Here is a 120,570-nt window from a genome sequence, read left to right as displayed (position 1 = left end):
GGATTGGGGTGTTAATTGCTGAAGCAATGTCAGTCAACCACATATAGAGCAGGAGTAGGCAATCTTTTTTTGTTTGTGGGCACATTTGGCCATTTGAAAAATTGTCCTGGGCACTGCCACAAAGTGGTTGCCATGGGAGGCATGGCAAAAGACAAGTAGCCTGCACAAAACGGTACAAGGCAGACGCGAGGCCTCAGCTCCAGCACACTAACCTCCTTTGCAACCAGTTTTCAGCACCAGTAGGGATCTATTTCACAATCCCAGCTGCCAGTAACAAAATGTGGTAACTTAAAAAAATTAGTGGGGGGAGGGCACCTCCGTAGGTGCCAAAAAAGGTGTTCAGGAGCGTATTGGTGCCCATAGGCAGCGCATTGCCTACCTGATATCGAGAACTAGAACACAAGTCAAAATGAAAGGAAACTGTCACTTGAAATAATAGTTGCATCACATGGCTTTTGTTATCCAGCACCAGATTCAATTCGTTCAACATCTTATTAAGTATCAGCCTGCTACTCTAATATTTGCTTTTTAATATATTCACCCTTAGTTGCAGCAGACTATTTTGGCCTCATCTCTCATCTCATCCCAAGTTTGATATCTAGCTACCTTCCTTCTGTGCATTATATGCAGGCTGTTGTTTCTGTTTTTTTGGAAGAAGTCAGTGGTATAAAGTGCAGAGAGTAGTGGGAAGCGATATCGCTATGAGAGCAATAGTGGTGCAGAAGAATGAGAACCTAAATAAGCACATCTGTCTACAGGATCTGTTAGCTCTCCTAGCTTTGTGTGTCTTTCCTGAGAGAAAGTGGTGGCAGTTCTCCCCATTACATTCATTGGCTAGTGGTGGACTAGGAATCGGTCCTGGAGTCAGAGGTGGTCCTGATTCACACAGTAGGTGAATAGAATTCCCATTTTACCGGTAAGAGTTTAACTGATGGGGTGCGTGTATACAGAATAAATACTTCGTTGCACATGAACGTGTTGGGAGCCTGCTGCTGGTACCTGTGGCAAAATATACATCAAATTTTCAAACATCTCTTGGTGAATGCTTCCCCCCCCACACACACACCTGTGAAGAAAAACATGTTTGAGGAGACTCCCCTAAGAGTAACTTGCCTACTGCCTCCCAAATCCATTGCCAAATACACCATATTGTCTGCCTCTTTTCTCCTCATCCATTTAGCTTATGCATACTGCTCCAAAGAGCTTAGGGTCAAAACCCGATTGTCTGAATTAAGAATTGAGAGTAGCTAACACTTGTCATGGCTGTTGTCTGAACTGCGATAGTAAGAGTATGTCTTTCTTATGGGCGGCTGACTTGTGTGAGGGATGCAAAGGAGCAGATAATGGATCTGCAGTTCCTCTGAGGAAAAACCCTGTGGGGAACATTGTGGAGTGTGATGCAGGGAGAAATATAGTTTCAGAAACTCGACTAGATGATCTTTACGATCCTAGTAATTTCCAACATCCTATACAGTTCAAATGTAGATTGGTGGGTAGGTAAGATTTACGGCTACAAAGCAGAAGATGCATATGCTGAGTACTTTGAAAGTCTTGTCTGAGAATAAGAGTGTTATTCTCTGTTAACAGAGGAAATGAGAAGGGAAAGGAGAAAACAAGCATTTATGCAGTAAGAATTGCGTGTGTACAAGTCAGTGTTACAGCAGTGTGTTGATGCTCCTTTTCTCTTTCTCCAGAAACTTAGGAGATAGCCTCAGCTAACACTGGTGCTTACAGCAGCTGGAGTTCGGTTGATATGGTGAAATTGTTAGATACTGGCCCTATTCACATGTAACTTGGGGACGGGTGGTTAGGTTAACCATGGTGCATGGTGGTTACCATTAACCACTCCATCTGCTCCTGCCACATGTGCATGGAACCACAGCCCACAGTGTGGTTAGCCTAACCACCACCACCCCTGTCCTGCAAACCCCTGCAGCCCTCTGGCTGACCCACCACACATCCCAGTGGCCTCAGGGGAGCAAGTGGCCATCTTGTGGCCAGTGCTACAGCTGCTGCCTCCCCACTAGGTTGCGACACATGGGGCTTGGGCCCGTTCTGCCACTGGACACATTCTGGACACGTGGTCTGTGGTCTGGCTTTAATAGTGTCATTTCCATCTTTACATTCATAAAACAATTTCTCCCCTAATGAGAACTGATTTGGTGGTGTTGATGATAACACTCTTGCCAGTTGGCTTTTTGCACATCTTTGAAGAAACAAGATCTGTCTTTCCCATAGTGGACGCCAGGCCACAGCAAGCGCAGGTGTTTAGAAAAAGGCCCCACAGACAACATCCTAAGCCATCATGGTTAGCTCAAAATGCTTAACCAGCATGGCTTAGCATTATGTCTGAACAGAAGCACTATGGAATTTTACCCATGAAATATTTCCCCTGAAAAATTCTAGGCAAGAGACCATGTTTGAGAGTAAGACAATTTATTGTTCATTGGACTAACATGCTAAGTTTTTAAATACAATCTCATGAAAAGTTGATGTGGCAATCTATATCCTCTACAAAGCTAGTGAGGAACTGAAAGGCCATGACCTAAACTACCTGCAGCCACTCTGTGCTGTCTGAGTTCAGAAAAAGGGAAAATGAAGAATGATGGAGAAGATGAACAGGGATTTCTCAAGAGACAGCTCACATCTGTAGGTCCGGAATAACCATTCATCTAGGTATACTACAGAGCAACTTGATGCCCTTCATATGTTTTGGACTACAACTCCCAGAATTCTTGACCATTGGCTATGTTGGCTGGGACTGATAGAATTGGAGCACATAACATTTGGAGGACACCAGGTCGGGGAAGGTTGCTATAGAGTATCAGGCCTATCAAGCCGAGGTCCAATCTGTTTGAGAATTGTCTGCGTCTATGTGTGGGGATCGTGCCTAATCTCCCAGGGCCAGGCTCTACATTTCCCTAGAGCATAACAGCTATTTTAATGTAGTCGTCACCCTCCTAATTGGTAGCCCACACAGCATAAAAAGCAGAATGACTGTGCCAGTGTGGGCTTAGGAGAAGGGTGCTTTGCCTCTCTATGCCTGAAGGCATAGGGCAGATGGCTCCAAGACATGAGGATCCTTGAATATGGTTTAACATAGAAACCCAAGTTCATTTAATCCTAGACACACACACGGATCTGATAGAAGTTCAAAACTATGTTTTCCACTTATTTAATTCAATATTGCATTTTGTTTCTGCTATTGAGTCCTTTTGTGGGCTACCAAATTTAGAAATATGAATGAACCCTCCTCGCTGCTCTTTTTCTAGCTCTGTATGAAAAAAAGTCTTCTCCCACCCAACCTTTCATCGAGTTTATAGTTCCCTCTATGAATAGTACAAAAAAGAATTTCCGAGTGTCTGAATGAAAATATGCTGGGGACCTGCTGGTTGCTAACTGACACAGCCACTTGGCATGTTGACGGATAGCAAGTCAAGCTGCAACCTAGAAAAGCCCTTGAAATGCAGGTTGAGCCAGGACACTTCTGCAATCTTATTGTGTGCTCCATGAATTACTGTGCCAAATGGAAATTGGTGATGTATCCATGCCAATGTACAAATCAAGCCAACCATTCAAGGTTTGTCGGGAGGGTTGACCTGCACAGCAGTGCTTGTCCATGTAATGGCTGCCATCTGACTGTAATCTTGAATGTACTTGAGCATTTTTAAATGAAGCCTGTTTGATTGCATCCAAGCTGTAAGACCGCAGATATGTGACCTAACCAAGCATGTGTGGGATTAGTGGGGTAGAAGAAGGGTGCCTTGCCTCTCCATCCCTCCATGTTGGAGGAAGCAGTACTCACATTAATTTGGAGGGAGCCAGCACCATTTTTGAAAAAAGATCTATATGTTGAAAATGCTAATAGTAGAAAATGGTCCAGACCAAGATTGCTTAATTGCAAAGTTTTCCCATAAGCATGTAACTTTTTAATCACTTGGTATGTGTGTGTTTTAATGGAAGGAAGCTATCATTGTCACCTTTCTGTGGCAATCTGGAGGAGCAGCAGGAATTCCTAACTTAAAAGTGAAAGTGCAATGCTGAAGAGTATAGTTACAAGGCATTTTGGGTGAAGCATGTGTGTGGTAGTGCGAGTTGGTCTGTGAAGAGGTTGTACCTTTTGTCTAACAGAGCTTCACTCTATCTGTGGGGCCTGAGTACAAGCATCTTTCTTCAATTGTTAATTTAACTTGTATTACTCTTGGAGTACTGCATGTTTGTTGATGGGGGAAGGCTTTCAACATTTCTTGCTCCCTGGGTGGTAGAATTCTTGCCAATCCTTCAACTCCACTCTTACCATTCATTTTTACTTCTGGTCAGCTGTGCTTTTGAAGAAAACGAAACCAAATCTCCAACAAGGCTCTGTGGTGTGCTGTAAACGTTGGCCTTTTTAAAGGTTTGGGACTTTCCAACAGTTACTGCCATTCCTTAGAGTTGTCTTATGTTGGTAAACCCTACATTTGCTTTTGTAAATCTTGGTAGGGTCATGTTTCCATAGTCCAGTTGTTTCCTTTTCCTTTGTTCATAATGTGAAATAGCCTTCTCAGTTTCTTTCTTATGCTGTTAAGGTAAACTTTTGTATGCCTCCTGCAATTTCTGTTTTGGTTTAAGCATGTCTGTGCATCCAGAGTACAATGTAGGGATTACTTTTCTGACGAGATTAGTTAAAGCTGTTGGATGATGACTTTCCTTAGTGACTTTTGTTTTTACCTAGCATAGACTCAATATATTTTTGTGGACACTTTTCTGCCACGGCACTCAGATGTTTGATCCTTTAGAAAATCAACTACATTCGATTTAATTTAATCAGGCACTTTTCTGTTTCAAGATCAGTATCTTCCTGTGGATCTCCTCTTGACCTTCCTCTAACTATAAGCCATGTTTCTGCCTTCTTTGTTTACCAAATGCAAGTTGATCAGCTCACTTACCTTATAAGCCTGACTTGCTTAGTATTGATTTTCTCCAACACATTTTCAGTTCATCTGTTTTACCCTTTGCAAAGTGCTCAATTATGCTCTTATGAAAAACCTTGGAGAAGGGAAATCTGATGGACAGTAATCTTTCAAATCAAGTCTGCTCCTGGGAATTTCCATATTGTAATAGGGCCCCTTCAAAAGGTCTGTGTCCACTTGATGAACATTTCACATGATATAACTGTGAAACATACGAAGTCTCAACAATTTTCATCTTCAAGATCCTGAATTATGCTTTTGTGATACAATATTGGAAAGAAAGCAGGAAACAAACGGGACAATGCTGTGTTGAGGATGGAGGAAGCAAATGAAGTGACTTAGCGGCTCTGGTGATGAATGAGGCAAAACATAAAGCAGGAAGGTCATGGAAACTCTTCAAAGGATGATGTGAACGGTAGGAGAGGGAAAGAGAGGAGAAAAACAGCAGGGAAGCTGACAGGTCAAAGGAGAATTGATTTGGGCAGGAAGAAAAACTCTAGACAGTTGATCACTGTTTCTGGCTGCAGGCTACAATTAGACAAACTAAACTGCATGGTACTAGTGCTTCTCTATGGCTACTAATGAGCAAAAGAGGCCTCCAGAGTATGTGCTGGGTTGTGTGAGGGTTTGTGTTTGGCTGTACAGAAATGGCACACAATTAGCACTATTCTGTAATGAGGAAAATACTTGCCATATTAATTCAGTTAATCACTGTGACATTTCTATGACTTTGGCTAAAATTTGTACTAGAAAACGCAGCAACCCTTATGCTGCGGCATTGATTGAAATGACAGTGAGGTAACATGAGCTCTCATGACAGCCACTTTCTCTGAAGTACTTCCAGGATGTGACTACATGCGCTATCACACATTGACTTGACAACATCTGGAGATAAGTCTTTATGCATTTTTTCTAGTTTCACATGTATCTGAGTTTAATTTGTTGAAGACATGACAAATCACACTTTCCCCCCAACAATAACCAAAAAAAACTTCTAGACCCAAACACTGCAGCAACCGTAATTTTCCACAACTGTTGTTGGCTGCACTCTCAAGTCATAACAGTGGGAGAAATCAAGCAGCTGTATTGTGCGTGGGTGTGTAGACATACACCTCCACACAGCCATGTGTGTTAATGTATGTTTTATGTCAATATAAAACATGCATAAACATGTATACAAAAATTAAATACATTATCTATCGCTTTTTCGTTGCCAAGGCAATAAACATTTCTAAGGAGACGGTCTTCCTCTTTCACTCTTCATTCATGCAGAAGTTACTATCACGCATAATAATGATCAACCACCACGAATAGTACAGTTGGCTAAAAGTAAGGTGATCCCACTGGGCAACTTTTTGAAGTTACAGTAATTGATAATTCTGTTTGAATCTTGGCCATCATTTTGAGTTGCTTCCTTGAAGAAATTTACATCTAAGAATAAGCTTAGAGAGCCTCTGAGCAACATTTTTCGGCCAACCCTTTTTTTTGCCAAACTATTGTAGTGTTTTTTTCAGTCCAATTTTCAGGTACAAAGTGGCGGCTGTAATTGATTGTGGTGGGCCCTCTGCAGGGCATCAAGGCTACTGCAGAACACCCTGGGCCAAGGAAAGTTCCCTCCTGTGCAAGCACTGAGTCATTGCTGACTCCTAGAGGGACGCCGCTTGCGCTGGTGTTTTCATGGCAGACTGTAGCGGGGTGGTTTGCCACTACCTTCCCCAGTCGTGACTACCTTTCCCCCAGCAAGCTGGGTGCTCATTTTACCGACCTCAGAAGGATGGAAGGCTGAGTCGACCTGAGCCGGCTACCTGGGACCCAGCTTCCGCTGGGATCGAACTCAGGTTGTGGGGAGCGTTTCGGTTGCAATACTGCCACCTAGTGTGCATGTGTGGTGGCTTATGCTAGCTTGTGTGACTTTAAAAAGTTGACATTCTTAGACTATGTGACACAAGTGAAGGTCTTAAAACAAGTATCCACTGTAGTAGTGCTAAAAAGAAACATCTCCCATGGTATAGTAAAATATAGTATGAAGCATGATAGTAAGCTGTGCATGCAATAGAGCCCCCATGAAGTTGTTTGGGAAATATGGAGGTGCACCATCACTATCATGAATAAAATTTCTCTAGTTGTTGTAGCTCTCTTCCACTTATATATGGCTATATAGTCGGAGATCTTGACTGCACACAGGTAGTTGTCACATGCTTTGCTAGCCTGCTACTGGAGCGTGAATGGTACAGTTAGTGTTTAGTGAACCAATCAGGGACTAGTTTGCTACAAGATATGTCTATAGTTTATGCCAAACACTGAAACTAGCCCGCCTGTATAATCTTGGGGTTTTCTCTGTAAGTTTACAAATATACAATTTAAAAAAAAGTACCCAAAAAAGGATATAAGTTCCCATGGCTGAAAGCTGTATACACACACAATTAAAGTGTCTTGTTTAAAATTCTGAATTGTTTTGGCATTTTTAATAAAGTACAATATATTACAACTAAACCGAAAAAGAAGATAGAACCAATGTTGACTCATGTATTCTCATTCTCCCCCCCCACCCCCACCCCTCAGAGATACACAGAGAGAAAAGAAATCCTCCCCATCCAATAACTCAATTCGTATTATTAGGAAGCTAACCAATAGGAAGCAACACAACAAGCGTGTGGTGTCAAATGGAGCTGACGAATCCTGCGCTTTGCATTAACAGGAACAACCTCCTTCACTGGCTGGTGGTTCCTGTGGTTTGTCCAGTTTAATGTCAATCACTGAAGAAAAGAGTTAAGGGAGATAACAACCAATGGAAGAGCTTCCTGCTTATGTGGTGGGTTTGTTGTTCTGCGGGAGTGACAGGTCAATGAGGTGGTCTATCCCTGTACTATTGGTAAAGAAATCTTGTTGGCATGTTACTCCTGCAGAATGCCTTGATAATGCAGGCAAGAGATATGCACTGCACTCACAGCAATTTAAATGCATCATAAAAGTAATTTCTGACAAGGTATTTATAAAATGCTAGTAATATTATAAAATATTAACAATACTTGTAGAGAAGTCCAGGGGTAGTGATAAAGAATTCTAGGATGCACAAATATGTTGATGACCTCACACAAGCACTGTCCTAATCTTCACCTAACACCTTCAAGAAAGCCACCTACAGTCAACCAGTTCCACTCAGCAGCTATTCTAGGGATGGCAGAGAATTCTGCCACGGACCTCGGTGAGGCCGAATGCCAGCGCATTCGCCCCCCCGAAATCTGTGGCGGAATGGCCTGCCCCCCCGCGGATCCCCCCTGGGATGAGACTTACCTGGGGCGGATCTTCTGGGCCGCGGCGGCGGCTGGTCTTCTGACCGGCTGCCACCGCCGCCAGTTGTCTTGTAAAAAAACACACAACCCCCCCCCCCGACATGATAGGCTATGTAAAGATTTACGTAGCCTATCATGGCTGGGTTAACCCCCCCCCCCAAAAAAAAACAACGTGATAGGCTACGTAAATCTTTACGTAGCCTATCATGGCTGGGTTAAAAAACAACAACACCGCGTAAGCAAATGGTGGCGGCTACAGCCGCCACCATTTGCGTTCCTTATTTTTGCTGTCTTAATCTACGTAAATATTTACGTAGATTAAGACAGCAAAAATAAGGAACGCAAATGGTGGCGGCCGTAGGTGCCGCCATTTGTGTACACTGTGTTTTTTTTTTCTTCCCCAGAGCCCTCCGCAGCCAGAAATCCGGCTGCGGACGGCTCTGGCCTGGCCGGCTGCTCCACGGAGCTGCTGCGGAGCACAGCCGGCTGCGGAGGATTCCGGGAGGGGGGAATGGATCGCCTCCCCCCCCATCGAGGATTCCGGGGGGAGGGACAGAACGCCTCCCCCCCACCATCAACATAATCCGCGAACAGGTAAGTCACTTTTGTACATCCCTAGGCTATTCAGTGCCAATAGTCTTGTGAGTGGCTCCTATATGATGTGGTTGGGAACTGACTTCGTAGCCTGGTGTTATCTTTGGATTTATTTAACCAGTGGTGGAGGTTAAATAATCGCACACCCATTATAACAGGCAAGACCTAACCTGAACCCCATGATGCATCTGCCTCTTCCCTTCTTGCTACGAATGAGGTGTTAGTCCAACAGCTGGACCAACAGATGCAACTGAACAGCCAGACAGCGCACTTCCGTGGAGCAAGGTAACTTAGCAGGTGCTTATTTTAACATGACCACGGAAGTGTCTTCGGACAGCGCTGGCTCTTCGGCTTAGAAATGGGGATGAGCACCGCACCCTAGAGTCGGACACGACTGATTGGGGAAACCTTTACCTTTTTACCTTACAAATTTTAAAGTATCCTACCTACAAATGCATCTGGAGGACTCTTCAACGCACAGAAATGTGTCACTTGACAGGCAAATTATGGCTCAGGCTGAATTCTTGCCTCCCAGAGCAGAGAATTTAGCCCCGAGGGCTCAAAGGGATGATGTCAAGTCTCTTGTCTTTCTTAACCAGTTGCAAGCTGGTCTCTCCTACTGGGCGCAGCAAGTGTAAAGGCCAGACTATACTCTCTGCATGTGGTGCTGACATATGTAATCTATATCAAACTTAGCCCAGGCCCCCAAGGGAGTGGATCTTTCCCAGCACAAAAGGCAGCAATTAGACTAGAAGAGCTGCTGTCAGTCACATCAAGGCACCCTCTCTCTTCAGCCACAGCGGTTCACAGGCACCATGTCATCCCGCCCCCCCCCCCCGCCCCCAAGCCAAGTGCTGCTGTGGCATGCTGCTTCTGGGGCAATTGGGGAGAATTACAAGCAAGGCTCAGGAGTTGTGTCATTGCAGCCCGAACCCAATCTTCTCTGAGTAGGAGAGAGAATCGGTTTAGACAATCAGCCAAATCAAATGATATGAACTTTTTCCTGGCCACTTCAGGCTGCAGGTGGTGGGATTTTACATCTGAAATGTTTACCCTGGTCAGCCAAGCCCCCCCCCACCAACCCCCCCCATTCATGAATAGAACTCCCTCTTTCTCTCTCACACACAATCTTTTGCATGTAATGGGAGAAGGTTGGGCTCAACCCTTCCCACTGGCATGATGTTTTATAGACAGAGGGGTTTTTTTTGTTTTAATAATCATGCAATTCTCTCTCACACTCACACACACACACACACATACACACACACAGCCCTGGTGCAATCCAAGGAAAGGGTTACCACCCTTCCACCCCCTTGCTTGTATAAATTGGCCTGAGAGAAGAATTGGCACACTCTCTAAGCTTTGGCTGCTTTTGTTTTCATTATGAGATGTCTCATGTTATGGCACATAAGAAGGAAGAGTAAGGAGCAAGGTATGTAGAAACTAGGGTAGCAGAAAGCACAGACAGGAGAAGAAAAAGGGGGATCAAGACAGCCCAAAACACCTGTTGGTCCAGCTGCCCATGGGGGAAAATACTCAAGGCACACGAGTGAACCAACCCCCCAGTTCAGAAAGATCTTCCCACTTCTGAAATCTAGTTTGCACAGGATTTGGCCTCTCCAAAATGCAAAGATCTGGATCCATGTTCCATCTCCTGTGGAAGACAGCCTAACAATAGATAGTGTGAGAAACTCCAAACATGTGTACAAGTTCGTTTGATTGTGGGTTTGCTTTACAAACACAAGCCTCATAAGCACATTATCTATAAAAGGGAAGTTACCTGACATCGGAAGTTGCAGAAAATAACCAAGATTATGAGCTTTGTAATGCAGCAAAAATGAAAGAAACACACACACACACACACCTTGATTAGGTTACCTTCACAATGACTGACTGCCATCAAGAAGTTTGATCTATTACCATCACATCTCTTAGCAATGATAATAGATTAAATTCTACTATTCTAAATTATTCTACTATTCTAAAACCCAGAATAGGTCATTGAGCAGTATACTAGATTCAAAATACCTTATTTGGCATAGCACTCTTTCAAAGTGCATAGCACTCTTTTAAAATGGTGTCATCACTCACCCTCTGCTTCCAGATCCACTAAGCACATTGGGAACTCTGATCAAGACCATTTCTAAATCCTACTGTTGCCAATGAAGAATAGCTATGCAGGGCAAAAGGGACAGCTATATAGACCTCCTGCATAACCTAAGCAAGGGAATGTCAAGCAACATGGCATGAGCTGTCATGGTTTGGCAAACATTCCCTGTGTAACAATTATTCTCCATTTCCTGCCAGCCTCAGAGACAGAGGGAAGTCATTACTGCTGTGTTTAATTTAGAAACCATGAATTCCTCTGTAATAAATAACACTTAATTGGACCATATTCATTAGTACTGCTCTACGCTGATGCTTTCCCTTTGTGTACTCCTTTCATAATGGGAGGAAGGGGATTCTGTTCAGTTTAACAAGACCATGTGTCTCTCTGAAGAACTTGCAACAGGAAGGGAATGGTTGGCGGGTGCTTACATTTGCCCCCAGGCATTCTTGCAGAACAAGGCTCTGAGAAGAAGTCATTGAGATACAAAGTGCATTAGCGACAGCACACGGCTTGAATAATTCCACCTTTTCCCAGTAGGAAAATGCAAGCAAAACAATCTAAAGTACTTTCTACGCATCAGTGATTTAAGATTTTCTGGAGACACGCAACTCTCCAAAGATTTGACTCCAGTACAGAATCTTCACGTGGGCTTTTCATGACCCTTTTAAAAACAGATACCTTCTCAAGTCCATGCAGCTCACAGAAAAAATAAGATCTGAGCTAAAGTCACACAAAACAGGAACTCCAAGGTTAACCAAGGGCTCCTTGTGGATTCTTTGCTAACAAACAGAAAAAGTTCACACTCTAGTAACAATGGAGCAATTTCTTCTTGATGATGATGATGTATACATTAAAAAGTAGCAATATGCTCTATGTTAACAAACATCAACAGTTCTGATCAAAGAATATCTAACTTTGTCACAAACAAGCACATTCTCATATATTACATCATCATGCACATTATATTCTGCTTTGGCTGATCATAAAGTGAAAGAGAAGGAGCTATGGAGGCTGCTAAAACCCCACTTTGTGGGCACTGGAAAATCCTGCATCTTCTAAGTTTTACCAGGTACATTTGGGCTAGACACTTTGCCTTCACTTTAAAAATGAGATCCTCAGGCTGCCAAATAACTAACTCTAGGCTTTCACAGAATACACATAGTCTTGTGTGAATGCCATGTGCAGAGTGGCAACACCTGCACACCTAATATTAGCACTGTACATTGGACAGCTCTTTTTAAGTTTACTTAACACAATTAATATTTTCTTGACAGGAAAAAACAAGAGCACCCAGAAACCTCAACATCTTCATTTGAAACTGTATGTAACTAAACATTTATGTAACATTAGCAGTGATGCTCTGTCCCGAGGGGTTGTGGTATAGATTATATGAATGACACACAATGATCTAGGGGAGTAGGCAGAGCTAGGTATGAGTAATGAGGATAAATTAGGAAGAATCTGGTAGCAGGAGAGGCTAGGATTAGTCAAGAAATTAATAAGCTTCACTCCCAAATAGTGCCTTGAGGATCCCCTAGTTATTTGAAAAACTAGGATTTTCTAAAGCAAAATAAATGTCTAGATACAATTCAAGGTTCCTCACACGTTTTGGACTTAAACTTTCCATTGGGAGCACACCTCAAGTGACTTTTAAAGCAACTGGAGAAAACACCGCCTTTGCCTTCCCCCCAGCAGATTACACTGACACTGAAAAGGAGAAGGGCCACTTTCTAAAGCAGAGGTGCAGAATCTCAGGCCTGCAGGCCAAATCCGGCCCAACTGAGGTCCACATGGCTACACCTTTTCCTTGTCTGCTGATTGTTCATGGTTTTGCACATTTTTCCCCCAGTGGAGTGGCTCTCTGTGAAGGTTTGAGGCCTAGAGAAGCAAAGGGAAAAGAGGTCAGGCTTAGAGGCCTGAAGTTTTCTGTTGGGAGGGGGTAACCCTGAGAGGAGCAGTTTTAGTTCTCTGGTTAAGTTTCTGTTTCAGTTCCCCTGTAAGTTTCATTTCTTCAGGTCTGAAGCAGTTTTTCCAGTTTTGAGGGAGGAGGGTATATAAAGAGAGAGATAGCCAGGGCCTGAAGTGAGAGCAGAATCTGTAGAGTGAGCAGGAAGAAGCAGCCTAGAAAAGTCTAAGGACAGCTGGTGCAAACGAACTTGCATTTTGCAACTTTTATTTTCTTTTAAGGCCTTTTGTATCACTCAGCTCTATTGTGTGAATACTTGTGGTTGTAATTTGTTGGCTTTAAATCTACTGGTAAACTGTTGTGGTTAAACCCTGTGTCTAGAGTGTGAGTCACCCGACATCTACAGCCTAAACCTCATGTTACTGGAAAGGGGAAGGTAAAAGAAGGAAGGTGGGACTCTTAAGGAGGCAAGAGACCCTTAAGGGGTTGCTCAGGGGGTCCAGTTCATAAGGGGAATCTTGACACTCTCCTCAGTTACTGGCCATAGGAGCTTTAAGAGCCAGGGCCTGCAGGAGAGGCCACCACCACCACCACCGGGGAAGAGGCGGGCCTGCTGCTGCTGCTGCCGCCGCTGCCACCACCACCAGGCCTTCCCTGGAGACTTCTGCCTGGCAGACCGCCAGTCCCTGCAGGACCAGGCCCCCAGGTACCGAGCCAGCTGTGCTGCTCCACCTGCTCTCCCTGGAGGGGCTACATAAGCTGGCTGGCTGAGGTGGCCTGGGAGAGCCAGGGCCTGCAGGAGAGGCCACCACCACCACTGGGGAAGAGGCGGGCCTGCTGCTGCTGGGCCTGCTGCTGCTGCTGCTGCTGCTGCCGCCGCCGCTGCTGCCACCACCACCACCACGAGGCCTTCCCTGGAGACTTCTGCCTGGCAGACCGCCAGTCCCTGCAGGACTAGGCCCCCAGGTACCGAGCCAGCTGTGCTGCTCCACCTGCCCTCCCTGGAGGGGCTACATAAGCTGGCTGGCTGAGGTGGCCTGGGAGAGCCAGGGCCTGCAGGAGAGGCCACCACCACTACCGGGAAAGAGGCGCGCCTGCTGCTGCTGGGCCTGCGGCGGCGGCGGCAGCGACTGCTGCTGCTGCTGCCACCACCACCACCACCACCACCACCACCTGGCCTTCCCTGTGGACTCCGGCCTGGCATTATTTTTAAGGGGATTTTTAATTGTTGTGTGTGTGTGTGTGTGTGTGTGTTTTCCTGGGGGATTTTGTTGTGGTTTTAGGGGTAGGTAGCCTGCCTGATAGGCGGGAGCGAGGGGGCATGTGTCCACCTGATGGAGGCAGTGGGGGGAGTGTTCAGGGCCAGAAGATACCGAGGCTGGGCGGCAGGCGCTGGCGGAGCGCTAGGGGCAGGCCATGCCAGGTAAGGGGAACGAGGGAGAGATGTGTAGTATCTGTCCCCTGCTCCGGGCCTGTCCAGAGCCAAAGGATGGCTGGGAGAGGCGTGACCCCATCTTCTGGCCTTCATTTGCTGCTCTGCAATGCCAGGTCTGTTACCCAGAAAACCTCCCTCATCCATGACATGATCCTGGATGAGGGTACAGACCTGGCATGTATTACGGAGACCTGGCTGGCCGAGGCTGCTGCTCCAACCCTTGCAGCCATGTGTCCAGCTGGATTTTCGTATGCACAGCAGCCGAGGGCTGGGGATCGGGGAGGGGGAGTGGCTGTTATCTACCGAGAGTCCTTGGTCTTCACCAGACCCCCTCTCTGGGAGACCAAGGTTGCTGAGTGCATGTACTGGAGGTTGGGCCTGAAGGGCAGTCTGGGGATTCTGCTCGTGTACCGTCCACCCCGCTGCACGACTGACTCGCTGGCCGAGGTGCTTGAGGTGGTCTCTGATGTGCGTGTACAGTCCCCTAACTTACTGGTGTTGGGGGACTTCAGCGTACATTCGGAGGCCATCCTCACAGGAGCACCTCGGGACTTCATGGAGACCATGGCCTCCTGGGAGCTGCACCATATTCTAACTGGGCCCACCCATGTAGCCGGTCATGCACTAGACCTTGTGTTTGTTTCTGGAGAAATGGGGAGTGATCTGGAAGTCGGGGGTATATCCACCACCCCCTTGTCATGGTCAGATCACTATCTGGTGACGTTGGACTTCTCGGTTCCACAACCCCTCCGCAGGGGTGGAGGACCCATTAAAATGGTCCGCCCCAGGCGTCTTATGGATCCAAATGGATTCCTGAACGCGCTTGGGGATTCTCTGGGGCACGCCAACGGCCACTCGGTCGAGACCCTGGTGGGTGGCTGGAATGCCGCAATCACTGGGGCATTAGATCAAGTGGCTCCGAAATGCCCTCGCCCTCTGAACAGGGCTTGGACTGCACCATGGTTCAATCCGCGGTTACGAGCTCTGAAACAGGAGGTGAGACGGCTAGAGCGCCGGTGGCGGAAATCTCGCTCCAAAGACGATCAGACACAGGCTAGAGCTGTATCTTCAGCCTATCATGTGGCGGTGAAGGCAGCAAAAAAGGAATATTATGCTGCCTCCATCGCGTCTCCAGAGTGCTGTCCCAGGAGGCTGTTCCAAGTGGTCCGGAGCCTGGTCGGTCCTGCGGCTCCGGAACCACTGGAGCATTCTAAGGCCTCGTGTGAGGCCTTGGCAAGGCACTTTGCAGATAAAATTGATCAGATTAGGTGTGTTACTCTGCACGCTGTGGATACAGTTAGTGAGCAAGAGGCGGCCTGTGGCAAACCGGTTTTGTGGGATCGGTTCCAGCTTCTTCCTCCTGATGAAGTGGACAAGGTGCTTTCATCGGTACGGCCGACCACCTGCTTACTTGATCCTTGCCCATCTTGGCTCATTATGGGCTGCAGAGAGAGACTGAGTGAGGGGATCAAGGCGGTGGTGAACGCCTCCCTTGAGGAGGGAGTAATGCCATCAGCCCTCAAGGAGGAAGTGATAAGACCGCTCTTAAAGAAGCCCTCCTTGGATCCTCAAGTTTTGAACAACGTTCGCCCAGTCTCAAATCTGCCATTTTGGGGCAAGGTGTTTGAGCGGGTGGTGGGGGTGCAGTTGAAGGCACACTTGGAAGAAACTGATTATCTAGACCCATTTCAGTCGGGCTTCAGGCCTGGGCATGGGACAGAAACGGCCTTGGTCGCCTTGGTAGATGATATGAGGAGGGCTCTGGATAGGGGTGAATGCTCCTTCCTTGTTCTCCTCGACCTCTCAGCGGCTTTCGATACCGTTGACCACGGTATCCTCCTGGACTGCCTGGAGGGGTTGGGCATTGGGGATCACCCCCACCCGTTGTACTGCGGTGGTTCCGGTCCTTCCTCTCCGGCAGGTACCAGAGGGTAGCACTGGGAGAGGAGGTTTCTGACCCGTGGCCACTTACTTGTGGGGTGCCACAGGGTTCCATCCTCTCCCCGATGCTATTTAACATCTATGTGAAGCCGCTGGGGGCTATCATCAGGAGGTTTGGGGTGCAGTGTCATCAATATGCGGATGACACGCAGCTCTCCCTCTCGTTTAAATCTTCACCAAGGTTGGCCGTAGAATCCCTGTCCAAACGTCTGGAGGCGGTGAGTGGCTGGATGGGGAGGAATAGGCTGAAGCTGAACCCTGACAAGACCGAGGTACTTTTGGTGGGAGACAAGAGGAGGCTGGGGGATGTTGACCTGGTGTTGAATGGGGTACGGCTACCCGTGAAAGACCAGGTCTGCAGCCTGGGGGTCATTTTGGACTCCCAGCTGTCCATGGAGGCTCAGGTGTCAGCTGTGAGCCGGACAGCGCTGTATCAACTCCATCTGATACGGCGGCTGTGCCCCTTCCTTGCTGACCATCTGCTCCCATCGGTAGTACATGCCCTGGTCTCCTCTCGTTTAGACTACTGTAATGCGCTCTACGTGGGGTTACCCTTGAAGACGGTTCGGAAGCTGCAGCTGGTACAGAACATGGCGGCTCTCCTGATTAAAGGCAGCCGCCAGCGAGATCACATCACTCCAGTGCTGAAGGAGTTGCACTGGTTACCAGTTGTTTTCCGGGCCAAATTCAAGGTGTTGGTTTTGACCTTTAAAACCCTATATGGTTCCGGCCCAGCCTATCTTAAGGAGCGCCTCCAGCAGCACCAGACAGGCCGCTTAACAAGATCAGCCTCGGATGGCCTTCTCTCTGTCCCATCAGCCAGGACAGCTAGACTGGTGGGGACGAGGGAGAGGGCCTTTTCTGTGGTGGCCCCCACTCTGTGGAACTCCCTCCCTAGGGAACTCCGTCATGCACCCTCTTTAATGAGCTTCCGTCGTGCATTAAAAATGTTGTTGTTCAGGCAGGCATTTGGGGTAGGTTAGGGTATTTAGAAAATGTTTTTATTATAGAATTTTATTGTTTTAAATTGTTTTTATTGTATGTTGTACATTGCCCAGAGTGGCTGGGTGACCAGCCAGATGGGCGATTAATAAATTTAATAATAAATAAATAAATAAACTATGCTGGAGTTTTGGCCCTGCCCCTTTTGCCTTCAGTCCCCCACTGGAATGCAGCCCCCGGAGAGCTTCTCCAAAACTGAATTTGACCCTTAGGCTGAAAGAGTCCTGTTCTAAAGCAACTCCACACACTTTTAAAGGAAGTTGCACTGGGTCCCCTAAAATCAAGCTTATGTGTAATTCTCCAATGCAATGCAAGCAGTCGGATATTGACTGCACAATTCAGTATCCTGTGACCATAGAAATTAAAACCAAGTTTGTGGCTCTTGTGGCTTCAAAAATAGACATGACATTGCATGGACAATACCTAGCGAAATCCCATAACTAGGCAGGAGCATGGGGGGAAACTCCGAGCAGGTGTTCTAGTGGGCTGGGCTTCAATGTTCCCATGTCGCACAGCTCTCGGTCTTCCTCCCTGACTAGCAGAAGAAATAAGCACTGTAAAAGATGCATAATCCTCTAATATGCATAATTTATACAGGGTGACAGAATTCAGCTTTCCTTAGTGCAGAAGTTTGACTTAAGTACAAAGTACACACCCCTTTACCTGTGTCCATGCTGGGTATATCTGTTAGCACCACTGCACAGCAGATATCCTTCATAGCTTCCCTTTCCACCAAATTCAAGAGATGCTTTTATGGAGTCAGAAATTTAAACTAGTGATAGATGAATCCTCCTAATCAGACTCAGAATTGGACTCTAAAAAACTGCCCAAAGAAATTGTTTCTCCTCCCAAACTTGGAAATAAGCTCTGTTCTTTGGAAGCCAATTCTGAGCCTATTTTGGTCCCTACGGCACCCCTGATGATGTAACTGGGAGCACAAAAGGGTCCAATACCTTCCATCCAACACCATCCTCTCTGCCTACCTGCTGGCCTCTCCTTTTAAGCCCCCGTCTCCACTTACCTTCGTTGTTGCTCCAGCTGCAGCAGTAGCAAAGGCAGGAGAAGGGAAGGAAGTCTCTTTCCCGCCCCCTTCCCTGATGCCTGTTATGCTGCTATGCCTGTGTGCATGTGCAAGGAGTGCTGAATAATGTAGTTTTCCCAGCACTACTGACATGGGCCAGTGCTACACACACACCTACATTTCCTAGCACTCCTTGAAGCTGGCATGCAACTATAAGTAGCATGCCAAGTGTCAAAGGGAGTGGGGGGGAGATTACCCTCCCTTCTTCTGCTACCAGAGCAGCAAAAAAGATAACGGGGTGGGAAGTAGAGGTGTAGACCAAATGCCCTGCTTCGACCCGGACCCCGCTTCAGTGCATCAGAAAATGGTCCAATTCTGTTCGGACTGATTCAGAGTCAGTCCACTTTGTGTCACTACGGAGCCCAATTCGAAGTTTGGAAAACTGAGGCTTATTGGATGTCATGGGAAATCTTAAAAATGGCTATAACATTTTTACTCCTGGTCAGAATTGTATGATAGTTGCACGCTTCATAGCCCCTTAGGAGGGAATTACGACTGTCCAATGTCAGAAAAATAGGTGCAGGGGGTTTTGTGGCAAAACATGCGAGCATGCCATGTTTGAAGTCCTGAACACAATTATGAGCATGTGCCCGCCGAAAATATTCATAAATTGCTGAACATGTGCTTGTCTTTGATTTGTGCAAATTTCCTAATTTGCACAATTTTCCTCCATGGACTGAATCAGCCCTGCTTTAGTCTATGGAAGAAATCTGCTCGAATTTTGCATTCAATTGCTGCTCAATTTGTATAATTTTCCTGTTTGCCCAGAGTGAGCAGTGATTGCAAACGCAAATAGGAATCGGGGGTGAGACGTAGGGATGTCAGAGAATTCCACCACGGATCTCGGTGAGGCCGAATGCCAATGCATTTGGCCCCCCAAAATCCATGGTGGAACAAAGCCCCCCGCCCTGCGAAATGGGCTCGGAACGGAGCACCTACCTGCTGCCATCCCTGCTGCATTCGCTTCTTCCATACATCCGTGATAGGCTACATAAATACTTACATAGCCTATCACGGCTAACGCAGGGACGCCATTTGCGTCCCTGTGGAAGCTGTGATAAGCTACGTAAGTATTTACGCAGCCTATCACGGCAAAACTAAGGGAACGCAAATGGCGGCGGCTATGGCGGCCGCCATTTGCGTTCCCTTTTTTTTGCCGTGATAGGCTACATAAATATTTATGTGGCCTATTACAACAAAACAGAGGGGCGCAAATGGCGTAGTGGCCACCATTTGTGTTCCCCCCCTTTTTTTCCGTAATAGGCTATGTAAATATTTACGTAGCCTATCACGGCAAAATACAGGGACGCAAATGGTGGTGGCTACGGCTGCCGCCATTTGCATCCCTGTGCAGGCTGCCCAGTGGCCAGATGTCCGGCTGTGGGTGGCCCCGGCTGGCGGCTCTGCGGAATCTCCGCAGAGCGGAGCTGGCCAGAGAGAATTTCGGGGGGAGGGACGGAGCGCCTCTCCCCCACTGCGAATGTCACCCTTCGAAAAGGTAAGTGACTTTCGTACATCCCTAGTGAGATGATGTTTGGAGAATTCTGGTGATCTCGAACATTGCTTTTTCACCCATTCCTACTGCCAATAACTTTTTCGTTCCTTGGCATAATTGGATGACAAATGCAGGGATGATTGCTCCTTCCAAGGGGATCAAGCCTGTCAAATGCTAGAACAATAGCCACAGAGGGTTTTGTGTTAGAGCAGTCCTGATATTTTCAGGGTCTCCAAAAGAGATCATATTTATCCCCCTATATCCCTTGTGGGCTATTCAGAAAATTTCAGGCAGCCCAGAGGTGTTCCTGAGTAAGAAACCTGCAAAGTTTCAGAAGGATAGGTTCAGAGGCTAGGGAGTTATGATGCTTGAAAACCAGTTTAAAGCTTTTTCATAGTGAAGCATGGTGGCACTGGAAGAATGACCATCTCATTGTCCCATCCTTGCCCTTCTTTAAAGCACAATGATTGGAGCCCATGGTAAAACATGCCCTAGTATTGGAAGGTGGACCTGTCAGTCACTCCACCATGCTAGCTCACTCCCCCATCCCCCTGCAACATTCAGAGGAACAAAACCAAAAGATGCTATTTGGAGACATAAAGTCTGTGGGCTCCTATCAATCCAAAACATGAGTCAGTAACAAAACCTCATTTTGGAGTGGCTTCGGTTCTGTTGGTTTCAGATGGAAGCCTGCTTTGCCTTGGGGCCCAACAGAACTGAATTGAAGTGGCCTGATTCTGCTTAGGCTTCGGATTTCATCTCAATCTGATGCATACCTCCAGTGGGAAGGGCTTGGAAGGGGTGTGGAGGGTGGAAGGCAGGAAGGGCCAGAGCAAAGGGAAGGCTTACATCCCATTCCAACTTCGGTTTTAATCCAAGCTGCAGAAGAATTTTGGGGGATGTAATGCTTATTTTGTATAGAGATGGACATTACAAACCCATCCAGTTTGGTCTTGTCACTTTCCAAGGCATTTTCATGTGAGTTTTAAACACCTCCAAGCTTCTCTCTCTCAAGTTAATGCAGAAGAGAAGGCAACACATGTAATGTGAATGAGCGTCCTGACCAGTGTTGGTTTCCACAGTCATACAACAAACCCAACTGTAGCAAAAGCTGCTTTAAGCATCATTTTAGGAAAACAGCCTTATTTATCTTCATTACCTTTAAGACGCTGAATGGGAAGGATTACTTGAGAAGGAGCTGTTACTAATTAACAAAGGATACTCCCTTCTTTGCTCTTCTCTTGAACACTCTCCATCCCTGGCAGAGCTGAGGCGACACGTCGGAAGAGCTAGAGCAACGTGTAGGACAGCAAAGGCAGACAGAAGGATGGGTCAAGGAGCAAGGGAAGAAATCATTGCTCTACAATAAGGACTTTATAGTTTGCATCCAAAATGTAATATAAACAGCAAAAGTGAAGTGAATGTAACATTAGTTAAATGTTAGGAGCCCCAATCCTTCCAACTGATACATCAGACCAAGAGAACGAGCTATTCATATGGGTATCAGTGGAAAAGTTGCTCCCTTCTGCCTGTGGAAACAACAATTGCTGTGGTGCATAATTCTAATTTCTAGGCATGTAAAATAGCATGGCTTGAGTTACAACTAACTGCAACCCAAATTCCTGGAGAGAACTAAGAGACATGAACTCTGCATTAAAAACTATCAAGTGATGACAAGCTGGGAATACCGAGTTGTGTTCAGATTGTCATACTTAAGGGTAGACCCACTGAAATGAATGGGACAAGTAAAATCATGACTAACCTAAGTCCCACGCATTTTCATGAGGTGACTCTAAGCATGACTGAGTCTGGATCCAACCCATTCTATCTCGATACTGTACTAGTGTGTTCTACTGTCACTTAGGGCTGCTTGGCACATAACATTTCCCCCTAAATGGAGTAACCTAGCTGGCCAGGTATTAATAATAATAGACATTCTTTGTGCATCCTATTTAAGTGTGAAAAATGCACATTTCTCCTAATCTACATGTAGGGCGAAGAACATGTGCCATGCGGCCTTTAGGGGAGAGCTGTAGCACACACACTGGTTCAGGCTATCTACCTAGGATCTTGACCTGGGGTTTACAACATAGTGCCTATGGACACCTCTCTTGGGGCCCACCAGGCTCTTTGGCCCTCATTTTTATTTTATTTCTTTATATATATGTTTTAATTCAAACATTTTTTCCCAGTTGGGAGGCTAGCATGCTGCAAAGCGAAGTGCTGCCCTCTAGCACCATTTTTGAGTTCAAAATAGTGGTTTTGTGTTTCAGAGCTCAGCTCCACCTCTGCCTTGTAACTTATAAAACTAACTTGCCCAAGAGCTTGTTAGTCCCACCAGTTTGCCTTCTGGGAAATGAGTGTTTTGTGCCTATCCATAAAATGGCAGCCATTTTATGAATGGGCAAGCCCCCCCCATGGCAGCCATTTTGTGAGGACACCCATGACACTCTCAAAATTCCAAATGTGCCCACTGGCCCAAAAAGGTTGGGCACAACTGATCTTGACCAATGATGGTCACCTAGGAACAAAAGTCCTTACCTGTTTTACATTGTATCCCGTCTTTGCACTTGTCTCAATAAACTTGACATTCAGTTCTTTAGCTCTCTGTTCCCCTTCTTCAATTGTTATCTGCCTGGGTTCAGACACAGAAGAAGGTAAAATGGTAACAGTGGTCTGAATGCAGCTGGGAAAGACTGGGGAAACAGGATTTGTTGGAATGTCTGGGAACGGGAGGGAGGCTGCAAGGTGGACAGAGAAAATGTAATAATGCCACCAAGCTGAGCCCTCTTCCATAACAATGCACAAGGGATACAGCAGTGGTCAATCAAACAGGAGTTGTCACTCTAGGAAATCTGTTCCTATAGCAACAAGAGACAATAGAGCTCCTCCATAGTACGCAGCTTATTGCCCTTTCTTCAACTTTGTTGCACATGTAAAAATTTTAACTGTCATCTTCTCCACCAGAAATTACTGGTTCCCTCTCTCTCTCATCATATATATTTACCTCTTATCTGCAAGGTCTGTTTTGTTGCCCACTAACATGATGATGACATCACTTCCTCTTTCTGTCCTGACATCATCAATCCATTTAGATGTCTGCTGAAAGGAGTTGAGATCTGTGAGGGAGAAGAGAAACAAGGAAGGTCGGTACAAAACAAAGGCCAGTTTTCCAGTAGTCTCTTGGATGATGGATTCTTCTGAGAGTTTTAAAGGAACAACACTTCTGACACAAGTAGTTATAAAATATAGTAGGGAACCTTCACTGTCAAGATTTTGAGTAAGTCTGAAAAAGATCTGGATGTGTAACTGACAGGGCTGCCCTTCCCTGATGCAGAGTGAATCCCCCACCTCAGACAGCAGATCACAAAGGGTGGAGGATTCTGCCCCAAGGATTACTGCGTGCCCTTCCTGGCACTCAAGAAAGCAGTGCTAGCCACTCCCCTGCTGTAGCAAGAGCAGCCGACACAGCTCTCTGGAGTGCCACCCGCCCGATGCCTTGCTTGAAGACCCATCTGAGCGCAGCATTGGGTGGGTAGACTCTCTGGGAAGTCCCACCAGCTACTCAGAAGAGAGAGTGGCCAGCACTGCTCTCCAGAGAAGGAGAGTGAGGGGTCCTTCGCTGTGAGGGGTCCTTCGTTAGAGCGAGGCATTGGAAAAGTGGTGCCCCTGGAGACTGCCTGGGCTGCCATGGCACAGGCACTCTCCAGGGCCATCTCCCCCGCAACAGCTCACTCTTATGGAAGGACCCCTCAAGTGAGGCATCGAGAGAGAGGCTTGCCACCCCCATGAGGAGGTGGAGGAGGGAAGCAACCGCCACCAGGGAACGTAGGAGAACTGGAGGAGGAGGGCGAGGGGCCATCACACCCAAGTGAGTGGGGGGAGAAGAGAGTGCAGCAGAGGAGGAGGGCAGGCAGCTGCTGCCATTACTGTGGCTGGGCAGTAGGAAGAGAAGTGAAAGTGGCATGGGGGGGAGCAGGGTGGCCCACTGCTGTCACCACCGTCATCATAGTTGTGGAGGAGGGAGGAGGGTGGGTGGCAGCCGCCCCCCATCATTGTTATTGGGGAGTGAGTGAGTGAGTGAGTGAGCAGCCACTGCCAACACCATTGTTGTGGGAGGGGGCTGGCAGGCGTTGCCAGGTGTGGGGAAAGAGAAGAGAGGACAGTGGCGGGAGGTGTTGCACTGGGCCTGGTAACTGATAGAGTACCCACCAGATGTTTTGGACTACAGCTCCCATTATCTCCAGCAGCTATGCTGAGTGGGGATGATGCAAGCTGCAGTCCAACACATCTGGAGGGCACCAGGTAGAGAAGGCTGTACAGGTACACAGAAGGTCAAAGCTTTGACAAGGCTTTCTTTTGACAAGGCTTTCTTTTCCTTTCTCTGTCACTTACATTGTCATTAAATAATGCATTAATGATGTACCACAGGACTAGCATAGTGTTAACGCCCATGTTGGACTAACGCTGGGGAGACCTAGGTTCAAATCCCCACCAAGCCATGAAACTCATTAGGTGGCCTTTGGCCTCCATCCCTCAGCCTAAGCTACCTCACAGGATTTTTGTGAGGATAAAGTGGTGTGTGTATGTGTGGGATTCCAGCAGATTGAAGGGGTGTGTGTGTGGCACCCATGCAAATAACAACTTCTGAGGAGCAGTTTTTGTCAGGATCCCAGCAAGGGAGGAAAGGGTTAAACCCTCCCTACTTGCTAGGACACCAATAATGATCAGCCCCTCCCCTGAATGGCTATTTGCATTTTAAAACATGCACATTAATTGCAATGGGCACACATTTAACATCCGGTCAAATTTTGCCCTCAGATGTTACTATGCACAAAACATGTCTGACCTTAATGCTTTATTCCGGTTACGTCTATAAACTCAGATTGTCATCTCCCGCCAACCTCCTCTCTGATGGAGGGTACTTGTTCAAGTATGCCTTCTGGCAATATATTGTTTCCTGAATATACCTCCTCATCAGCAACAGCTTCAACAAAACTTTTGCTCAGACTAATTAATGGTGTGACCAGCAGTGTAGGCCAAGGCTTTCTTCTTCAGCACACTATTTTTTCCTGCCCCTCCTTACATTTTGCTTGGAGATTCTAGCATCAATTAGAGACAGGGCTGAGAGCAACTGGAGCATGGGCTTCAGACCAGCCTAAAAAGGAGCATTTTTAATGAGCCACTGTGCTCAGAATCAGCTGCCGGTGTAGCCCTCTTGTTACTGCCTCAGCTAGAAAGGGCCACCAGACAGAGGCCAATCCCCCCTTTCTGCTGCTTTTCATTTCCTCTTACATTAATTGCAATAAGGTACATGGCAAGTCAGAACAACCACCCAGAGACGGCTACAGAAAAGGTCAGAAGTCTTGTGTCAGAGTCGAGCTACAAAGCTGAAGATTTGACGTATTTATTTGGTAGCTCCTTCAGAAAGGAGACTATGAGATGCCTTAGAAGAAAGAATGTGGCAGCTGCATGAGAGCTGAGTGGGGTGAGCTTGGGGGGGAAGGGGGAAACTCCAAAAATCAGGAAGAGGCCCCTTCTGTGAACGAAGGCCTTCTGTCCATGAAAAGCAGATCCTAGATCCAACCGAATGGGTTGGATCCAGATTTATGCTGGATCAACTGTGCTAATGGAAGTGGACTTCCCCACCTCCCTCCTTCTCACAGCAGCTCCTTCAGGCCCCTGAAAATACTACACAAAGAGTCAGGAGACTGAGCTGTGGTATGTGGAGGGTGGGGATCTTAAAAAATTGGGCAGAGGGACTGCCCACAAGCAGAAGGTCCTTTTCTCTCACAGATGGCAGATCCTGGATCCAACCCAACGTGTTTTTGTTTTATTTATAGCAAGATTGTGCAGGAGATGTTTCCTCTCTCCAAAAGATTCCATGGACACACTTCAGAGCACATGGGCCCATGCTACAAGTCTCGCTGTTGCCTCCAATGCCTTCAGTTCATTCGCTCTGTGTACGTCTAGCAAGTCACCGTGTATTAGCCAAGGCCAGACATTACCCTTAGTAGAATATCCCAAAACAGAACTTCTCTCAGTCAGTGTAACTGAGCCCAGATTGCACAAGTAGAATGCATGATAACTTGGCAAGTTACATCAATATGCTGTACTGGATGGGCTTTGTTCTGCAACTGAACAAGGGAGTTCTCAAGGCAAGCCTGGTGAAACTTTTTTAGCTCGGGGCATGAATTCAAATTTGGGATGGGTCCCTGGGGGGTCTGCATTTCAGCAGTGGGCAGGGATAAGGACACAGGGCCAAGGACTCAGTGGGTGCGGCCAGATGTAATTCATACCAATTTGGACATTTTCCCACAAAGCATACAAGCCACAGCTCAAATCTCTGCATGTCTACTCAGGAGTAAGCTCCAGCACAACAGCTTTCAGGCATGCAAAGCACTGCTCAACTCCATGCATGACTACTCAGGAGTAAGCCCCAGTTTAACAGTTCAGGCATGCAAAGGACAGCTCAATTCTACAATTTTAAAGGTATTTAAATTTTAAATACCCAATAGGGTGTTTAAATTTTAAATACATTTAAAACACTGTTATCTCCGGTCACTGGTTGGAGATGTTTCCCTGCACTGTTCTGGAGAAAGCCTGTCTTTCTTGGGAAATCCCAGCTCTTATCAGCCTCTTAGCCTATGGTTAACTGGGATGCTAAGAACAAGTGTTTTGCTAGGCCATTGGTCACATGAGAACAACAGGTCTTAAGGACAGAAGATTTCTTTGTGTAGGCTTCTGTAGGATAGAAGTGGGGATTTCCTGTGCTGAGATGGAGACAGAAGGGGTGAGGCCTGCAAAAGAAGCTCATGGGCCTGATGGGGAATCTCTAAAGGTTGGATGTCACTCACAGGCTGGAGGTTCCCCATCCCTGTCTCCATCCCTGTCTTAAGAGATGTCCCTAGAGGTCTTCGGACTTCTTAGGAATGAAGCCTAGCTCTCTTACACCCTACATGATACAAGCCATAAAATTTGCCACCCTCATCTCAACAAAATATTAATGAAAGAAATCACTAACATTTAACCAATTGTTAATCCAAGTCCCTTAACATATCATTAACTGGGATGTTAGGAACAACAAGAATTTCACTTGGCCGTTGCTCACATCAGAGAACACAGAAGCAACTCCTTCAAGACGAAAGGTGTTGCCATGGTGCAGAGAGGGAGCGCCAGTCCCTCCGAAGGAAGCCTTCACATACATCTGATACATGCCATCTCGCATATCAGTTGGTTATGTCTTACACTGAACCTTGTTGGTGTGCTTACTATATTACAGATGTTCCTAATGGATGATATGGAGCTGCAGAGTGTTCCCATGTAGACAACCACGTCCAAACTTAACTCACTTGTGATGTCATAGACCACCACGGCTACTGTGGAGTCTCGAATATAACTGGGGATCAAGCTTCGGAATCTCTCCTGGCCTGCCGTATCCCAGAGCTGCAACCGCACCTGCCCGGGCCGGGGGAAAAGAGCAGCAGAGGGGACACAAAAGAGAGGAGAGAGACACACACACAATTAGGAGGAGAAACACAAAGAAGAAGGAACAACAGAGGCAAAAGAATTAATAGAGGAGGCATCTTTCTATTTTTTTATCTGTTATGCTCCTTGTCTTTTGTGCATGAATTGGTAATTCTTCATTTCTTATCCTAAGATTCTGGTTACTCAAGGCATGGAGAAACTACCATGTTCCTCTGCTGCGGATGTAGATACTTGTAATCAGGTGTGATGCACACACTTACCCTTTTCAGGTGTTCCAAGTTGGCATAACAAATACACATGGGGGGCAGAGTCCTGTGGATACAGCTGTATGTGTAAAGGACTCCCCTCCTAACATGTGCATTCACTATATCTACCTTGAACACCTGAAAAAGGAGCCTTTGTAAAACTGTTTGAGAGTTTTCTGAACAAAATATATGGTATAAAAACAGGAAGCAAAGGGCCACTTAGATGGAAATCAAAGGACAGGTGAGAAGGAATGATGGTATGGGTTCATCAAGTCACTGGAATAGATCACAACAGTATGTGACCCCTGCGGGACACAACCTGGTTTTGTTAACAGAGAAAATATGAGTAGTGGCAATGTAAGGCTGCAATCCACTACATGATTTCAGCCAATGGGCTATTCCAGAGAATTAAAGATGTGAAGAGTGCACCCTAAATCTCCTTCTGTTATTCCAGGTCTATGTGGGCCAGAGTTGAGTCCTCTGCATACGCCTTTCCTGACCTCTCTCTGGAGGCTGCCAATGAAAGGTTTCAGCTTGTGCCATGTGTGAGGGGGACTTTTTGGAAACCTGAATGCTTTGGAACCAAAAGGGAAACTCAGCATCGAAGTACAGGTTGGAAGGCATTCATCATCCCCTCAGGATATTTATTTAAGGCCACATTTGCACTAATACACACCTGCAAGTCCAGTTCGCACTGACCTGTGAGATTTGCAATGTGGTCTATATCCACCTTGCACTATGAATAGGACTGGATGATCAATACATTTGAAGCAATCAAGCGTAGCATCAACACATAGCACAATCTGGCACAAGGGTTTCAGAGAAAAAAAGCAGAAAGGCATGCACTTAAGACTAAGTGGCTTTGTCAGAGGAATGCTTGATCAAAACCTGCTTTGGAAGCTGGTAATCTACCCTGTAGTACATCTGATTTCATTGTTTCTCCTGAGCTCTGAATCAACACAGAATTGTTTGGCGTATCTTTTGGGGAAAGGTGGAGAGAAATGAAGAGACCCATTCATATTCCTGCCACTGGGTCAGAAACAACCTCTGGGGAAGCTCAGAGAAACCTACCAATGCTCTTTTTCCTGAGTTCCTGCATCACTCAGCCTGTGGCTTTCATTAGTGCAATTGGAAAGCCTTGGAAACAACCCATTAGGCCTGAGATGAATGTTTGAGAGTGCATTAACACTGCACGAGATAGTTAGCTGCTACTTATTAATGCAGCAGCTGCTGCTTTCCTCTCATTAGAGCCAACTCCTATCTGTGTTGACATTGGGTTACCCTTGCACAAAGTTCCCCCCAAAATCTATAAATCAAGACATTTTTTTTACACAGGTTTTTCTTCCTTCCAATGTCATTTCTGAGAAGAGAGGAGAAATGGCAAAATGCAGGCACTTAGGAAGGACTTCCAAGCAGAGGGGCTGACTGCCCATCCTTGAAGAGACTGCAGGTCACAAACATCCTAGATCACAGGGCAGAAAGGGACTGCACATTCCTGGCTCATAAAGAGAACAGCACAGTAGCACATCCTCTCTGCCTGAGAATCTGGTGAGCCACTGCCAGTCAGAGCAGATAATACTGGGCTAGTTGGGCCAGTACTCTGGCCAGGTACAAGTTTGCTTCCTGAAACACAACAAATGCTCTGAAACACAACAAATGCTGTTATGTGGGACATCCCCTCCACTCCTAACCTGTTTGAGGCAACAAAGTTTCAATAAAGAGTTCAGATGAAATAAGCTCACAGTAGGCATGGCTACAAAGACATTCCTTGCAAATGAAACACCTCCAAAGTGGTCCTAATAGACTCTCATTTTGACAGAGTTCTCCCTGAATATAGCCATTGCTCAGCAGAATGAAAAGAATATCTACTGGGGGACTAGTCTCAGTCTGTGCTCCTAGCACCATCTTCCCTAACCTGGTGCCCTCCAGATGTGGTGTTGGATTGCAACTCCCATCATTCCCAACACATCTGAAGGGCACGAGGTTGGGAAAAGCTGTGCTAGGAACTTACATACTACATAATCCCAGTGCTTTGAGTGGGTGCCACAAATCACCATGGCATGGCCAATAAAGGGTCATAGGGTTCCATTTCCCAATATGCATTTATAGGTCAAGGGCTCCAATACTTATTATGAATTGCCTGTTAATGTGGCATAATCTCAACCTGTCTCACCTGCCCAATGGTTAGGACACTTGTTTTAAATGGTTAGGACTTCCTTGGGAAACCCTGGGGTTCCTTGGAAGCTAATTGGCATGACTCAATTAGAAGGTCAGTAATGGCAGATATGCTTCCTTGAAAGACAGCTACCAATCTTTCCCTGTAATGTGCAGCTACGTGGAAGCACTGGGCATGTTTTACCTTGTAGAGTTCAAGTGGGGACAACAGCAAGGCTCTGTAGACCAGGCCTGCACCTTAGAACTGGGGTCTCCAACCTTTCTGGGCCTGTGGGCACATTTGCCATTTTGAAAAAGTACCCTGGGTACCACCACAAATTGGCAACTATAGGGGGGTGAGATGCCAATCACAAAAGTGTTGGGAATGCCCCCTTTATCTGTGTTCTATTCACTCTGGCTTCTCTCTCTCTCTCTCTCTTTCTCCCTCTCTCTCTCTCTCTGTCGGAAACTTTCTTTCCCCCATCTCTCTCCCCCCCGCATCCCCAAGTTAGTGAATGGAGCCATTTCTCTATTCATTTGAATGGGGTGAGAAAAAAACCCTGGCTGAATATCGGCTGGAGTCCACCCCTGCCAAGGACCCTGTTGCCTGAGGATTTGTGATGGGGGCTGGGCTTCACCCCGTTCTCTTCCAGCTGATGTTTGGCAGGGAGAGGGTTTTTCCCTCCCTATGTAAGTCAATGGAGAAATATCTCCATTGACTTACATAGGGAGGAAAAAACCCCTCTGCTGAAATCTGGCTGGTGGGGAGGGCAAGGTCTACCCCCTGCCAAGGGCCTTGTTGCCCCAATGGTCCTTGGTGGGAGGTGCACTTTGGTCCCCTCCAGCCATTTCTTGGCAAGGAAGACTTCCCCCCCCCCCCATAAAAGTGAATGGAAGAGTTGCTTCATTCACTTGCAGAGGGAGGTAATAACTTGGCAGGTGCCTCAGCCTGGCCTTGCGGGCCCAGTGGCACCTGCAGCCACCGCATTGGAGACCCATGTCTTAGAACAATCCCCCCACCGAATTCCCTGCAATGAACTGTGATTCCATGGCAGATGCTCAGGAGTTCCTCAACCTGAGAGCTCAAGTAAAAAAGGATTCTCTGAAGATAGAAAGGCTGAAAACTACTGGGGCAGGGAGGTAGGGATCCCTGGATTCTCCCTGTGCAGGACTAGGATGGAGTTAATGTAGAGCAGGGATGGGGAATGCGTGGCTCTCCAGATGCAGTCAGACTGCAGCTCCCGTCATCCTTCACACCATTGGCTATGCTGGCTAGGGCTGATGGGAGTTGCAGTCCACCAACATTTGTAGGGCTACATGTTCCCTACTCCTGATGTAGAGGAACCCTGAGTTAGTCACTCCTCAGCCATTGATATGAAAACCACTGATATGCAAGCCTCTAAAATTCAGATTTAGCCAAAATCCCAGGAAAATTAATTTGGGGTTTTAGGGTAGTCTTTGTGGCTTGTGGCTAAACTCTGCTGTATATGGTACAAGTGTCATCATATATATTAATATAAGGCGATTGGGGAGGGAGAGAGAGAGAGAGATCTGTTCAGTCATTCCATTTTCCCTGGCAAAGCTTGAGAGCAGGCCGCCTATGGAATATTGTGAAGGACAAGAAGAGACCACATGGAAGGAGCACGATTCCAGCCCTCTTTCAAAGACATCCAGCCTTAAAAATAATCATGGATCTCTATGGTAGACAAACCAGTGAGGAGTTATGAAAGAGCACAGTCCAGCCTTCCACAACCTGGTGTCTGGATTGTCATGCTGGGTGGGGAATGATGGGAGTTGTAGTCCACCAAATCTGGAGGGCACCAGGTTAGGGAAGGTTGGCACAGGCAGATTACTCGCTTGTCCATTTGGGCAATTAGTAGTAGAGGGTTAGCTCGAGAATCCCCTCTGGTTTTGCCCATTGCTTCTGTCTGAATACGTAGCTCAAGTAGGTCAGCTCTTCAGCAAGTCCTGCCCACTTACTGTCCGGTCTTCCAAGTACATGGTTTTAGATAAGAAGTCAATTCCAATTGTAGCCTGTAAGAAACGGGAAAAACAGGATAATGGTCAGTAGCTATTTTGGAAAAGTAATTTTAAAATTACAAACATGACTGGGATCCACAGAGCTACTTTGAGCGCACTTGAGGACTTCAGCATGCCTAGTGGGATTTTTCCCCTGTGACTGTCCCCCTCCCCCATGTCATATAATAAATTGGTTTACAAAGTCCCCGCAGTTTCCAAAGAGGTTGCTATGTTGCATGGAAGCTTCTGATCCATGAAATATAGGTCCAAAGCTCCCCTTGGGCATGCAGAACTAGATGCACAATAGCTGGGATGCCATCTTACTCATACACAAGTGATGCTCCTCTTGAAGTTGTTTGGTGGATGGTCAACAGCCTTCTGAGTTGTTCCTTCACGCTCATTTTAGATACATTCATAGAGCTTTGCCTCCATTTCTTCACCGCATTCATGACAGAGCACACCTAGGCCAGCTTTGCCCAATCTGGCACCCTCCAGATGTTTTGGACTATACCTCCCAACATCCCCTATCAGCAGGGTCAGTGGCTGTGCTGGCTGGGGATGCTAGAACTTTTAGTTCAACACATCTGGAGAATGCTGGATTGGGCAAGACTGCCCTTGGCTATTTTGCTCTATTACTGTCCTAGCAATGGCTCCGATATCTGAATGTTCTTTTCTTTTTTTTGCCACACAGACTGTTCAGTCTTCCAAGAGGTGACAGAGATCCAGATAGACTCTCCTACCACAGATGCTTTTGGCCTTTTCTCCAGGGTTCCATGGAACTGCAACCCTAGAAACCTGGGATGACATCCAGGAATCCCTGCACTGGCTAAAACAAACATCATAAGGAGAGAAAGCACCAGCTTTTTACTGTAAGATACAAGGAGGACAACTACCATGATTAAACGGATGGTGGCACTGGTACACTACAAGATATTTTGCCCTTAAGTGTACTCAGCCTGACAATTTGGGTAAAAATAAACTGGGTGTGGATGTACGTAGCATATGAATGCTAGAGTTCCTTTCTACTAGCCAGGATTATGTTGGTTTCCAACCAAGGATGCAAATTCCAGCAGGGAATATGACCGATGAGCTCTTGTGCCTCATGGCTGCAGAGCTGACCACTGTAATTAAAAGGAGTGGTCTCCAGAGCTCAAGCATTGAAACACTCCCAGCTCTGGGAGTTTGGATTTCAAGTCACATCTGCTGCAGAGTTCAGTTGATTAATCAAACAGTATGTGCTGCAGTCTGCTAGGGGCATCCTCTCCAGAGGGAGCTGGCCAATATTTATGAAGCGGCACCACATTGGCTCTGTATACTCAGCCCTGTGTAGTGAGCTGAGTTTATCTAAGTATTGGGGAATGAGAAAATAAGGGAACCTAACCATCATTTAGCATCAGAACCCACAAGGCCATTACATGCTGCTGAGTGGTCGAATGCAGGTATTTTGGAGTGCCTTCTTGGTTATACAGCATGGTCACAGCAGAAAAGAGAAACTAAACACATGAAATCCCAATTTCTGCACATTTATACATAAAGCACTTGTGGCAACCTATTTGATCCCCCTCTTCCCCCTGTAGCTGTCAACAAGCTACAGTTTGACAGAGCAGAGGAAAAAGAAGACGCGATCCCAAACTCTACAGGGCAGAACAGCAGCTTAAAGCAGCCTTCCCCAACCTGGTGCCCTTCAGATGTGTTCGACTGCAGCTTTCATCATCCCCAGCCAGCCCAACTGCCATGCACACTGGGGATGATGGGAGGTGTGGTCCAAACACATCTGGAGGGCATCAGGTTGGGGAAGGCAGGCTGAATGTCTAGGGCAGTAGGATTAAATTCATGCTTATGCAGACCTTCTGCCCGTTGCTGCAAATGTAGCCCAGCAAAACAGGGGTCTCTAGATCTTACTAAGTCTGTTGCATTTCAAGGGGCTCAATGTTTGCCTAGGAGGTCGACTTTCACAGGCGTCCATTGCAACAGTTAGTCCGGTTGGCATGAATCCTGGGTAAACTGCCCATTCTCCCACCTAAATATTAATGCTCATCTTATTTACATACTCTGCTCCCCATAAAAATGGAGGACAAATGCTCAAGTATGGTGCCTGATGATCCAGGCTTAACTCTTTAGTACAGACTAAACAGGTGCAAGCAGACATGCAGCGTGTAGACATGGCAGTAACTAAAAATATTCTTTGAAAGAAACATCCTCTTTGAACCTTAATGGAGAGAGCCTACCTGGGTCCCTAAACCTCCTCCCACAGCCAGCTCCTACCAACTCTTCTCCCTGCTCCAGGGTATGCAGGGGAGCTGGAATATACGAATTTGTTGGGTTGTGCTGAATTTGGATTCTTGAGGACCCAGCTTTAGTTTTAATAAATCCCCACTTTCCCTGGGATTGCTCCAAGAGCACTCAGATGATGGAGAAAAGATTCTCAAGTGGGAACACATAAGGGCTGCGATTCCAGAGAGCAAGAAAAAGCCTTTGGGGTCCTTTTATTGATTTGCTGTGCAGCTGTCTGAAGGGGGATTGAGTGGGATTTAAGAGAGAAAAAGCAATGGGGCCAGGAAGCCAATTAAGCTCAGTATCCTGCACCACACAACTCCCATCAGAAAAGCAAATATGCTTTTTGAGTTTGAAGGCCCCTGAAGCTCAGAGGTAGCAGTCGCTTGAAAAGAAAGGCAGATAGCTCAACAAAAGGGCTGGGGAAGGCCAGTGGGAGATGGATAAACAATGACACTAAATCATAATTTTCCTGCACTGTTCAAGTGGGAGGTGGGGGCAGGGAAAGAGGAGGAGGAGTGGAAAGCAAGCCAGATAATATTTGTTAGCCATCACTTGTAATACAATAAGGCCTAAGGAAATACTTGGAGGAGGAGCAAAAAGCACACACACACACACACAGATTCAAAATTCTGAACCAAAAAGTCTGAAATTTTGCAACTTGTTAGGCAACTTTACATACATGTTTTTGTATATAAGAAAACCCCTCCCAATAATCTTACTCTCAGCCCCATTGTCTCCCGAGATGTCACCAAGCGTCACCTACATTTTTTTACTCTTTGCGCAACCTGTAAGGGCTAGACCTATCCGCGGGGGTCCTCCCATGAAGCTGAATGGTGGGAGATTCGGGACAGATAATAGGAAGTACTTCTTCACACAGTGCATAATTAAAACTATGGAATTCACTACCACAAGATGTAGTAATAGCCACCAGTCTGGATTACATTAAAAGGGGATTAGACAAATTTATGGAGGATAAGGCTGCCAATGGCTACTAGTCACGATGGCTACATATTAACTCCAGAATCAAAGACAGTATGCCAGCTGCTGGGGAACATGAGTGGGAGGGTACTATTCTGCCCTTGTACTGCTTGTGGGATCTGGTTCACCACTGTGTAAACAGAATGCTGGATTACATAGGCCTTTGGTCTGATCTAGCCAGGCTCTTATGTTCTTATTTCCAGATGCCCAAGACCAATTTCTATGGTTGCGAAAAAGTGGAATCCTCACCAATGTGAGCAAGAGGACTAGAAAGGCAGTTTTCCCCAACCTGGTACCCTTGAGATATTCTGGACTACAACTCCCACCATCTCAGAACATTGACCATGCTAGTGGAGGCGAATAGGAGCCGTAGTCCAAGACCTCTGGAGGGCTCCAGGTTGGGGAAAACTGCACTAAACTATGGAAGAAAACAAGACAGGGGGTTCAAGTGTGCCTGAAGTGCCTTGATTGGAATTGTGGCTACATTTTGAAGAATGCAGGGATTTTTAAGGCTAGTGTACCATTAATGAGTTCCAACATTTGCCTCAATAGATTGCCTTCAACGAAAGTACAACAGCAACCACTATTAACTAATACAAGTAGGGCCCCACAACAAAATGTGTGTATACAGTTTTCCATAAAATTTGCATATGGTAATTTGTAGATATAATGCAAATTTAGAAATAACTACTATAATTTAAATAGAAATACGGTATCTCTCACCACAGTGGGGAAGACTATGACCAGTTGACCTGTGTGCCTCCTCAGTGTGCTGTCCAGTGTGCTAACTGTTGATGGGCAACTTCAAGGCCCCTCCTGCTCTCCTTTCTTATGATCTTTAAACCAGACACCTTCAAATAGAGAGCTGTCCTCTGACAGCCCTTCAGATAGAGGACTGTTCTCTGTAAAGTAGGACACATGGTCATCTTATCCATTCCGCTCACCCTCCAACCTGATTTTCAGGTTTTTCCCCCTCTCAGCTATCAGTTATGGGCACCGAATTGAGTATGCTCTGTCATCATTGAGTTGGGTTCTTTGGGGAAGGGCATTCTGCCAGCCTAGCAGTTCGAAAGCAAAAAATTGCAAGTAGATAAATAGGTACCGCCTCGGCGGGAAAGGTAACAGCGTTCTGTGAACCTTGGTGTTCAGTCATGCCGGCCACATGACCATGGAAGCGTCTTCGGACAGTGCTGGCTCTTCGGCTTAGAAACGGGGATGAGCACCGCACCCTAGAGTCAGACATGACTGGTTGGGGACACCTTTACCTTTTTACCTTTATTCCCGCTTTAGGTTTTTTTCTAAAGATTTTTGTACTTCTGCAATCCACAGGGTTATCCCAAGTCTTGTACGTTATACTCCTCTCTCGTGCATGGCTGCTGCCATTTCGCTACATAAGTGACAGCATTCAGAGAATTTCATCAGTATTAGAATATAGCAATTGGTGGTCATTCTCCAGATGTTTTGGCCTACAACTCCCTCACCATTTTTTATGCTGGCTAGGGCTGATGGGAGTGTAGGCCAAAACATCTGGAGGGCCACAAGTCACCCACTTCTGGAATATAGGATTGCCATGAGAATTTGGGGAGCTAGTGGCAAGCATAACTGAGAGGCAACTTTGAGGGAACCAAGGGCCACCTAGTGGGTAGCACCTGTTTGAACAGGGCCACTGTGCCATACAGTGCTGAACTGGCCACTGACAACATTGTATTGCCCTTGATCACCCAATGATGGCCCATCTTACTTATCCAGTGTTTGAAAGTAAGACAGACAAATGTCACTGCTCACAAGTGACTGAATTAAAGCAAGGGGCCATTTAGAGCCAAACGAAACATTCGGCTAATCACTCATATTGCAACGATGTGTGAGTTTTATTTACCTTCGTGTAGGCATGCAGGGCTCCGATTTGGAACAGGACCATGGTACACAAGGAGGCTTTTAAAAAAATCTTCCCTCCCCACTCATCCCCCCCCCCACAATTACACCCCCCCCATACACAGGGAGGTTAAAAAAAGCCTCCATTGATTCCAGTGGTGGAATTTGGGGTAAAAAATTGGTGGGGGTATGGTTTAATTCCTCCCTACCTGGAGCATCATGGCCATGATCAGAATCAGGGCCAACATGCTTACACAAAGGTAAATAAGACTATCACACATAGCTACACTATGCATGATTAGATGAACATTTAGTTTGGCCCTTAGGGGTAACAGTTCTACATGATTCATTCTGAGATAGTAGTATTTAAATTACAAGATTTTTACCTCAGAGGGTTGCTGTGAATATAAAAATGAGGTAATTGTTTTACATACAACTTTGGGATCAGATATTTCACTGGCCACTCCTACAATCGAGGGACCATTTCTACCAAAGGAGAAATGACATACTAGAAATGCTGACTGTTACATCTCATTGCAGGCCCAGAGCCTGGAAGCAGAGGAGGGAAACATATATTTAGAAAACGGGGGGGGGGGGGATGCAGAATTTCTGAATAGCTGAAAAATTCTCAATGGCAATGGAATTAGATTTTAGACAGAGCTGGGTAGCAGGGCTAGAGCTGACCAATGAAAAACACCCCTGGAGCTAATTTTACCTCCCCAAAACTTATGTAATAGGACTGTGAAGTCTTGAGCCTAGATTTTCCAGCAGCCCCTGCTGTGACCTGTGTCTTCTCCCTGGGAAGGTTGGCTCCCAGAGAGAAAGGAGAAAGGATGCTTCCAGAATGACGGCTCCCAGAACTACCAATCAAAAGACACTGTGCAGCTATTCCATCTTTTCCTCTTTAGTGGATTTTCTGTGGAAAGAAAAAAAAGATGGAAGCAGCAGAGGAAAACATGGTAGGATTACAAGTGGAAGAAGTCATCTGGACTCCCCATAAAAATTAAGTGAATGAGGGAGGGCGATTGCACAATAAAAACCTTGCCTGGAAGAAACTTGAGAGAGGACGTCAGCCTGTGAGCAGGTCTGTGAGGACTAGTGAAGTGGGGACTCAGAGGGGTAGTAGATCTTCAGAGCCGGCCCTACCATTAGGTAGAGTGAGGCAATCGTCTCAGGTGGCAGATGCTAGAGGACAGCAGCAGCCTTCTAGCTATTCCTCCTGAACCTCCAGGTATTCCCCTCTGTTGGAAGGCAGAGCTATCTGTGCCACATGGCCTGTCCAGCATCCATAGCCTAGTCTGCTGTCCTCAGGTGCGGTGGAGGACACTGTCCCATTACCAGTGTTGAAGTGAAATTCAACTGCCAGTCCAGTTCGCTTCTGTATGGGGTGGGGGGCGGGGGGACAAGCCACCCAGTTCTTTGCTTCAGGCAGCAAAACAATTTGGACTGGCTCCTTGTTAGCAGTTTGGAAACAAAGGTAGCTTTACTGGGATTGTTGTGACAGAAACTGACCCTGGAAAACGAAGGAGACTGTGCAGGCCTATTATTGAACTGGCCGAAGCAGAAGCCTGAGCCATTACATCTTAAGCCCAGTTCTTATGTGCAACCCCCTAGGTGGCTGCAAGCTTCCCTGTTTACTTACCTCATTAAATCACCTGTTATTTGTTAGCTATGTGTCAGTGCGACTGCTGGAACCCACCCACTAAGATTACAATGGAGGTCGCTAATGCTGAAGTGCCTTCAGCAGTTGCCTCCAATTTCTTTATTACTTCATTTATATCCTGCCATTTTTCCTCTTGCGAGGAACCCAAGGCGGCTTACATGCTCCTCCTCCTCTCCATTTATCTCACAACAATGCTGTGAGGTAGTTAAGCTGAGAGTCAGCGACTGGCCCAAAGTCACCCAGCGAGCTTCATGGCTGAGGGGGAACTAGAACCCAGATCTCCCAAGTCCCAGTCCAACACTTTAACCACTACACCTCACTAGCTGATCCTGGTTACATAGGCATACCATGGATTTATAAACTTATTGCACTTAAAATTAACAGGCACCAAAGAGCATCTGGTCCAACCCCCTGTCCCCAAACATGACTTCCTAAAGTATCCCTGCTATCCAGCCTTGTTTGAAGACATTGGAACTGGGAAGCAGTTATGCAACCTCCCTTCTGTTGAGAGAACTAGTGTGTTGAGAGCCAGTGTAACACAGTGTTAAGAGCATGGCCTAGGAGCCAAGAAGCTGCTAGCCAAGCTAGTTAACTTGCTCACTGATAAAGGTCACAACAGATGTCTGGACTCACAAAATGTACCAGATGCTGCAGATTAACAGCAGGGGGTGGCTACTGTCATCCTGCCCAGTTTATGAGCATCCTAGAGGCGTCTGTCTGGCTGCCGTTGGTGGTACACACATACTGCATTAGATGGACCAGCATGTCAATTCGTGTGTGAAATCCCTGCCAGATGAGATCAGCATCAAAATGAGTCTGAGCTGGAGCTGTCTAAAGACACTATTCAGGGGCTGTCTCTGTGTTAACCTTTCTTGAGGAACAGGCATTTTCACACACACAATGCTCTGGCTTCAATTGGTTTGTAACACAAAATGACAAACTCATCTTGGTGAGGAAGCACATTCACATTAGAAAAATGACTCTCCTCTGTTTTTTCTTCTGCACTAAGAATAATTTATTTAACAAGTTTATACCATGTCTTTTATCTTCCCCCGGTGGCTTACAAAATAGAAATGCAATAAAATATCCAGTTTAAAATACGATTATCACAAACTATATCAGGCATTCACTTGAATACATTGATTCAAGCCCCATGAAGGACATTTTCTCAAGTGATGCCTTCAAGGAGGAGGAGAAAAAACAGTTCAGTTTTAAAACAGGGCAAGGGGACTGCCATTTTTGTCATGTATTTGGCAACAATATGAAGTCAGCAGGTCTGCTAACATGTATAGATCACATTTTCCAGGCACACTTTGAAAGGGAGAGGGTGGAGAGGGAGGAGATCCTATTTTGGACACCTGCCAAGTAGGTGACTTGACTATCTGCTGGCAATGAAAGATGGCTGTGACAATTACTTTATTACCCCATGAACACCAAGGGGCTGCTAGATATTGAATGGGTTCACACAACACGACAACCCACACTCAAGATGAAATATGGGTTGAGTGTGGGTTGTTGCTAAACCATGGGTTGTTGTGTTGTGTGAACCCAGCCACGCTAACAAATCATGAACAACCCACAGTTCACAACCCAACAACAAAACATGGGTTCTCTTGGTGGATTGTTTGTGGTTAACAAATCATGGCTTGTTAGCACAGCTGGGTGGGTTCACACAACACAACAACCCATGGTTCAACAACAACCCATGACTCAACCATACTAAACTTTGACTGTGGGTTGTCATGTTGACTGAGTTCACACAACACAAGTCTGAGTTGTGTGGGGTCTGAGTTGGTGGTGATTAAGAAAGAGAACTCAGGGTTGTAGTGGATAGCTTGATAAAAATGCTAACACAGTACATAGCTGCTGTGAAAAAGGAAAATTCCATATTGGGCATAATTAGAAAAGGAATCAAAAATAAAACTGCCACTATCATAATGCCATTATAAAAATCTATGATGTGACCACACTTGGAATAGTATGTATGGTTCTGGTCACCTGAAAAAGAATATTGCAGAGCTGGGGAAAGTGCAGAAAAAGACATCCAAAATGAACAAGGGGTGGAGAAATTCTCCTTTGAGGCAAGATTACAATTTGGAGCTTTTTAGTTTGACAAAAAAGTGAGTAATGGGGCTAGGGAATGATAGAGGTGTATAAAATTATGCATGGTGTAGAGAAAGTGAATAGGCAAATGTTTTTCTTTCTCTTTCAAAATACTAAAACCTGGGGTCACCCAATAAAGCTGAGATTCTGGACAGATAAAAGGAAGTACTTCTTCACAGAGTGCATAGTTAGACTATGGTATTTGCTATTTACAGGTGTAGTGATGGCTTTAAAAAGGGATGTTGGATGGCTTAAAAACGGGGGATTAGACACATTAATGGAGGATAAAGGGGCAATCCTATGCAAGTTTTAGCAGAAAAAGGCATACAACTCCCAGCACGTCCCAGCAAGCATCGGTGGCTGGGGAACGCAGGGAGTTGTAGGCCTTTTTTCTGTCTAAATTTGCATAGGATTGCACCTTAAGGCTATCGGTGTCAATCAATCATGGCTACAGTATATAACCTCCAGTGTTTGAGGCAATATAGCTCTGGATACCAGTGGCCAAGGAACATGAGCAGGAGGCTGCTATTGCACTCATGTCTTGCTTGTGGGCTTCTCACTGGGGCAAGTGCTTGACCACTGTGAGGAGAGGATGCTGGACTAGACAGGCCTTTGGTCTGGTCCAGCCTTGCTCTTATGTTCTTATCCATGGATATGAGGATATCTTCTAAAGTCTGAGGGCTTTAAATTGGCTTAATGGTGATTCCCTCTTCCCTAGCAACACTGGGAACTGGAGTCTGATGAGGTAAGCTAGGGATCTCTAACAGAGAATTCACAGCACTACAGTTGCCAGGATTCTTTGGAGAAAACCAGGCCAGTTAAACACCACTATCCTTTTGTAGCTTAGGTATGATGCCAGGGGAGGAGAAATGTGGAAAGAAGCTGGGGTTTTAAGACAGCAGAGATGCTTCACTTTCTGAAGATCAAGACACTTAAAGCTATCAGTTCCCCAAATCCTTGCTGTGGTTCAGCTGCTGCTTCTAGCGGCTGTGAACAACTGACAAACTAACGGGGGAAACCGGTATCAGAGATCCAGGCAGCTTGCTCACTTACCTGAAGGCAACCCATGGGACCATTGTCTGTTGCTGTTGGTATGGCTTTTATGATGCTGTTTTTACTCCTGTTTGTTTTATTGTGAAGTTTGTTTTTAATCTGGGGGCTGATTTATATTTTGATTGTAAGCCACCTTCAGGTTTTTGCTTTGCTTTTTTAATCATAGAAAGGCAGGATTATAAGTGTTCAAATAAATTAAAAAGTTGTTTGAAAACAGCATGGGGAGTGTGATCTTATTCTTTACTATGGTGGTGTATATTCAGAAACATCTAAAAAGCAGAGATGCACTAGGATAAGTTACAGCAGGAGCAATTATGATCAAGGTTTGTACTGCCCTGAGACAACAACAGCAGCAGCAACAAAATAACAGATAAATAGTACCTTAAATGGGGAGAGTAAATAATTCTAGGCTGTTTCTACTTAGTGGGGCTTTAGGGGAGAAAAACATACTTCTTCCTTGGGGGCTACATGCCTCCCCTTTTATGCCAACCACCTACTGGCTTATGTTAACTCTGAACAACGATAACATTGATAAAACTCTTGCAGCTGAAGTAATTTAAAGTGCCCCAAATATACAAGGGGGCACCCCAAACTTGTAAATAGCAACTTGCTGGGTCACTAGTGGCAACTAGGCAAGGAAAGTTTGGTAAAGCTGAAAAGAATTAGTAAGTCGTAGTTGTTGTTTTGAAAGCCATCAGTGTGCCATAAAATGCCTAATGTGAGGTATAGGCGGGCAAATAAATATTTCTAAAGTCTAGTAGCTTTGTAGAATTCTTTGCAAGGTGTTGTCACACACACACACACACTACACCTAATACTCATACATGTTGCCTAGTAGCTCCCCATTTGATCATGTTGGTGTTGCTGTATCTCATGTACTTCATCAGCAAGATGCAGAAATTAAATATAATCTTCTATTAGTCTATATCTGAATGAGCCAACCTGCTGCCTTAATTTCTAAGGGACAAGACTGCCACCATTTGTTTTACCCCAGACTGACTATGCAATAGCTAGGGCAAGCTCAGATTTGTCCTGCTCTATATCCGATTCCTATAGCAGAAAACCATGCCTAAAGCAGCTTATGCCTTTGTGTCAATTTCTAAGCCAAGTTTCCTATAAATATTCAAACAGAGATATTTGTTAAGTCTTCTTCAGTTTGGTGTTAAAAGATGCTATATTCCCTGGGTTCCATGCAGCAAGTTCTGCCAGGAGGGCAGAGAGAGACCTTTGTTTTCTTATTCAAAATGATTGCATTTTGCCATGGGTCTCCTATAGCCACATAAGATTTAACCTAGCTGTCTATTAAGTCAGCTAGAGTTAATATATGAAACCAGAACCATTTTATTATTTTTGTATTTTCTTAACTGCAATTCTATGTTGTGTGTGCGCGCGCGCGCATGTGTGTGTGTGCGTGTGAGAGAGAGAGAGAATGAGAATGAGAATAAACGTAATGTTTTGGTCAAGTATACTTGTGTGGTCTAAAATTCATCTCAGCTCTCCCCACAGTAATGCCTTTGTTCTTTTGATCATTTACTGCGAAAATATGCTGCTTTTCCTTTAGAGGAGATGGATAGTTGCAGACTGGAAGCTGGCAGAGTTTCACTCAGTACTACATTAAGATGTTTCCCCCCTCAATACATAAAAGAGTCCCACTCTACTTTAACTAGGAGGAGCTATATTGACTTTGTGTGTTTGAAGGGTATGGTTTGAGTAATTAGTTGTTGTTTATTCGTTCAGTCGCTTCCGACTCTTCGTGACTTCATGGACCAGCCCACGCCAGAGCTTCCTGTCGGCTGTCGCCACCCCCAGCTCCCCCAAGGTCGAGTCCGTCACCTCCAGAATATCATCCATCCATCTTGCCCTTGGTTGGCCCCTCTTTCTTTTGCCTTCCACTTTCCCTAGCATCAGCATCTTCTCCAGGGTGTCCTGTCTTCTCATTATGTGGCCAAACTACTTCAGTTTTGCCTTTAATATCATTCCCTCAAGTGAGCAGTCTGGCTTTATTTCCTGGAGTATGGACTGGTTTGATCTTCTTGCAATCCAAGGCACTCTCAGAATTTTCCTCCAACACCACAGTTCAAAGGCATCTATCTTCCTTCGCTCAGCCTTCCTTATGGTCCAGCGCTCACAGTCATAGGTTACTACGGGGAATACCATTGCTTTAACTATGCAGACCTTTGTTGTCAGTGTGATGTCTCTGCTCTTCACTATTGTATCAAGATTTGTCATTGCTCTCCTCCCAAGAAGTCAATGTCTTCTGATTTCCTGGCTGCAGTCAGCGTCTGCAGTAATCTTTGCGCCTAGAAAGACAAAGTCTGTCACTGCCTCCACGTTTTCTCCTTCTATTTGCCAGTTATCAATCAAGCTGGTTGCCATAATCTTGGTTTTTTTGAGGTTTAACTGCAACCCAGCTTTTGCACTCTCTTCTTTCACCTTCGTCATAAGGTTCCTCAGCTCCTCCTCGCTTTCAGCCATCAAAGTGGTATCATCTGCATATCTGAGATTGTTAATGTTTCTTCAAGTGATTTTAACTCCAGCCTTGGCTTCATCAAGCCCAGCCCATCGCATGATGTGTTCTGTATACAGGTTGAATAGGTAGGGTGAGAGTTTACAACCCTGCTGTACTCCTTTCCCAATCTTAAACCAGTCTGTTGTTCCATGGTCTGTTCTTACTGTTGCTACTTGGTCGTTATACAGATTCCTCAGGAGGCAGACAAGATGACTTGGTATCCCATACTGCCAAGAACTTGCCACAATTTGTTATGATCCACACAGTCAAAGGCTTTAGAATAGTCGATAAAACAGAAATAGATGTTTTTCTGAAACTCCCTGGCTTTCTCCATTATCCAGCGGATATTGGCAATTTGGTCTCTAGTTCCTCTGCCTTTTCTAATCCCAGCTTGTACATCTGGCAGTTCTCCTTCCATGAATTGCTGGAGTCTACCTTGCAAGATCTTGAGCATTACCTTACTGGCATGTGAGATAAGTGCCACTATTCGATAGTTTGAACATTCTTTGGTGTTTCCCTTTTTTGGTATGGGGATATAAGTTGATTTTTTCCAATCTGTTGGCCATTCTTGTGTTTTCCAAATTTGCTGGCATATGGCATGCATCACCTTGACAGCATCACCTTGCAAGATTTTAAACAGTTCAGCTGGGATACCATTGTCTCCTGCTGCCTTGTTATTAGGAATGCTTCTTAAGGCCCATTCAACCTCACTCTTCAGGATGTCTGGCTCTAGCTCACTGACCACACCGTCAAATCTATCCCCGATATTATTATCCTTCCTATACAGATCTTCCATATATTCTTGCCACCTTTTCTTGCTCTCTTCTGCTTCTGTTAGGTCCTTGCCATTTTTGTTTTTGATCATACCCATTTTTGCCTGGAATTTACCTCTGATGTTTCTAATTTTCTGGAAGAGGTCTCTTGTCCTTCCTATTCTATTATCTTCTTCCGCTTCCGCGCATTGCTTGTTTAAAAATAATTCCTTATCTCTTCTGGATAACCTCTGGAATTTTGCATTTAATTGGGCACATCTCCCCCTATCACTGTTGCCTTTTGCTTTCCTTCTTTCTCGGGCTACTTCCAGTGTCTCAGCAGACAGCCATCTTGCCTTCTTGGTTTTCTTTTTCTTTTGGACGTTTTTTGTTGCCGCCTCCTGAACAATGTTGCGAACTTCTGTCCATAGTTCTTCCAGGACCCTATCTACTAAATCTAGTCCCTTAAATCTATTCTTCACCTCCACTGCATATTCATTAGGAATATTAGTGAGCTCGTATCTAACTGATCTGTGGGTCTTCCCTATTCTCTTTCGCCGGATTCTAAATTGTGCAATAAGAAGTTCGTGATCTGAACTACAGTCAGCTCCAGGTCTTGCTTTTACCGACTGTATAGATGTCCACCAACTTTGGCTACAAAGGATGTAGTCAATCTGATTTCGGTGTCAACCATCTGGTGAAGTCCATGTATAAAGTTGTCTTTAAGGTTGTTGGAAGAGAGTGTTTGTTATGCACAGTGAGTTGTCTTGGCAAAATTCTATCAGCCTATGTCCTGCTTCATTTTGTTCTCCCAGACCATGCTTGACTGTAATTCCAGGTGTCATTTGGCTACCCGCCTTAGCATTCCAGTCTCCTGTAATGAAAACAACATATCTTTTTGGCGTATTATCCAGTAGGTGCTGCAGATCCTCGTAGAACTGATCTACTTATGCTTCTTCAGCATCTGTGGTTGGGGCGTATATTTGGATCACTGTGATGTTAAATGGCTTACCCTGAATTCGAATTGGGATCATTCTGTCATTTTTTGGATTGTATCCAAGTACTGATTTAGCCACTTTATTATTAATCATGAAGGCTACTGCATTTCTTCTGTGGTGTTCTTGTCCACAGTAGTAGATCTGGTGGTCATCTGATGTGAAGTGGCCCATTCCAGTCCATTTCAGTTCACTGACACCCAGAATGTCTATATGTAATCTTGACATCTCCCCAATAACCACATCCAATTTGCCCTGGTTCATAGATCTTACATTCCAGGTTCCTATGGTGTGTTGATCTGGGGCTAGCTGAACTTATCCTCTGTTCCTCCCCAGTAGCATTTTGTCCGTCTTCTGTCTTGGGAGTCCCATCTTCCGATGGTATACCGACATATCTCTGGTTGTTCTGACCCATTAAGTTTTCACGGCAAGAATACTGGGGTGGGTTGCCGTTACCTTCCCCAGGGATCGTATTTAGTCTGACCTCTCTGCCATGACCTTCCCATCTTGGGTGTCCCGTCACGGTTTAGCTCATGGCATCATTGAGGTGCTCAAGCTCCAGCACCACAACAAGGTAATGATCTCCTTTGCTGGAGCGAATAATTAGACACCCCATCTAATCTGGTTTATAAGAGACCCTCAGCCCCCCGGCTTATAAGAGACCCTCAGCCCCCCGTGATGCCAGGGTAAGGACAGGGATTAGACTCCCCAAAAGGACCCATTCAATCCTGCTTCATCACTTTCTTAAGTTTGGACTGCCTTCTCCAACCTGGTGTGCTCCAGATGTGTTAAACTACAACTCCCACCCACCAGCCCCAAAGCTAGCTGAAGCTGATGGGCATTGCCATCCAACACATCTGGAGGACACCAGGTTGGGGGAAGCTCAGTTAGGGCAGCAAGATTGTGAAAAACAAGAGAAGTCAGATACATAGAAATGAAAAACCTGGTCATGAATGTGAGTTACATGTGAGCTCATGACCTCCTCCTGTATCATGGAAAACCAAGAAAGAGGGAAACGTTAGAAGGACGCTTTCTAGGCAAGAGACACACAGCCAAAGAACAAACCCTAGAGAGATAGATAGAGAGATAGATAGAGAGATAGATAGATAGAGAGAGAGAGAGAGAGAGAGATACACACACACACACACATATATATATAAGAATACAATGAAGCATACAGTACAGTACTCCCAGTATTCTACCACATTACATCAGACTGAATTTAAAAAGAAAAACTGCCCTGTACATGAAAGCTTTCCTGTCACTTGTAATTATTTCCATGATATGCTAACTTTCTATGTGTGGGATTCTGTTAACTTTTAGGAAAGAACACTGCATCTGAAGTTATCCAGCCCCCAAACAGGTTTAGTCCCACTAAGAATTATTCTTTGTGTGTTCCTTCTCTGTTGTGCTTTGGCATCTAATCTGGGCAGATAGAAAGGAATGCGGAACTACTGAGATGTATGGAAATATTGCTTTCGTTTGTAGGGCCCATGAAAGCCATCATGGAAATTAAGGCAGAGTTTAATGAGAGAATCAATCTAGCAGTGTGCTCACAAAGTATTGCTCCTGTGATGCATTTTAAATTGCTTGTCAAAAGGTGAAAGGGGAGTTTGTTTACCTCACTAAATTGAAACACTGATTGAGTCAGGTGGCTCTTTAAACCTAACAGGGCAGAGGAAATTATTGCTGAAGGCCAATAACCTTTTAGCCTGTCTGAAACACGTTCTGTTTCAAATTGTAAACTGAACGCACACTGCCACAAGAATGCTTCTCCTTCCATGTGGGAAGTGAACATGCTCTCCAGCTCAAGGATGAAGGATCACAACAGCACCCTCCACTCATGTTCCCCCAAAACTCGTTGGGGGATGCTGGAAGTTGAAGTTGTAGTCCAACATATCTGGACCAGGTTGGGGAAGGCTGTAGTAATGCTTCTTAACGGAACAATTTTTGGACAAAACACGACCGAACAAGCTTTCAGATTGCACAGAACTCTTCTGCCAGTCAGAGATGAAATGGAGCAATTAATCAGCTTGAGTGAAAACAAAGTTTACGACAGACAGCAGAGCTCAATTCTGACCTACACAGAGCAACTTGGACACCTTTGCCATCCCACAAGCATGCAGATGGCAGAGCAAGGAACTGGTCTTCGGTGCAATGTAGAACAGCCTCAGGGATTTTATCATTGGGGAGAGATTAGCTGCTAGGTGCATGTTTTCCTGTTCCTGTGAACAGACACAGTCTTCAAGATGGATACTCCTATCATTGCCATGGATAATAATGCCCTTTGCGCTCTGTTTGTAGGAGAATGGCCTCTCCTTTGCACTAGTGAATGCAATCGCAAACATGACACTTCTAAGAGCGCAAAATTAATTTATGCAATGCAAGTCAGCATAGCTGTATTCAAATGTTCTGCAAGTGCTTAGACTGAATAGCTGGTGGGAGATTGGGACCAAAGAAATTACCCAGGGGCTAGCAGGGCTCTGTATCCTCTGGCATGCTGCTATGGAGCACAGAGGGCACGAGAGGGAAAGGAAGGAGAAGCCTCTGTCCTCCCCTCTTCCCATGGGTTCTTGCTACCACTGGAGCAGTGCCTAGGCCTGCACTAGTCAATTAAGTGGGTTTTAAAAGGGAATGGGAAGGCCAGATTAGCTGAGAAATTAGCTGAGGTACATTCCAATTTTTTGTGGAAATGGCTTGGCCAATCCAATGTAAGCTCTGGGTAGCTGTAACAGCCTGCCAGGACTCACTGGACCAAGTCATCCTTCTTCTGCTGAAAACACCTAGGCAGAGAGGCAGCAAGGACTGAGTATAAAGTTAAAAGGAAGCACTGCCTGGGGAGGGCTCCAGCTGATCAGGGTAGGACAGTACAGCTGTGGGGGAGTGAAGCCTCAGTAGCAACAACTGGGCCTCATCAAGATGCTGCTATAAAGCTCTGGGAAGGAGCAGGAGGAGGAAGCTGGTGGGCAGAGCGAAAGAAGGGAAGACAGGCTGCTGAGAGTTACTGGCAAGAGAGCAGACGGACACTTTCTGCCAAGGCAGATGCTGGAGGGCCTCACCTGCAACCACCACCCAGGGCATCTGTTGCTGGGAGACCTGGAAATTACCAGTTGGCATCCACCAGAAGGCCTCAGGCATATCCAAGCTTGGGCTTAGCATCCTTCTCTGAGGCACCTGAAGAGCCACACCCACAGCTTGGTCTGGAGAACTACTTCCCTAGGAATGGACCACCACTAGTGAAGAAAAACTGTGAAAGGTGGCCACCTGAAAGGCCCCTACTTCAAAAGGGGAGAGTTGGACATTTTTGTAATTGAAAGCCAGGGGACGGGGGAGGAAGGTGTAATTCCTTTCCCTGAGTTGGAAGTCTATATGCTGGCTTGGCCTCAGTGCTGTACATGGAGGCAAAGACTTACAAATAAAAGCTGCCTGCACTTACTGGTGGATTCTGGTAATTATGGAGGCTATGGAAGAGGGTGGGTATAATGTGCCCCTTCCAGAGGATATGTGCACAGTAGCTCATCCACCTCTACATCCAGCTAAACTCTATAGGGAAGTGCCAAGGTGAAACTGGCAGAAGAAAGCACAGGACAAGTGAGGCTACAGCTGTACTGATAGGAACACGTGGCCAAGCTGAAAGTTTATGCTCAAATTGAAAATCTGGCACTCCTCTACTCCCAGTATTCATTTGGGGGAGCAATATATTTATTTGTCTGCAACACCGCTATGAAATAAAATAGGAAAATGAAAGTTCTTTCATATTAGCATGCATCATGCAGCTGAAGCCCTCAAGGGCAATGAAACCCACCTGGTATGTGTTGTCAAAACTGTCATACATGAACCTTGTGATCAGGGATGTCTTCCCAACTGGAAAGGAAAACAACAACCAGAGATTAAATGAAAACCATGGATGCTGAGAGAGCTAATAAGCCTGAGAGAGCTAATCAGCCACAAGGCAAGCTTCTTTGGGGCAAGCTCAGGGCCAAGGTAGATGTTAACAAAGGAGATGCATAAATGCATTGTCACCTTCTTTAAGGACTTTGGCAAATAGCAGCCTGGGGACCCATGCACACAGACATATGTTTGTGTGTGGGTGTGTGAGAGTGAGAGAACAGTGTGAGTGCACTGGATTGGGACTGGGACATGGGAGAAGGGAGTTAACTGTTTCCCTTTGTGTTTTAATTTGTACTATTATAATTTTAACTTCTTGTAAGCTGCTATGGGAATGTCTTGAAGGGCGGGGTATAAATCCCACCCTTCAACAGTAAAACCCAGTGAATTACCCCTGTGAAAACTGCCTCCACCCATTTGCCCCATCCAAAAAATATACATGCTCATGTATGTGTTTCCTATCAAGGCAAATACGTGTGTGTGTTTTGGGGGTGGGTGGGGATTTCATTGGGAAAATGGCACAAACTCAGGTGTGGCAGGAGGTTCATCTTGACTGGTGGCAACCTACCAGTAATTCTTGCTTTGGGGAACCCTGTAAAGAAAGGGTCCACCAATAGGGAAAGTTATCCTCCTTCCCAGTCTGTAACATACCCTATTGTCTCTCTAAGGAGTTCAAGGCAGTATTCTGTACACTTTCTCATTTAGATACTGACTTGTTTTTGTTAGCTTCAGAGATGGAATTATGTCAGGAATATTTTAAATAAAGTCCAATTTTATGAACAGCACCTAAGTATTATTATTCATGCAGTGCCATCTATGTAAATGGCACTTTACAAAGAACAGGTAAATGACAAATCCCTACAATCTAAAATAGATCCTGGGAAACAAAAGAGGAAGGAGCAAACGGGGGCAAAGGTAAACAGGAAAAGAAGATGTGGTTATTTCATATTTCGCCTTAGTTATAATAAGTTTAGTTATAATAAGTTATAATTCTAGGGTGATGATCCAGAGGCTCCCTGAAAAATGTGAGTTTTGGGGAGGGAATTAAAGAAAACCAGCGAGGTGGTTGCATGGAGGCACACATTCTGGGAAGCTGTTCCAGGAATAAGAGGCAGCAAAATGGGCAGAGGCATTTCAGGGAGCAGGAGACCTTTGGACAGCTGAGGGCGGTGGAGCTGGATGAATGAAGGTCACAAGAAGGGATATGTTGAGATACAAATGCAGAGAAATAAGGAGGGGGAAGGCAATGCAGGGCTTTTATTTATTACATTTATCTTCTATCGTTCCACCAAAAATGGCACTTAAGGTAGTTAACAATAACAAAATACAAGATAATAAAAACTGAATTAAAACGTAACACAAAAACAAATACATCAAAACACAATTTTTAAAAAGCTGGGAGCCTATTGTAGAACTGAATTTCTCAAAATCAATTATGATAAAACTAAAATTATTATGTTTGCCAAAAGACCTCAGAGATGTAACTGGTTCCAGGATAATCACCGTATTGCACCATGTTCATTTTACAGGTATTTTAGTATGCATTTCTCAGTGGGTTTGTCCTGGAAGGACAAACAGACTATTAACTTGGCCTGCTTCTAGACTGGCAAAGGCCAGCTAGTGCAGCCAGCACTGAAAATATTTGAGGTGAAGATCTTTGCAAAAATTCTGTATGGCACAGAGATTTGGGGGTTGGATGAAACAGACAATCTAGAGGTTATGAATGTCTAAGAGCCCCTACCTCCTAGTATCCCAGCTGTTCTTCCTGCTGAAGTGGGGCTATCAGCAATGTCTGTCAGAGTGAACAAGGCCATTTTCTTTTATCTGAAAAGATTGATCGACATGCCTGACCACCAACTGGCTGTTTAGAACAGAAGAACGGGGTGGTTGGATGTTTTCCTGTTTTGAAAGACTGGCCCATTTTTCTCTCTCATTGGCTTCCTTTCATTTAAGTGGATCTAAGGTTAAAATTAGAGGTAGGTTATACTCACAAGTTGCTAATAAAGATGTGGAAATAATTCAGCAAATAGGATTTAGGAGGTAGCACCACTATATAAAGGTGAGCGATCTTTCTCTAATGGTCTTAATTCCTTGACTCACTCAGAGTTAAGGAAGGCATTTATAGAATTATGTTTCCAAAACATGCCTTCTGCATATTCGGATCAGAGGTATGGAAATGTTCTCATACTTCAACGTCTTTGCATATGCTGGGCTCCACAAATAGAGGATATTATATGTTATATATTTTCTGTGTGCTGTATGCCAGTCCCCGGAAAATATTTCGTGTATCTTTGTTGGGAGGAATGTCTGATACAACTTTGGCTGAGCAAATGCGTAAACTACTTGTAGATACAGATCCAAATGTAACCAGTCAAGTAGCTTTATTCTCAGCGGCTGCTAAAAAGATTAGAGCAAAAGTCCTAATAGCTGTTCCTATGGGTTGTGCACATGAGGAACTGATTTGAGTGACTTGTTCAACCTTTTTCTTTTTGTAATTATGTCTCCTTTTTTGTGTGTGTGGCAAAACTGTAAAAACCTATGGTTATATGCAATTAAATCTCCTGACTGACTGTCTGACTGACTATTAAAAACACACAATAAAAGAAATAAGTAGCACCCAACACAACAAAATCCCCTTCAGCATCAGACTAGCTTATGTGCCAAAGGCCTGCCTGAATAAAAATGTCTTTGGAAGTACAGACAAGATGCTTGTGGAGGATCCAGGAGGGGACAGGAAACCAGTGAAGAGATTTAAGGAGTGGCATCACATGGTCAGAATGATGAGGGGGGTAAATAAATTAGGCAGCAGAGTGCTGTACAAAGGCGAGACAACGGAATACTGGAGAAGAAGATTGCAGTAGGCAATTTTAAGCACAATACAACATCACCACCGCTAAGCTTTGGGTCATTCCTAGTTTATGACTTATAACTAGCTTCTGTTTAACAGAATGATTTCTTAGGGGAGTTTTTTTGTTGCTATGGCTTAGAACAGTCACCAAATCTCTCTGTCTCTGAATCTCTGGTCTCTGAATAAAAGAAATGCTTAATCAGAAGCAGTTTAATCAGCTCATTAGTTATGGTTTTTAGTATCTTAAAAGAGTGGTTGCAAGATCAGTTCTTTGTGTTTAATCCAGCTAAAATATGGAGCATATCTCCATCATGTTAATGTTGGAGGAAACTATATTTATTACTCTAATAACCCAAGCAGAGACACATGTATTACTGGCAAGCAGAAGAACAAACCATTGCTGATGCTGGCTGCACTGAGATTTTTTTTTTCATGTCAGGGTCACGAAGAATCAGACACGACTGAACAACAACCCTGTGGTTGTTCCCTGTGGACTTCTGCCTGGCAGACTGCCAGTCCCTGCAGGACCAGGCCCCCAGGTACCGAGCCAGCTGTGCTGCTTCACCTGCCCCTCCCTGGAGGAGCTACATAAGCTGGCTGGCTGAGGTGGCCTGGGAGAGCCAGGGCCTGCAGGAGAAGCCACCACCACCACCGGGGAAGAGGCGCTGCGGTGGCAGTGCCGCCGCCGCCGCCACCACCACCAGGCCTTCCCTGTGGACTCCGGCCTGGCATTATTTTTAAGGGGATTTTAATTGTTTTTTTGGTGTGTGTATTTTTCTGGGGGATTTTGTTGTGGTTTTAGGGGTGGGTAGCCTGCCTGATAGGCGGGAGCGAGGGGGTATGTGTCCACCTGATGGAGGCAGTGGGGGGAGTGTTGGGGGCCAGAAGATACCGAGGCTGGGCGGCAGGCGCTGGCGGAGCGCTAGGGGCAGGCCATGCCAGGTAAGGGGAACGAGGGAGAGATGTGTAGTATCTGTCCCCTGCTCCGGGCCTGTCCAGAGCCAAAGGATGGCTGGGGGAGGCGTGACCCCATCTTCTGGCCTTCGTTTGCTGCTCTGCAATGCCAGGTCTGTTACCCAGAAAACCTCCCTCATCCATGACATGATCCTGGATGAGGGTGCAGACCTGGCATGTATTACGGAGACCTGGCTGGCCGAGGCTGCTGCTCCAACCCTTGTAGCCATGTGTCCAGCCGGATTTTCGTGTGCACAGCAGCCGAGGGCTGGGGATCGGGGAGGGGGAGTGGCTGTTATCTACCGAGAGTCCTTGGTCTTCACCAGACCCCCTCTCCGGGAGATGAAGGTTGCTGAGTGCATGTACTGGAGGTTGGGCCTGAAGGGCAGTCTGGGGATTCTGCTCGTGTACTGTCCACCCCGCTGCACGACTGACTCCCTGGCCGAGGTGCTTGAGGTGGTCTCTGATGTGCGTGTACAGTCCCCTAACTTATTGGTGTTGGGGGACTTCAACGTACATTCAGAGGCCATCCTCACAGGAGCACCTCGGGACTTCATGGAGACCATGGCCTCCTGGGAGTTGCACCATATTCTAACTGGGCCCACCCATGTAGCCGGTCATGCACTAGACCTTGTGTTTGTTTCTGGAGAAGTGGGGAGTGATCTGGAAGTCGGGGGTATATCCACCACCCCCTTGTCATGGTCAGATCACTATCTGGTGACGTTGGACTTCTCGGTTCCACAACCCCTCCACAGGGGTGGAGGACCCATTAAAATGGTCTGCCCCAAGCGTCTTATGGATCCAAGTGGATTCCTGAACGTGCTTGGGGATTCTCTGGGGCACGCCAACGGCCACTCCGTCGAGACCCTGGTGGGTGGCTGGAATGCCGCAATCACTGGGGCATTAGATCAGGTGGGTCCGAGACGCCTCTCCCCCTGAACAGGGCTTGGACTGCACCATGGTTCTATCCGCGGTTACGAGCTCTGAAACAGGAGGTGAGACGGATGGAGCGCCGGTGGCGGAAGTCTCGCTCCAAAGACGATCAGACACGGGCTAGAGCTGCATCTTCAGCCTATCACGTGGCGGTGAAGGCAGCAAAAAAGGAATATTATGCTGCCTCCATCGCGTCTGCAGAGTGCTGTCCCAGGAGGCTGTTCCAAGTGGTCCAGAGCCTGGTCGGTCCTGTGGCTCCGGAACCACTGGAGCATTCTAAGGCCTCGTGTGAGGCCTTGGCAAGGCACTTTGCAGATAAAATTGATCAGATTAGGTGTGTTACTCTGCACGCTGTGGATACAGTTAGTGAGCAAGAGGCGGCCTGTGGCAAACCGGTTTTGTGGGATCGGTTCCAGCTTCTTCCTCCTGATGAAGTGGACAAGGTGCTTTCATCGGTACGGCCGACCACCTGCTTACTTGATCCTTGCCCATCTTGGCTCATTATGGTCTGCAGAGAGAGACTGGGTGAGGGGATCAAGGTGGTGGTGAACGCCTCCCTTGAGGAGGGAGTAATGCCATCAGCCCTCAAGGAGGCAGTGATAAGACCGCTCTTAAAGAAGCCCTCCTTGGATCCTCAAGTTTTGAACAACTTTCGCCCAGTCTCAAATCTGCCATTTTGGGGCAAGGTGATTGAGCGGGTGGTGGTGGTGCAGTTGAAGGCACACTTGGAAGAAACTGATTATCTAGACCCATTTCAGTCGGGCTTCAGGCCTGGGCATGGGACAGAAACGGCCTTGGTCGCCTTGGTAGATGATATGAGGAGGGCCCTGGATAGGGGTGAATGCTCCTTCCTTGTTCTCCTCGACCTCTCAGCGGCTTTCGATACCGTTGACCACGGTATCCTCCTGGACTGCCTGGAGGGGTTGGGCATTGGGGACACCGTATTGCGGTGGTTCTGGTCCTTCCTCTCCAGCAGGTACCAGAGGGTAGCACTGGGAGAGGAGGTTTCTGACCCGTGGCCACTTACTTGTGGGGTGCCACAGGGTTCCATCCTCTCCCCGATGCTATTTAAATCTATGTGAAGCCGCTGGGGGCTATCATCAGGAGGTTTGGGGTGCAGTGTCATCAATATGCGGATGACACGCACCTCTACCTCTCGTTCAAATCTTCACCAAGGTTGGCCGTAGAATCCCTGTCCAAACGTCTGGAGACGGTGAGTGGCTGGATGGGGAGGAATAAGCTGAAGCTGAACCCTGACAAGAAGGAGGTACTTTTGGTGGGAGACAAGAGGAGGCTGGGGGATGTTGACCTGGTGTTGAATGGGGTACGGCTACCTGTGAAAGACCAGGTCCGCAGCCTGGGGGTCATTTTGGACTCCCAGCTGTCCATGGAGGCTCAGGTGTCAGCTGTGAGCCGGACAGCGCTGTATCAACTCCATCTGATACGGCGGCTGCGCCCCTTCCTTCCCGACCATCTGCTCCCATCGGTAGTACATGCCCTGGTCTCCTCTCGTTTAGACTACTGTAATGCGCTCTACGTGGGGTTACCCTTGAAGACGGTTCGGAAACTGCAGCGGGTACAGAACGCGGCGGCTCGCCTGATTAAAGGCAGCCGCTGGCGAGATCACATCACTCCAGTGCTGAAGGAGTTGTACTGGTTACCAGTTGTTTTCCAGGCCAAATTCAAGGTGTTGGTTTTGACCTTTAAAACCTTATATGGTTCCGGCCCAGCCTATCTTAAGGAGCGCCTCCAGCAGCACCAGACAGGCCGCTTAACAAGATCAGCCTCGGATGGCCTTCTCTCTGTCCCATCAGCCAGGACAGCTAGACTGGTGGGGACGAGGGAGAGGGCCTTTTCTGTGGTGGCCCCCACTCTGTGGAACTCCCTCCCTAGGGAACTCCGTCATGCCCCCTCTTTAATGAGCTTCCGTCGTGCATTAAAAACGTTGTTGTTCAGGCAGGCATTTGGGGTGGGTTAGGGTATTTTAGGAAATGTTTTTATTGTAGAATTTTATTGTTTTAAACTGTTTTATTGTATGTTGTACATCGCCCAGAGTGGCTGGGTGACCAGCCAGATGGGCGATTAATAAATAAATAAACAAACAAACAAACAACAACAACAAAAGGCTTCAGCCAAACAGGTGTAAATGAATAAACAACTCACAAGGCAACCATTCCAGACACCTCATTAGATTCTAGCACAGCAACCAATTCAGATATTGGCTGCATTCAGGAGCACCACAAGCAGGCATCAGCAAGCCTCTGACTCATGTACTCCCTCCTCCCTTCCCTCCACCCCTAATGCACTGCTATTCCCTAAAGGACTGCTGGTTTCTTGGCAAACCATAGTTTGCTGCCGCATGCAAACACATAACTATGGTTTTCTCAAGCCATAATTTGCCTGCAATTCAGGATCACAACCCAGGATCAAACAGAGTTCGGAATTACATCTGAATGCAATCACTGTTGCGCTGTGCTGTGCAGAGGGCTAGGCAGAGCTGGATGTAATTAGAATTCAGGCGGCATGGGTTAGAATCTTTGCTCTGTGCAGCTTTAAGCAAGTCACTGAATGCTTCCAGTGAGCTTCTGTGCTCTCATCTATGCAAGGAGGAAAAGACAGCATGGCCCAGGGGATAGAGCGATGGCCTGGGAAAGCCTGGATTCAAAAGCCCATTCAGCCATAGACTCCCGGATTGGTCTAAGAAATTCATTCTCAGCCAAGGTTCTACTATTGGCTGTTCAGGCAGGCATTTGGGGTGGGTTAGGGTATTTTAGAAAATGTTTTTATTGTAGAATTTTATTGTTTTATTGTATGTTGTACATCGCCCAGAGTGGCTGGGTGACCAGCCAGATGGGCGATTAATAAATTAAATAATAAATAAAATAAATAAATAAATACTATTTGAAGCTGCAAAGATAGATGTGGAAGTGTGTATAACTCTGTGCCCTTCCTCATCATTGCCAGAAGCAAATTTATGCAAACAAACCATGCTTACATAGGTTTAATCTGCATTATTTACACAGGTCACAGAATTTGAGTTACCACCATACAGGTTAATTTTTTTTCTTTCAGCATACACAAGCCTAATAATAATAGCCCCAGCCCACAGCAAAGGAGAAATTAGAGCATAAAAGAGGTTCAAAGACATTGGTCTTGATCAGGGGCGTTGCTAAGCACTGAAAAGATTCATGGCCTAGACTCATAGGGCACAAATCTGCATAAAATTTGCATATGCTAATTATATGCAAATTCAGAAATTTGGGGGTTCTGGTTTGACAGTAGGTATTAGATGCATTGTAAAAGAAAAAAAAAAGTACTGCATTCCATTTCTACCTTTGGCTTTTATTCAGGAAGTGAAACACAGCTTTTACACAGCTTACTATTTGTGCACCACATATCCAACCCATCCCTATCTGATGCGAATGAAGGAGGAGCACTATAATTTGATAGTTTTATATAGTATTACTAGATTTAAATATCACAGAAGGCAAAGCCAGCCAATTTATTACTCACCCAAATCATCTCAAAATTAATTCTTCAAATTAATTCACCTCTTCAGTTAATTTACACCCTGCCCCAGATCATCCCAAATCATTAATCCCTCCTCAATTACAATTAATTTGCAATCTCTCACTCCCCCTGCCCCCAAACATCTCTCTCTCCTGGAGGAAAACATCCTCCTTGAGGAAAACTGCCTCCACCTCACACAGTTAAGCTTAGAAGAAAAGTTTCCATTGACAACAATTGAAGATTTTTTTCCGAAGCTTAATTGGCAGGTTGGGGGGGGGGGGGTCCTAGCATGTGAAGATGTTTAACCCTTCCCTCCCCAGCTGCAATCCCCTTTGAAAATTACATCCTGTGTGGCAATTAGGCCAAGAAAAAAATCCTACCATTGACATTAATGAACAGTCAGGGCTCTGGGGAATATATGTGGGACCCAGAGAAATAGATTTGAGGCTTTGAGCCCACTAGTAACACCCCTCATCCTGATCCATGAAGGTTCCATGAAGTAAAAGGTTGCTACTCACACATTGTTCTCTGCCAAACACTTCGGTGGGCAGTGGCGGTTTTGTGGTGAAAGGAGGTATCTAACTTTAATCCCATCCCCACCTGACACCCCAATACAGGTGACTTTGATGTCAAGGTTGACATTACTAGTCACTGATGTGGCAAACGTGCATGTGACCCTGGACTAGCAAGACCACTAGAGCATCACCCACACCACTTCAGGTGGTGAATGGTTCCCCCACACCCCTTCCAAAACATGGAATTTTTCATATTTCAGGAGAGAATGGATTGAAGCTAGGCGATTCAGGTGAGAAACCCAAACAAGGAGAACTCTTGAGAACAGATGCTTTGACACATGAGACCCCCTTATCTCTTGTCACACTTCCATTATCTTGGTATCTCCACAGAAAACACAGCTCTGTATACACAACAACAAAAGACTTCCTGATTATAATAAGTACACAATTAAAAAAAGGAAACATTAAACCAAACTTCAGTTGAAGACCATCTCCCCCAAGGACACAATTTTTAATTAAGAAACTTTACAGCGCCATTCATCAGGAGCATTAATTAAGTACGCTAATTCCCTCTGTGTTGTGCCTTCTGAAAAGATGGGGCCTGCCTTTAGGTTTAATAAAGCACCCTGGTGTTCAGCTCACACCAGGAATGTGGCAGTTAGAATTGCCCCCCCCCCCCCCACACACACACAGATACCAATCCCAGTTGAAGGAAAGGAGACACACACCATACTTTGCCTCAGAGCTATTCTGGGTGATGGGGTTTAAAGCCAGCTAGTTTAGCACTTTGGCATCCTAGGACTGGCATCGGGGATTTTACTCTACTTTTAAAGTGAGTACAACTGCTTCGCTGATTTTTTAAAACAAAAGGCTCAGGCAGGGATGGGGGGGGTGTCGGGGGAGAGGAAAAGGGGTGGGGCCCAAAATACCCCCCCCCCCAGCTTATTGCAGCTTAAAGCTCCTACTGGCAGTAACTTAGCCTTAGGAGAGGGAGTTCAACCTTTTAGAATGGGGAAAAAACTGTGTTGGGAAACCACCAAACAAATGGTGGTTGGGAGAAAGGGGGTAGGGCGAGAGGAAGTGGATGTGTCATGGGGGAATCCCAGAGGGCTGGATTGGGACCCCAGGCCTAGGGTCAATGTCGGTACACGGGGGCACTGCCCAGTGATCTTTCTTCACTGGGAAAGTAGACCCAGATCAACAGCATGGTCCCCATTACCTGTGAGGGAGCCTGCTACCTTCTTATGAAAACTAACTGTTGCATAGGTAGAGGGAATGACTGTAAGACTCAGCAGACCTCAAACACAACTGTCCTTTATTTATCACATACAGAACTGCAGAACTTAGCAGAAGCTCCACCCAGTGCTGCTACTCCCAACTCAACAGGAGCTGCCAAGGTTCAAAACAATGACTAAGCCACAGTACACACAGCCCTCACCCCAATACATAACACTAATAGAGACCACAAGAGGCTTAATCCCATGTTCTCTCATGAAGAGCAGGGCTACACTTACCACTGAAACTGGACAAGGCAGAGTGCTTCATTAAAAGGGCAACAATCTGTCAATTGTTTTATTTGGTATTACATTTTACCACTATGGGAAGCATGCACCTGTTGGATTTGCTGCCTCAGGGGCACCAAAATGACTTGAGCCATCTCCTGAGGGAGAGGGGAGCAAATGAATGGCAAAAGGTAATCTTGAAGGAAAATTAGGCTGGTGAGTACGAGGGAGCGGGCTTTTTCAGTGGTGGCCTGCACCTTTGGAAATGGCTTTCATCAGGGATTCATCAAAAAAGACTATCTTTGCATGTCTTCTGGAAGGCTCTGAAGACCCATTTGTTTTTACTGGCCTTTCTATCATCTGTGGGCTTCAGGTTTTACAGTTATCGGTTTTTTAAGTGTTTATAATGAATATTTATTTATGGATTTTCTACTATATTTGCTTTGAGTAGTTTTGTAGTGTTTTTTTTCTTGTACACCATCTTGAGAGGGTTCTACCATTAAAGGCAGCCCAAAAATCATTTTAAACCAACAGACAGACAAATAATTGATCTTATACCTCTATAATGCGACTCTGTAACTGATTTTTGGTGGCATGATGTCACCCTCTTAACTAATACAACAGGAAATCCCAATTTACAGTTGAATCTTTACAAGTGAGTAAAGGGTATTTGCATATTAACAAGAGGCATACTTCTGCATAGTAGATGCTAGCAAGGCTGCAAGAATTCATGCAGAAATGTGCCAGCTAACTTAAGACACAGTAATCAGGGCCAGTGTCAAGAGTAGGCATGGTTGGGCACCTGCCTAGGGCCCCCTCCCCAGGAGGGACCCATTGACAAGAGCTCCCTGGACTTACTCCTCTTCACCATTGCAACCTGCTTGTTTACCTGCCTCTCACTCTGAACAAGACAATGGTGGTGGTGAGAAAGAGGTCTAGTAGATCCTACTGCCTACTTGCTCATTGTCTCTGTGCCTGTCAAGGAAACTAGTCGTGGCAATAATGAAAAAGATGAGGAGTAATAGCTGCTGGTGACAATGCTGGTTTAAAGGCCCATCCCTAGGGCCCTCTCTTTTAGACTCACTAAGGGAGGCAGCCTACTGAAGGTGTCTTGCCCAAAGGCCCTCAAAAGCCTGGAGCTGGCACTGACACAGCTGGTAGGGCAAGCTACCTGCATATTTTTGGCTATGGGATGTGGGGGAAGGGATTTTGATTGGGGAAAGCATTAACAATCCCTATCCAGTGCCACTGCTCTGATTAAATTCAGAGTCCCCACAGCTGCTCTTAGATAAAAATTAAAATGTCAGGAGATCCAATTACGGTTCTCCTGCATCTCAGCTGACTTTGCCCCGGGACTGGATTCAGATGTTAAAATTGTGAGGCTGGAACCAGAAGCATGAGTGGTGCACTTCCTTGGTTTTGTGGCTCTTCTGTACAGTGAGACAAGAGCTCATAAGTCCCCTGCAGTAAGATGCAAATGTGGGAACAGCTTATGCGACTCTCACAGTTCAACATGGAGACGATACAGACCCCTCTCCCACACACACCTGGAAGTTACAGAAGAAGCGCAACAACAGAAAGCACAAGTTTCCTTCCCTCCCTGGTCCCCCTGCAAGATACAATGTCAAGAGCCACCCTCAGTACACAACAGTGATTAAAAAGACACAAGTCCTATTTAATACAGGCCTGGAGTCCCTGCAGACAAATAACATCTCCAGGCCTTGGAAAATACTACTACATTTCCCCAAGAATCTGTGGCACCCAAAAGACTCACACATTTATTATGGCATGAGCTTCCATGGACTTCAGTCCACTTTCTCAGATGCAGAAAGTGTTATGTTGAATCACAAGTATATATACAAAGTTGGGATGTGGAGCGAACGCACACTTGTAACTCGACAAAACACTTCATGCATTCGATGAAGTGCTCTGCAGTCCATGAAAACCTATGCCAGGTGCCCACCTCCAATGGTGTCAGCAAAGGGGTCTCCAACGTGGTGCCCACAGGCATCCAATTCCCTCCTCCATTTTTTAAAAATTTGAAAATATACATACATGGAATTGTATGAAATGCATGCAACTTTCTAGCAATTATACATAGGCATCAACAAAAGTGGACCAAATATCCAAACAAGTATCCATTTGAAGGTGGTGTCTATAGGCTACCTGTTCAAATACTGAAAGTGTTGTAAGGTCCTCAATCCATTGCATCATAGAAGGTGAGCGCTTATCCTTCCAATGTTGTAATATCAGTTTTTAGCTGTCAAAAGGATGCAGAGAATCAATTTACGCTGACCATTCGTTAATTTCCATGAAGCAGGTAAAATAACTGAAAAGAGCGTGTACATCAGTGAATATTAAAAACTGTTCCAGTACAACATTTTTCTGTTGTACTGTTGTAATAACCTCCCCCACAAAAGAAGCAACTACTGGACAGTGCCAAAACATAGGTTTAAAAGAAGCATTAGCTGTATTGCACAACCAGCAATTAGCTGAATTAGACAATCCCTTATTAAAGAGATGTTGTGATATCCAATAGACATGAAACAAAGATTTTTGCTGAATAAGACACAGTCTAAGATCCATAGACACAACAGGTAGATGGCAAAGCAGCGATCCACTGATTAGGCATTTTATGGTGGTGCCCACAGCAGTTTCTCGAATTCCAAAATGTGTCCATAGGTCCAAGAAGGTTGGGGACCCCTGACTTATGCCATAATAAATTTGTTAATCTTTCCAGTGCCACAAGGCTCTTTGTTGTTTTCCCTGCAAAGAAGTAACATGGCTACTCCTCTGTAATTGTGTCCAGGTTCCCGAACCAGTTTCAGTTATATTAAATAAAAGGAGAACAGGATTACTACGCTACAGGAAAAAGTTCCTTCAGGATGAAGTCTAGCTTTAGGCATTTGGGGCATTACTGGGGGATGGGGGGGGGGAGGAGATCAGTAAAATAAATGGATGTGCATCCAAAGCTGGCAGCAGCACCTAGTATGGCCATGGAGCTGTCTGGGTGCGTCAAAAGATATTTGGAAGTCCATAAACTCACAGCAATCTCTAGACTACCCATCTTCTTGCTCTCCCAGTATTTACAAGACCAGGGCCCCATCTACATGAACCTTTTACTCCAGGGCAGCTACGAGTCGAGGTCCCTCGGGACAGTTGATACAATCGCCACTTCGCAGCCATCTAGGGTTTACTCCCGGAAAATGCGGATTTCCGAGGAGGCATTTTGCTGCGATTTTTTTTAGTTTGCTGCAGGTTTCCCTGCAGTTGCGAGCTGTCTGTCCCTTCCCCGAACTGACTTCGCATTTTGCAGTGGGCATGTTGTAGGCGTGCGTACTCCCCCCCATCCCTTCACAGCAGTGCAGTTACAGAGGCACAGAGAGGCGTTTTCATTTATTTAATCACACTTTCGCACATTTTTGCAGCTCCGTATCTTCGCAATGGTTGCTTTTGGACTCAGTGCCCAAGGGCCAGGGGGCTCTTGGGGGAGGATCAACTTTGCTCCGGCCTCCATTTCAGAGTGATGGGTAGGCACGTACCGCTGATGCGAACCATCACAAGAGTCTCAGGCTGGGGAACTGATAAACAGATGGCATGGAAATGAAGGAGCATAGAACACCCACTTTTTACCTAACGAGGGATGGAAAGACACAACAGAACCCCTAAAATACAAAACAGCCACTGCAATGTTGCATCCCCACGCTCACAGGACTGCACAGCTGCGCATTAAAATCTAATGGCAAGAAAAGGGCATGGCGGAGTCTATTAGGGAAGCACACAGTACATCGCGAGTGTATACCACCAGAAGCTAATTTGAAGCTGCAATGCTGCGCAGCTGCAACGGGGCATGGGGTGAAAGCGGTGCCATGTAGATGGGGCCCAGCAGGAAGGATGGATAAAGCAGGGGTGGGCAACACATGGTCAACAAGCCGCATGCAGCCCCTGATGCCCTCCTTCCCACAATGTCAAACTCAGCAGTGGTGAAAATGTGTGGTTTTTTAAGAAATGAAGATATGGCGGATTTAGTGCTATGGAGCAGTTTTCTGACAATTTTGTTTTATTTCTATTTATTTTTCAGAGTGTGTCCCATGGAGGGAGGAGAGTTGTCTGGGGAGTGAAAATGTCCTCCAGACCTCCCATGTTTGCCCAACGCTAGATTAAAGGACTGCAGACGTGAGTGAGCGGCACACTCTTGTGGGGAAAGAGCAGGCCTCCTGAGCCCATGTGGGGAGAGCAGCTGCTGGTTTCTTACATTTTCATGCAATACATCAGTAACTGGAAAAAGACCTTTCACTCTTCTAAGATACCACATGCCTTTAACTTGGAACATTTCTGCCTAGTGCTAAGTGATTACTCCTTATAGTTGGGAGGAATCCAAGCCAGCCAAGGGCCAAATTACATGTCACTTTGTAGACATAGCTACCAGCTATATATTTTGTTCTTTAAAGTAAATGCATGCGGCCTGATCTGGATCAGGACCCTAGCATGAAGGGAGGCTTTCACCTTTTGCCCTCCCCACTGTGGTCCTGATCCATACCGCCCCTCTCCACACTTGTGATTTTCATTGCCAAAAAAGTGATCTGTTCATCCAGATTGCCCCCCTACTCTTATTTTCGTGTAAGAAAGAAAGACGGAGCTGCTAGTTGAAACTTCAAAGTACCATGTAGTTGAGTCTGAGTCACCAAATTCCACGCCCACGTCTAACTTAGCAGAATCTCACAGGCTTTCCTATTAACAATCTGCACTGTTTATTTTCATTTATTCTTCTATTAAAAATACATTTGCTCCCTATCTCCTTCTGTATAGGTTGTGTGTGCTCTTTGTAATCTGTAGGCATACATGGATGTGAAGGGATCATGACTTTGCATGGGAAGCCACAATGCCTCTGGCTCCTCATGCATACTCATTAGAGATTGCCTATTGTGAAAAAAAAGGCAAACAAAAGAACCAAACCAAACCATTGATATTTATAGAGCAGCTCTAACCAGTTCAGCAGAGGCCAAGGGGCTGGTGCAGAATCCCAATTGGTTGCAGAGATCTATAAGGCATTAAAAAAAAAAAAATCTTGCCTTTTCTCAGCTTTCTACATAGCACCATTTTATCTTTTTTTTGATAGCCAGCCTTTTTGGTAAATGTGTTACAAGTCAAGTTCATAGTATGATAGAGTGACACTAATGCACTGTCTATACAAGGGGTAGGCAACCTTTTTGGGCGTGGGCACATTTGGCAATATGAGAATCTATCCTGGGCACCACCACAAAATAGCTCCCATGGGAGGTGTGGAAAGGATAAGTAACCTGCCAAAAAGACAGTGTACAAGGCAGAAGTGGAGTCTGAGACCTAATACACCAAACAGCTCCATTGAACCCACAGTTTTCAGCACCTATTTCACAGCAATCCCAGCTGCCAATGAGAAAAAGTGTACTTTTTTTTTTTTAAGTGGGAGGGGTAGGGTATCATGATGGGCACCAAGAAAGGTGACCAGGGGTGCACTGGCATCTATGAGCACCATGTTGCTTACTCCTGGTCTATACTGTGCAGTGAGAACAGCAGAAACAATCTGTGGCACTTCAGTCATTAACTGGGAACTGTTCATTTGGTACATACAGCTATTTAAAGCAGGGGCGCATGACCTTTTTGGTCCTGAGGGCTGCACTGAACAGTGCCAAGGGGAGACAAATGTGCACGTGCACACACATACACACATTCATGCACTCTCTCACACGAACACACAAGCCTCGAGTTGGAAGATAAGTTTTTCTCTTGCTAGTGCTAGCTAGGAACTCCCTCGTTTATCTCCAATATCTCAGCAGAAGGGATTCGATTGCTAGTGTTACCAAGGAAAGCCTGATTTTTTCCGATGGCACTGTTGCAGAAGATCCAGGGCAAAAACGTCAGACTGGTGCTGTCTAAATAACTAGGCATTTAGCTTGATTAGCATTCTACTTTCAGCATAATTCACTCCTGCATCCTTGAGATGATGGAGCAACTATGGGCCTAACTAGATGTGACCTCAATTGCATTAATGCAATTGACATGCATTCTTCTTTTAAGAAGATGTAAATAGTAGTTGCATCCTCTCCCCAAGCAGCAGCAGGACCACTGCGGTGTTGGGAAGACCAGTGATAGTCCTAAAGACCCCCCACAGAAGGAAGCCTTCACTGATGTCATTGGCCTCCTGATGCAAATAGCAGTTCCACAGGGAGGAGTTCATTTTCACTGGGACTACGGCAGGGGGAAATGGTTAAATTCTCCTACCCTGCACCCTGTGGTCCTGCTGCTGCTGGCCGGGGATGCACCTGCCATTTATGTTCATGCAACTGACATCCCATCTCGTTTGGCTCCAACCGCTGCCTAAAAGCATGGTGTTTATCAGGGGTGATGTACCTCTTTCACACAAGGGTCAAATTCCATTTCAGAGAAGTTCTTGGGGGCCACATATCAGTGGTGGTAATCGGCTAAACTGGGGCACAGATGGCAACAGCAGCATACTGCTGGAGCAGCAGACAGGAATGTGAGGTTGACTCTATGGCAGGGATGGGGAATGTGTGACCCTCCCAATATTGTTAGACTGCAACTCCCATCATCCCTAGCCATTGGTTATGCTGATTAGGGCTGATGGAAGTTGCGGTTCAATAACATCTGGAGAGCCATATGTTCCCCATGCCTGCCCTATGGCATAACCCAGATTGAGAAGTCCTTCTATGACTGTCCAGGTGCATCACAAGCTCCCACTCCTTGTGCTGCACACCCAACCTGCACGCTGGACACCCACAATCCTGAGTCATTCTCTGCTACAGTGGCAGTGAACGCTGTGTTTATTTAGAATACTTCTGGATCACTCTTCTGCTCAAGTGAGTACTTAAGACAAATGCACAAAAACAATAAAAATAATATAATACACAAGGTACAGAAAGCTAAACCATTGTTATACCATAAAACCAGAGATTAATAATAAAAACAAAGAGCAAGCAGCATTAACTATTAGAACTGTGTCCAGTTCTGGATACTACACTTTAAGAAGGATTCAGATAAATTGGAACGAGTTCAGAGAAGGTCAATGAAGATTATCAGGGGACTAGAAACTAAGTCCTATGAGGAAAGGTTGAAGGAACTGGGGATGTTTAGCCTTGAGGAGAAAAGACTGAGGGGGGCTATGATAGCGCATCTCAAGTACCTAAACGGTTGTCACACAGAAGAGGACCACAGCCTGTTCTCTATCAGCCAACACTGTAGGACATGAAATGATGAGCTTAATTTACAGGAAGGCAGATTTTAGTTGAACATCAGGAAAAACTTCCTAATAGAGCATTCAGACAACGGAATCAACTGCCTAGGGCACAGAAGGTAGGATCTCCATCACTGGAGATATTCAAGCAGAGACTGGACAGCCATCTGTCAGCGACACTTTAAACTGGATCCTTGTACTGAGCAGATGGTTGTGGTTGGACTCAATGGCCTAAATGGCCCCTTCCAACTCTATGAGAAGCTCAGCAGAACGATGTTGCCTTCACCAGCCCTCTTAAGGATAATAAAGAGGAGGCTAGCCTAACCTCACTGTGGAGGGAGTTCCACAGTGTACACAAAAGTCCAACACAAAATAACACCCTGTCTCAGTGGTGCTAGATTTTGAGACTGGATTGTCCCTGACACCTGTGCATCTTCAATCTGCTCATTAAGAAAGGGACTTTATCATTCAAAACTAAAGCTACAAGTTTAAGAAGCATTGGACCAAACTCTTCAAAAATGCTTCTGCATCTCAACTCACACTGAAGAAAAGTCTTCCTTAAAGTGCACTTGTCATTTCCTTGAGGGATGTTGTTGCCTATATTAGGATCTCTGTTAACAGGCCCAAAGCTTTACAAGCATGTAGCTTTCAGCAGAAATGACCCTGACTGGAGCACCAAAATACTTGCTGTCTGACAAGACTTCTTTCCTATTTGAGTATCTCATTTATTTATTTTGTAATAATAAATAATAAAAATTACACCTGTAGTTGTTTGTTGAGTATTTTAATAATGATATCAGTGTTTTAGCATATAAAGTGCTTAATTTTATTATATCAAGAGGTATACAAGTATTATAAATAAATAAAAGTAAAATATATATTCTCATTTTTAACATTAGAATGCTTAATACACAGTTCTGCAACCGACTCCCTCTGGATGGAGCTTGGCTGAGATCTTCCAGGTAGAGCCACAAAAACACAGGATAGACTAAATCGGGGTGGGCAACTTGTAGCCTTCCAGATGTGACTTGTTGGCCACAAGTTGCCCACCCCTGGCCTACATGAATGAAGTGGAATTTACTGGCAAAAGGTTGAACATAGGGAAAACACACATCTTGAAGATAAGATGGAGTTTACCAATGTAACACGGATAGGCAAATCTCTCAGTTTTGCTTCCTCCCACATTCGAATCTCAAGTTCTTTCTCTCCGGAATATGGAGAATTTTGTGAATGTCAGCAAATTCATATCAAAAACAAACTGTAACTAAATTCTCGCCCGTCTGCATCAGCCAAATGCAATAGGTACAGCTATTCCCAGCATGGAAAGAAACATGATGTACCTGCCTGCCATACAGCTGTTAGAGATGAAATGCCTGTCAGAAAAAAAGACGTGGCCACCCAAATTAAGCACTAACGTGGCTAAATACACAGGGATTCAAATCCAGAATTTTAAGAGCAAAGCACTCAAAGCCCTGGGCCTCGATGGGTGAATTTCTCAATTTCAGTTTCTCCCATATTCACTTTTTTCATATCAAGTTTTTTTTTTAATCCTGAATATGGGGAACTTTGCAAATGTTCAATAATTCTTATCAAAACCGAACTGAAACAAAATTCTTACCCATCCCTAAACATAACAAAGCATATTCATTCCCTGATCTTCTGTGCACTCTCAGTACACCCTGACAGCTGGCCCCTCCCTGTCCATTAGGTGGGAGGGGAGAAAAATGGACCTTTCAAATAGTCAGGAATGAATGACAGCGTGCTACACTGTATTCCTGCAGCCTACTGCAACTGAGATGCAGAGATTCTTCAGCAGTCTGAAGGAGCCGCCTTTAATCCTTGCCACAGAACTCTGTTCTCCCCTTGCACTGCATCACAGACTGGTTCCAAAGTTGCCCTGGATTTGGGGCAAGGTGGCCACTTCTGAATTGCTAAAAAAAGAGGACAAAAAGAGGACAGTGATTTGCATAACCTTTGCATATACTAATCAATATGTATAGATGTAAATTTAGAAATAATGGTTATAATTTAAATAGAAATACAGTACATCTAACCATAGTATGGAAGACTGAGCCCAGGTGAGCTGTGTGCCTGCCTGTTCAGTCTGCTGCCCAGGTGCCAGCTGTTGATGGGCAATAATTTTTATGGTTCTTTATCTTTAAACCGGAACTGGACAGGGCAGCCTTTCAAATAGAGGACAGTCCTCTGGCAGCCCTTCTAACAGCGGATTGTCCTCTGTAAAAAAGACACCTGGCCACCTTCACTTGGGGGATGGCTAGCCTGGAGGTGTCTCTGGAAAGGGTGTGGGTGCTTCTTTCATAGTAGATATGCACAATAGATATATCTAAAAGTAGGCATTTTTATCACTTCTGTGGATTCGGTTGGTCTAATGCGGTCACAGTGAAGAAAAAGTGGCTCTCCTTTTCTTTCTGTGTTTTATCAGTCCAATTAATACAGCCCCAGGCAAGTAACGAACACAATGAATACACAGAGCACAAGACAGTTCAAAGGTGTCACTGCAGCACTAACATGATTTGCTGTTCGGTCGTTCAGTCGTGTCCGACTCTTCGTGACCCCATGGACCACAGCACGCCAGGCCTTCCTGTCCTGCACTCTCTCCCGGAGCGTGCTCAAGTCCATATTCATTGCATCGGTGATGCTATCTAGCCATCTCACCCTCTGCTGTCCCCTTCTCCTTTTGCCTTCAGGATTTACAGAAATGATTTACAGAAATGTAATTATTGGTAAAGAAGGGCAAGTAGGAAATTATGACTGGTTCCCAGAGCTCAGGTTTGAATCTTTACCCTTTAGAGTTGCACACTGTATTGGACATTCAAAAGAGGCATTAAATATGTAACACTGCTGTGCCTTTTATACAGTCATATTTCAGTGAAACATGCCTTGGCATGGCACTTGATGCTGGCTGTGTATCCTTGCCATGCAGAAGAAGCCACAACAATACTGGTAACTGGTAGCAAGCATCTCACAGCCAGCTGACAATGTGGAAAGAGTATAAACACAACACGAAGGATATCCAAGGTGGCCTAAGAGAAACGGGCAGAATGATATCATTCATTGTATTTGAACAATGACTGGAGCCATTTAAATAATCCATGAAATGGGTCCTTGGAAGACAACCTTAGGGTGCCAATGAGAGAAGCCATGGCCAGCAAGCTAGATTTGGTATAGATGCTAAATATTGTCATGTTTACCTCCCTTCTGCGAGTGGTTCGAAGTTCCTGGGGCATAGTGCTTAAACCCCCCTTCATGGATCACTGGCTTGTTGTGGCGAAGAGGCTTGCGTAACTCAGTGAAGCCATAAGCTACGCCTTGCAGGGCCACCCAAGACGGACAGGTCATGGCAGAGAGTTCTGACAAAATGTGGTCCACTGGAGAAGGAAATGGCAACCCACTCCAGTATTCTTGCCAAGAAAACCCCATGGAACATATCACAAGGCTAAAAGAGATGACGCCGGAAGATGAGCCCCTCAGGTCGGAAGGTGTCCAATATACTACTGGGGAAGAGCAGAGGGTATTTCCAAGTAGCGCCAGAAAGAGTGAAGCGGCTGGGCCAAAGCCGAAAGGACACTCAGCTGTGGATGTGTCTGGTGGTGAAAAGAAAATCCGATGCTGTAAAGAACAATATTGTTTAGGAACCTGGAATGTCAGATCAATGGATCAAGGTAAGCTGGAGGTGGCCAAACATGAGATGGCAAGATTTAACATTGACATCTTGGGAATCAGCGAACTAAAATGGACAAGCATGGGCGAATTTAATTCAGGTGACCATCATATCTACTACTGTGGGCAAGAATCCCTTAGAAGAAATGGAGTAGCACTCATAGTCAACAAAAGGGTGGGAAAAGCAGTACTGGGGTACAATCTTAAAAACAATAGAATGATCTCAGTATGAATCCAAGGCAAACCATTCAACATCACAGTAATTCAAGTCTATGCCCCAACCACTGATGCTGAAGAAGCCAAGGTTGATCGGTTCTAGGAAGACCTACAACACCTTCTAGAACTAACACCAAAAAAGGATGTCCTTTTCATCATAGGGGATTGGAATGCTAAAGTAGGAAGTCAAGAAATCACCAGGTTAACAGGCAAGCATGGTCTTGGTGTACAAAATGAAGCAGGACAAAGGCTCATAGAGTTTTGCCAAGAGAACACGCTGATCATAGCAAACACTCTTTTCCAACAGCACAAGAGGCGACTCTACACATGGACATCATCAGATGGTCAATATCGAAATCAGATTGATTATGTCCTTTGCAGCCAAAGTTGGAGAAGCTCTATACAGTCAGTAAAAACAAGACCTGGAGCTGACTGTGGCTCAGATCATGAGCTGCTTCTTGCAAAATTTCGGCTGAAACAGAAGAACGTAGGGAAAACCACTAAACCATTCAGGTATGACCTCAATCATATCCCTTATGAATATACAGTGGAGGTGAGGAATAGATTTAAGGGAATAGACCTGATAGACAGAGTGCCTGAGGAACTATGGATGGAGGTCCGTAACATTGTTCAGGAGGCAGCAACAAAATTCATCCCAAAGAAAAAGAAATGCAAGAAAGCAAAGTGGCTGTCTGATGAGGCTTTACAAGTAGTTGATGAAAGAAGGGAAGCGAAAAGCAAGGGAGAAAGGGGAAGATATCCAACTGAATGCAGAGTTCCAGAGAATAGCAAGGAGAGACAAGAAGGCCTTCTTAAATGAACAATGCAAAGACATCGAGGAAAGCAACAGAATGGGAAAGACTAGAGATCCCTTCAAGAAAATTGGAGATCTCAAGGGAACGTTTTGTGCAAAGACGGGCATGATAAAGGATAAAGAAGGCAGGGACCTAACAGAAGCAGATGAGATTAAGAAGAGGTGGAAAGAATACACAGAAGAACTATACAGGAAAGATCTGAATGTCCCTGATAGCCATGACAGTGTGGTCACTGAACCTGAGCCGGACATCCTAGAGAGTGAAGTCAAGTGGGCCTTAGGAAGCATGACTAACAACAAAACTAGGAGGTCAAACCAGTCAAACCAGTCAAGGAGGTCAAACCAGTCCATACTAAAGGAAATCAACCCTGAGTGCTCATTGGAAGGACAGATACTGAAGTTCAAATATTTTAGCCACCTAATGCGAAGAAAAAACTCTCTGGAAAAGACCCTGTTGCTGGGAAAGACTGAAGGCAAAAGGAGAAGGGGACAGCAGAGGGTGAGATGGCTAGATAGCATCACTGATGCAATGAATATGGACTTGAGCACGCTCCGGGAGAGAGCGCAGGACAGGAAGGCCTGGCGTGCTATGGTCCATGGGGTCATGAAGAGTCGGACATGACTGAACAACAACAAGTGCTTAAACTGGTTTGTTTCCTCTGGAAGTAGGTCACTGGAGGCTGTGGCATTTCATAATGTTGTGCTTAATTACAAATATACAGGCATCGGTGAAGGCACACAGCTTAAAACACTGCAGCTGACAGCCTCAGTCCACTGCTTCCACATCAGGTCTTCTAGGGAGACAGCCAGCACCTCAAGATGCTTACAGAGCCCAAACTCTTTTAATCTGTCATCTGTTGTTCTTTTCACAGCTACATAGATTACATCATCCTCACCAGGAGTGGGGAGGAGTGGAGTGGTGGTGGAAGAAAGCCATAGCAGTTTTCTAAACTAGCTCCCAGCTTCCAGAAGAGAATCAGGCTATTTTTAGTCATTGTTAAGGACAACTATTGAAATCAGCGAGCCAATCTCCCTAACAAAAGGAAGGTAGTTGGCAACTTTGCCAGCAGCACTCCTAGATCCCATTAATTCTCCTGTAAATACCCCAGTCTTGCAACAATATTGTTGCCCACCCTCAGTTTCCCTAAGTGGTGAGAAATGTCAAGGGCAGTACTACTGGGAAGGGACAGGTGATGCTGGCCAGAGATCTGAACTAATTGCATGCAGAGGGCTTCCAAAATTAGACTGAGGGCCTCCTGCAGACTGGACTGCAGTTTGCCCACCCCTGCTCAAGATCTTGGAAGGGAAGAGAATTGACATATGAGAGGAGCGTGGAAGAGGGATCACCTGAACCCAGGGCACATTACCAATCATTCAAACTATGGTTTAGAACTAGAAAAAGTGTCTATGGCAGCCTCCCCACCTAGCCCCTCCAGAAGCTTTGGATTACAATGCCTATCATCCCCAGCCAGCACTGTCACTAGCCATACTAGCTGGAGATGATGGGAGTTGCAGTCAAACACATCTGAAGGGGTTGGGTGTGACAAACCTCTCCAACCTGGTAGGTCCCTTACATTATACAAGTTGGGGAAGACAATAGCAGTCTTCCCCAACCTGATGCCCTCCAGATTTTTCAGACTTCAACTCCCATCAGTTCCAACTAGCATGGCCATTGTTCAGGAATGCTGGGAGTTGTAGTCCAAAACATCTGGAAGGCACCAAGTTGGGGAAGGTGGAGGTTGGGGAAGGGTGGTCTATAGTCTTAGGACCAAAACATAGGAATGTCTGAATATTTGTCTACTCAGTGTGCTCTACACATTCCCTTTTCAATGTTGTGTTTTGCTTCCCATTCTTCTTCATTAATACACCACGAATGACTATTGTTGGGGCATTTACAAAGGTATAAGCACAGCACAAGACTTCGGGGAAAGGTACTGACTGGCAATAAAAAATACGTAAAGAGCAGCCTGCAGCAAAAACAAAAGGTTATTAATGTGGCTTGCTTCCCAAGAGTAATCTAATCTTAGTTTTGAGATGCTTTCAGGTCATGCAATAGTAGCTACTTTTTCCATTCTATGAATATCCTGCTTGATAGCAGATAGTAATATAGGGGATGTTTATCTCCAAGGATGTTTCTATCTACCTGTGAATTCCACACAGCACAGAAACAACTCAGCAGAAAATACACACTCTTCCATTTGTAAAATCTTCCACCAGAACAGAAACTGGAAACAATTACATATTTTGGTTGTTGTTGTTCAGTCGTTCCCGACTCTTCGTGACCCTATGGACCATAGCACGCCAGGCCTTCCTGTCCTGCGCTCTCTCCCGGAGCGTGCTCAAGTTCATATTCATTGCATCAGTGATGCTATCTAGCCATCTCATCCTCTGCTGTCCCCTTCTCCTTTTGCCTTCAGTCTTTCCCAGCATCAGGGTCTTTTCCAGAGAGTTTTCTCTTCGCATTAGGTGGCCAAAATATTTCAGCTTCAGCTTCAGTATCTGTCCTTCCAATGAGCACTCAGGGTTGATTTCCTTTAGGATTGACTGATTTGACCTCCTTGCAGTCCAGGGGACTCGTAAGAGTCTTCTCCAGCACCACAGTTCGAAAGCATCAATTCTTCGGCGCTCAGCCTTCCTTATAGTCCAGCTCTCACAGCCATACGTTGCTACTGGGAAAACCATAGCTTTGATTAGACGGAACTTTGTCGGCAAGGTGATGTCTCTGCTTCTTACTATGCTGTCTAGGTTTGCCATAGCTTTCCTCCCAAGGAGCAAGCGACTTTTAATTTCATGGCTACAGTCACCGTCTGTGGTGATCTTGAAGCACAAGAAAATAAAATCTGTCACTGCTTCCATTTTTTTCCCCTTCTATATGCCAGGAAGTGATGGGGTCAGATGCCATGATCTTCATTTTTTTAATGTTGAGTTTCAAACCAGCTTTTGCACTCTCCTCTTTCACCCTCAACAAGAGGCTCTTTAGATCCGCTTCGCTTTCTGCCATTAGGGTGGTATCATCTGCGTATCTGAGGTTGTTGATAATTCTCCCGGCAATCTTAATTCCAACCTGTGATTCACCCAACCCGGCGTTTCTCATGATGTACTCTGCATATAAGTTAAATAAGCAGGGCGACAATATGCAGCCTTGTCGTACTCCTTTCCCAATTTTGAACTAATCGGTTGTTCTATGTCTGGTTCTTACTGTTGCTTCTTGACCCTCGGTACAGGTTTCTCAGGAGACAGGTAAGGTGGTCTGGTACCATCTCTTTCAGAATTTGTCAGAGTTTGTTGTGATCCACACAATCAAAGGCTTTAGCGTAGTCAATGAAGCAGAAATAGACGTTTTTCTGGAATTCTCTTGCTTTCTCCATGATCCAGCGAATGTTGGCGATTTGATCTCTAGTTCCTCTGCCTCTTCGAAACCCAGCTTGTACTTCCGGTAGTTCTCGGTTCGCATACTGCTGAAGCCTAGCTTGTAGGATTTTGAGCATCACCTTGCTGGCATGTGAAATGAGCGCAATTGTACGGTAGTTTGAATACTCTTTGGCATTGCCCTTCTTTGGAACTGGAACATAAACTGACCTTTTCCAGTCTTGTGGCCACTGTTGAGTGTTCCAAATTTGTTGGCATATTGAATGCAGCACTTTAACAGCATCATCTTTTAGGATTTTAAATAGCTCAGCTGGAAGACTGTCATCTCCGCTAGCTTTGTTGTTAGTCATGCTTCCTAAGGCCCACTTGACTTCACCCTCGAGGATGTCCGGCTCAAGTTCAGTGACTGCACTATCATGGCTATCAGGGACATTCAGATCTTTCCTGTATAGTTCTTCTGTGTATTCTTTCCACCTCTTCTTAATCTCATCTGCTTCTGTTAGGTCCCTGCCTTCTTTGTCCTTTATCATGCCCGTCTTTGCACAAAACGTTCCCTTGAGATCTCCAATTTTCTTGAAGGGATCTCTAGTCTTTCCCATTCTGTTGTTTTCCTCGATTTCTTTGCATTATTCATTTTAAAAGGCCTTCTTGTCTCTCCTTGCTATTCTCTGGAACTCTGCATTCCGTTGGATATATCTTCCCCTTTCTCCCTTGCTTTTCGCTTCCCTTCTTTCCTCAGCTACTTGTAAAGCCTCATCAGACAGCCACTTGGCTTTCTTGCATTTCTTTTTCTTTGGGATGAATTTAGTTGCTGCCTCCTGAACAATGTTATGGACCTCCATCCATAATTCCTCAGGCACTCTGTCTATCAGGTCTAATCCCTTGAATCTATTCCTCACCTCCACTGTATATTCATAAGGGATATGATTGAGGTCATACCGGAATGGTTTAGTGGTTTTCCCTACGTTCTTCAATTTCAGCCGAAATTTTGCAAGAAGCAGCTCATGATCTGAGCCACAGTCAGCTCCAGGTCTCGTTTTTACTGACTGTATAAAGCTTCTCTATCTTTGGCTGCAAAGGACATAATCAATCTGATTTCGATATTGACCATCTGATGATGTCCATGTGTAGAGTCGCCTCTTGTGCTGTTGGAAAAGAGTGTTTGCTATGATCAGCGTGTTCTCTTGGCAAAACTCTATGAGCCTTTGTCCTGCTTCATTTTGTACACCAAGACCATGCTTGCCTGTTAACCTGGTGATTTCTTGACTTCCTACTTTAGCATTCCAATCCCCTATGATGAAAAGGACATCCTTTTTTGGTGTTAGTTCTAGAAGGTGTTGTAGGTCTTCCTAGAACCGATCAACCTTGGCTTCTTCAGCATCAGTGGTTGGGGCATAGACTTGAATTACTGTGATGTTGAATGGTTTGCCTTGGATTCATACTGAGATCATTCTATTGTTTTTAAGATTGTACCCCAGTACTGCTTTTCCCACCCTTTTGTTGACTATGAGTGCTACTCCATTTCTTCTAAGGGATTCTTGCCCACAGTAGTAGATATGATGGTCACCTGAATTAAATTCGCCCATGCTTGTCCATTTTAGTTCGCTGATTCCCAAGATGTCAATGTTCAATCTTGCCATCTCATGTTTGGCCACCTCCAGCTTACCTTGATCCATTGATCTGACATTCCAGGTTCCTAAACAGTATTGTTCTTTACAGCATCGGATTTTCTTTTCACCACCAGACACATCCACAGCTGAGTGTCCTTTCGGCTTTGGCCCAGCCGCTTCACTCTTTCTGGAACTACTTGGAAATACCCTCTGCTCTTCCCCAGTAGCATATTGGACACCTTCCGACCTGAGGGGCTCATCTTCCGGCGTCATCTCTTTTAGCCTTGTGATACGTTCCATGGGGTTTTCTTGGCAAGAATACTGGAGTGGGTTGCCATTTCCTTCTCTAGTGGACCACATTTTGTCAGAACTCTCTGCCATGACCTGTCCATCTTGGGTGGCCCTGCACGCCATAGCTTATGGCTTCACTTCGCCACAAGAAGGCAGTGATCCATGAAGAGGACATTTTTTGGTAGGCGTATTCTTTTATCAGTAGTTGCTTTTCTAAACTAGAGAAAAATATTCCTCTCCTGGCAATTGGCAGTGATTTAGGAGCAAATGTTACAGAGGTTCACTAATATTTTCTCAGACGAAACCATAAAGAGGTTGCAAACTGCTAGTGAAGAGAAAGAGAGAGAGAGACAACTTTTAACCCTGAGCATTTCCCCAATATTAAAGTTTAACTAATATTTTCTGAGACAAAACCAGAAATCCAGTCAAGACTTCCTACCTCCAGAAAGCTCATAGGTATGGATGGATAGATGGATGGATGGACGGACGGACGGACGGACAGACAGACAGACAGACAGACAGACAGACAGACAATCTGTTATCACATAGGTTTAAGAGTTGAATGTAAGGACCAATATAGAAAGGCATGAAATGGAGGGCTTAGCAGAAATGGTTAGAAATGGAGTGAAACAAATTTGGGGTGCGTATGGACTGCAAGGAGGTCAAATCAGTCCATCCCAAAGAAAATCAACTCTGACTGCTCATTGGAAGGACAGATACTGAAGCTCAAATATTTTGGCCACCTAATGTGAAAAGGAAACTCACTGGAAAAGACCCTGATGCTGGGAAAGATTGAAGGCAAAAGGAAAAGGGGACGGCAGAGGATGAGATGGCTGGATAGCATCACCGATGCAATGAATATGAACTTGAGCACACTCCGGGAGACAGCGGAGGACAGGAAGGCCTGGCGTTCTATGGTCACAAAGAGTCGGACACGACTTAATGACAGAACACAATGGATTTTTTTTTTTTAAATCTCCTCATTCCAGTCTCTGCTTGAAACATATTTGTGTGCTTCCTCATGAAACTCTGAACAGACTGCCTATAAGATGCCAAGTTGCCCCTCAGTATTTTAAATAATAGGTGAAATTGCCTTGAAAGACTAGAGTGGTGGGGAGGAATATATAAAAATATTGCATTAAGCAATTTAACAATGGACATTATTCTTTAAAATTCATCAATAAAAGAATTAAGTTTTTTGGTTTTTCCACAATATTCTATACAGTTGAAGTTTCAAAGAATTGTAAGTGTTCAAAATTCAAATGGCCAAATTCTGAACTTAAAAAAAAAAATCATTCAAAATCTCATCTCAGTTGTCATTAAAAGTGGTACACCCGTGAAGCATCCATTGTTACGGCCTGGGTGCATGGCATTCAACATTGCCTGCATGCAGACTCACAAGACAATTCGGGATCAAACTGACAGATGGCTACATTCTTTTTGTTGTGTTTCAGATGGGTATCCATCCCTGAAACATACTTGGGAGAGCCATGGTATGGAACTCTTAACATTCTGGTTCTGAGCCATGATTCTACTTTACAGAGGACAGTCCTCTATTTGAAGGTGTCATCTGTTTGAAGGATTGTCTACTTCGAGTACAATTTAAAGATAAAGAACCATAAGAAGGGAGAGTACCAGGGGGCGTCAAGTTGCCCATCAACAGTGAGTATGTGGCCAGCAGAGTGAGTACCTGATCACAGTCTTCCCCACTATAGTGGGATGCATTGTATTTCTATTGAAAGTATAGTAATTATTTCTCAGTGTGCTCAGGAAACAAGATATTCTTCCTAACAATGTGAACCTGCAAGGCAGGTTTATCTTGTCAAATACGTTGACTAGTTAAACAGGTTTATTAGCAGGTAAAGGGGGGGGGATTTACTGTGGAACTTTGCTCCTAAGGACAGATTTAAATGTCCATCTGTGTGTGAAGATAGTGAGTTGTTTATCTAGAACTGCTCTTTTGATCACAGTGGAATAGTTAGCTAAGCATTTCACCACAAGCCGAGATAGTCAACAAGCCCATACTGAGTGGATCAGCTTAGTTTTCATCACCTTATTCAAGGATCCTCCCAAACGTTTTGGGTCAGTGGGCACATTTGGAATTTTGAGAGCGTTGTGGGTGCTCTCACGTGATAGCTGCCATGGGCGAGGCTTGCCATGGTGGGCATGGCTGGCCACAAAATACTTACTTCCCAGAAGGAAAACGGGTGAGACTAAAAGAAAAGTAACTTGCCCAAGAACCTAAGTACAAGGCAGAGGTAGGGACTGAGCTCCAAAACACAAAGCCACTCTTTTGAATGCAAATAAAGATGGCACTGGAGGGCAGTACATCACTTTGTAGCATGCCAGCCTCCCAGTTAAAATATACATACTTTTAAAAAAATCTAAAGAGATGAACCCCTTCATGGAGCGCTGCCTTGTTGTGGCGAAGGGGCTTGCGTAACTCAGTGAAGCCATAAGCTATGCCGTGCAGGGCCACCCAAGACGGACAGGTCATGGCGGAGAGTTCTGACAAAATGTGGTCCACTGGAGAAGGAAATGGCAACCCACTCCAGTATTCTTGCCAAGAAAACCCCATGGAACCTATCACAAGGCTAAAAGAGATGACGCCGGAAGATGAGCCCCTCAGGTCGGAAGGTGTCCAATATACTACTGGGGAAGAGCAGAGGGTATTTCCAAGTAGTTCCAGAAAGAGTGAAGCGGCTGGGCCAAAGCCGAAAGGACACTCAGCTGTGGATGTGTCTGGTGGTGAAAAGAAAATCCGATGCTGTAAAGAACAATATTGTTTAGGAACCTGGAATGTCAGATCAATGAATCAAGGTAAGCTAGAGGTGGTCAAACATGAGATGGCAAGATTGAACATTGACATCTTGGGAATCAGCGAACTAAAATGGACAGGCATGGGCGAATTTAATTCAGGTGACCATCATATCTACTACTGTGGGCAAGAATCCCTTAGAAGAAATGGAGTAGCACTCATAGTCAACAAAAAGGTGGGAAAAGCAGTACTGGGGTACAATCTTAAAAACGATAGAATGATCTCAGTACGAATCCAAGGCAAACCATTCAACATCACAGTAATTCAAGTCTATGCCCCAACCACTGATGCCGAAGAAGCTGAGGTTGATTGGTTCTACGAAGACCTACAACACCTTCTAGAACTAACACCAAAAAAAGATGTCCTCTTCATCATAGGGGATTGGAAGGCTAAAGTAGGAAGTCAAGAAATCACCGGGATAACAGGCAGGCATGGCCTTGGTGTACAAAATGAAGCAGGACAAAAGCTAATAGAGTTTTGCCAAGAGAACACGCTGATCATAGCAAACACTCTTTTCCAACAGCACAAGAGGCGACTCTACACATGGACATCACCAGATGGTCAATATCGAAATCAGATTGATTATGTCCTTTGCAGCCAAAGATGGAGAAGCTCTATACAGTCAGTAAAAACAAGACCTGGAGCTGACTGTGGCTCAGATCATGAGCTGCTTGTTGCAAAATTTCAGCTTAAATTGAAGAACGTAGGGAAAACCACTAAACCATTCCGGTATGACCTCAATCATATCCCTTATGAATATACAGTGGAGGTGAGGAATAGATTCAAGGGATTAGACCTGATAGACAGAGTGCCTGAGGAACTATGGACAGAGGTCCGTAACATTGTTCAGGAGGCAGCAACAAAATCCATCCCAAAGAAAAAGAAATGCAAGAAAGCCAAGTGGCTGTCTGATGAGGCTTTACAAGTAGCTGAGCAAAGAAGGGAAGTGAAAAGCAAGGGAGAAAGGGGAAGATATATCCAACTGAATGCAGAGTTCCAGAGAATAGCAAGGAGAGACAAGAAGGCCTTCTTAAATGAACAATGCAAAGAAATCGAAGAAAACAACAGAATGGGAAAGACTAGAGATCTCTTTGAGAAAATCGGAGATATCAAGGGAACGTTTTGTGCAAAGACGGGCATGATAAAGGACAAAGAAGGCAGGGACCTAACAGAAGCAGATGAGATTAAGAAGAGGTGGCAAGAATACACAGAAGAACTATACAGGAAAGATCTGAATGTCCCTGATAGCCATGATAGTGCGGTCACTGAACTTGAGCCGGACATCCTCGAGAGTGAAGTCAAGTGGGCCTTAGGAAGCATGACTAACACAAAGCTAGCGGAGATGACAGTCTTCCAGCTGAGCTATTTAAAATCCTAAAAGATGATGCTGTTAAAGTGCTGCATTCAATATGCCAACAAATTTGGAACACTCAACAATGGCCGCAAGACTGGTAAAGGTCAGTTTACATTCCAATTCCAAAGAAGGGCAACGCTAAAGAGTGTTCAAACTACCGCACAATTGCGCTCATTTCACATGCCAGCAAGGTGATGCTCAAAATCCTACAAGCTAGGCTTCAGCAGTATGCGAACCGAGAACTACCGGAAGTACAAGCTGGGTTTCGAAGAGGCAGAGGAACTAGAGATCAAATCGCCAATGTTCGCTGGTTCATGGAGAAAGCAAGAGAATTCCAGAAGAACGTCTATTTCTGCTTCATTGACTACGCTAAAGCCTTTGATTGTGTGGATCACAACAAACTCTGGCAAATTCTGAAAGTGATGGGAGTACCAGACCACCTCACCTGTCTCCTGAGAAACCTGTACGAGGGTCAAGAAGCAACAGTAAGAACCAGACATGGAACAACCGAGTGGTTCAAAATTGGGAAAGGAGTACGACAAGGCTGCATATTGTCACCCTGCTTATTTAACTTATATGCAGAGTACATCATGAGAAACGCTGGGTTGGATGAATCACAGGTCGGAATTAAGATTGCCGGGAGAATTATCAACAACCTCCGATATGCAGACGATACCACCCTAATGGCAGAAAGCGAAGAGGATCTCAAGAGCCTCTTGTTGAGGGTGAAAGAGGAGGGTGCAAAAGCTGGTTTGAAACTCAACATTAAAAAAACTAAGATCATGGCATCTGGCCCCATCACTTCCTGGCATATAGAAGGGGAAGAAATGGAAGCAGTGACAGATTTTACTTTCTTGGGCTCCAAGATCACCGCAGACGGGGACTGTAGCCATAAAATTAAAAGACGCTTGCTCCTTGGGAGGAAAGCTATGGCAAACCTAGACAGCATAGTAAGAAGCAGAGACATCACCTTGCCAACAAAGGTCCATCTAATCAAAGCTATGGTTTTCCCGGTAGTAATGTATGGCTGTGAGCGCTGGACTATAAGGAAGGCTGAGCGCCGAAGAATTGATGCTTTCCAACTGTGGTGCTGGAGAAGACGCTTACGAGTCCCCTGGACTGCAAGGAGGTCAAATCAGTCAATCCTAGAGGAAATAAACCCTGGGTGCTCATTGGAAGGACAGATACTGAAGCTGAAGCTGAAATATTTTGGCCACCTAATGCGAAGAGAAAACTCTCTGGAAAAGACCCTGATGCTGGGAAAGACTGAAGGCAAAAGGAGAAGGGGACGACAGAGGATGAGATGGCTAGATAGCATCACCGATGCAATGAATATGAACTTGAGCACGCTCCGGGAGAGAGCGCAGGACAGGAAGGACTGGCGTGCTATGGTCCATGGGGTCACGAAGAGTTGGACACGACTGAACGACTGAACAACAAAGAGATGAAATAAAAATCAGGAGAAGCAGGGAGCCTGGCAGGTGCCAAGACAGGTGTCTGTGGGCACCATGTTGGAGAGCCCAGATTTATAACCATCCCAGAACTGGAGGAAAGTGACCTTCTGCCCTCTAATGACAGGGCACTGTCTAAGGGGGAAAACAACATCCAAACAGCCTTCGCCAAGTGGTGCCCTCCAGATGTGTTGGACTACAACTGCCGTCATCCCCAGCCAGTATGTACTAGACAATACCCAACTTGGCTTCTATTGACGCTATATGTAGTTTACATCAATGATTTATCTCTAGCTTGCTAATAAAAGAACCATACTTTTTTTTTTACTCTTGCTCTGTGCCTTCTGCTCTCAGCTTCCTGAGTCACCTTCGTAAGACTAACATTGCAGGCTGGGCTTCCACCATGCCCTGTATCAACAACATTTTTCTCTTGCTCTCTCTCTCTTTTATTTCTTTTGTATGTGAATGTTTAACTTCAAGCTGGAAGAAGGCTTCTCTGAAACTTGAAATCTTGCTTACTGCTTCATGGTTTTAATTAATTCTTATAAAAGGTATTATGTTTCTGTTTCTATCTGGACTTGTATGAAACTGCCACATCCCACATAGAGTAAGCAATACCACCCAATAAGTACTATAACTGTATATTATGAACCAGGAGGTTCTTGGTTCAAATCTTGCCTCTGCCATGAACTCACTAGGTGGCCTTAGGCAAGCTGCTCTCCCTCAGCCTCAGTTCCCCCCCAACACACACACACACACCTGCAATATGGGGGATAATGATGCTGGCTTACCTTGCAGGGTTGTTGTAAGGATTACAGCTACATAATACATGTGAAGTGCTTTGAACACCTGAAAGCGCTACAGAAGTATCACTCCCCCACTACTCATCTCTTCAGCCTTTCCCAACCGCGGACCCAGATATAGTTTGCCTACAAATACCATCATCCACAACCATCACCCATGCTGGCTAGGGATGGGAGTTATAGTCCAATACTATTGGGGACCCCAGGTTGGGAAAGGCTGCAAACATTACCTTTCCAATACACTTGAACCACAAGACAATTCCCCAATGTTAATATTTCTCATGAATGATAACTTCAATGCTGAAAAGAAGAAGGGCTTTTCTACAAGAAGCATTTATCATGCACTCATCATTCCCTACTCACAGATGTTTACAGGTTCTTTTGACAACGTTGTGACCCTCCAGTTTCGCTTCTGTGTCTATCCAGCACTTCTGATGAGGTTTTTTTTTTTTTTTAGCGCATGGAAAAATTTAATTGTGAAACTGAAAGAAAGCTCAATTTGTGTATTTGTGCTTTTCCACTATACCACAGTCCCACCTAGAGGTTATGTAGTGTAAAAGCAGGAAAGCAAATGTTCCTTGTGTAGTGCTTGGATCTCAATTCTGCAACGAAATCAAAAGCAGATACAACAGATTAACAGCCTTGTGTAGGAAACATAAGCCAGTTTTCACAGACAAAAGTATAAAAAGATAATATTGCCATTTAAAACCCTGCAACAACACAGGAATGTAAATGGAGACACTAGAACAGGGCCCCATATATCCCATTGCAACAGGATTGCATTACAGCTATTGCACTGCATATCCCATTGCATTACAGCTATTTTAAATACTATACCGGACAGTTGTGTGTGTATGTGTTTTTAAATAAATGTTTTTTAATACAGGTTGCCTTCTCCAGCTTCACCTGGAGTAGGTTTATGACCTTATTTTCAAGGGAATGGACACCACTTCAGCATGATTAAAACCCATAGAAGAAATATCAGTTTGTTTGTTTATAAGTGTACTTCATTTTACAACTGTTAGCCAAGCAACATCTGCTAAGCCCTAATAAAATCATGTGAACTCTGCACACAGGGCACCCATGTAGGGACAATGGGGTTGTATACAAGGGTTCCCCCATTACACATACACCGGCATTCAGTACAAGATCCATGCACTGCATCCAAAGAAGAGACAAACGCACAACCATCACTACTGTAACACTTGCATTGGCAAGTGCAGCTTTTCAAAGCCCCTGTCCAGTAGAGGGAGGGGGAAAGGCACTGAGTTCCGCACACACACTGCTGGAGAAACGGAGCAGTTACTCAGCAAACATGAAGCAGGCAGCCTATTTGTATTCCAATCCCATGTACCACCAACATCCTGCTCAACATTTCAGAAGGGAAAAGCAACCCTTAGAAGAACACTTTGAAACATGCCTTGGGAAAATAAACTGAGCTTTACAATGCGATTTCTGGAGCTCATGCAGAGATCTAACAAAGCAAAATGGGGATGGGGGTGTGGGAATGTCTGTAAAAACAAATACGATGGTTTCGCACTTAACAGCACTTTCTTCACAAATCAGTATGCTGGAAGGCAACACTGACATCATGCACCCCTCCTGGAACCCCAGATCCATTTAATCCCATTGCACTCCATCCCAGCCTAATCAAGCTTCTGACTACATGCTCGTTCTCTCTCTCTCTCTGAGGGTCATGGTCTGAGCCCAGGTACACAGAGATGGGAACAAACTCCTTTAGGTCTTTACTAGCTTCTAGGGATGGCAGAGAATTCCGCCACGGATCTTGGTGAGGCCGAATGCCAGTGCATTCGGCCCCCCGAACTCCATGGCGGAATGGCCTGCCACCCCCACGCCCCCCTGCGGATCCCCCCCGGGACGAGACTTACCTGGAGCGGATCTTCCGGGCGGGGGTGGCAGCCGATCTTCCGACCGGTTGCTGCCGCCACCATTTCCAGTGTTTAAAAAAAAAAAAGACGTGATAGGCTACGTAAAGATTTACATAGCCTATCATAGCTAGGTTAAAACAAAAAACAAAAAAACCCGACGTGATAGGCTACGTAAATCTTTACGTAGCCTATCACATCTGACTTTTTAAAAAAACACGCACGTATGCAAATGGTGGCGGCTATGGCCGCCGCCATTTGTGTTCCTTATTTTGGCCTGTCTTAGTCTACATTAATAATTACGTAGACTAAGACGGCGAAAATAAGGGGGAATGCAAATAGCGACCGCTATGCTATTTGCGTTCCCCTTATTTTCACCGTCTTAGTCTACGTAAATATTTACGTAGACTAAGACAGGCCAAAATAAGGAACGCAAATGGCGGCGGCCATAGCTGCCGCCATTTGCGTACACACGTTTTTTTGTGTTTTTTTTAAGTCAGACGTGATAGGCTACGTAAAGATTTATGTAGCCTATCACGGCTGACTACAGGGATGCAAACGGCGGCAGCTATGGCCACTGCCATTTGCGTCCCTGCTACCCGGCGGCCAGATGTCCGGCTGCTAGCAGAGCCGGCCGGCGGCTCCACGGAATCCCCGTGGAGCGGAGCCAGCCGGCGAGGATTCCGGGGGGAGGGACGGAGCGCCTCCCCCCCCAGCAGAACCCAGCAGAGCCAGGTAAGGCCAATTTCATACATCCCTACTAGCTTCATTCCCTGGGGAAGGCAAGAGTGTCTTCCACTAGTCCAGAAGACTTTTGAACACCCGAGGACAGTCGGAAAAGGAATATTGCCTCTGTGTAAACAGGGCATCCCAAAGCCAAATGATACAGTCTTGTGGCACCTTAAAGACTCATATATTTATTCTAAATTTATATTAAGACATTTACTGTTAAGACTAACAAAGGTCTTTAAGGTGCTACAAGAGTCTTTGTTGTTTTTGCCACAACAGACTAACACAGCTACGCCTCTGGAAATCATTACCAAATCAAACAGTTCAACTCAAGTTTCCCCACACAAACCGCACAATGCTGGGAATCCAGTTATTGTGAATCAAAAAGGATATTTTATTAAGGATGGGGGAAGGACAGCTGAGTATGAAAAATTGAACAGATCACAATGAAACAAAGCACCCAATCTCTCCCCTCCACACACACACAAACCTCTTTTACACTACACAGGACTCCTAATATAAATATGTAACAGTTTCCTTCCAACACATCAGCTCACCAGCACTTAAGGGTAGCCATAGTATCTAGTCTCTAAGACTTCCCCTAAACGTCTGTTTTTCAGCTCAGACCTCCTAATTTCTCCCTTCTGGAGCTGGCAATGTAGCTCCTTCATTTTTCTCTTACAAGGTTATCTGCAGAAAATCCCCTTGTCAGATCCTCTCCCCAAACTAGCTCTTTCCACCAGAGAAAGCAGCCATTTGGGACTACTTGCAGAACACAGCGCCAGATAGGGGCTTCATACTTTTCATATGCTTAGGGATATCTGACCAGGACTGGAGAGAAGAGTGAGACACATTAGGGCGCAATCCTATGCATATATAGACAGAAGGAAGCCCTACAACTCCCAGCATCCCTCAGGCAACATGGCCGGCTGAGGGATTGTAGGACTTTTTTCTGTCTAAACATGCATAGGATTATGCCCTTAGTCTTGCAGCTAGCAGTTTGGATTTAAATCCTGCCCTTAGTGTTTTGGGAGAGACACATGGGGAGTGTAAAAGCCCTCATGCACTGCAGGGTAGGGGGAGAGTAGGGTTGTCCCCAGGGGCTACATCAGGGGCTGACCACACTTCAGGCCCCACCCCCTTTCCTCCAACCACTGATAGTTTGGTGGTCTCCCAGCTTTTGAGAAGTTTTTTTCATTTTAAAAGGCTGAAATGCCTCTCTGAAGGTTTAATTACTGGCAGTAAGCGATTTAACCTAAAATATGCTGGCATTTTGAGCTCTGCCCCTTTTGCCTTCAGCCCTGCCCACCACTGGAATGCAGCCCCCAACAGCTTCTCCAAAATAGAACTCAGCCCTTGTGATGGCCACCAGTTTGGATGGCTTTAAAAGGGGGTTAGACAAATTCTTGGAGGAAAAGGCTTTCAATGGCTACTAGTCTTGATGGCTATGTGCTATCTCCAGTACCAGAGGCAGTGAACCTATGTACACCAGTTGCTGGGGAACATGGATGGGAGGGTGCTGTTGCGCTCATGCCCTGCTTGTGGGTTCCTGGTCAACAGAGAGACTCTGCACCTCCCTTTGGAGAGAAACTTGTGCGCTGCTCAGAGCTGTCCGTAGGTCTGGCAGATCCTGCTTGAAAGGCCAGAGCATCTCTGCTCCCCGTGCCTGTCCTATATCGTCCTCTCCAGCAATGCTCCACCTGCTCTCACTGCCACTTGGTTTCCACCAAGATGTTTCTGCCGTGTTCTCACTCAATCGCCGCTGAGCCCAATCAGCTACACTAAAACACTGACCCACACAAGGATTTCAAGCGGCCAAAGCATCAGGTGGAATTACCCGCATTTTTATTGCGGTGATATTAGGATTTTGTGACCAAATGTGGACAGTAAAGGAACATTTCAGACATACAGCCACCCTGACAGAAAAAGTGTAGTGTGGGCTCAGCATTTGTCAAGAGAGAAACTGGATCTCCAGGTGGGAGTCAGTACTCTGCAACAAACCCAGACAGAACTACTGAATTACTGCCCTGCTCCTCTCATTGGGAAGCCTGTGAAGATGCTGAAGAGGGGCGGGGGGAAAGCCATTTTTATCCATTAGCCAGGCAGCCCAGCCAGATCAATACTAGATCAAAGTTGTCTAGCAGAAAAAGGCCCCAACAATCCATCATGGAGTTCCTAGGTCTGTTTGACATTATCCATGCAGCACACAGGCAAAACCTGCACTGACTGTGTGGGAGCTGGCTAGGAAAGAGGTATTGTAGCTTTGGACAAACAACTGCTTTGTAGTCTGTCTGTAGACAACTGTCTACTGGTAACAGGCTCCAAGTTTTGAACAGAGAGCATCTCTTCTTTGCATTTCTAAACTGTACATAAATACAGCTGGCTGTAACACTCTCTGGCAGGTTTTTGTGTGTTGTTTTTTGGTGCCACTAAATAAAAAAACACCATCACTCACTACTCACATGCTCTACACAACCCTAAATGACATTTTGCTAACTTAAGGTGAATTTACTTGAGATGTTCCACAAATAGCTTCTTAGCCATTGTGCAGCCCATTTACAATAGAACTGGTAAACTGAAGGGGGGGCTTGCCCTGCTGGAGACTTAAGATTCTGAAGCCATTTGTGAAATTGTATGTCCCTGTGTCAGGAATGGGTCATGTGCAGTGGTTCAAAGGGAGCCAGGAATGAAGAGTAATCAGGACCAGAGGATAAGCCAGAAGGCAGGTCTTGCAAGAAAGCAAGACCAGAAACACAAAAGGGGTAAGATCTCAGGCAGTCCTTGCTGCTCAAGCAAGGCTCAACTGCCAACAGGAAGCCAGCTCAACCCTGACCTTCTCACATTCAGTGTGAAGGTCGGAAGAGGGCTCTTAAGTATGTTTGGCTAACTGTGCTTAGAACCCTCCTCATGACTGGGAACCCTGCTCTCAGGGTTCCCAGTCACAGGGAGGAGTCTAAGCGTGTTGAGCAGGATGCATTTAGAACCCCCTTCTGATCTTCCCACTCAACATGGAAGGGTGGGCTGGAGTGGGTGGGGACATCTGAGGCAGGGCTGCTGTGCACACCTGCACACCCACACAGCCCTCCACACTTCATGCCCACATGCGTTCTTTGAATGCCTGCATAGGGCTTCTTATTTTGGATAGGAGAAATGGAAGGCAAGACATACCAAGTGACTTAAGAGAGCTCGGAAAGGGCCAAACACCATGGGTCTGCCCTCTTACGGTACCCAGTCAGCTAATCCACATCATGCGATCTTAGCTCCAAACACTTTAAACCATTTTGATTGTGAGAGCAAAAGGATAGTAAAGGAGTGCTAAAAATGGAAATCTCTTTCCACCCTTCCAATGTATTGGTATGATTAGAATACCACTTCCAATCTGCATGCATTGCTACAAAGGTCAAAGCAGCACATTCGGTCCATAATCCCTGTGATCAAATTGTCTCGAACTCTCATGGGCTTTTGCTGCCATCAGCCATAGGATCCATCTGGACCAGTACTCCAGGATAGGGATTCAGGCCACTGGGCTCCAATGGTTCCATTCCTATCTCAACAGCCATTTCCAAAAGGTGGTGCTGGGGGGCCTATTGTTCTGCCCCAAGACAGTTATGCTATGGATTTCTGCAGAGCTCTATTTTGTCCCCCATGCTATTTAAAGTCTATGTGAAACCTTAGAGTGAAGCCATCTGGGGATTTGGGGTGAAGTGTTGTCCGTAAGTAGATGAAGCCAAACTTTTTCTCCTTTTCATTAGCTTTGGGCGAGACTAGAGAATTGCTGGATTGATGTCTGGATTCAGTGATGGACTCCATTCGACAAGGTGGACACACTGCTGGTGGATAGGTTGTGAGACTTCAGAGGTGGTATACAGCTTCTTCTAGATGGGGTTGCACTCCCCCAAAAGGAACAGGACAGCTTAGGAGTGGCTTTAGATCCATCTCTATCCTTGAGGGCCAAAGTGGCTCCTATGACACAAAGTACCTTCCCCCAGTAGAGGCTGGTACACCAGTTGCAACCCCATCTAGACAGACAGTAGCCTGGCTACAGTTATCTATACTCTAGTATAGCCACCCCAACCTGGTACTCTCCAGATCTGTTGGACTGCAACTCCCATCATTCCCAGCCAACATGGCCAATGGTCAGGAATGCTGGAAGTTGCAGTCGAACACATCTGGAAGGCACCAGGTTCAGGAAGGAAGCTCTAGTAAGATCTCATTTAGACTACTGTTATGCACTGTACTTCAGACTGTGTTCAAAGACTCCTTAGACACTTCCAATTGGTTAAAAATAAAGCAGCAAGATTACTGACTGGGACCAGTCAAATAGAACATATCTCACCAGTACTGAAATAACTGCCCTGGCTCCCAGTCAGTTCCTGAGCACATGACAGTACTGCTTTTAAGCTTTCAAGTGCTAAATCAGTTTGCCCTCCAAACCTGCTGCCCTCCAGATGTTTTGGAACACAACTCCCATCAGCCCCAGCCAGCATAGCGATGGTCAGGAATGCTGGGAGTTGAAGTCCAAAACATCTGGAAGGTAGTAGGTTGGGGAAGGCTGGTCTAAATGGCTTGGCATTTGGGGACATGAACCTGCCCAAGTACTAAAATCATCCTTGTAGTCTCTTCTCCAAGTATCCCCCTCTTTGGAAGAGATACATGCGGTGACCAGGAAGAGGACCTCTTCACATCTGGAGCATCCTGGCTCTGGGATGTTCTCTCCAAGGAGATTCAACTGGGGCCATGTCTGATATCTTTTCAGGGCCAGCTGAAGACCTTTTTTATTTCCCCAAGCTTTGTAGGTGTTTTACTTATCTTGTATTTATTTACTGTACACAGAGGTTTTCCACTGCTCTACTGGTTGAATTTAATTGTTTTATTGATGCATTCTGTGTTGTTGTAGTAGCAGTAAACTGCTCTGCACGACCCTTTGGGTCTGAAGAATGGGGCATTAAATTACTACAATAATGATGGTAATTATTTGTATACTGCTCAGAGAACAGTTACTGGATGGCTTCAGAATGTAATAAATCCCCTCCCCTCAAAATTACAGACGTTCATACATGTAGCAGATTACAGGCATCCCCAACACGGCACCCACATGGATCACCAACAATGCCCATTAAGTCTTCACTTCAAAAAATGTATTTTTAATTTTTAAAAAACTCAAAAAACATTAGGGTGCCAGGTTCTCCTTCCTGTTCCCAAACCTGCCACTGATCAGCTGTTCAGTGGGTAGGAAGAGAAGAGCTGCTTCTTGTCCCAACCCAATCTTATTCCATCCACACAGACCTTCCCCCTTTGCTCTCTTTATCTCTCCACTACCAGCCTCTAGTTTTACTATTTCTCTCCACCCACACCCACCCCTTTCCTCTTTATTTCTCCCCCTTGCCCATCCTTAGCCTTCTTCTTTCTCTCCCTTCCTAGCACCTAACCTTGCTCCTTCTCTCCCACTCCCAGCCTCTAGCTTTGCACTTTCTCTTCTCCCCGCCCACTGCTTTTGACTAGCCAGGCCCCCATGGCAGCCATTATGTGACTATCCTCATCCCCTATGGGAGTCATTTTGTAGTGCTGCCCACAGCAGTTTCTCAAATTCCCCAGTGGGCCCACAGGTCCAAAAAGGTTGGGGACCCCTGCGGGAAGCAACTTTCCATCAGAGTTACATTCATCCCCTTTGGTAACAGTGTCCCACTTGCCATAGTGGCTACTCACACTGCCAATGATTTCTATGGCCCCTTACTTTGATAAACATACATCAGAAGCATTAAAGTCTTTAGATATAGTTGCATTTACTGCTTGGGAAACACACCACAGAGTTGTTGTTTTTCTCAAAGATTGCATGGAGGAGAGAGTTTCCAGACATTCCCTGAAGGTCTGCGGTTCTGTTTCACGTTACCCTAACACTTAAAGCTGCCATGTTTTCTAGCTGGGCAAATGTGATTCTTCCCTAAACAGTGCAGGTGATTCTACTGTGATGACTGCATGGGACACACAGTTGTGCAAATGTCATGAGCTCCATCCAATTAGATGTCACCTGTAATATACATGTTAACAAAAAGGCAACTCCACCACCCTTAAAACCTGCCCAATTATGTGATTTAGCTGTATTTTATTTATTTCTTTTTAATGATTTAGAGCAAGCGTGCAGAACCTCTTTCCTCCCAAGGACCAAATTCCATTTCAGAGCAGCTTTCGAGGACAGCGATGGGTGAGGCCAAAGGAACAGGGACACAAATATCCACGTATTTCAGCTTAAAGCTCTTACTGTCAGTAACTAAGCCTTAGCAGAGGCAATTCAACCTCTTAGAATGGGGGGAAACGCACTGTTGTATAGGTAGGTAAAAGGAATGACTGCCAAATCAGCAGGCCTCAGACACAACTGTTTTTGAATTCAGCACACACAGAAGTGCAGAACTTAGCAGAAGCTCCACCCGCTGTTGCTACTCCCCACTCTACAGGAGCTGCCAAGGTTCAAAACAATAACTAAGCCGCAGTACCCCCCCCCCCCAGGATACATCACATGCACAAAAGACAGGAAACCACCAAATGATCGGGGGGGGGGGAGCGGAGAGGAAGCATGGCCACCTGGGGAAGCCTGGAGGGGTGGCTTGGGACCCCAGGAGGGATGGATTTGACCCCTGGGCCTGACATTTCACTAAGTGGTTCAGTGGGGAAATCTTCAGCCTCAATAGCAGCCAGGAGCATTTATCTAGCACGCTCTCTCTCTCTCTGTTGTGAATGAGTGCATAAATAAGGGTTAAACTAGAATGTCTACCGTTTTGCCACTGCAGCAATGCCCAACCATTCTGCCCCTAGTAGTGGGCACAGAAGAACGTGGTTGAAAGCAGCATCCAGAGACATCTGGGGCCATGTGAATATATGAGTATGGGAAAGGGTTAAATGATAACTAGACCACTAAGAAAATGGAAGATGACATGAGATCACAAGAAGAGGGAGAGGGGAACAAAGACAACAGCGTGCACCAGACACCAAAGGGGAAAGTGGTGCTGTCAAGCATCCTGATGTATAATTAAAAACCATCCTGATTTCCCACTGAGTGGAAACTGCTCTTCCCATGTCTGCTCTGCTAAATTAGCCACGCTTGGGCAGCTGGAGTGTACGTCACATTTAACAGGGGCCCCTAGAGAGAAAGAAGGAAACCATTGCGATAGTCACTAGTCTGGCAGAAGGGCAGCCACCCAGACAAGTCTTGGCAGGGGAGTGGCACCAGATGGTCCCACTGCCGAAGTAGCACAGAATCGGGAGAAAGGAGCTAGCTTCCATAACTGAGGGGCAATTTGCGCAGTGCTACATGAGTGCCTGCTCTCTTTGCAGCGGGCTGGAGTTAACCAGTCTCAAGTTTATACACCACGCATAGCAAACTGGGCACCTCTCCACATCCCACCAGCTGGCTGTGCAGCCTCTTTCCCTGCGCTTCCGCTCCATCACAGTGGGAGAGACCATCCAATTCTCTTTGTGTTTGCTGTTGGCCTTTAAAAAAAAAGTGGTCCTGACAGCAGGTATGCAGATACAGAGTGCTGCTATTTGCTGTTGCCAGGCAACAGATGGCAAAGTGAGCAAGAAAGCCTAAGGGGTCAGGAAGAGCTAGCTAGCTACAGGTGATGTGCCTCAGGCCACACGACTGATGTACGGGCACAGACACCCAATTAACGTGTGTGTATATACACATGTATGCACGTATACTCAGAAGTAAACCCCACCAGTTTCAAACCCCACTAGTTTCAAATGGCCTTAAGCAGCAATGCTAGGGAGTAAGTCCGGGATAACATGCACTGAATTGCACTATTAGTCTCCCTTGTAAAACGGTTCAATGGGAATGTGCTACTGAAGTACACATACTCCCGGCAGGATTGAAAATATTTATTGTGAGAGCATAATAATCTCCTGAAATTCTGCTGAAAGGTTTGCGAGTCAGGAATGAATAATGATATACAGGGTGAAGCCCAATGAAGCTCCTTGATTCCTATGGACTTAAGTGCCTTTTCATTCCATGCTGAATTGTAGCCAAAGTATTTAACACATGCTGCGGGTTGGACTGAAATGTAACTGTATGGTGTATTTTATATGTAAAAAAATAAATCCTACAGCTACTGGAGTTTCATTACATGAAAAGGTGGGTGCTGCCCTTCATCACAGTTCTTCAAAATAATGCAACGGGACCCGGGCACTTGACAAGGACGCACATCCCAGCTGGGGCTCACTGACAGGAATGCCTTGGAGTTGCTCCTCCTCTTCACCATTCCAGTCTGCTTGTTCACCTGCCTCTCACTCTGGCCCAAGGAACAGAGGTGGTGAGGAGGAGGAGCAACTGATGTCATGGCCTACTTGCTCACCGGCTCACCAACTATCAAGCAAGCGCCTGGTAGCAATGATGAGGAAAAAGGAGGAGCAAAGGCAGCTAGTGGCAATGGTGTTGAAAAGGTAGACTCACTGAGGGAGGAGGCTTACTGTGGGTACTTTGCCCAAAGGCCTTCAAAAACTGGAGCTGGCACTCAATGGGACTGAGGGTGAGAATGTAAACAATCCATGCAGGATTGAAAAATATAGAACAGATACCGTTCACTACATTAACATCAGAGAAGATTAGACCAATAGCCTGTCTAGTCCAGTATCCTATCTATCTCCAACAGAGGAAGCATGCAGGAGATCAGGGCAATGAAGGAATAACAAACCACCCATCCCCAGCATCTAGTACTCAAGAGATGCCAAAATGGTGCAGATTCCATTTTTAGCCATCATGGCCAATAATAATAAAAAGGCTGTCCTCCATGAATTTACCCAATCCAGCCTTCATCAACCTGGTCCCCTCCAGATGTGTTATACTACAACTCCCAGCAGTCAGAACCAGTCAGAACTCTAAAGGAGCTCTATCTAAGTATCAACAAACAATATAGTTTCATTCAGTATTAACTGGGCTGAAATTTCTCAGAAGATAATTTTCTGAAATGTCTTTTTTTGCTCCCCAGACACTGCAGAGAATACTTGGCAAAACAACAGGATATCAAACAATATAGGTTATAGGGAAATGACAATTCTAATAAACAAAACCAAAGTTTTAATAAAATATTACAAACAAGGTTAAAAAGATCTAGAAACAGTCCTCAAATATTCCCTACATACATATTGTAATAATTGGTATCTGTGTCTGGAAATGACAGGGTATAACTTTTTTAATCAATTAAAATAAAATGAGAATTATGCTCATTGTAAAAACATAAATACAGTAAATATTGTTCATTACAATTATATAAAAGCAATTGCACAACTTTTTTGCAGGCTTGCACTAGTCTGCATTTTAGATACAATGCGCAGTAGATTGCTCTATGACTACACCATTTGCCTGATCCACATTGTAGGATCTCCCCAGTACATCATCATCTTATAATTTATTTCAGAAGAGTGTGCCTGCCATTATTAGGCAAAATGTCAGCACCCACATGCAAGAGGTAGATATCCATGGAGCCAGGGGAATACTGAGGTTTGCAGATGTACAAAAAAAAAATATTTAGGAAATCTTTGAGAAGGCATCTCCCAGAACAGCCCCATAGGAACTCAATGGAATAGAATTTTAAGAGAGAAAAAACTGACAACCAGGAGGCAGTCAGGGTAGGGTAGGGGTGGATGGGATGGAGTGGAGTGGAGTGGCTGGAAAGGGAAGAAAACACACTGAGATACAAAGTGGCCAGAATGAACCTTCTTACTGTCTGGTTAAGTAATTTCCTGGTTCACACTGAGTAGCCATTTTAAAATGTCCCCAAGGACAGGAGTGAAAGCTGCTCATAGAAATCAATCGAAAATCCATGATCTTAATGTAGACGAGACTAGGAATCAGTGTGTCCACCCCGCCCCCGCAAAAAAAATCCTCCAAAAGCTGGCAGAAAAAAACAAAAAACAAAACCCTCCCTATACAACCACCAAAGCAAATGCAATTTATTCTCCATATTGCAGGCTGGAAGGGGTTAATGTCGTGAGAGAGTGGCTTATGATATAGCCCTGCAGTGTAGTTTGCCTTAACTACTACAGGTCAGGCTCTGAGTAGCTTACAACAACCCTGCAGTGTTGTCCAGCAGTATTAAACCATTATTGAATTTGAAGCTGAGAGTACAATAACCCTGTAAAATGCCTAACTGTGGACAATGAATATTTTAACTGTTTATGTTGTAAACCACTTCAAGATGTCTTTGTATATAATCAAATGGTTTATAAATTAATTAAAATGCTATCCATTGCTTTTATCACCAGATTGCAGGTTGGGCTGAGAGAGTAGTATACAACAACCCTGCGGCATAGCTCACTGGAGGGCTGTACTGAGAGGGAGTAGCTTACAGCATTTCTGCAGAGAAGTCCACTGTTAATATTGCAGGTCAGAGGTAAGGCTGCAGCTGGTTTAGATTCCCCAGTTAAAAATCCCCATACCTTTCAGGTAGCAGCAGAGTCAAATTTGCCCCCTCAGACCCCCCTCCCAGGCTAGATCAAGCACTCACTTGCATACAGAAGCCTCCACTGACTTGCACAGGGAATGGTTGCATTTTTAAACGTTCAAAAAGCTAACAAAATGCACATGAAGACAGCCCTGAGTTAGAGCAGGGACACCTGTCTTTAATGCTATTGTTTGTTCTCTCAGTCCACTCAGCCACAGGCTCATGCCCACCTGGTATACACCGCAATGTTTTGTTGTGGATCCCTGGGGTGTGTGCATGTGTATATACATGCACGCACACACACACAGAGCAAATTCAATTCCTTGAATGCTGGCCCCTATATAGCCAATGCATCACTGTCCGCGCACAGGAAGGAAGCATTGGCAGGTCTGAGGGAATCCCAAAGTCTGCAGATACAAAAAAACTGTAGAAAATCTTTTGAGTGGGGAAGGAACTCACAAAACAGCCTAATGAGGAATGAGCTTGCTCAGTGGCCACAGAATGCTGGCTGACTGCTATGGGGCGGGGGTGGGGGGAGATGGACAGAAAAATGGGTGGTGGAAGAATGGAGTGGCTGAAAACTTGAATAGGAACCCTTCATGCTGAAACATTTCGTTCTGGTCCCACTTGACTCAACCTGTCTCTACAGGCAGATGTTCAGAGCACTCCACACTTTCCCTGCCAGAGGAAAAAGCCACAACAGAGCTCACAGTGCGGCAGAGAGCCTGCAAAACAATTTGACCAGTGAATGAATGTCACTGGCCAACAGGTTGTATTCAGGCTGAATGTTGGCTTATTTCTATTTTCTCCTCTTGTCCTCCAGCTATTTACAAATCCTGAGATGCCAGCAACATAAAAACGCCAAACCACCATTCTACTATTTCCCTTTGACTTTTGCAGCAGTATGGGATTCTTGCAAGCAAGTGACTGAAAATATGGAAGCAGGAATAGATTATCCTATCCACCCCAGCAGGCCTCCCTCAGTTCTATCAGAGCCTTCCCCAACCTGGTGCCCTGCAGATGTGTTGGTCTACAACTCCTAGCATTCCCCAGCTAGCGTAGCCAGAAATTCTGGGAGTTGTAGTCCAAAACATCTGGAGGGCACCAGGTTGGGAAAGGCCGCATTACATCACTTTCGCTGTTATTTTTATTTCTCTATTGACTGCAAGCCACCTTAGACTCTCTTTGGAGGAAAGGTGGCATAAAAATGGTTTAAATAAATAAAAACACATAACTCTGTGGCATAGAAATTAAATAATGAAAGCAAACTAAAAATAAATGTATGAAGAATCCATCAAATTCTGCACTAAAATGCCAGCCTGCTTGTTCCTGTCTTCCAGGATATTTCTCAATGTGACCCTTTGGTGGTGTCAGTCGTGAAAACATAATAATAGAAACCTGTTATGGAAGCGCAGAGGACCCCCAATAGAACAGAGTGGATCTAGGTCTGAGTGAAAATGGACTTCTGAAGTTCTCCCGCCTATTTGTGAGTGGTGAAATGGGGGGAAGAGCATTTTGCCAAATATTCTCTGTGGTGGCTGGGGAGCAAAAAAAATAAATTTATCAGAAAATTATTTTCCAAGAAATTTCAGCCCAGTTAATACTGAATGAAACTATATTGCTTGTTGATACTGGTGGATGAGGAAGCACTGGTGGATGAAGGAGGATTTCAGTCCTAACAGAAGAGGACTGGAAAGAATGGGGGGGGGGTTAATATTAAAGTTATAATATTGTTATAATATATAACAGTATTATATCTTTATATTATTGTTATAATAAACAGAACTGTACCCAAAATTCTCCACTCTATTAGTGGGAAGGCAAAATTAAGGATACAATTTCACCACATAGTCTCCAGATTTGAGAGAGGAGGGGGACACACACTGAAATTCTCTAGCAGTTCAAGTAGAGCTCAAAGAAGAACATAGAAAAGATATTAAAAAATCTTTTCTGAGAAATTTTGGCCCAGCTCCAGGTGAACTACCATGGTGTCACATCTTCCTGTGCAATCCTGAGCATTTCTCCGAACCTGGGCATCAAGTGGAGGGAGATGGGTTTTAAAAGTATTTGTGATTTGTTTTTTGTGTGTGGTTTTTTTTCCTTCCCATTTTTATTTTTACAGTATTGACAATAATATATAAAAATATACAACAAATAATAATACCAAATATTAGCAACAATTTAAACAATATAGAGTATAATCAAATTATCAATAAAGTCCTCAATAACACAAAAGGATGTACATTCTCTTGATTCTTGTTACACCAACACATTACAAATAAAGACCATTTTTCTGTAAATCCATTATTTTGCTGTCTTCCCTCTCTAACCCTTACTATGTTAGTTAACTTAACCATATATATTATTTCCCATATTTTAATAATCCAGCCATCAACTGTGGGGGCTTTCAGTTTTTTCCAGTTTGCCGATATCGGCATTCTGGCAGCTGTTAATAAATGCACTATCATCTCTATGTCATCAGATAGAACAACTTCCTTGACATAACCAAAAAGAATAACTACTGGATCCAAAGGTTGTCTGTATCCTGATAGAATCTCAATTTCATCTAATATCTTTAACCAATAATCCTTAATCATTGGGCAAAACCAAAAAACATGGGCCATATCTGCGTTAGGCATTTACATCTCCAGCACCTATTATCACCCTTATGATAAATGTGGTTAAGCCTTGCAGGCGTTAAATACCAGCAGAACATAAATTTGAAAAAAAATTCATTTGGGTTTGTACTAATAGTCTGCTGTGATACGTTATTCCAGATCCACGTCCAGGTGCTTGCTGGAATCAGACAAGTTAGTTCCCATTCCCAGCTTTTCTGGTAGTTATTAATTGTAAGATATAAATCTAGTAGAACTTTATAGAGCTTACTTAATAGTTTTTCCTGATTTTGTTATCATCAAATTTTCAAGGCTGTTTTTTCCCCAAAGAGGTCCGGATTTCCTTAGTAACCTTAAGGCTATACTTCTAAGCTGTAGATACTGAAAAAATAAAGGTTGGGAGTATTGCATTTCATTTCGTATTTGTTCATATGATTTGAATGTTAACTTAACTGTAAGTGTGGTTCTTTCTTTGCCCATGTTTGTACCATAAAGATAGATTGCCTAATTGGGTTTCATCTGTCATCTCGTCGTTATACGTAATAGCTGTTAATGGAGATAAACCCAGACTTCATACTCTTTTAAGTTTCAACCAGTTGTTAAACAGGGTTTTGGTACATGGGTTCATTCTTAATATATTTCTATCAAATTTATTACAGAACCATAGAGTATTCTTCAACTCTGTTGAGACATTATAATGTCCTAATTCAGTTGCTCTATCTGGATTAAACCATGTCTTCAAATGCATAAACACAGCTGCGACATAATAATTTTTTATGGATGGGAAGGCTAATCCACCATTCTTTGTTGGTTTTATTAAAGGTTGTGGGTTTTTTTGCTACCCTTGGTTTTTTCCCATTCCAGACAAAATCTAAGAACATTGTTTGCCAGTCTCCAAGTATCTTTTGTGGGACCTTTAATGGTATATTTGAGAACAAAAATATATTTTTTTAAAGTACCACCATTTTTAAGGCAGATATCCTACCCATCCATGAAATACGAAGCTGGTTCCAGAAAGCCAAGTCATATTTTACTTCAAGCACGACCTTTCGATGATTATATTATGTTATGATATCAAGATTTTCTGTAATCCATATCCCTAAATATTTAACTGGAGTATCTTTCCAAGGAATTTTATATTTTTTGGTAATATTAGTTTTTGTAGAATTAGCCATATTGAATCCAATCCACTCTGATTTTGCAATGTTAATTTTATATCCTGATACTTGACCATATTCCTGCAACAAAAATAGAAGTTTATCATAAGTATTCATGGGATCATGTAAATAAATAACTATCGTCAGCATAGAGACTAATTTTAAACTCTTCTCTGCCAATCTTTACCCCCTTTAGGGAGCAATCCTATCTAGATAGGCGGCGGCCTCCGAACTCGGAGGCAACCATCTATCCAAAGCAAGGCAGGAGACGCATGGAGGGATCATTCCCTCTGCGCCTCCCGTGCCCTGCTTTTTCTGCTAGACAGCTGTCTAGCTGCAGGGAGCAAGGAAGTGGGAGAGGAGGCTGCGTGTACAGCACATAGGACGTGTCATACACGTAGATCCACTCTCCCCGCCCTGCAATGCCCCCAGCCCCATCCCTTTTCAGCCGTTCCACGCTCCTCTTCCGAGCGCGGATGGGGCTTCTCCGCGCTGCCTCTGTGGCAGCGCAGACATGGGGGGAGTTCAGTTTTCCGGGAACTGACCTCGGAGCGTGGGCTCCCAGGTCAGTTCCCAGAAAACAGCATATCCTACGGCCGTCTAGCAACTGTCTAGCAGCCATAGGATTGCTCACTCCATGTATTTTCCACTCTAATCGCTTGAGCAAGAGGCTCTATAGTAACGCAAATACCGAAGGAGATAAGGGGCAACCTTTTCTGGTGCCCCTCCTCAGGTAGAGTTTGTCTGAATCAACACCATTCAAAGAGACACAAGTGTTGGGATTTGTATAGATCATTTTAACCCATTCAGCAAATTGGCTGCCTAAACCAATGTTATCCAAAATCTGTAACAAGAACTTCCATTCTAGGCAGTCAAATGCCTTTTCGGCATCAAAAAAAATTAGACCATATGGTTTAGGTTTATTAACAATATGTATTATATTTACTAATTTTCTTATATGTGTTGCTAATTTACAATTTTTAATAAAGCCTGTTTGATCTTCTGATATGTAATTAGCAATTATTCCATTTAATCTTTTGGCAAGGATGGATGTCCATATTTTGAAGTCTTGGTTCAAAAGAGCAATAGGTCTATAAGACTCAACTTTTGCAATATCTTTATCTTTTTTTGGAATCACTACTATACGAGCTTCCTGCCAGGTTTTTAAAAGAGAATGAGTTGTCATAATCTCATTCAGTATACCTAATAATGGTTGTTCTAGTTCTGTTAAGAATACCTTATAATATTCTGGTGTAAAACCACGCATACCTGGGGCTTTATTGTTTTTTAAATCCATAATTGTGCTACGTAGTTCTGTTAAGGTAATAGGCCTCTGTCATTTATCTATATTATCTAGTGTTACGCTTGGTAGTTTTGATCGTATTCAGATATGATTCAATATTTTCTCTGGAGGGTTGTTCTGACGTATATAAACTTTCATAAAACTTTTAAAACTCATTTGCTATATCTTTAGGTTTAGTATAAACTGTACTTCCTTCCTTCATTTGCATAACCACTGTGCTATGTTGTTTCTTCTTTAACATATTAGACAGTAATTTATCGGCTTTATTGCCTTTTTCGAAAAAACGCTGTTTAAGGTATCTTAACTTTTTCTCCACTTGGTCACAAATCAGAAATCTAACTGTTTCCTAACACTTTCCAATTTCCTGTATATAATATTTAAGCATGTCTGTTTTTGTTCTTGCTCTAATTTCTTAATTTTATTTTTTAAGTTCAGTATGTTTTTTTTTCCTTTTCCTTCCTTAGGAAGCTTGTTTTTTGTATTATCAATCCTCTCATATATCCTCATTTACAAGATTTCCAAACAAGTTACAATTTCTTTGGTTTGCTTCAGCAATTACAAGCTGAACCCTGAATAAACCACCATATTCATAATTTGTTTACAAAGGCAATGAATCCTAAGGTGTTAGGGCGGGAGTGCACAGCTACAATCAGCTGGTGTGGGCAAATGGCCCCCATCAGACCCTGCATGGGCTGGGTGATATCAGTGGGTGTGACCACAACCACCACCAACATCACCCTGCCCCACCCATTCTGACTTTCTCCATGCTGAGAGGGGCATGCAGTTCTGTGCCCCTCTCAGCATGGAGAAAGGGACTCAGTCCCAGTCCTATGCAAAGCCGCTTAGCCTGCATGGGAAGAATGGCTGCTCCCCCCAGCGCTGTCCAAGTCCCCTGTTGCCAGCATCTCCATTGTTATCTCTGATCTGAGTTCAGAGATAACAGCAGGGATTTCTCTAGGGGGTGAAACTTGGAGGCCCAGCCCAGGAGGAACCCAAGGAAGCTCTGCAAGCCAGATGAGCCCACGGGCCAGAGGTTCCACATCCCTGTGTCAGGATGGCCCCCTTACTATCTTGAGCTACTTTTAAATCACAAGATGCTGTAGTAAACTGTGGATAATGTCTCACAACTTATCCCAGGGGATTTACAATGGTATTGATTACTTTATCATCATGAGGCAAATTATGAGTAAGCAGAGAGCCCATGATAATCAAGGAACTGTTTTCTTCACTTTGGATTTATCATTTGTTTGTATAAAGAGGGCAAGGTTATATCATGTTAATAGAACTGCACCCCCGATAATCCCTTATGGCAGGTGTAGGCAACCTGTAGGCCTCCAGATGTTGTTTAACTACAACTCTCATCATCCATGACCAATGGCCACGTTGACTGGGGTTGATGGGAACTGGAGTCCAACAACACCTGGGGACTCACCGGTTCCCCAGCCCTGCCTTATGGCATACTTAGACTGGGAAAGCAGAGGCAAAGGAAATGGTATGAGTGCCACAGGGTGGTTTTGACAGTGCCAAGGATTAAATTCACAGTCCTCAACCCCACATTCAGCAACTTTCCTGAAGGTGAGTTTCACTAAAACCATCGTGACTTGCATATGAGATGCATTTAGGTATTATCCGTCATATCGCAGCTCCAGTTATAGCTGCCCAAGACAAATCTGCTGAACTTGCAGTGCAAGCTCTCCGTTCCCAAAGTTATCCAATGCCAGCCCCTTGACGTATACAATACACCACAAGCAAGCACGTTACAAAGAAGGAGTTGCTGTGTACTTTTATTCTACAGGCAGTAGGAAGAGCAGATCTTACCCCAGCTTTCACCATGCATCTGCCAGAGGTTAGCAGCTGTTTTAATGCTGACTCATTCATCAATCCTGTTCCATGCCTTCATGCTTCCTGCGTTTTATTATTTTAATTTAAAACACCTTTGTACGTTTCTGCAATTAAAAGTTCATTTGTTGCAGTTATTTGTTGCAGTTATTTGTTTACATTAAAAACTGATCCAGGGAGTGAGCCAGCATGGGGATTCATGATGGCACAGGCATTAGCTAGTTAGCACTATGTAAAACCAGCTTCTCCTGCAAAACTCAAAAGAATTGGTTTCCCCTGAACCCAATCCTAAAGAAAAGCTGTTATTTCAAACAGATGGGGCCGAGAGAGTTTGTATGCAGCCCATGCTACATGAGGCCAACATCACAGAGAAAACCCCCTCAACGTTTTAATATAAATGAAACCACAGAGAAGCCCTTCAGAATCAGCACTGTATTACAAATTCTAAGCTGCAGGACAGAATAATTGGGAGTGCAACATTTCATAGTAGTGATAGAAACTCAGGGGAACCTAGAATTTGGGAATTAAAATGAAACTGTATCTTGCCATCAAAATGATGCACAGCAAACAATACCACAAATCAGCTTGATTTGAGTTACTTGTTCTGTTTATAAAGACAGAAACTTATCTCTGCACCCACTTCTGTAGAAGGTAGTAGCGAGGAGCATTTTGGTCAGTGAAAATCAGTTTTCTATCCCCAGTTAGTGTTCAAGGGAGTCACTATTTTCAAAATGCCTTATGAGGTATAGTAGCCCTGATATCCTCTACGTTCCAAAACCTGGTTGCACAATACGTGAACCGCCCAGAGAGCTTCGGCTACTGAGCAGTACAGAAATGTAATAAATAAATAAGTCCTATCGCCAGCCATTTCTGACTTCAAGAAGGCTGGAACCCTGTTCCCTTCCAAACTATCCCATGTCTTCCTTCCAGAAAGCCACAAGCTTGCTTTGGCTGCTAATTCAACTTCCTGCTTCATTGTCCTTGCTCTTGAGACTTGCTAACCATCCTATTCTGGCACAGACACAGTCCTAAAAACAAAGTAAAGCATAACATTGTACCTGTTCCAGTTAAGGAATGGTTCAGATCCTCTCCTAGTATGTCACAAGTGAAAACCATCACAGCCCTGGTGAACAACTCTCAGTTCTGCACACAAAGAGACCTAAATCTTATCTCTTCCCATATCAGAGCCCCACTTCCACAGTTGGGACATGCAGTTGACAGCTTTAGCTATAGGGTGACTCATAAATGGAATGAATCAATGAATCAATGAATCAATAACAGACATGGCTAGCCCACCATTTTGATATTAATTCCTTTCTGAATGGCACATAGAACAAAGCAGATACCCAAACAGAAATGGCTATATATATAAATAAATGGGTATATAAATATATAAATGGGTATATAAATAAAAATATGGCGGGAGGAAACAGGAGAAAAAGAAAACACACACACTTTGATCAACCCCCACTTAAGGAATATTCAGATCAATAAGAGTTCAGTTCAATGCAAGGATTATTGATACAGGGACACACAGTCAAGTCAGATAAGCAAGTTGCTTTGGTCAGCTTTATCGAAAGAGCTACTTCTCAAGAGAAGTTTCTTGTTTCTTCCTAAATAGTGCGATAACCACCTTGCTGTTAGCCACTGTGTCTGAATTAAACAAGAATCCCTTAAGTGAATACTATGACCACTGCCCTCTTCCCCCAACAGAGGAAGAAAGAGAAAGGGTGGCTCAACACATTTTGCCTTTAACTCTGTCCACCACTGGTTGTGACCCCCAATTGAGTTTTCCTGTGGGTCAATGGCTCTGCGAAGGGGGGAAAAAGATTCCCCTTGCCTGCGTTAAAGGGACAGTCAGGGACCTTCCAGCCTGTACAGTTCTTGCCCTCTCACTCAGGAGTACCTTCTATGAAAAACAAAAACAAACATTCACAGCAAACAACAGGTAAAGTAGGAGATCTATTCAGGTGTCTCAATGTCATGCTTTTTCTTTGGGATTCCATAAACATAGAGCAGACAAGACACTCAAAGCACAATACAACAGCCAGAGGAGGCAATGAATATGGGAAGATAAAGACAAAGCCAACTGCTTTCACTTTTTTGCCCTGCGGACAGGTATGATGATGTGGGACCGGGAGAGGGAGGCAGAGAAATAATCAGGGATGGAAAAAATTGATCAGCTGAAAGTTTTTTTTGGATCAATAACATAAAACCAGCACAACTGCCTGAAATACAGCTGCCTATTTGAGGCAGCCAAGGTCATTTGGCATCTCTCCTCTCCAGCAGTTTTTATGCAACACATTCAAAATGTAATTAAAAATACATCCCTCCGTGTTCAGGTCCAGCCCAAGACATTTTGCTGCCCGAGGCAGAGCAGCAACTGATGCCTCATTCTATTCCCCCCCTCCCCCCAGTCAAAGCACATAGCATCCAAGGCCAGTCAAGTTATTTTGGCACCTGAGGCAGCAGAAAAGGTCTGCCTGGCAGTAAAAACACAACAATGATACATTAAACCATTTGCTGCCCTTTCAAGACAGCCAAAATAAGATGTCTGAGGCAGCCACCTCACTGTGCTTAATGGCAGGGCCGGAGAAGTGCTCACCAACCCTGACATTAGCAAGAAATCCTGAGGCATGATTAGTGGACACACGAACCAGGTACAAAGGGAGGGATCACCCTCTTTCCCCATCCCCATTACCAGTGGGTATGGTAGGGGACAAAGAGTCCACTCTTGCTCTACTCATGGGGTGAAAAGTGGATGAATGAGTAGAAAAGATGCTGGACCTGGAAAGGATTAACCAAGGAAGGATAGCCCTTTGACATTCTCCACATCAGAAGAAAAGGGGGACCTGAGCCAAGGATGGATTGGGTGGCAGGGGTGGGGTCCCTTGTGAGGGCAGGAGCGGAATTCTGGCTGGAGAAGACACCTTCTCCCTTGCTGGGTGTTTCAGCAACGGAAGAGTGGAATAAGGAAATGGTATATGTTATCCACCTGACACCTAAAATAGGGGTAGATACCACTTGGTATCATTTCCCCCCAGCCAGGACCCAATATTTCTTTTGGAAGGAAGGGGACATTTTGGGTGCTTCCAGATGTAGGCTTTTACTGTGCAACTGCACTGCCTCGTCCACAGAATTTTAAGGGTCTGTGTGGTCCAGATGGCATCGTCTTCCACTTGTAACCTTTCTGTGTTTTCCCATGCTTCTTCCATTTTTTTTCCCTCACCAGAAAAAAATCTATTAAGGAAGAAAAGATGGAATAGCTGCACAATACCCTCTGATTAGTGCTAAGAGCAGGGCCGGCCCTACCATTAGGCAGAATGAGGTGGCTGCCCGAGGCAGCAGATGCTGGGGTAGCGGTGGTAGCTCCTTGGCTGTTCCCCTCTGTTGGAAGACTGAGCTATGTATGCCATATGGCCCAGCCTAGGCCGCCTAAACTAGACTACTGACTCAGGTGCATTGGAGATGCTATCCATTCCTCAGTGTTGAAGCAAGATTCAACTGCCAGTCCAGTTGGCTTCTATCCAGTTGGCCATCTTGTCCTTTGCCTCAACATGCAAAATGTATCTGGTTGGTCCTAACTATGAGCACTCCATCTGGAAGCACTCCTAATCTTCTTTATAGATAAAAATCCAATTTTGTGGGGAATGGGAAGGTTCCTTGGGTGATGAGTAAAGGAACAAGAGAGATTATAATTCTTCTTGGCCATTTTTATGGCCAACATACACACAGATATTCCACGCTCAGATTAGTTTGTTTTTCCAGCCAACCATGACTCAATCAATCAAGGTCTGGTCTTTTCCCCCTTCTGGCATCTCTCCACTGCAGGTTGTTTTAAAACATTGTTACTTGCCCTGGCCTTGAAGAATAAATGTTGGCCTATAACAGCCTTCCTCCACATAGTACCCGACAGATGTGTTGGATCACAATGTCCAGCAACCCCAGCCAGTTGACTAGGGATGCTGGGCACTGTAGTCCAACACATTTGGAGGGCACCAAGTGGGGGAAAGTTGTCCTATAAAATAGATGCCATTTTTAAACATTTTTTCAACCTTCCATTCTTCAGCATGTTGCCTCCCACAGCAATATCTAGGGATGGACAAAAGTCCCTTACCTCATCCCACAGCTGGCTTCGCGGTGGGGGGGAGGCACTCCGTCCCTCCCCCCAAAATTCTGGCCGGGGGGGAGGCGCCCCGTCCCTCCGGCAGAAATTCTGGCTGGGGGGGAGGCGCCCCGTCCATCCGACTGAAATTCTGGCCGGGGGGAGGCGCCCTGTCCCTCCAGCCGCGAATCCTCCTGGCCGGCCAGGACGCAAATGGCGGCGGCCGTAGCCGCCACCGTTTGCGTCCCTGCAGTCAGCCGTGATAGGCTACGTAAATCCTTACGTAGCCTATCATGGCTGACTTGGGGGGGGGGGGAAGCGCGTATGCAAATGGCGGCGCCCATGGGCGCCGCCATTTGCGTTCCTTATTTGGGCACGTGTAGTCTACCTAAACATTTACGCAGACTACGGCGAAAATAAGGGCAACGCTATTTGCGTTGCCCTTATTTTCGCCGTAGTCTACGTAAATGTTTATGTAGACTACACGTGCCCAAATAAGGAACGCAAATGGCAGCGCCCATGGGCGCCACCATTTGCGTACACGCTTTCCCCCCCCCCAAGTCAGCCGTGATAGGCTACGTAAGGATTTACGTAGGCGGCTACCTCTGACTGACTCTGCCTCTGTGCTTTAAATGGCAACAGACGTTTGGGCAGGTAGAGCTTATCCTGCCAGAGAGATAACGCGGTGAAGAAAATTTCACCTGGCTAATTCCTTCATGTTGGCTGCTTTAAAAGGCCTAAGGAGCAGAAGGAGCAGAAAAAGGATGCGACTGCCCGATGAGCAACAGACTTGAAGCAAAGTCTTCCTGTGATTATCTGGCTCTCTTAAGGAGCAATCCTACGGCCCCAGGCAGCACCTGGCAAGCCATAGGATAGTTCGGATTCCCAGCTCTGAGGTCAGAGACAGCACTCTACCCTCATGGGGGAGAATCTGAGATCTGACCCCCTTCGCCCTTCCCCTCACAGAATGAACCACACTGGCTGCCCTCTGAGGTCAGAAAAGGAACTTCGGAAAGGGGGAAAGGGGGTATTTCAGTGGGCGGGGAGGGAAGGGGACTGGAGAGGCCAGAGTACAAGCTATCCTGAGGCCTCTCCAGCCTCCTTCCTCCCCACCCCTCTGAGATGCCTTTGCTAGACAGGAAAGAAAACCCATCCTGAAAAAAAATGCAGGGTGGGAGGGCAGAGAGGCAAAGATCGCCTCCGCTGCTCCTCCCACCCTGCATAGGATGACTATAAGCCTCCGAGCTCGGAGGCTTATGACTATTGAGGGTGCAGCCCATAGGACTGAGCCTTTAAGAACTACTTGAAGTAATGTGTTGTCATTTATCTTTTCTTTTTTTAAAGACGGTGTGTGTGTGTGTGTGTGTATAGAGTAGAACTGGTGTTGGCCTAATCATTTTCTTTCTTTCATGAATTTCACAACTGGAGATGTTAACATTGGCATCCATTTAATAAACTAGCAGAAGTTGGGATGCAGAACATCAGGCCCGGGGCCCAAATCCAGCTCTCCATGGTTCCCCAGAAGGCCTTGTCCCCTTTCCCCCAACCACCAATCACTGGGTGGTCTCCCAGCTTTTGTGCAGTTTTTCCTCTGTTCTAAAAGGTTGAAATGCCTCCCCTAAGGTTTGGTTACTGGCAGCGAGAGATTTAAACTAAGATATGCTGGCATTTTTGGTTTGGGGCGTCTCCCACTTTGCCTTCAGCCCCCGAGAGGTTCGCCAAAACTGAATTTGGCCCTTAAGCTGAAAGAGGTTCTACACACCTGGCATAAGCATACAATGACCCTTCTTTCTCTCAAAGAATGCCAGAGGTTGTACTCTGACTTGAAAGACCCTCAGGTCCAAAGGCTTAGGAATTAAGGCCGTGTCTGCATTGCAAATATAAACCAGTTTCAGATGTACTTGACTGCCGTGGCTCCCAACTTAATCATTTGAGTAGGGAGGCAGAGTCGTGACAGCTACACTGGTTCCATACAAGTTTCAATATTGTAGATGTACTCTAAGGACAATGCAACAACTACTATGAAAGCCAGCCTTTAGAGGTATGAATTACTATGCCTTGGAAACAGCTCTTGATGGGGAGACTCATCACAGCCATGTTATGGAGAAAAAGTGTGTCCTAGGAATGGCTGGCTTGGGGCATTGCACCCAGAAGATGGGCATTATTGTGCTATATTTTAGAGGAAGCTCGATTCCAAGGGGATGAGCTGAGGGGTGGTTGGCCCGTGTCACCCCTTCCCCCACTGCACTCCTGATCATAAATGTTCATCCTAGGGAAAGCCCCCTCCCCTTTTTATGGTAGTAGTTTTCAATCAGCCTTCCCCAATCTTCGAGATGTGTTGGGCTTCAACTTCCACCTTCCCCAGCCAGCTCTCTGAGACTTGGCCAACAATAGGGTGTGTCTTCTCTCCTGTGCCTCGCTTCATTCCTTATCTGCGCAAACCCTTCCGGAAAGGCAGCTGACGGCTAAGGGGACCAGGAAAATCGTGGACTTACCTACCATATCGCCTGTTTGCACACTGCAGGGGTGGCAGCAGCGATGGGGAGAAAAAGAGACCGGCCTGGGAGCCGAAAGGACCTGGGCTGGCTACCTGCACCCTCCGACCTCCCCCATCTCTTTCCAAAACGTTCCTGCTGTCATCAACGCCTTAAACCCCTATCAACCGGGGGGGGGGGGGGGAGATTTCTTTTCTAAAAAAGCAGCCACACTACAGGATACGCAGCGGGTCGTTCTGGCCTCACACCCAGGCTTGGATCCTTGCCGGTTTCTCCCTGCAATCTAACCTGCAACTGCTTGGCGAGAACGCTGTCCTGTCCCTCCCCCACCCCACCCCGACAATCCCGGCATTCATTCACTACCAGCCTCCTCGGGCGCCCCTCCCCACTCAAGCGCAACGCGATCCCCCACCGGGCAGCAACGGCACCACCGATCCAGAGGGCAAAGCGGGGAGCGCAGAGGAGAGGAATCGCTGCCCACCCGACGAGAGAGGAGCCGCAACCGAAGCGGCGAGGAGCGGCGTCGACGCCGCCTCCCGGAAAGGAGAGGGGGCGCCCGGGCCAGTGCAGAGCGCGGCTCGGCAGCGCCGGGCGTCGCTGGGCGCCGGCAGCCCGCCTCTCGCTCGGGCGGCGAGAGACGGCCAAGGCTTTGCAGGCACCTGCCGCAGCAAGCCGAGCGGGGCCGGCGCTCGCACGCCCTGCGCAGCTGCTACTTGCCAAGACGCGGGAGGAGGAGGAATGGGGAGCCGCGCCCGGCTACTCACCGCTTTGCTCCCCCAGGAAGACCAGTTTGAATTTCCTGAGCGGGTTCCCGAAGTCTCCTCCCGTAGACATGGTGCGCCGGGCTCCGCGGAGGGCTGGACCGGAGGGAAACGACGGTTGACCCAGGGAGGCGGGGCAGTAATTGCAGGCTGGTCCGTTTGCTCAGGGCGACCGGCAGCAGCAGCCGCGCCTCCTGCCTGCCTGCCCGCCCGCCCGGCTGGAGTCCTGGCTGCCGCTTGCGGGCTGCGATCTCTGCGCTCTGCAGGGGGAGCCGCCCGAGCGGGGCGCAGCCTGCAGTCGCCGGGCAAGGGCGCGCGTCCACCCACAAACGCTGCTGGAGCGAGTGCCGCCTGCTGCTGGATCTCGCCCTTCTCTCTCCCGCCTGCCTCGCCTCGCTCGCCTCGCCTCCCCGCCCGGCCCGCGGCGCCTGCGCTCTGGCCCCTTCGCGGCTATCCTGATGTCATGCTGGAGCAGCCAGCAAGCCAATGCGGTGCGGCAGGAGAGGGGGTGTGTGGATGTACCACCCCGAGCTGGGGGGAGAAGGGCGGGTCGAGGCGGTCCTGTGGACGGGGGGGGGATCCGGGGAGGAGTGGATCTCTCTCTCCCGCAGGGGACCTCGCGGCTTTGCCGCCGCCGCCGCCGCCGCACACCCAGCAGGTGTGTGTTTTGTGTTTTGCTTTCCCCAACTGGCACCGGCTGGGGCTGAGCAGGTGGGGAGGCAGCCACAAGTGTGCCTCCCGAGTGGGCAAAAGGCAGACAAATTGGCTGGCTGGTGATGAGATCATCATCCCCTTGCGTACCCTACATTAATTAATCCGGAATTGCTGCCTCCCTCCGGCTAGTTTTATTCGCCCCAAATCCCGAACGGGGATTCGAAGTCTTTTAGCACTCATGAGGAGAGGGGAGGCACCATCGTTGCACCTTTCTTTAACCGTCCTGGGTGTGTGGGCAGGGCAGGGCGCTCAAGGCGCCTTAGGGCGCAATCCTGTTAATGTTTGTTGTTGTCGTTCAGTCGTGTCCGACTCTTCGTGACCCCATGGACCATAGCACGCCAGGCCTTCCTGTCCTCCACTCTCTCCCGGAGCGTGCTCAAGTTCATATTCATTGCATCGGTGATGCTATCTAGCCATCTCATCCTCCGCCGCCCCCTTCTCCTTTTGCCTTCAGTCTTTCCCAGCATCAGGGTCTTTTCCAGAGAGTTTTCTTTTCGCATTAGGTGGCCAAACTATTTGAGCTTCAGCTTCAGTATCTGTCCTTCCAATGAGCACTCAGGGTTGATTTCCTTTAGGATGGACTGATTCGACCTCCTTGCAGTCCAGGGGACTCGTAAGAGTCTTCTCCAGCACCACAGTTCGAAAGCATCCATTCTTCGGCGCTCAGCCTTCCTTATAGTCCAGCTCTCACAGCCATACATTACTGCTGGGAAAACCATAGCTTTGATTAGATGGACCTTTGTCGGCAAGGTGATGTCTCTGCTTCTTACTATGCTGTCTAGGTTTGCCATAGCTTTCCTCCCAAGGAGCAAGCGTCTTTTAATTTCATGGCTACAGTCACCATCTGCGGTGATCTTGGAGCCCAAGAAAGTAAAATCTGTCACTGCTTCCATTTCTTCCCCTTCTATATGCCAGGAAGTGATGGGGTCAGATGCCATGATCTTCGTTTTTTTAATGTTGAGTTTCAAACCAGCTTTTGCACTCTCCTCTTTCACCCTCAACAAGAGGCTCTTTAGATCCTCTTCGCTTTCTGGCATTAGGGTGGTATCGTCTGCATATCGGAGGTTGTTGATAATTCTCCCGGCAATCTTAATCCCGACCTGTGATTCACCCAACCCGGCGTTTCTCATGATGTACTCTGCATATAAGTTAAATAAGCAGGGCGACAATATGCAGCCTTGTCGTACTTCTTTCCCAATTTTGAACCAATCGGTTGTTCCATGTCCGGTTCTTACTGTTGCTTCTTGACCCTTTTACAGGTTTCTCAGGAGACAGGTAAGGTGGTCTGGTACCCCCATCACTTTCAGAATTTGCCACAGTTTGTGGTGATCCACACAATCAAAGGCTTTAGTGTAGTGTAGTGAAGCAGAAATAGACGTTTTTCTGGAATTCTCTTGCTTTCTCCATGATCCAGCGAAAGTTGGCGATTCGATCTCTAGTTCCTCTGCCTCTTCGAAACCCACCTTGTACTTCCGGTAGTTCTCAGTTCGCATACTGCTGAAGCCTAGCTTGTAGGATTTTGAGCATCACCTTGCTGGCATGTGAAATGAGCGCAATTGTACGGTAGTTTGAACACTCTTTGGCATTGCCCTTCTTTGGAACTGGAATGTAAACTGACCTTTTCCAGTCTTGTGGCCACTGCTGAGTGTTCCAAATGTGTTGGCATATTGAGTGCAGCACTTTAACAGCATCATCTTTTAGCATTTTAAATAGCTCAGCTGGAAGACTGTCATCTCCGCTAGCTTTGTTGTTACTAATGCTTCCTAAGGCCCACTTGACTTCACTCTCGAGGATGTCCGGCTCAAGTTCAGTGACCACACTATCATGGCTATCAGGGACATTCAGATCTTTCCTGTATAGTTCTTCTGTGTATTCTTGCCACCTCTTCTTAATCTCATCTGCTTCTGTTAGGTCCCTGCCTTCTTTGTCCTTTATCATGCCCGTCTTTGCACAAAACGTTCCCTTGATATCTCCGATTTTCTCAAAGAGATCTCTAGTCTTTCCCATTCTGTTGTTTTCTTCGATTTCTTTGCATTGTTCATTTAAGAAGGCCTTCTTGTCTCTCCTTGCTATTCTCTGGAACTCTGCATTCAGTTGGATATATCTTCCCCTTTCTCCTTTGCTTTTCACTTCCCTTCTTTGCTCAGCTACTTGTAAAGCCTCATCAGACAGCCACTTTGCTTTCTTTCACTTCTTTTTCTTTGGGATGGAGTGCATGTTTAGACGGACAAAAGTCTGGGGAATGCTGGGAGTTGTAGGACTTTTTTCCATCTGAACATGCATAGGATTGTGCCCCTAAGCAGCGACATAATCAAGAACACACAACATGTATTCATAATCCTTTCATCGCCCTGTTGTACTCAGTGGTGGTTATTGCGTGGCAAAAGAGTGCACACACACACACACACCACCTTTAAGGGGTGACTAGGCCGGGTGGCCAGATGCAAAAGAGGAAAAGGGCTCCTGCAACTTTATCACTGTAGTATACAAGAGGGGGTTTCAGCAGGCGGAGCTTACATTACAAGCTACACCTGCTGAAATTCCATCTTACACACTACTATTAAAAGAGGCATCTGGCCATCTTATTTGGGACCAATGTGTAATTACAAACCTATCCCTACCTACCTGGAAGTAAGCTCCATCGAACATAATGAGACTTAATTTTGAAGAGACATCATAGGATTGCACTGTCACTTAGTGTGCATCCACCCATGAGCATGGGAGTGGTTGTAAGCAACAAGGTTCAAAACATCAGAGAAACGAGTTTCTATTTTTAGGAGGGGGGGGTGCTTAGTCCTATTGATAGACAGTAGCCTTTTCTTCTTTTTCAAATCTTAAAACAATGTGCAGATAAAGCTAGGAGGGCTGAGGATAACGGGAGTTGTAGTCTAACATCTGGACTGCACCTGGTTCAGGAAGACTGTCATATCTTCTTTCAGAAACATCAAACACTTCCCCCAACCATATATTGAGCTGGAAGAAGCATTCTGTGTAAGTCAAAAATTCTCATATTGCATGTTGAACATTGGTTGGTTCTAATAGAAGGCATTTTATTGATCCTGTGAATTATGTCGTAACGTACCACATCATGAGCAATGCTGCTCTTCCATAGACAGAAGTGTCTGTTATCCCTTAACCCAGCTACCTAGAGAATCCTGCCTTGCCAATTATTGATCTTTCAGGGAGGCCCTTCTTTCAGTACTGCCGCCATTGATGGGGATGTGAGAGAGGGCCTTCTTGGTGGCTACTCCCAGGCTGTGGAACTCCCTTTCAAGGAAGGCTAGGTTGGCTCCCTCTCTGTTATCCTTCAGCCAGCAGGCAAAGATGTTTTTAGTCAGGCAGGCCTTTGGCATGTAAGCTGGTCTGTTGGCTTGGGTGCCCTTTTTATTATTTTATTGTGTTTTTTAATTGTTTTTTAATATATTTGTTTTATGATAGCTTTAAGGTTTTATTTTTTAAAAAATGAGTGTCATTTTTTTGGTGAAAAGATGAAGTATGAATCAGATAAATAAATAAATAAATGAATGAATGAATGAATGTAAGCCCAAATCTGCGAGAGGAGGTATATCTATATTTTCAAACAGCTTGCCCCAGGTTAAAAGCACAGAGCTGATTCGACCCAGTTTTGCACCATCTGAAAGCATTTGCCATTTAACAAACATGCAGCTTTTGTATAGACAGCCACTGTTACCATGTGACTCCCAAGACATAAAAGACAAGCAATGGGGTATATTTTATCCTTACAAAGAACTCTTTGCAATTCAAAACTTGCATACACCTTTTCCAATAGAATAAAGATATCATTGCTTATATTCTGTATCCATCAGTACAACTTACCACATTCAGCAACCACTAAGAAAGTGAGGTATGTTAACAAGGGGTAAATGTTTCTGGATAATGCACAATTAATCCAATCAGTTTTATGTTTACTGTCAGGAAAGCTAAATGGGACCAATTTCTGATACTGAAAGGTACCTAATGGCCCTGTCTTCCTTGGAAATGCACAAAGGGTCTTGTGTGTATATATTTTCTTTCTTTTTGTAGTCTCTAGGAAGAAATGTGTTTCTTAACAGAAAAAACACACCACCCAATTTAGAAGAAAACAATATTTTAAGGTAATCTTATCCGCAGCCGCATAAGACTCTTTCCAACATTTTGTCGAATGCTTTGATCAGTGCAAGTGAAAATGACTTGAGTGATAAACTACCCACCATGTCTCCTGGGAGACATGCTTAGCAGCTTAAGTCTCTACCATTAGGGTCCATCCCTCCCCCCAGCCTGGTCTCCCATCGACATTCAGACCACAATCTCCTTTCATTAGTCTGGCTAGGGGCATCTTTTGAAGTATACCAGGAGGATCTTCATTCTCTTGGGTTTGGCACCCTTTATGAACTGCCCAGAGAGCTTTGGCTACTGGGCAGTATAGAAATGAAATAAATAAATAAATGCTTCATTTATATATTAGCAAGATGCCCACCAAATGGTGAGAATGTGCATGGAAATGTGGCCATCATTGATACCCGTCATGGTGGGTATGGGGGAAGTGCTACTCACAGCTTTCCTTTCGTGCTCCCCTGATAAAGAGAAAGCCTCGCGTGATAAAGAGCTTGACTTTTCAGTACTGAATTGAAAGTCTGCACTGGGCATGAGGACTCTTTGTTGGCACACAAAGCAGTGTGTGTCTCCTCTCATAGCTCCATGGGACAAACCCCATCTGATTGGTGCTGGTAATTAGACTGGCATCCATGTAAAATATAGTACCACGAATAATGTAGCGCTCCCCATCTCATTCTTTTATCCTGCTTCGCCTTGGTCCCTGTTCCTAGGACTAGCGCAAGACATTTTGCTGCCTGAGATAAAGGACAAGATGGTGCCCCCCCCATGCAGAAGCCAACCAGATTGACAGTTGAATCTTGCTTCAACACTGCCAACAGGATGGCATCCCCAACTGTACCTCAGGGTAGCAGGGTCGCTTAGGGGGCACAGGGCAGGCTGTGTGGCACACACAGCTCTGTCCTCTAGCAACTTGCCTTTGCTCCCTGCCCCTCCCCAGTATCTGCTGCCTAAGGCGACTGCCTCACTCTGCTTAATGGAAGGACCAGCCGTGCACTATTCCTTCCATCTGTCTCATCTGCCCCCTTCTCTCATGATCTTTGTTGGCATGGGGGCTAAGAGAGAGACTGATGGAGGAAGGATGGGCCCAAGAGAAAGACATGTAGAGCAAAGCCAGTTGGGAACCAGGGAGTCCCAGTCCCAGTGAAGAAGTCTTAATGAGCACATACGGGATTTCCTTGGATACTGTGGGTACTATTCTAGTGCTGGTGCTGTGATAGCCACTTCCCTTTCCTCCTTTCTTGGGCTCGTTAATTGGACCCATTCTTCCTTTTGTTCAGTTGCAGAAGGCTTTCTCTGAGGATTAGTTATTTTCACACAGTGAGAAAAGCAATGCAGTAAGACAGCACACAGGTAGTAAGCGATACAGCACACAGGTGGCAAGCAAACGGTTGTTTGCCAAGTGGCAGTGACACAGCAATGCTGTGCAAATCCAACATAACAAATAAGGAAATAAATTAGAATGAAGAAAAATATTTTGCAATCTTCACAGTAGCTGGCGGGGCTGGGGGGATGGATTTTCCCAATAACAATATATAGTTGAGCTATCCCTGCTATAATGCGAAGTATTTTGGGGTGGCTTGGTCTTGAATAAGATTCATTAACTTTTCAAAATACCCACAAAAGACTATTTATTTATTTATTTATTTATTGCATTTATATCCCGCCTTTTTCCCTCTTGCAAGGAACCCAAGGCTGCTTACATTACCCTCCTCCTCTCCATTTTATCCTCACAACAACAACCCTGTGAGGTAGGTTAAGCTGAGAGTCTGTGACAGGCCCAAAATCACCCAGTGAGCTTCCATGGCTGAGTGGGGACTAGAACCCAGATCTCCTGGCTCCCTGTCCAACACTCTCACCTCCACGCACACACATACCAATACAGCTGCCTGCATTTTTGGACTCTCTTTGGGGGTGCAGCTATAAGGACTGCCATAATGAAAGCCTGCACTTCAAAATTTACCACTACACCACTGGTTTTCACTAAAATTGGCCTCTTTACCAAAGGATTGGAAGGTATCTAATGTAACACCAATTAAAAAACACACAGATGTGGTGTCAGCATAAGCAAAGAAATTGTAGGACAATTACAACCAAACAACATGTTACGTTACAAAGTTGCAACTTTTATTTGGAAGAAAGGGCAGCTGGACAGGTCCCTGAGCTAGGACCGTAGTCCAAAAGTTGCGGTTCAGCTTTGCGGACAAATAGCAGCCAGGGCGGGTAGCTGTTGCCTTCACAGGATGCTGTGGGCTTCCCGAAAGCATCTCTCTGGCTGCTGTGGAAACAGGATGCTGAACTAAATGGCCTGAACCCCGGCCTGACTGAGCAGGGCTTTTCTTAGGATTTTCTTCTCAAGCCATCCTTGTATCAGGATGTCTCTCCAGTACATGCCATAAGGTAGCTGTGTTCATCCGTTGCAGCAAAAACTACAGGGTCTTGTAGCATCTTAAAGCCCAATGGATTTATTGTGATATAAGCTTCTGTGGACTAGAGTGCCCCTTATCAGATTCATGAAGTGATATCATTAGTTGGGGGGGGGTGTACACACACAGCCGTCATCAGGGGTAGGCGTGGTTGGGACCCTGCCAAGGGCCTATAGTCCAGCAGGGTCCCACTGACAAGAGCCCCCTAGAGTTGCTCCTCATCTTTACCATTACAACCTGCTTGTTCAGCTGCCTCTTCCTTTGGTCCAGACAATGGCGGTGGGGAGGAGGAGCAGCAGCAGATGCCACTGCCTCCTTGGTCACCGGCTCTCTGCCTGTCAAGCAGGCAATGAGTCATGCAGTGTTGGAACTGGATCTGAAAAGGAGGCGGAGAGCTGACTTTGTTCTCTGCAGGAAATCCTATGACACTATGGAATCCCCTAGACATCTGATGGGGGCAGGAACTTGACGCTGGCCCCTTATGCTCATCCTGTATATGTGTAAATAAACGTTATATCAGAGAAATGCATTAAGTCTCCAGTGACCTCCTTCTAAGGAAACAGAATCCTGGATAAGTGCTGGAACCCCTGAAACCTCTCAGGGGTGGGACGCATGAGCATATATATCTATATCTATACACACACACATGCATGCATGCACACACACGCACACATGGAGAGAAGGGGAGGGAGAAATGATGGCAACTGGCCATGAAATAGAAAAAGTACATGCATTTGATGGATTCTAGCCCACACAATCATATGCCACAAATGAATCTGTTAGTCTTTATGATGCCGCAAGCTTCTTGGTTGTTTTCACCAGCATGTGGCTTTAACAGTGTTTTATAGGAGGGTGGTTGTTGTTGAATGGCCTTTCACATTTCATAGTGGTATCAGCCGGTTCTAATGTTTGTCTGAGAAGTGCCCAGGAGTGACCTTACTAAGTAAGCAATGATCTCAAGCTCTTGTATAGTGCATTTTTCATCAGTAAAAAAGTAAAGTGCTTTAATTGACTTCAATGCTCATAGCAGTCGCCCCATCAAGGAGAGAGGTTGGAATTTTTATTCAGATGAGAAACAGAGCTTGCAGCATGGTGACTTTGCTTTTCAAAAACCATTTAGCAAAGCTGGGTGTTGGATATTCATCTCGACTAGCCAGTCCTCCCAATTTTGCCCTCTCGTCTAGACTACTGTAATGTGCTCTACGTGGGGTTACCCTTGAAGATGGTTTGGAAGCTGCAGCTGGTGCAGAACACAGCGGCTCGCCTGATTAAAGGCAGCCGCTGGCATGATCACATCACTCCAATGTTGAAGGAGTTGCACTGGTTACCAGTTGTTTTCCAGTAAAAATGTGTAATTTTACTGATTTAAATTGTACGGTTGTACAGCACCCAGAGTGGCCGGGTGACCAGCCAGATGGGCGGTTAAGAAATTTAATAAATAAAATAAAATAAATTTTGAATGAGAGACACCCAGTTTTAAAGGCTGATCTTCCAGCTTTGAAATCTGATCTTCTAATTCTAGCTTTGTTCTTCATGGAAATTTCCTGTACAGGAGTATCTGGGAGGGACTATGGCTCAGTGACAGAGAATATGCTTTGTATGCAGATGGTCTCAGGTTCAATTCGTGGCATCTTCATTTAGAGCAGGGGTGGGGAACTTCAGGGCCACAGGCCAAATCTGGTTCTCTGGATTTCCCACAAAGGCCATTCCCCCTTTTCCTGGCCCTACCTCCTTTCCCCTGACTGCTGATCTTTTGGTGCTTTGCCAGATTTTACGTGGTGGCCCCCAAACCCAACCATTCTAAAAGGTTGAAATGCCTCTCCTAAGGCTTAGTTACTGGCAGTGAGAGTCTTAAGCTAAAATATGCTGGTATATTGGACATTTTTGGCCCCACCCACCACTGGACTGTGGCCCCTGAGAGCTTCTCTGAAATGGAACTCGGTCAGGCTGAAAGAGGTTCCCCATCCAGGGATGGGGAACCTCTTTCAGCCTGACCAAGTTCCATTTCAGAGATTTAGGATTTAGAATCAGGATGTAGAAGGATCAGGTAGCAGGTGATGGGAAATACTAATGCCTGAGACCCTGCAGAATTGTTGTCAATGCTAAGAATAGGCTAGATAGACAAAGAATCTGACCTGGTATAAGAGAGCCTCCTATTGGTTCCTGTGTTCCTATTGGTAATTCAAGTAAGCTGTCCAAGAGCAGAGCTTGTGAAATCTGAACAAATCACTTTGCCTAGAAGCTTCATTCCTCTGCAAAATAAGAAAGTAAGCCTTGCAGAACTTG

General features: G+C 45.5%; 1 protein-coding gene across 1 annotated transcript; it reads right to left on the bottom strand.

Annotated features, from left to right (window-relative positions):
- Positions 1 to 4,615: 4,615 nt before the first annotated feature.
- Positions 4,616 to 111,441, bottom strand: RAB6B (RAB6B, member RAS oncogene family). The gene is made up of 8 exons (XM_084846950.1): positions 111,035 to 111,441; positions 49,723 to 49,781; positions 31,677 to 31,730; positions 27,162 to 27,267; positions 22,817 to 22,928; positions 22,351 to 22,444; positions 21,032 to 21,098; positions 4,616 to 7,708 (listed from the first exon to the last, which is right to left on the bottom strand). The coding sequence occupies exons 1-8, from the start codon at positions 111,102 to 111,104 to the stop codon at positions 7,644 to 7,646; spliced, it is 627 nt and encodes a 208-aa protein (XP_084703076.1). The 5' UTR covers positions 111,105 to 111,441; the 3' UTR covers positions 4,616 to 7,643.
- Between the last annotated feature and the right edge of the window lie 9,129 nt (positions 111,442 to 120,570).

This window comes from Heloderma suspectum, chromosome 3 (genome assembly GCF_057233095.1).
Source record: "Heloderma suspectum isolate Gila_16-S chromosome 3, 16-S_ref, whole genome shotgun sequence".
In the NCBI taxonomy this organism is placed as follows: Eukaryota; Metazoa; Chordata; class Lepidosauria; order Squamata; family Helodermatidae; genus Heloderma; species Heloderma suspectum.
The sequence above is the reverse complement of the archived record's forward strand: the minus strand, read 5'-3'. Positions and strand labels throughout refer to the sequence as shown.

What these genes read in the sequence shown, in the direction of transcription:
- RAB6B (XM_084846950.1), bottom strand. Translation starts at nt 111,104, where the DNA reads ATGTCTACGGGAGGAGACTTCGGGAACCCGCTCAGGAAATTCAAACTG. An exon ending in GGTGGTCTATGACATCACAA is followed by an intron (nt 22,929 to 27,161) that starts GTGAGTTAAGTT and finishes TCTCCCTCACAG; the next exon opens with ATCTCAACTCCTTTCAGCAG. An exon ending in AGAGAAGAGCAAAGAAGGGA is followed by an intron (nt 7,709 to 21,031) that starts GTATCCTTTGTT and finishes TCTTTTCTTCAG; the next exon opens with TGATTGACATTAAACTGGAC.